At 43.8% G+C, this 144179-nt stretch overlaps 1 protein-coding gene and 2 long non-coding RNA genes across 5 annotated transcripts; 1 reads left to right on the top strand and 2 right to left on the bottom strand.

Annotated features, from left to right (window-relative positions):
- Nucleotides 1–46329: 46329 nt before the first annotated feature.
- LOC109494319 lies at nt 46330–51745 on the bottom strand. Of its 2 annotated transcripts, none has more exons than XR_006589624.1 (3): nt 51620–51745; nt 48377–48614; nt 46330–46902 (listed from the first exon to the last, which is right to left on the bottom strand). It is a non-coding gene; the product is annotated as an uncharacterized LOC109494319 (long non-coding RNA). The 2 variants fall into 2 exon arrangements; XR_002149084.3 differs by lacking the exon at nt 51620–51745 and adding an exon at nt 48863–49328.
- A 21727-nt stretch (nt 51746–73472) lies between these two features.
- On the top strand, nt 73473–127015 carry HLF (HLF transcription factor, PAR bZIP family member). 2 transcript variants are annotated; one of them, XM_006940189.4, is made up of 4 exons: nt 73473–73984; nt 76148–76483; nt 117387–117607; nt 122577–127015. In XM_006940189.4, the coding sequence occupies exons 1-4, from the start codon at nt 73870–73872 to the stop codon at nt 122793–122795; spliced, it is 891 nt and encodes a 296-aa protein (XP_006940251.1). In that variant the 5' UTR covers nt 73473–73869; the 3' UTR covers nt 122796–127015. The 2 variants fall into 2 exon arrangements, with proteins under 2 accessions (XP_006940251.1, XP_003996721.1); XM_003996672.5 differs by having other exon boundaries at nt 73476–73984; nt 122580–127015.
- Nucleotides 119816–121659, bottom strand: LOC123381866. Its single transcript, XR_006589375.1, has 2 exons — nt 121229–121659; nt 119816–120131 (listed from the first exon to the last, which is right to left on the bottom strand). It is a non-coding gene; the product is annotated as an uncharacterized LOC123381866 (long non-coding RNA).
- Nucleotides 127016–144179: the final 17164 nt, after the last annotated feature.

Here is a 144179-nt window from a genome sequence, read left to right as displayed (position 1 = left end):
CCATTTGTCTCCATCAAGAGCACTGCAGCCACACCAGATTTTAAAGGACCCCATGAAGAGCTGCTGTCTTTGCTCAGCCTGATGGCTCTTTTCTGGCAATGAAAATGGAGAGTTCTTTTCTATCAAAATGACCACATAAGGACAGGAAAAGCCTATTAGAATGTGCTCAGAAAAAAACTGTGACCTTGAATGTTTTCAGATACTTCTTTTCTTTAAAAAAAAAAAAGCCTTTTTTTTCCCCTTAAAGCCATTAAATAGCTCATGGGCAGAATTTATTGGACTATAGAATTTGTTGTTATTATATTTGTTCTTATGTACTGTGACTTCATAAGATATCCTTTTCTCAGTTACCACTTGACTGCTTCTAGACATGTTCATTCTCTCTATCCAGTCTCTGTCAAAGGCTCCTTCTCTGGAAAACCTTTCCTGAGTCTGTCAGACAGGTGTGAGTACTTTTTGTAGGAATGAATTATACTTGAGACCAGGATCTGTGATTTCACTTCCTGCCTTTCTCCGTACCTAGTATGGTTCCAGATGTAAGGTAGGCATTGAATACATATTTGGTGAATGGATGTTGAAACTATGCCTCAAAAAAATCAATTACAGGGGCACCTGGGTGGCTCAGTTGGTTGAGCATCGAACTCTTGAATTTGGCTCAGTTCAAGATCCTAGGGTCGTGGGATTGAGCCCCTGCATTGGGCTTGGTGCTGAGCATGGAGCCTGCTTGGGATTCCCTCTTTCTCTTTCCCTCTGCCCCTCCCCTACTCATATTCTCTAAAAAAGAAAAATATATATATATTACAATATTGAGTAATAGATTAAATGAAGTATAAATTATGAGAATATGTATTTTTAAATAATGGTCATTGATGGGTCTGCAGCTGAACAATAATTATACTGATGATCATTTTGTTTTCTTTTTTTTAAATTAATTAATTAATTAATTAATTTTTAAATTTACATCCATATTAGTTAGCATATAGTGCAACAATGATTTCAGGAATAGATTCCTTAGTGCCCCTTACCCATTTAGCTCATCGCCCCTCCCACAACCCCTCCAGTAACCCTCTGTTTGTTCTCCATATTTAAGAGTCTCTTATGTTTTGCCCCCCTCCCTGTTTTTATATTATTTTTGTTTCCCTCCCCTTATGTTCATCTGTTTTGTCTCTTAAAGTCCTCATATGAGTGAAGTCATATGATATTTGTCTTTCTCTGACTAATTTCACTTAGCATAATATCCTCCAGTTCTATCCACGTAGTTGCAAATGGCAAGATTTCATTCTTTTTGATTGTCGAGTAATACTCCATTGTATACGTATACCACATCTTCTTTATCCCTTCATCCATCAATGGACATTTGGGCTCTTTCCATACTTTGGCTGTTGTCGATAGCACTGCTGTAAACATTGGGGTGCATGTGTCCCTTCAAAACAGCATACCTGTATCCCTTGGATATATACCTAGTCGTGTAATTGCTGGGTTGTAGGGTAGTTCTATTTTTAATTTTTTGAGGAACCTCCATACTGTTTTCCAGAGTGGCTGCACCAGCTTGCATGCCCACCAACAATGCAAAAGAGATCCTCTTTCTCTGCATCCTCGCCAACATCTGTTGTTGCCTAAGTTGTTAATGTTAGCCATTTTGACAGGTGTGAGGTGGTATCTCATTGTGGTTTTGATTTGTATTTCCCTAATGATGAGTGATGTGGAGCATTTTTTCATGCTTTGGTTGGCGATGTGGATGTCTTCTTTGGAGAAGTGTCTATTCATGTCTTTTGCCCATTTCTTCACTGGATTATTTGTTTTTTTTGCGTCTTGAGTATGATAAGTTCTTTATAGATTTTGGATACTAACCCTTTATCTGATATGTCATTTGCAAATATCTTCTCCCATTCCATTGGTTGCCTTTTAGTTTTGTTGATTGTCTTCTTCACTGTGCAGAAGCTTTTTATTTTGATGAGGTCCTGATAGTCCATTTTTGTTTTTGTTTCCCTTGCCTCTGGAGATGTGTTGAGTAAGAAGTTGCTGCAGCCAAGATCAAAGAGGTTTTTGCTTGCTTTCTCCTCAAGGATTTTGATGGCTTCTTGTCTTACGTTTAGGTCTTTCATCCATTTTGAGTTTATTTTTGTGTATGGTATAAGAAAGTGGTCCAGGTTCACTTTTCTGCATGTCGTTGTCCAGTTTTCCTAGCACGATTTGCTGAATAGACTGTCTTTATTCCATTGGATATTCTTTCTTTCCTTTTCAAAGATTAGTTGGCCATACATTTGCGGGTCCATTTGTGGGTTCTCTATTCTTTTCCATTGATCTGAGTGTCTGTTTTTGTGCCAGACCATTTTGTTTTCTTTATGAATTTATGAAATATGTGACTTTGAACAGGCTCTGGGCTGGGAGAGACATGTATATTTCTTGACAATCCAATCACGTTTGCATCAGAGCTTACATGGAGCCTTAACCCAGGTCCTACTATTGATGAAAGGATCAACCAGCAAGCATCTATGAGAAACAGGCTGAGGGCACCTGGGTGGCTCAGTGGGTTAAGCATCTGACTTCAGCTCAGGTCATGATCTCGCAGTCTGTGAGTTCGAGCCCTGCGTCGGGCTCTGTGCTGACAGCTCAGAGCCTGGAGCCTGCTTCTGATTCTGTGTCTCCCTCTCTCTCTGCCCCTCCCCCATTCACACTCTGTCTCTCCTTCCCAAAAATACATAACCATTAAAAAATTAAACAACAACAACAAACAGGCTGTCCATCACTGCCCTAGAGGAAAGATGGAATGAACCACGATCAAGTTACATGCCCCAGTTGGAAAGAGATGACTTCATGCAGAGGAGCCAAGTTTGAGTTACAATGTGATTGCTGAAAATATATCTATACAAGGAATTAAATTCATAATATCACTTTCCTCAAACTCTGGCCAGTTAGTTCTGTGGCCTCTATCCAGACAAAGTTGCTCCCTTGAAGAACAGATGTCAGAGAGAAAATATTTAAGACTCTTCCATCCCCTACACAGGAATTTTCATTCTGTGAAAAGATTGACTATAAATTCAGTTAGACCTGGTTGAAATCCTGCCTCTTAGTAGCTCTACGACCTTGGTCATGCCGCTTACCCTCTGGGCATGATTTTTTTTTTTTTTGCCACTAGAAAAGTAGAGGTAGTAACACTTGTCGCATGTTTTTGAAAGTAAGCATTCAATAAATGTTGTGTTCCTTCTCTCCAGGCAGTAGGCCAGTAGGAGGGAAAAAACTGATAGGGAAACTTCTTAAACTGGGAAGAAATTGGCCAGATTTCCAACTGGGGAAGGTTTACTGTTGAAATAAATTGGTTGTGGAAAGGAACAGCAAAGGTAGAAAAACTAGGGCTCTGGACCCAATTCCAATGTGGAAAGTGGGGCAAGCTTTCCCGGACAGTACCAAGTAATTCTCTGGATGCCAATTGGGTCTTTTGTAAGTCAACTCAATTCTAACACTCTCTACCCAGAAATAGCATCAGTTTCCACAGGTTGAGGGCTCAGTCCCACAAAACTGCCCCTGTCTTACATCTCCTCACACTTCAGATGTCATTCATCAGCCCAGGTCACTACTTGTGCTTCTGATCATCTAGCTATAAATCCAGGGTTCCCAGGACCCCCTCCTTGGGTTTGATTAATTTGCTAGAGTGGCTCACAGAACTCAGAGAAACATTTTACTTACTCAGTTAGAACAGCCAAGAGAAAAGATGTATTTGGCAAAGTATGGGGAAGGGGACGAGGGCTTCCATGCCCTCTTGGAGCTTGCCATTCTCAGAGCACCTCCATATGTTCACCAATCTGGAAACTCTCCAGACTCCCTTCTTTTGGGGGGGAGTTTCTATGGAGGCTTCATTACACAGGCATGATTGATTAAGTCATTGGTCATTGGTAATCGATTTGACTCCCAGAGTTTGGGGGGGTGAGGCTAAAAATTCCAGGCCTCAAATCACAAGATTGGGTCCCCTGCATCCTTAGATACTTTCCAAAAGTCACATTATTAACATAGCAAAATACACCTTTATGGCTGTTTCACTTAGGAAATTCCAAGAGTTTTAGAAGCTGTGACCCAGGAACAGTGGGTGAAGAACAAATATATATATATTTTTACAAATCACAGGATTGCGGTAGAAATCCTCAAAACTTCAAATCTATGTCAAATCACTCATTTTATGTCTACTGATATTTATTGAACACCTACTATGTGACAGGTATTGTTCTGAGCTCTGAGGATATGGGGAGGAATAAGAGACAATCCCTGCTATCAGAGAATTCCTAAGCCATCATTCAGGAAAGACATTCATTGAAGAGGTATATATGTGTGTGATGAGCATTTTGAAGTGTGCTATGAGAGCATATGGGAACACAAGATCTAGCCTATACCGTCAAAGATTGCTTATCTGAAAGGTCCACTGATGCTGAGAACAAATGAATGAATAGGGATACAATGGTAGATTTTGTATTTTCCTCCACCACTCAAATTACACAGACATTTCCTGCATTCCTACTATGTACTAAGCCTTGAGGAAACAGAGATACGAAAGAAACTATGAAGAGTCTCTGCTCCCCCAAGGCCTCCAAATCCACTGGAGAAGAACAAAATAAATGGCAGAGAAGCCAAATCCTATCATAAGTGAAAAGCCTTGAAAATAGGGGAGACAATGGTGGATCCGCTCCCAAGAGGAGATAAAAAGCACGCCAAGGAGGGAATCCAGCACTGGGGTTTGGATGGCAATTTCCATGCTACCCCCTGGGCTTTTATGCTGTGAATATAAGTGATGCCTGTAGTGCCAGCTGGTATTGTTAACAACTTGAAGCATTAATGTAATACAGTGATGCCCTCAGAAAATAAATAGAGCTGATAAAGAAATTAACGTGTTCAAAAATAAATGCATCATCTGCTGACTTGCTCACATCTCCTTCACACACGATGAAGTTTACTCAGAGCTAGAAAGAAAGAATACAGTGGTAAAGTTAAACCCACAAGTGACAGCCAGGGGGAAGGTCACTGTCCCCTCCTCAACCGCATATAGTAACTAAGAGCTTCCATTTCCAGGGTCCTTTCCAGTTTTCAGAGTACCTGCATGTTCAGATTTCATTTGTTCTGCTCCAGAAGCCCTAAAAAACAAGGAGTAGAGATGTCATTCCCACTATGGAGGTAAGGAAGCTGAGACTCAGGGGGAGAAAGCCATTTCTAGTGTTACATGTTACAGCGTGGTGAAGGGAGTATTAGAGTGCATATCTTCCCTGTAATGATCTCTGAATACCCCAGGGCAGTGCTTCTCAAACTGTAATGTGCATGTGAGCCACCTGGGAGTCAAAATGCAGAATAGGATTCATAAGTCTGGGGGAGGCCTGAGGTCCTACCCTTCCAGCAGGCTCCATGATGCTAATGCTAGTGGGGAAAGGATGCTCTTCACAATGAAAGATAAGAATAGTCTGTCTTTTTCAGGAGAGATTATTTTGTGGGTTTTTTGGTTTTTTTCTTTTAATTTTTTTAACGTTTATTTATTTTTGAGACAGAGAGAGACAGAGCATGAACGGGGGAGGGGCAGAGAGAGAGGGAGACACAGAATCGGAAGCAGGCTCCAGGCTCTGAGCGGTCAGCACAGAGCCCGACGCGGGGCTCGAACTCACGGACCGTGAGATCGTGACCTGAGCTGAAGTCGGACGCTTAACCGATCGAAGCACCCCAGGAGAGATTATTTTGAAGGGTTATGACAGTGGATGATCCAGCTTACTTTCTCAAAATGCCAAGTGGTAGTCCCTCAGCAACATTTACCTAAACAATACCTATTCCCTTTTGACCTTTCTGGGGCCATGGGAGACTTCTGTTGTATAGTTCATCTATCTCAGTCCTCGTTCTTGTCTTGGTCTCTTCTGTCTCTTCTAGGTCTATCTCAGTCTCTGACTCTGACCGTTACCTTGTCTCTTGTGCTTGGCCATCAAACCATGTCCCTAAGTTACAATGAAAAGTAATGACTCTCACTGCGTTCTGCCTTCCCAGCAAAGGCCTACTCAACATGCTGCCTTTCAATATAATAGGCAATGACAATTCGTCTTCATAATTAATCAATCAATACATACTCACTGCCCCAAAATGTGCACAGGAGGCACTATGCTTTAGGGTAACCTGCCTAGAAATGAGATATAAAATGGAACAACAATAAAAACAAAACCATGGCATCAAGAGATGAGATGTGGAGATATTTAGAATAAATCAAGGTGTGCTCTTGGATGTAAGAATGGAAAGAAAACATGTTCAATGCTGTGAAGTATGGAAAGAAGTATAAGACATAGTTATTTCCCTATAGGATGTGTTAAATCTACTTGGAGAATTGATGATGAGAACAATTACATTCAGATTTATTGATGGTAGAGGCTAATTATTAGTATATTGGTTTGATTTTGCCATCCAGGATTCATCCCTCACTTTGTGACTGAGGGGGCTGGGGGCAATGTGACCCATTGGTCACTGTCCGATGAGGCTCCCAGTCACAATGCCTTGCCTTCACTGTTGAGGGATGAGCGTGTGACCTAACCCACATGAATCAGACTCTCTCCCTGGAATCTGAATTTTGAGCAGAATGCAAAGAAGACTGAAAGCAATTGGAGCTGGCACCCTGGATGGCAGTGCCTCCAGACAATTCTCCATTGGTTCTTGCCAGAGCTTCTTTATCTCCGGTCCTTTCTGAGTGCAGTTCTTATTGATTATGTGAGTAATCTCATACCCTTTCAATAGATTCCTGCTCTATGTAAGTAAGGAATTGCAATTTATACAAACCCCCGTGTTTGGCTAAGTGCTATACTACATGGTCTTATGCATTATGTAATTTAAACATCACCAAAACCCGAAGAGATAGGTGCTATTGAGTCCAGTAAGGAATACTCTGTCTCCCTGAATTCTGAATGAACTGAGAAAAAGACAAAGGTACCAAACATATCATCTTTATTATCAATAGAGCATATATTTTCAGGTGATTGGATTTTTCAGTACCGCATCCCAGAAGTAAATAAACTCACGCAGGGTATCTCTGGACCACAGCAGACCTCCTAATGGAGAGGCAATCCTCTACAAAATGTGTGTCATGGAGCAACAGAGAAGTAGACATAATTCATGTGGGCAATCCACTCTCAAGAGGAAGCAAGGGACGAGCTGAGCCAAGCACGAGCTATTTGTTCTTAAATGTGTCAATCAAGTCAGGTCCACTCTACCCTCCCCATCCAAGGTGCAACAAGTATGAGGGAGGAAAGAAACTCAGGATCTTATACCAATTGAGCTCCTTCTGCATGGAAAAAAGTACCTGAAGAGGGGCAGAATCATTCTTCCCAAGAGTGATTGGCCCCCATTTTAATAATCACATTTCCAGGCATTTGCTAAACACTTTATTTGGATCACCTCATTTAATCCTCAGTCATCCTCTGAAGTTTCTACTGTTAATATGCCCATTTTACAGATGAAGATACAGGCTTAAAGAGGTTAGCTAACTTTCCAGGGCACCCCACTAGTGTGTGGTGAAACCAGGATCCAAACCCAAACAGTGTGACCCCTGATTCTGTGTCTTATGTCACTGTATCAGAGCAGCCTCTCTGCCGAGGAAACTGACACCAAGAGAAGTTAATTTACTCAGATAGTAATGGGTACAGCCAGATTTTGAACATGGAGTCACATCTGTCTGACTGCAAATACCATGTAATTAACCACTATACAAATGCACAAGAGACTTAAGAAAAGTTTGAGTGCCAAAAACAAATTAAAAAAAAAAAAAAGAGGGACACCTGGGTAGCTCGGTCCATTAAGCATCCGACTTTGGCTCAGGTCATCATGTCACAGCAAGTGAGTTCAAACCCCACGTCGGGCTCTGTGCTGACAGCTCAGAGCCTGGAGCCTGCTTCGGATTCTGGGTCTCCCTCTCTCTCTCTCTCTCTCTCTCTCTCTCTCTCTCTTAAAAATAAACATGAGGAATGTAAGGAACAGGGACCTAACAGGTAGTAACAAGTAAAGGAGAAAGAAGTGAAGTGACCAGACTACATGAAGGGATCATGTGCATGGGAATAATCAGAAATAATGTTGAATAAATGAGCCCAACTGTGAGGACTCATAGCCAGACAAAAAAGTGTGGGTTGTCAGATCCTCGAGCACAGTTTGAGAGAACAACTGATCCCAGAACTGTCAGTGATGTCCATCATGGTTTGGAGAAGTACAAGCCCAAATGTAAGAGACCCAGTGAGGAGCCTGGTGGGGATCTCAGTGGAAAAGAGAAGTGACGAGGGCATGCACTCAGCTGGTGACAGACAAATGGGAAGGGAGAGGTGGCTCTGAGAGCCATACTTAAGCCATCTGCAGTTTGGTGATATGAATGACCAAAGGGATGGGAAGAAAAGAGAAGGTTTCTAAGCCAGAGGACTTAAAATTATCACTTGGATAAATGGGAGGAAAAGAAATGTGGCTTTAGAAGCACCCCTCCCCCTGCCCCCGTCTCTTCCTCCTGTGCCTCCTCCCTCACCCACCACCTGCACCAAGATTTGATCTCAGGAAAGGGCCTAATTAATCCCCACAGCAGGTGTGTTTGATAGACGAGGACTAAGGCATCACCACTCTCAGGAAGAAAAGCACTGACGTTTGAAAGAATGTTTTTTAGTCGTCCCAGTTAGAGAAATCCGGGCACAAGCAGCAGACGGAGGAGGAATTTGAGAGAAAAGGGAGGCCCTCTGCTCTTGGGAAATGGTGCTGTGTCGGGGCTGCCTCTGGCATGATGCTCCCAATATGCCAGCACCCTTCTGCACACCTTACATATATGCCTGCATTGAGCCCTGACAATAACCCCATGAGGCTAACACTATGATCCCCACTGGAAGATGAAGGCTGAGGCATAGAGAGATTATACGACTTGCTCCAAATCACATCACCAAGAGCTGACAGAGCTGGGATATGAACCCAGGCAGGCTGGCTCTTAGAAGATTAGTCTTGATGACACCACGACAAGTTGGGGCAGTGCAATAAAACCACTGCACATCAGCATCGTATCAAATAAAACCATTTGAAACTTCTTTAAAGTGGTAGAAATTCTTATTTGATTTGTATCCAAGTTACATCTTACCCAGGAGATAGATTGGTGATAGATAGATAGATAGATAGACTTCTTTACATATGTACATAAAGAAAACAACTGAACTATTCCAGGTCAAGAGAGCAGAGTGCCAGGAGTCTGGAGTTGCTCCTGTGTGACCTATCCCTTGTCCCACATTGCTGAATCTAAAGCTCACACATGGCTGCATGGAAACCCAATCTGAACTTGAACTTGAGTACAGTGCAAAGCATGTAATTCCCCACCCCTCCTACTCTTCCAGGTCTTAAAGAGTTTACACAAGGAGAAGCAGAGATTGAAATATCAGCTTTAGTCATGGACCCAATCTGCTAAAGGCTAGATTGGAAAATGCCACGGGGTCTCCTACCACCCTCCCTGGACTAACTCAGTCTACTGGTGCAGAGAGAGACAGAGGGTACAAACACCCACCACAAGGTCAAACAGGTTGGAGGTCAAGAGTACAAGAGACAAGAGGCTTGGCTGTACATCAGTCTGTCTAGCAGAGAAATACCAGGCTTTCACCCTCCTAATCTGCCTCACACATTGCTGGGAGAGAAGGGCAGAAGCAGGGTGAGTTTCACAGTCTAGAAGCACCATTCCCATAGGATGCAATCTGCATAATGTCCTTGGGTGGAAAAGCCAGGGGTATATTCACAGCAGGTAATGACGTGTACAGCCCAAGTATCAACCAATCAAAATGAGACCTGAACACTGAGTAGCCACACTCGTGCATACACCTGAAAATCAACCTGGAGGGAAAAATGGATGAGAAAAGGTAACATTCTAGTGGGAAATGCACGATTAGAACATTTCTGGCAGGCCACCTCATGGTTTACCAATCAGCCTGTACACAGATTAGGTGCCCACCCTGGTCCAATCACTAGGATCCAAATCAGCTAATACTCATATGGTAACTTATACAAAGAGTTGCCTTACATGGGACTGTGGAACTGAGGGGGTATTCTGAGTGTCCACTTTTCCTGTTCCAATTCATGCCCCCAGAACATCTTTAAAGCCCAGTTCAAAAGTCTCTTCACCTTGGTGGGGGCTTCTTTGCTTACCCTAAATGGAAACATTGTTTCCCTTTTATATTCGCTCTCTTAACAGTTTGCATCTTCTTTATGATACTTTTACCCTTAATTATGCTTTTTTAATGCCTGTATCTTCTTTATGGATTAGACTATACATTTCTTTTTTTTTTTTTTTAACATTTATTTATTTTTGAGACAGAGAGAGACAGAGCATGAACGGGGGAGGGGCAGAGAGAGAGGGAGACACAGAATCGGAAGCAGGCTCCAGGCTCTGGGCCATCAGCCCAGAGCCCGACGCGGGGCTCGAACTCCCAGACCGCGAGATCGTGACCTGGCTGAAGTCGGACGCTTAACCGACTGCGCCACCCAGGCGCCCCTAGACTATACATTTCTTAAAGAAAGGGGATATGCTTTATTCATCCCTGAATCAGAGTGGTGATTTTTCAATTGTCACAGCTTGGAGTAAGCATGGGGGAGCGTGGAGGGTGCTATGGACATCTGGTGTCTGGAGGGACAAGGATGCTGTCAGACATCTTACAGTGCACAGGATGGTTGCCCCTCCCTACCTGCAATGTCCTATATGTCCAGAATGTCAACAGTGCCAAGGGTGAGAAGCCCTGCTGTATCCCTAGTGCTTGGCACATAGTAGTTGTTCAATAATTGTTTGTTCAGGGAATAAATGGATGGTTTGCATTTTCTCTTTTTTTTTTTTAAGTTTGTTTGTTTATTTATTTATTTATTTATTTATTTATTCAGAGAGAGAATGTGTGAGAACAAGAGCAAACAGGGGAGGGACAGAGCGAGAAAGAGAGAGAGAGAATCCCAAGCAGGCTTCATGCTGTCAGTGAGGAGCCCTGGGCTCAAGCTCACAAACTATGAGATCATGACCTGAGCCCAAACCAAGAGTTGGATGCTCTAACTCACTGAGCCACCCAAGCACCCCAATGGTTTGTATTTTCTTAAGTAGCTTATCTTTTGCCTGAATGCCCTCGGTATGTGTTGGCTCGGGGTGATGTGATTGGTTGCCTGTGGATGGATGGTCAGTTATGATGACCTGAATTTTGTAAGATGGCGCATGATTAGTCTGCTTCTTTCTCCCTTTCAGTGGTTCTCCACTGCCTATAGATCACCCCTAAGGATGGCAGACAAGGTCCTCCATGGCCAGTCCCTGCCCATCATGTACCACTGCCTACCAAGTATCCCATTCTCTAAATGTTGGACAACCCAGTTGGATCTGCAGATTGGTGTATAAATAGCCAAGTCATAATAAGGTTATAAAGAAGAATATGCATACATCCCAGCATGTTTGCAATAAATCCAGCAAATAATTTTCTCTATTGGTAGTTCTTAATATAATAAGGCAGATCCTTAGAGCTGTGGGTGCCAAACTACAGTGCTCTGGACCAGTGGTTCTTAAATCTGGCTGCCTATTAAATTCATCTGGAACACTATTAAAACATTAAACCAGTTAAACATGCCAGGCCCAACCAATTAAATCAGAATCTCTTGAAAAAATAAAATAAAATAAAATAAAATAAAATAAAATAAAATAAAATAAATCTGAATCTCTTGGTGGGTAGGGAAAGAAGGGCATGATTGAGAACAAAACAAAACCCCCAGTTTTGCAGTTTATACTGTGCAAGAAAACTAGCATGTAGATCTTCAGGGGCTCTCCATAGAGGGAACCCTTCCAACGACTTAAGTGGCTTTGCCCCCCAAATGTGGTTTGCCCCCCAAAGTGAAAATGACCTGTAGAAAGTCTTCTCTACTTTACACAGAACGGGGAGGGAGAGTGGGGCACAGTTTCACACAGTGGGAATCAAGCCCGTCAATTCCACCAGGGAACCAACCCTGAAAAAGTTGACCTGATTTCTTTTAGAGATTCAGGCGAGGACAGTATAGGGAGGATTGCGGGCCAGCTGAATTTGGGAACGCCAAACCTTTTGATTTCCTGTCAACTCTTTCTTCAGTATGAGAACTATATAATGCACAAGTGTGACTGTTCATAGACACCACATTGAACTAATGATAGAGATCTTAAACTATTTTTTAAAAGTCTTATTTTGATGAGAGTCTCGATGAGGGATGCACATCAAAATCATCAAGGAAGAGTTTTGAAATCAAAATCTCCAGAGGTAGAACTCATGGCTTTTGTTTCTTTATCATAAATTCCTTGAGAGATTTTTAGGATGTGCTCCTGGTTAATTATAACTACTTTGAATAGACCAGCATCTGATATAAAATCAATTCTCCAGCTCATCAAACTTAAAAGCAAATGAGAAAGACTGGTATCCAAAGAAAAAGAAAAAAAGAAAAGAAGATCGGTATCGTCTTCTGAATGTACTGAATTCCTGTTTTGGGGTGGTTCATTTCCAAAGGCATTTATTCCTAAATAAACTAAAGAATATTACTTGGAGACCAAGTGGCAGACAGCTCCATCCAGGACATGAACTGCAAGTAGGCAATGTTCTGTTAATAATGCCTGCATCTGTTCTGTGTTTTCAACTGGAAAGCAAGTATTTCCCATCTAACTCCACCGATTCACTCTTTGGACTACAGATAAAGGCTGTGACAGATTCTCTCTTTCCATTCAAATGAATTGGGGTTGGCCCTCTACAATTACAAAGATTAATTTACAGAAATATTTAATAAAAATCTTTCAAAAAAAAGGCTTTGAGATGCTTGTGGATTGGAGCATGGGCACATGCAGTTAACATCACATCTATGCCAATGGCCATTTGCCATGCTGTTTTAGGTTTACATCTGCTGCTGGTTAGTAAAAATTCCATTCACAGCTGTCCAGATGAATCAAATGTCCAATTAGCATTTCTTGCTTGGTGACAGGATTCTGCCCAGAACAAAAATTTTAAAACAGAAAGCACTACAGGACAGAAACTTTTATTCATATTCTTGCTGAAAACCCTACTCTGTGAATTCTTGAATTTCTTAGAAAAAAAAAAACTATAGGAAGCTAACAGAGCCCTCTAACAATGTATTTTTTCCCCTAGATGCAGTCAAGTTCAAAGAATTTTGGTTCATTATATGCATGCCTTCCTGATGAAAAGCCTCAGTCTGTTCTTTCCTGTTCCTCACTTCTAAAGACCATCAAAATCATAAGCCTGCCATCATATTACAGATGGAAGATGGAGTTACCTTCCACTAATACAACCAACTCCTGGTTTCAGCTTAAATGTCTAAGGCAATAGGAAAATGAACTCAGACTAATCCTCAGATTTCCCTTAGTGGTGATAACCAGAATTTGTTCTGTACTTGTATGTTCAAGTATGCTAAGGTACTTGGCAAAATATCTAGAATTCTAACTCACAAAGACTCATGGTAGAATAGCCCAAGAAGCTAGTTGTGTCCTCCATTGTTGAAAATCTTTTCAATGGTTTTCCATTTCAGACAGAATAAAATTACTGAGGCCTGGCATAACTTAGTTTTTAGCTGTATCTCCACACTCATCTTGAACCTGTCGCCCCTTGACTCTCATGACCCAGACACGCTGGCTTAATTTTCAGCTCCCTCTCTCTCTCTCAATAAGCCAACTTCTTCTCTACCTCAGGGCCTTTGCACATGCTAATTCTCCTGAATACTTCTCTTACTCCTGTTTTTAAAGCTTTACTTCCTGTGATAGTCCTTCTTTAGTCATATCTATTTAGCTCTACCTTCCTCCTGATGTAAAGCCTCTCTACTTTCCTTCTTTGTCTCTTTGTATTATTTCTCATAGTCTGTAATTTATTTTTTTATTCGAGTAATTTTTTTTTTTTGCCTTTATCTCTCAGTCAAGGGAAAGATTCAAAAGCTAGAGCTTAAGTTATTCTTGTTCATCATGGTATCTCAAAGGCCTTTCAAAGCACGGTGCCTTTTACTTAATGGCATCTCAATAAATTTCAGGTGTCTTTAATAATGAGTGGGTGAATGTCTGAATGCATAAATGAATGAATGTGAATTAACATATTAACAGTGTGACCAAACCATGCTTTACAGGGGAAGAAACATTTTGCTTTTTTCAGTCATAGCTAATGAAACTATCTTAGAAGGTCTTTCTAAATAAGGGCCTTTCTCTGTAAAGAGGAAGTTAAAACTTTCAAGGGGACTTAACTCCCATATTAATAACTGCCATTAGTATAGCACTTTATAACTCATAAAGCACTTCCTTGTACTTTTATCATTATTGCTCTCCCTATATTATAGGAGAAAAACTAAACACAGAGTTTCTGTACCTTAGTTGCCCAAGATCACAAATTAATGAGGGACAGAACTAGGACTCAATCTCAGGTCGACAGGTACTTAATTTACTGGGCTTTCCTCCCCCACCCTCCTCCCAACCTCATTATTCTCTCTGTCTTGCAGTCAAGTCATTCCTGCCAAAGTCTGGAGATGATTTTCAGAGGAATCTACCCTGAAGGAGAAATATAGTTTGATTTCAAATTTGATTGAATGTACAGCTAAATTAACTTACTGGAGAAAATCCATTTTCTAGGAGCAACCTCAGCATACACATTTAACAATTAACAAATGTAATATGCACGTTAAAAACAAAAACAAAATAGTTTTTAAAAAGACAGTGGAAAATGCTAAGTAAACAGAGGCCACCCTCTGTCTTTCTAACCCAATGGAGAGTCTATTGTTGTCCATCTTACTAAGGATGGTCCCAGGGAGGAGACTCTGTGATACTTTTTTTCTCTCTGGAGACAGTGGTACACATGCTTTGTCTAATGCAAGTACCCCCATAGTTAAAACTGTTCCATTCACTGTCATTTCCCCATGCCAAAGTTGATTTTTATGACAAGCTTCACTGTTCGCTTGCAGCCCAGATGTTTCCATGGCAGCACGTAAGCTGTGGATGCAGAAATAGGCTTCCCCTCCCCAGTCACACTGGTGTTTAAAGCAGTGATTACAAGAGCAATTTTTAAAGAAAGCTACATTTTATTATTTTTTTTACACAATGGTACTGTTTTATTTGAATAATTCATGTTAATTTAAAAATTATTATTTTGTATTATTATTATGTTTTATGCAAACAATAAAGATCAAAATTAAGAAAGAAAAGGAAGGAAGAGAGGGAGGATGGGGGAGGGGAGAAGAAAGAAGGGCAGCAGGGAGAGGAAGAGGAGGAGAGAAGGGAGGAGAGCTACATTCCAGGATGCCACTGTCTTGTGTTATTAATGAAAATAAATTTAAAGATCCACTTTCTTTTTCAATATTAACGTGCTTTGTAATTACAGCATTTCTCATTACCATCAATTTCCAATTCTGTTCTCAGCATGCCTAGGAACTTTGAACGTATTCCAGGCAAGAAGAAGGCCAGTCAGGATGTAACTGCTAAGGTCATAGTGAAGGAAACGTTCACAGCAAAGACAGGAAAGACCAAGATAAGCCCCACTAGGAGAACTGCACTCTCCGTATTTGCTCCCTCGGCAGTTTTTCCTTCTCTTTTAAACTTTTGAGCAGATAGCCATGTTGCAAGAGCAGCAGCCCAGCAAGGCTGAGTAGGCATAGACACTGGTGACCGCTGTCACCACATGGAACTTGCAACAAACCTAATCCGAAGCAAATGTCATAATGTTCAGCGTTCTTGTTATGCCACAGGACAATTAGCATAAATGGTAAACACTTCACGTGAAGGGGGAATTATAGGTAGCTTGGCAGAGCAAGACGCTTCTCTTGTCCTTCATTCTTCAGTATCATCTTGACCCAGTGGCAATCATTTATCTTTTACTTGTTTAATATAAGTGGGACGCATAGATATGGATGGACAGACACACGAATGATGACAGAGTCAACGCAAAAGCTGAGACACCCTACGCTCCAAATACAAACCCTCTTCTCCACCATGACCCAAATCTCTCCTCCTTTCCCCGCCAACCCAGCCCTTTCCACAGTCTGCTCTTCCAGTCCTTCAATTCTTAGAAATGCCTGTGCTTTATATATACAGTTCTCACCCCCCGCCCTGATCTCTTAATGCCTGAGAGTCCCAGGAAAAAGCAAAGGAAATCTAAATAGGTATTGAGTACCGAGACTTGTGATAGGTGTCTATATATGGATGATCTCATTTAAATTTTTCAGGAACATAGCCAGTCTGACATTGCACATATTTTTCATAAACACAGAAGTTGGAGTTTCTAAAGAGTGTCTTGTTCAGTGTGACAAATGTAGTAAGTGGTAAAACTGGTCAAGAGTTCAGACTCCAAATTCCATGCTCTTTCCAGAGCAACACGCAAAAGAACTCTTGAGAATGGGGTTGCAGACAACCCTGCCGTTTAAGCTGAGAGAATGTAATAGGCATGCTTCTTTCTTTCTTTTTTTTTTTTCAAAAAGTTTTTAATGTTTATTTATTTTTGAGAGAGAGATGTGAGTGGGTTAGGGGCAGAGAGAGAGGGAGACACAGAATCTGAAGCAGGCTTCAGGCTCTGAGCTGTCAGGACAGAGCCCGACATGGGGCTCGAACCCACAAGCTGTGAGATCATGACTTGAGCCGAAGTCGGACACTCAACCAACTGAGCCACCCAGGCGCCCCAGGCATTGCTTATTTCTTACCAACATCTTATCCTTTGGGTTCATAACCCACCTCCTACTCCATGTAATTCCACTGGAGCTGGAAATTATTGATTTTCTTTTTATTTTTAATGTTTATTCATTTTCAAGAGAAAGACAGAGAGAGAGAGAGAGACAGAGAGACAGAGCACGAGTTGAAGAGGGGCAGGAGAGGGAGACACAGAATCCAAAGCAGGCTCCAGGCTCTGAGCTGTCAGCACAAGAGCCCAACATGGGGCTCAAACCCACGAACTGCAAGATCATGACCTAAGCCAAAGTCCGTCGCTCAACTGACTGAGCCACCCAGGTGCCCCTTGATCCTTTTCTAATCATGTTTCACAGTTGTCCAATCCTGGTACTATATATCTTCACCAAATCTAAATGGTCCAGGGAGTGGCATAAGAGCCAAGCTAGGTCAAAAGGCATTCATCTCTGAAAAGTGATCAGTAGACTATAGAAAGAAGCTTCTTTCCACTGAGTTTGCTAAACTGGAACAATGCAATTCTGGAGCTGCTGGAAATTGTATTTCCTGGCTTCAGGAAGGAGCTCATCTGCTGTAGTTGGGAATAAGACAGAAAGACCAGATGGCATGTTCTTTTACTTTTTTATACTTTTCCATGTATGGTTCTCTACATCTAGAATACCTAGTTTGCATTTCCATTCAAAAAGAAAAATAAATACCAAACTCCTGTCCCATCTCAGGTGTCAGTTCCTTTAGGAGCTATGTCCTCTCTCTTTATGTTGAGTTAGATGCCTCTGCTGTATGGTCTTGTGACATCTTGTACTCATTCCTAAACTTGAAATCATCACACAATATTAGAGTTACTGTCTACTGTCTTTCCCACCCTCCAAGTTATGAACTGTTAATAGTGAATGTGTCATGCTTATCATTGTATTCACCTCAGTTAGGAGAGTTGATAGGTACATAATAGATGCTCAGTATTGACAGAAAGGATGGATGGTAGGAGATCTTAGGTAAGTTTGAAAATGTTTCTTAAACTCCAGAAGCTGTTGAGAATCATCCTTCCCAAACAAATGGAGGAAAAAAATCAGCTCCCAAATTTCTGAATTTCCAAATTCTCTGAAATTCTCTGAATAAAACTAGAACCAGCAAAAATTATAGGTAGATATATTTTAGCAAAAGCTAAGAAAGAAATTCCTATCAGTCAGGTGTATCCCCGGATGGAGCTAGCTATTTGATGAACTCACTAGTGGTATCCAAGAAAAGGCTGCTATAAATATGTTTCAGAATGTAGGTGACATGATTCCATTATCTTTTGTCTTCCATTGTTTCTACTAGGAAGTCAGCCCTAAATCTTTGTTGTGCCTTTTTTCAAGGCAATGGTTTTCTTTTCTTTCTTTGATTAGCTTTAATAATCTCTCTTTGTCTTTGGTTTTATCAGTATTACTATGTTGTCTATAGATGCGAAGAGTTTTTTGTTTGTTATTTAGTATGATTGGAGTTTCTAGTACTTCTTGAAAATGTGATTTGATTTTTTGGTCATTTTTAGGAAAGCCTCAGTCAATATCTCTTCAAATATGCTTCTGCCCATATTCTCTTTCCTTTTTTTTCTAGGATTCCAGCTATACATATGTTAGATCTTTCCAATGTGTCCCATTTTTAATGCTATTCTGTCTCTGTATTATTCGAGATATTTTCTTCTGATGTATCTTCCAGTTCACTAACTCTTTCTTTAGCTGTGGCCAATCTAATGTTAAACTATTTAGTTCCTCATTTCAGTTAGGGTACCGCACAGTACCACATGTACATCCCAACAGTATTGTATTTCCATGGCTTATATTTGCTTATTTTACATAGTCTCTAGTTTCCTGCTGAAATTCTCCATTTTATCATCCCATTTCTTGAACATATTAATTGTAGTTAATTTAAAGTTCATACCTGATAACTCCAGCATCTAGATCATCTGTGGGTCTATTTCTTTTTTTATTTAATATTTGTTTATTTTTGAAAGAGACAGAGACAACATGAGTGAGTGAGGGGCAGAGAGAGAGGGAGAGAGAGAGAATCCCAAGCAGGCTCTGCATTCTCAGCACAGAGCCTGACACGGGGCTTGAATCCATGAACTGTGAGATCATGACCTGAGCCGAGATCAAGAGTTGGATGCTTAACCGACTGAGCCACCCAGGTACCCCCTTGTGGGTCTATTTCTATTTTGTATTTGATTCTTTTTTGTTAACTCTTCTCTCTTTGTCTGACTCATGATTTTTTTTTACTGAATTTTAAATATTGTGTACGAAAAATGATGGAGATAATTCAGGACTTTAAAAGATGTTATTTTTCTCAGAAATATTTGTTTTTACTTTTGAAAACAGTTATAATAGATGTAGATCACCTTTATCACCGGAATCCCTTATAGCTGGGTTTTACTCTGTGAGAGCTAGAGTTAGTCTATCTCAGGCTACATCTACTCCTAAAATATAGCTCTTCAATATTCCAACTGGAAACCTTGGCTATATGTTTACCAAGGCCAACCTTCCTTGATGGCCCTTTACTCAATTTTTGACAGCACCTCCTTCATATGAATCAAAAGAAAGAAATCGATCTCTCAGCCACCATTTGATACCAATTGGACTCAACTCTATGGTTTCCTCTTTCTTGGATTTTTATCCTCTTAAATACTTATTGCTTTGTTATCTTTCCAATACCTTTAAGAAGGTTACACACACACACACACACACACACACACACACACAATTTTCTAAAATATGACTACTTATATTTACACCTATATTCATGTATCTTGCTATTTCCTAATGAAAGAATTTGTTTGAAACAAGTCTGTAAGGGAGGGTAGAGTTTCAATGGATAAATCTTAAACTTTATCTAAAAGAGTAAATGCAAGAAAATAGTCAATAAACTTTTCTTTAATTAGGGGGAATTTGTCTTTATACTAAAAGCTTCAGTAATAAAATTGATGCTGAGATAAGGATAGACAAATGGATTCATATAACAAGGGAAAAAAAACAAGGATTGTTGGTTATATTATATGTTTATTTTGTATTATTTTTTAAAAAAATTTTTTTAACGTTATTTATTCTTGAGACAGAGAGAGACAGAGCATGAACAGGGGAGGGGCAGAGAGAGAGGGAGACACAGAATCTGAAACAGGCTCCAGGCTCTGAGCTGTCAGCACAGAGCCCGACGCGGGGCTCGAACCCACGGACCGTGAGATCATGACCTGAGCCGAAGTCGGATGCTTAACTGACAAAGCCACCCAGGCACCCCTTGTATTATTTTTTAATTTTTTAATGATTATTTATTTTTGAGAGAGAGAGACAGAATATGAGCAGGGGAGGGGCAGAGAGAGAAGGAGACACAGAATCTGAAGCAGAGCTCCAGGCTCTGAGCTGTCAGCATAGAGCCCGACTCGAGTCTGGAACCCACGAGCTGTGAGATCACGACCTGAGCTGAAGTCGGATGCTTAACCGACTGAGCCACCCAGGTGCCCCTATTTTGTATTGTATATAAAGGAGACACTTGACCTAATACAAAATTAATGACAGATGAATCAAACAAAGATCTGAAGACTCAAACCATCATAATATTGAAGTAGATTAAAGAAATCCTTCCTAGGTTAACACACAAAGTGAAAACAAATTAAAGATAGTCTATACTAAATAAAACTTTTGTAAGGCAAAAGATACCATAAGCAGCCTTAAGAGGTAAACAGGTAAACCATAAACTGAGAAAGATATAAATGACAGACATTTATGTGTATAGACATAGAGACAGAGAGAGACAGATACATTTGTTATATACATTTCTCTTCAGTCTGTGTGTATACATGTACATAAAGAGAGAGAGAGAGAGAAAAACAGAGGTAGACAGAGAAAAACACTCTAACATTGTCAGTAAAAAGATAAATTACCCAATAGAAAAGTGGGCAAGGTAAATAGACAATTTACATAAAAACAAAATTTTAAAAACTTATTTGAAGATGCCCAACCTCACTACAGTAAAAAATCTAAAAACATAATGATTATAAGATAGTTTTTTTAGTCTTTCAAATTAGAAAATATTTATGTATGTTCTTGGCAATGGTGTGAGGAGATAGGAGCTCTTATGCATTCTTGGTGGGAAGATAAATTGATGCAAATTTTATGGAAGACAATTTGGCAGTATTTACCAAACTTTAAAATACGCATATCATTTCACTTCTAGGAATCTCTTCTACAGAAATATTGGCACTTGGATAAAAAGAAATATACTGAAGCATTATTTCTAGCAGTGTAAAATTGGAAACTATCTGAATGTCCCCCATGTAAAGGAATGGTTAAATTTTTGTACATACACTAAATAGCATACTATAAATCTATTTAAATGCACAAGGCAGTTCTAGACTTACTATCATAGACTATATATTGATTAGTAAGGAAAGAAAGTTATAAAAATGTTATAGTTTTAGGTCTTTTTAAAAAAACTCTACAGTAGGGGTGCCTGAGTGGCTCAGTCGGTTAAGTGTCTAACTCTTGATCTCGGTTCAGGTCATGATCTTGCAATTTGTGGAATCAAGCCCGACATCAGGCTCTACGCTGACAGCATGGAAACTGCTTGGGATTCTCTCTCTCTCCGTCTGTCTCTGCTTCTCTCCCACTCGTTCTCTCTCTCTCAAAAATAAATAAGCATTTAAAACAACCCTCTACTTTTGTGATTGTCACATATATGTTATATGTGTGTATTGGTGTGCATGTGTGTAAGTGGCTTATTATGTAAGTTGAACTCAGAAGCAGGAAATAACTGTGCATTTATTTCCATGATCCACCTTCCCAGTCATATGATAACTACAATAGGCAGCCCCATAGCCCCTTTTCTGATCACTTGAAGATATTAGAAAATGAATCAAAACTTCAATCTCACATCCAGTTCAAAACTTCTCCCCTCTACCAGCACAGTGCTAACCATAATTTGGAGACCAGTACATGGGGCAGGGGGTGGGAATATCTGTTCTTGTACTCTTTCTTCCTTTACTCCTACCCCAAGAGGGTCAAGTCGTGGAAAAGGAGGTTTTGAAGGAAAGAGCCAAATGTCCTATGTGGCCACTGCTGTGATAATCCTGTCAATGACCTCTGTCATGGTGGGCTCACTTATATGGAGGTATATCTGTGAGTTCTTCAGAAATACTGATGGGAATCTTCAACATAATCCAAGGGAGTCACTCTCCACCTGTCCTATAACTATTTACCCCACAATCTCTTACTTTTGGGGTCCCTGAACCCTAATAGGGCACCCTTTGTGGAAGGCTCAAGTCTAGTGATTCTCCATGTGCAAAGCTCACACATTCTTTCCCCACCCTGTACAACATGCCAGACTGCTGACCCTCTCCAGGCTGTGCCATCCCAGGTGGCCCCCGACAGCCTCCTGTCCTCAGACTCCTCCTAGAGGAAAGTTATCACCAGCCCCTGTGTGTGTGCACATCCCAAACCCCTGAAAACACACCTCAGGTTCTCCCCAGAACCCTGCAGCCTTGCTTCACATATTTGCTTACCAAGTATCCAGCTCTGCAGGCATTCAGCCTGGGAGTCAGAACTCTGTTTCCTTTCTCACCTGCATGAGCCATTCATGTAGGGGGCCCCTTTACTGGATCTGAAATAGAGGAGAAAAGCCAAAGACCTATATCTCTTTACTCCTATAAATTACTTTCAAATAATATTTCAAATTAATTTCTAGCTGCCTTTACATAAGTTTAATGGTGATGTCACTGTTCTCATTTTTGTTTCAGTAAATCCTGTGTGAGTGGGTATCATGCCTCTCTTTAGAATATGGGTCACACAGCAATCGAACTACTAGGAATGTCTCCAAAGGATAAAAAAATGTTGATTTGAAGGGGCACATGCGCCCCAATGTTTATGGCAGCACTATCAACAATAGCCAAATTATGGAAAGAGCCCAAATGTCCATCAACCAACAAATGGATTAAGATGTGGTATGTATGTATGTGTGTACCACATCTTTATATATGTATATGTATACACACACACACACACACACACACACACACACACACACAATGGAATACTACTCACTGATGAAAAATAATGAAATCTTGTCATTTGCAACAATGTGGATGGAACTGGAGGGTATTATGCTAAGCAAAATAAGTCCGTTAGAGAAAGACTGATATTGCATGATTTCATTCATATGTGGAATTTGAGAAACTTAACAGATGATCATAGGGGAAGGGAAGGAAAAAGAAGATATAAGCAGAGAGGGAGGCAAACCATAAGAGACTCTTAAATACAGACAACAAATTGAGGGTTGATGGGTGTGGGGACAATGGGTGATGGGCATTAAGGAGTGCACTTGTTGGGATGAGCACTGGGTGTTATATGTAAGTGATGAACCACTGGGTTCTACTCCTGAAGCCAAGACTACACTGTATGTTAACTAGAGAATAAAAAGAATAAATATTAAAAAAATTACTGGACTTATAATTAAAATGGTTTTTGTATATTGAAGAAAAGAATGTGGGTCACATATATCTATTGTCTTCACCCTTGGTTCATTAACTGCAAATCTAAAACAATAGGAGAGGGGCGCCTGGGTGGCTCAGTTGGTTAGGTGACCGACTTCGGCTCAGGTTATGATCTCGCACTCCGTGAGTTCAAGCCCCGCGTCAGGCTCTGTGCTGACAGCTCAGAGCCTCGAGCCTGTTTCAGATTCTGTGTCTCCCTCTCTCTGACCCTCCCCCATTCATGCTCTGTCTCTCTCTGTCTCAAAAATAAATAAACGTTAAAAAATTTTTTTAAAACAATAGGAGATATCCCATTTAGCATCCTGTCACATTTATACCACGCATGCCTCTCTCTTTCTCTATATAGAGTTTGTTTATGAATGGAACAAGATGTAGAAGGATACCCACAAACTGAACACTAACCAACTTTGCAGTGGGGTTGGGGTGCAATGTGAAGGTAACTTTTCACCCTATATTTCTGTGTTGTTGAATTTGCTTACAATAAGCATGCAATTCTTTTGTAATTACAAAGACAATAAAATAGTAATGATGGTAATAATAATAAAATATTGATAATATCTACCATTTTTAAGTCTCAAAGTACCAGGCTGTGTGCTAGATGCTTTATTAACATTATCCATTTTAATTCTCTCCACAGCCCCATGGGTATGCCCTTTTGATAGATAAAGAAACAGTGATTCTTTGAGGCCAAGTTGGCCAAAGTTCTAAACTATGCTGGGCTTGGAAACCAGAGTAGTCTGCTTCAGTAAACCCACGGCAATTCTCCTGGTGCAGCCTTGTCTTTTGTAGCACTCAGCAGGCCCACAGGAAACACTGTGTTGGTTGACTTAACTGCAGGCTGAGAACTGTCTGTGCATCTTGAGTACCCAGCACGGTGTCCTAGCTATAGTAGATTGTATATTAGAGGCTCAATAAATGCGTGTTGCCTGCATTGAGAGATCATATAATTTTCCACTCAAACCAGGACACCTCTGATAGTGAAAGTGGGTGATAGCCATAATTATACCAGTACAACATTTGAAAATCAAGACTGTTCTGGGAAAACAAGGCTGTATAGTCACCTTCTTGGTTAGAGGAAGCAGGGGAGGAAGGAAGGAAGGAAGGAAGGAAGGAAGGAAGGAAGGAAGGAAGGGAGGAAGGGAAAGGAATAGAACAGGAGAGAAGGCGGAAGGAAGCATATATCCATGGTGTTGCAAATTTTTGTGATTTTTGTATGATCCTGCAAATTTTTGTATAGTAGATAAAGCTTCTTCCTCCACAATTAATTATATGAGCCTTGAAAACAAAATAGGCCTGAGAGAGGTAATATATCTGTGTAAATGAGTTTTAGTTTTTAGAAGTTAATGGTTTCAAGTCATATTATAAAAGGGGAAGGATGAAGAGATATCAGGAAGGAAGAGACGGCTGAAGGTTTTGAAGGAAAATAATCCCTTTACTTTCAACAGACAGTGGCTGTGTGAGGAGACCCAATGATACACCAAAGAACAAATACCTTAGAAACAAAGTCCTTTCTAGAAGTCGGCCTGGGTGGGGTGCCTGGGTGGCTCAGTCAGTTAAGCTCTGATTTTGGCTCAGGTCATGATTTCACGTTTTATGAGTTCGAGCCCCATGTTGGGCTCTGTGCTGACAGCTCAGAGCCTGAAGCCTGCTTCAGGTTCTGTGTCTCTCCCTCTCTCTGCCACTCCCCTGCTCACACTCTATCTCTCTCAGTCAAAATAAGTAAAATAAACATTAAAATAATAGTAAAGTAAAAGTTGGTCTGGGTAGGGAAGAAGTGGGGAGAAGTTCAGGACTTCTCTGTCAACCTGTGCTGGAAGCTGTCTGGGGCGTGGCTCAGCCAACATTTCATGTCCAGAAGAGCTGAGATACATCCAGGGCTGTCTGCTTAGCTGAGAGAGGAGCAGTGGTGGAGGAAGGGCCCGAACAAACTAGGTGCAGGCGGTTTAAGCTGCTCTGAGCCTCACTTTCCTCATCTGCCCATTTGAGACGAAAGCACTTACCTCATGGGGTGAGGTGAAAACTCAGTAGAACAAATACGGTGAGCACACATCTTTCTCACCAGGACCAGCTGTTTCTAAACAGCAATCTGCTGTTCTTAGTAAAGAGTGAGCAGCCTGGGACCTGTGATCAACAAATCTGTGCTCTTTCACATCTGCTGTTAATGCTTTGGACAGTGCTATAGAGCAAATATGTGCATCCCCATCCCCAATTCGTATACCAAAATCCTACCCCCCCCCCCACCATGTGATGGTATAGGAGGTGGGCCTTTGGGAGATGCTTAGGTCATGAGAGTGGAGCCCCCATGAATGGGATTAGTGCTTTTGTAAAACAGACCCCAGGGAGCTCTCCCACCACTGTGAAGACAGCTGTCTATGAGGAAGGGGGTCCTCACAAGACACTGGGTCTGTCATTGCCATGACCTTGGGCTTGTGAGAACTGTGAGAAATAAATAATTGTTATTTATTTATTAAATTTTTTTTTAATGTTTATTATTTATTTTTGAGAGAGAGAGAGAGTGTGTGTAAGTAGAGAAGGGTTAAAGAGAGGGAGACACAGAATCTGAAGCAGGCTCCAGACTCTGAGCCGTCAGCACAGAGCCTGATGGAGGGTTCAAACGAGCCGTGAGATCATGACCTGAGTCAAAGTCAACCGACCGAGCCACCCAGGTGCCCCTAAATATTTGCTATTTATAAGCCACCTGGCTTATGGTATTTTTGTTATAGCAGCTCCAATGGACTAAGACAGACAAAGCACATTATATTCGTGTTGTCCTGCTGCTGGTCATGTCATGGGCTGAAAGATTCGGCTTACTGAGAACATAGCTGTCCATCCCGCCATTCATTCCCCTCTTCTGAGGGGATTCTCATCTTGGGGTCAGTCATCAGCTTTTCATTCTGTGGGATTGGGAGCATCATTAAGAGGCGTGCTGATGTGAAGTCTAGACTGCTCACTAGTGGTGGGTTATGTTGACAAAACAAGTTAGAGCGTGCGTGTGTGGGGGAGATGTGCAGGTGTGTTTGATAGGGAAGAAAGATGTGAGATGAAAGGAGTGAGGTCACTGAAGAACCACAGATTATTTCCCAAACATGCTGATCCCCGCATCTAGAATATTCCCTTGTCAACATTCAGGGAGAAGAAAACGGAGTCACTGACACACTGTATAAACCTACATTTTCTAATGGCATTCTATGTTATTAAACCTTTAATGAGAAAAGCCTGAGCAGAGGAACAGTCTAGCTTATTAAGCTAATTTTTTGCTCTATTTTTCATTTTATGAAGAGATTCAAATTCAAAGCCTGCACAACAAAGAAGTGCTCATTCCTCTTTATGGAGTAATATGTTTGTTTTGTTTACTTTAAATTGGGTCTAAATTAGGCCTCAGAAGGAGGGAATTCATTAAAATCCCGATCTGTGATGTTGGCAAGTTGCCACCTGAAAGTCCTGTATTCCTTCCTTTGATTGGATTCAAAGGAAAAATAATAAATGCCAAAAATAAGATTTTTTTGCTTGATGGTTTTCCTTGATGTGCCAATTTATAATGTTCTCATCAGATTACAAAATCATAAAATTAGAAAGATAAGGAGGAAAAAGATTAATCCTTGATAGGTAGAATTATTTCCCTCGCTTAAAATATACATAGACAGTGTGTACATTGTGTGTGTTTTCTTCTAGAATCTTTCTCATTGGGGTGTCTGGGTGGCTCAGTCGTTGAGTGTCCAACTTCGGCTCAGGTCATGATCTCATGGTTAGTGGGTTCAAGACCCACATCGGGCTCTGTGCTGACAGCTGAGAGCCTGGAGTCTGCTTCGGATTCTGTGTTTCCCTCACTCTTTGCCCCTCCCCCACTCATGCTCTGTCTCTGTCTCTCTCAAAAATAAATAAACATTAAAAAAATATTTTTTAGAATCTTTCTTATTTATTTACTTATTTGTTTATTTACTTATTTATTTATTCAGAGAGAGCACAAGCAGGGAAGGGGAAAAGAGAGAGAGAGAGACTCTTAAGCAGACTCCACACTCAGCATGGAGCCCAATGTGGGGCTCGACCCCACAACCAGGAGATCATGACCCAAGCCAAAATCAAGAGTCAGATGCTCAACCAACTGAGCCACCCAGGCGCCCCTCTTCTGGAGTCTTTCTATGAAGATACACACAAACCCATAAACACGCATGTATGTAGTAAAATTGGCACCACACATCATGCAGAAATTTGTATCCTGCTCTTTTTCACTTAATCTTATAGCATTATTATTGCTCCTGCCATTGAATGCCATTTTATAACAGGATGTTTAAAAATGGCTACATACCACCCATCAGATTAGGCGTAAATCATCGTGGAAGAGACCCTATCCCTGCCTGTAGGTACTGTTTCCAATGGGTCACCATTTTAAGTCATGTATGAGCAGGAACTATGTTTAAATATGTATTTGGAATTATATATCTCTTTAGATTCTTAGAAATGAAATTTTTGTAGTCAAAGGAGTGCTTTTTAAAATTTTTTTAAATGTTTATTTAATTTTTGAGAGAGAGAGAGACAGACAGAACACGAGTGGGGGAGGGGAAGAGAGAGAGGAACACACAGAATCTGAAGGAAGCTCCAGGCTCTGAGCTGTCAGCACAGAGCCCAACGTGGGGCTTGAACCCACTAACCATGAGATCGTGACCTGAGCCCAAGTCGTAAGCTTAACGACTGAGCCACCCAGGAGCCCCAAGAAGTGCTCATTTTAAAGCTCATGGGATACTTCTCATGATATGTCCCCCCATGAAATTTGTCACCATGTGACTCTTTGGAGAGGGGACACAGGCCAAGGTTTCACCCTACCCTCATCATACTTAAGCACCAGTCATTTCAATCATGCCAATTTATGTGTGTCCTTTGCCAATTTTTACACCAATGTTAATGTTTGTGTGATTAGAATTGTTTTCTTTTTTACTTTAGGGCTCCTCACCCTTCATTTTGTTTGTTGTAAATGGGTTTTCCAGTTTGCCATACACCTTTACATTGTGTGTTTGGTGTTGGTGACAAATGCCTTACATTTTTAGGTAGCTCAATATAACAGTCTTTTTCAATGACCTCTCACCTGGCTTTTACGTTTGTAGCCCTCGTCTGTCCCTACTTTGTTTCCTACCTGACAATGCTTTCTTCTGGTTTTTACATTTTTAAAAGATGCTTAATCTACATAAAATTCATCTGCTGGGAACTATAAGGATCTAACTTGAATTTTTTCAAATAGATTTAATTACATCAAATTAGATTTTGAATATTTGCTTGCTCTAAAGACTAAAGTGACCAAAAGACATTTTAATGATCTCAGAGAAGCCTGAAACATCATAGGTCCTACCCTGGATTGTATCCAAGAGACTAGGAAAGAGTTCACCTTCCAAAATGGATATGCAGGAGCAGTGGTTAGAACAGAATCAGGTTGTCTTCTGTTGCATCATTCAAATCCTGATGTTCAACATGACAATTATATTTGTTCAAATTTTAATATTATCGTAATGATAAGCAAGAAGAAAATCATGAAGGGGTCAAGCAAATTAGGAAAGCCAAATCATCCCCGTATTAAAAAACTTGTAGGGGCTCCTGGGTGGTTTAGTCGGTTAAGCTTCTGACTTCAGCTCAGGTCATGATCTTGCGGTTTGTGGGTTCGAGCCCCATGTCGGGCTCTGTGCTGACAGCTCAGAGCCTGGAGCTTGCTTCAGATTCTATGTCTCCCTCTCTCTCTCTGCCCCTCCCTGACTCATGCTCTGTCTCTGTCTCTCAAAAATAAATAAAAACATTACAAAAAAAAAAAAAAAACTGTAAGGAGATTAAAAGAAATCAGTTTCTAAGCAGGCCCTTTGCCACCAAGAACCCTAATTTAAATAGTGAGTATTGGGGTGCCTGGGTGGCTCAGTAGGTTAAACGTCTGGCTCTTGATTTCTTCTCAGGTCGTGATCTCATGGTTCATGAGTTCAAACCCGGTCAGGCTCTGCGCTGACAGCACAGAGCCTGCTTGGGATTCTCTGTCTCCCCCTCTTTCTGTACCTCCCCCACTTGCACTGTCTCTGTCTCTCTCAAAATAAATAAACTTTTTAAAAAACGCAATGGACACAAAGACTATAACTTTGTAAACATTATTCTCTGACTCATTCAATACCTAGCCAGAGCCTTCATTCTGTCTGATGTAGAAAACATAAGCTATTAAATCAGTTAAACTCAGTCAATTAGTTAACCAATCTTCCTTCCAGGCACTTTAGGCTGAGATTCACCAGTATTCTGCTCATCCTACCTGCAAAATGGCATCTGACACTAAGAGGGACTTTGGTGGGATGCGGTGTCTGGTCTACAACTATCCTCCCATATCTGATGGAATTTGTTGGGATTTAATGCACCATATATAAACTCTGGTCTACCTTGGGTCCCTTCTGTGTCTGCCAGCATATGTTCCATTGTGCCTTATCGTCAGTGGACAAATCCACAGAGGTCATCCTCCTCATTCTGATGGCCAGTCTCCTGTAAGCCATCCTCTGTCTGCCACTCTGTGTCCCCCAAAGGGGTGTGTGGAACTTTTGGCTCTTTCCCCACCCTTCTGTGCCTCTCAGGTGTCATAGGGCCTGTTGGGTGTGGGGGGGGGGGGATGCTATCTCCAGCTCTCTCTGCTTAGATCTGCCCCATCCCCATTTATGCTGTGAACTATTTTCCAAAATGGATGTAAAAGACTTCTCTAAAGCATCGCTATCCCCTCAGGCTTTATCTAGGAAGCAAATACAGGTCTCCTTTTCTCAGATGTCCCCCTCTCTCTGGGCTCCATTCTGCTGTCATCGGTCTTTTCCAGGCTTATTCAGGGGCAAAGGGAAAGGACCAGACCCATCTCTAGGACCAACTGGCAGCTAAGCTCCCTTGTCTTTCCCTGAAGCTCCTTTTCATCCAGGCTGTCACCTTTTTCTGTAGAAAGCTATAGAGGGAACTAATTCTATACCTGGCTTCCTTTGGAGTTTGAGCCTTTAAAAACAAAACAAAAAACAACCTTATCTCTTGTCTCACCGGCAAAAACAAAAGGCTTTAGATTTCAAGAATAGTGCCTCTGCCCTGAGTTTCAAGAGTCTATTTGGATTTTAAGGAAGGAAAGAAAGAATTTGCCTCTGTTCTTTCTAAGTCTTCCTTCCGTCAATATTCTCCAAGGCAGTTGATGCTGCTAAGTCAATGAAGACAGGGTCATGGTGAGAAGGAGGGATGCAAACCTTATTTAAGTTTTAATCTGTAATGTGTGTGTTTCAGATCTCCAGTTATCTAACAAAAGTCACCACATGTACACCCACTTCCTCTCTGCTCGGAGCCAACAAGAAGGAAGCCAGCCATTCTATAGTTTCCTGAGCTGAAGGGTGGGGAAAGAGACTCACTACAGCAGACATATACATCCATTCTGTGCAAAATGAGCTGAATTGATGGAGGCCAGCTGGGGGAGATTTCTTCCAGATCCTTTCTCTCCTACATCAGAAGAACCCCTGGGAACAAAGGGTGGAAATAAAGGCAGTCTTATACCAAGGAACTATTGTTGGGATCAGAACCAGATTTAAGCATTCAGTAAATTATTTGTTTCCATGTAGTTTTGATCTTATAAATTTGACAGTGTGTAATAAATGACAAAGAAAGAAATTCTATCTCCCTGGGCCCTACATACTGGACAGTGAACACATTTTAACCTTGTACAAAAAAAAAAGAAAAAGCCAGATTAATATGCCTCCAACCTGAAATGACTTTGGAACTGTCAGAAAAGTGAACTGGGGAGTACAACCTCTGTTCATTAATCAATTTGAGGTGTCTTAATTAAATTCTCCTTTGAGCCTCAAGAAGGTGAGGAGAGAGACTGTAAGGTATAACTTGAACAAAATTCTCCCACAACCACAATATAAGTAGGGAGAAATAATTTCTGGCTCTTTCTGACATAAAAGGAAGGTGGGATTTTTTCCTATCATACATTCTCCGTTTGAAGGACTAACATGTAGGAAAGAAAATAGATTTATTTAGCGTTCTTATTCCACAAAGCAGAATTAGACTTATGTTTCTGAGAGAAAGATTTTTTTAAAAAATAGAAATCTACCTTCATTTTGCCCAAGTCACATTAGCATCAAGGGAGCAAAGCAGGAGCTGGGGAGGTGATAAGAGGAGAGAAATACAGTCACTGCTAAGGATACAAGCAATAATGCACAGTAGTTTGATATCAGTAGTTTGATTCCCCTGTAGAATCGTTGGTCCCTAAATTCTCTGGTCTCCTACCTTCCCCTGGAAGTTCCTGGAAAGGATGGGGTTTGTTCATTTGCTTCTTGCTGCTGGCTTGTCATTCTGTCATGCTGTGACCTCAGTTTGCCATGTGGTAGCCTCAACCATTGGACCTCTTCTTGGCCATTCTTAACCTGTTGCATTCTTAATCATGGGACTGTCATTACCCTAGCTTGACCTCCGCACTGCCAATGACATAGAGGAAGCAATATTATAACTTCTTTACAAGCAACCCCAAAGAGTAGCCTGATTCTTGTCATTGTCATTCATTCATTCAACATTTATTCAACAAATATTTGATTAGCAGCATTGCAGTTGAAACTGGGGGCATAGTGGAGAACAAGACAGGTCACTGACTTTGTGGAGCACATAATTCAGTGTTGCAATCATCTTCCTTTTCCAGTAAATTTCTGAAATCTCCTCAGGTTCAGAGGAACATCTGGGTGGTACCTTGAAGTTAGCACTCAAAGCATTCAATCCCACCAAAGGCTACCAGCATCTCAGAACCTTCTTGTCTCTCTACCTTGGGATAAACTTCTTCACATAGGCATTTCTCCCTGCTTATCTTTCTCAAATATTTTAATCCCCATGTCATGCAAACCTACTGTCCATTCCATTTCTCACCACTTTTTTCCCAAGAGGGGTAGAGGGTCATTATGAAAATGGAATGTCATCAGCCCAAATTGGTCAGAGTTATATTGATTATTTTATATATTATATTATATTATATTATATTATATTATATTATATTATTATATTATTATACCTATAGAGTTGAATATTCATATTATAAAACTTTATAGATAATGAACAGTAAAGTTCATGGTTGAAATAACAGAGGATGCATTTTGTAGATTTTGCACACTTTTCCTCATAGCTGAATAGTAAGGAACCTATTCACAATTTTAGAAAAGAATGACAAGGTCACTTTTACACTTCCCATCCTACACAATATATTTCCTATATACAGAGCTTTGAATATAGGAAGGAATACATACTTAAAAATAATTGGGATAAACTATAATGGATCTCTAGCTTAAAGGGGAAAGGTATCCAGTTAATTTCTTAACACTTTCTCTTCAGGTTAGTGTTTTTACCTTTTCTGAAATGCTGCATTGCAGGAAAAAAGTAGCATCCTGTTTCTTCTTAAAGGATTATCAGATCAAAATATAGTTAGATAGTCAGAGCTATAATTTTTCCTTGGACATAGTTACATACTCTACTCAGACATTTGTGGTTCTCATTCCCTGAGATGGGGAGGCTGGATCACCTGGTTTCCTGATGACAAACCCCTCTGAATTGGCATCAAATGGCAGGCTCATTCCTCCTATCTTGAAAACACTCCTTGTACCTAGAACGAGAGGTAAATTTTATGGTGGGAGGAGAGTGTGTGTTCAGAACTGGGAAGGACTTGAGAAAGATGTTGCAATGTGGGTAGGGCAGGGCCTAAACAGTCATTGCACGATTTTGTGAAATTTTAAACCTCTGCGCTCTCATGGACTTGCTTACTCCTGCGAAGAGAGGGTGCTCACGAGGTCAGGAAAACTGACTAGAGATAGACAAGCAGAACCAGGGACCAGAGGAGTAACAGCTTGGAATAGGACATCCTGATAGTGACAACAAAAGAGAAAGCTGGCCTGACTGTCTTAAAGCACAGGTGTAGAAATGATGCATAGAAATAGCTTGATTCTCCACAGTGACTTATTGACTAAAGGAACACTCATCTGAGTGGAAGAAACAGCGAGTTCTGTTCTGAGAGTTCTGAGTTCGTCGGCAAAATCAATGCAGAAATAGGATATGGAAATTTTTCCTGGACAAAGGGAAAAGGCACGTTGATCCCAGCCTAATAGATATTAACCCGTGAGAAGGAAGACTATGGCAATGGAAATGGGTTGGTTACAAAAAAAAAAGTGTAGAAAAATGGGGATCAGGTAAGCAAAAACTTGGCATTGTGTGCTTGGTACTACCCAGAGGAGAGAGAGAGGCTGTAAATCTGGAAGGTTTACCACAGTCTGCATATCCTTCAAGACACCATACAGCACATTTGTTAAGAATGTCTGCACTTGTTGGGATGAGCACTGGGTATTGTATGTAAGCAATGAACCACAGGAATCTAATCTCCCAAACCAAGACCACACTGTATACACTGTATGTTAGCCAACTCGACAATAAATTATATTTAAAAAAAAAAAGAATATCTCTAGAGTTGGGGTGCCTGGGTGGCTCAGTCAGTTAAACCTCTGACTTCACTCAGGTCATGATCTCACAGTTTGTGAGTTGAGCCCCACATTGGGCTCTGTGCTGTCAGCACGGTGCTTGCTTCGGAACCTCTGTCTCCCTCTCTCTCTACCCCTCCCCCACTCATGCACACACTCTCTGTCTCTTTCTCTCAAAAATAAATAAGCATTAAAAACAATATCCCTAGAGTTGGATTAACGTCATTGGAACCAGACCCTAGCTTACCTACCTACTTGCTTATATGTGTACTTAGTTACTATCTGGAACAAAAAAAACTTAAATTTTCTGAACCTTGGTTTCTTCATATGTAAACTCAAGATAATATTAACAGTTCCTTGTTGCCCTTTCCTCCCCCAGGCATACGATGAGACCGCATTTCCCAACCTCTCCTAAAGTTTTAGGAGTGGCCATGTGACCAACTTCTAGCCAGTAGTATATGAGCAGTAGTCTGCAACTCCTCCAAGCCTGACCTGTTAAAAACTTCTATATTCATCATCTTTACTTTCCCCACTGGTTCCATGTGGCAGAGACTCTAACATTCTGGATACCTGAATGACTGTGTGGAGCAGACGCCCTTTAGCAACCTGGAACCACCTTAGATTATATGTATGATAAAAAAGAAATTCTATTGAACAAACCATTATTCCTTCGGAGACATATTTGATACAGCAGTTAGCCATCTTAACTAATACACTGCGGATTTTCTTGTTGAATTAAAAGAAATGAGTCCAGGTACAATACTTAGGAAAGTGCTGGCACATAGAAAGTGCTTAAAATTTGTAACTATTATTTTTTATTCTCATCTAGACCAGACTTCTTTGAGGCTGGCGAAGTCTTCAAGATGGAAATTGAGAGGCGCCTGGGTGGCTCAGTCAGTTAAGCGTCCAAGTTCGGCTCAGGGCATGATCTCACAGTTTGTGGGTTCGAGCCCCGCGTCGGGCTCTGTGCTGACAGCTCAGAGCCTGGAGCCTGCTTTGGATTCTGTATCTCCTTCTTTCACTGCCCCTCCCCTGCTCTCTCTCTCAAAAATAAATAAACATTAAACAAATTTTTTTTAAAAGATGGAAATTGATAAGTCAGACTCAGCTGAAGTTTCTTTGTCTTTAAATTGCTGTAGCCAAAAAGCACTACACAGGCTCTAAATAAGATGATAAATATATGCTGGCATGAGTGAACAGGTCTCTGCTGCCTTCCTTTCTTTTCAAGTGCCATACCCAAGATAGCGTGGGCTCACACAGAGCCCACAGAGTGGGGCATTGTCAAGTCAGAAGAACCCAGAACTGCACATTCATTGTCTTCATATTTTTTGGCTTGGGGTTAGGAGGTGAAATGGAGAGAGAGACTATATCAGATCTTTGTAACATGTCATTTGAGCTTAGGTTCATATATATATATATATATATATATATATATATATATATATAATTTTATTTTATTTTTTTTTCTGAACCACAGTTACTGTTCTTCCTTCCGTATCTCATTTCTTACCATTCCATTGGGTTCTACTGGAGGTTTCAACACAAGAGGACAGGCTACTATCCTTTTGTCTTTCCTTCCATCCTCTTGGATTTCCTACCCTCCTCCTGGCTTTCCCACCATCCTCTGCCTTTCCCACCATCCTTCCTGCCTTCCTTGCTTTCCAAATTAACATGTGTGCCAATTAGCTTTCCTGAACTCTGTAAGTGAAAACTAAAGCACTGGTCACAGGAAAGGAAATCCATATCACACATTAATATATTAACATGATCAGTTATCCATTCGTAACACAGAAGTCATTCTTTAACCCCCAACCTGCATTATTTTTTTCATGACACTTACAGCTATTTGAAATTACATTTTAAAAAATTTATTTGCCTACTTATTTATTATCTGCCTCTTCCCTCTGATGTAACCCTGTGAGGACTCTTTATCTTCTTTGCTGCTGTATCCCAGCACCCAGAACCCGTGTGCCAATCACCAAGTAGATACAAAGAAGCATTTTTTTTTCAAATGAATAAATGAATTTGTTGAATGAGTGTATGTTTGTCATGGGTCGGGTTTCATGAATCTGTTCAATTCTAGAGGACTTATCAAAGAGTTTCTAGACCAGCAAAGCTAATTGCTGGTCCCCAGATCAGATCCAGTACCAAGATCAGGTTACTTTGTGGATATGTGTTTGGGTATCCAGACAGGAGGAATCTTTAGGCAAAGTGACCCCACACAACAATAAAAATATTTGGGAATAAATGTATTTGGGAATGGAAATTTGTACATCACCCGACTGGATATGAATGTAGCTTAATGTCACTCTATTTATTGCACTTCATTATTCTCCTTTCTGTTATGAGGAAAATATTAGAGCCCTTGGGCTTACTTAGCCTGGAGGGGGAAATGCCGAGATGAGATATAACCTGCTCACTAGAACAAGCCTTGTCAAATTCATCCCATGTCTTTTTTGGTTAGGGTCATTAAGCTGTTGGATCTGGAGAAATGTTCTGCAATAGCGGGTTTCATGGGGTCTCTCAGGTTATCCTCAGAGACAAGAAGGGAAGCAGTGGGGCCTAGGATTGAATGACCATCCCTGGAAGATGCAGCAGGGGTCTTTGGTGATGGATTTCAATGGATTTGGTATGAATACCTGGAATACGCAATGATCATATGTGTGGATCGCAGAGCTAGAAATAAGAACTAACATATGGGTGGCAGAATCAGGTCCCACAAATTTCTTATTGAGCTGTAACAATGGACCAAATATAGCAAGACTGAATTTAATAGAGATAAGTATCAAGCAAACAAATTAATCACCCCTACTGAATTCTTCTAGATCGACCAAACCATTCCCAAGCTGCACAGCCAATATCTTGGAAAACTCAGTCCCTGATATCTTACAAGAGCACAAGTGTAGTCCTATTTCCCAAGGTTACAGCGAATTCATTTTTTAACCCAGTCTGTTACCAAACTCCTGATGCCTTTCTCCATTTCTTGACATTGGCTGAACACTTGCCCTTTGGCTCTGACCATGGGCTCCCCTCTGCTACTATGATCCCATTTCCCCTGCTTTGACCCTTTCTGGTTTATACTCTAGCATCTTTGAGCCCAGTCTTCAGGACCCATGCTGGCACTTCCTCTGACCACAGATAGCTTAAGGACAGAATCCACAGAGCATTCACCAATCTTGGTACATGGAAGGAAAATGCAGGCCCTCGGACTGCTAGAAGTACAACACAAATGGTCAAGCCACGAGACAGGTTAATAAACGCCAATGTAAGCTTGGGTCATATTGCCATATTCATGGTGCCAGAAGTCAGAGTGGTTGTTGCTGCTCTCTGTCCTCTCTGTGAGAGTCAGTCCACATCTTGAGATCAGACCTGCTTCTGTGTATTAAACACGCTGGTGTATCTCGAGAAAAAGGTGAGGGGACTTGAAATCATATCCTGTGAATGAATGGTCCTCCTTTATTCCCAGGGCAGAAGAAGGGAAGGAATCCCCTTGGTTTCAAAAAAACTTAGCTGAATACAAAGGTATGCTTGATGCAGGAAATTTGAAGAAGACAGATAGGCACAAAGGTATATGTATCTTCATTCTTTTTTTTCATCCTTTCATGTCATGCATATATATCTTTATAACATTGATTCACACTTTATTTCAACCTTTTTGTACTTTATAATATATCAAGATGTTTTGACCATAAGAATGAATATTACTCTATAGCAGGTTCATTGAGGAACGTATGTGAGAACTTTTTAAAAGTACAGAGAGAGTATTTTTGTTCTTAAACTTTAAGAAAATATCATGTGAAACTCCTTGCCAATTTGGATGTTATTTAAAAGGAAAAAACATAAATGATTAAAGTTGCCTCCAAAGGATGTCCACTTAGCTGGGTTTCTAGCTTGAGCCTCTCTGAATGAGGACCCTTGTCCATCTGGTCACACATCCATAGTGGGACATGCGATTAATTTTGTTTATGTGTTTGTTCTGTCAAGGGAAACCATATATCTTGGAAAACATTTCACTATGTTCATGACTTCTCTGGGAGCGGCTTACTTTTCTAAGAACTGGAATGCATCAGAATCCAGCCACATCATTCAAGGCCTGCTCTATTGTCTCCCCCCCACTCCCCATCTTTGACACTTTTCCACCCTCTCTCTAGGAGAGAGGAAGGTGCCCTCTGTTTGCCACGCTCCATTCCTTCTCCCCTCTGTGAGTTATGTCAGGTGGCTGGTTTGGGGAAATGCCAAAGGAATAATAAACACTGTTTTCCAACTGGCTGAAGAAGGCTGGTAATTCCTGGTAGTTTCGGGCTGGCTTCCAAACTGTTTGCTGAAGTTAGGAGTGGGGACAGAGTTCTTAGGGAACGCCATTTGCACACCACCTTTCCAGACTCATTGTGGAGCCCCATGGATCACCAGCTCTCACCTTCTCCCTCTGGGAAGAAAGAAATGGAAGAGAAGATGGGCTGCTAAACCACTTGGAATTCTCCCGTCTCTCTCTGCTCCTGGCTTCCTCTCACGAGGCACCCCAAAACACCCCCTAAAGCTACCATGTCAGCTATGGCCCACATAGCATTCCAGTCAATAGGGCCACCTGAGGACACCTCCTCAAGTTCTGGAAAGAATGTGATAGAGCTCAAAACCACCTTTCAGAGTGTACGCCCAAGGCAGACCAAAGTACTCCCACTCGCCAGACCTACACTACACTACAGACCTAGTGAGGACCTGCCTCTGTGCCTTGTCTCCTGCTATGTCCTCTGTATGGAGTGCACTTTCCCATCTCTTGATGGCTTCCTTGGCTTCAAGTGCCAGCTCAAGGCAACCCTGCACCGCGAAACTTCAATGACTTCCTCTTCACAAACGTCTAGCTCACATGGCACCTGTTCTCTCATCTCTTATGGCATTCTCTCTTTCACCCTCATGTTACACTGATATGTGTAAATGCCCTCACTACTCCTACTGGCCTGTAGGCTTCCTCATGGCATGCTGAGTGGCTGATTTACTTTTATTTCCCCCATGGGCACTCAGCAAACAAAATGAAGGATGCGTCATTATCCTAAAAGCTGCCTGAGTTCTTGGTGCCCAGGGAGAAGCTGCTTACTTCTATTTTTCCTGGGACACTTCTTAAACAGTCTCTCTTTCAAAACACACTAATTCCTGCCACCTTCCCATTTCTGGATTGTTTTCTAGCATGCTCTCATGTTCTACACACTCACCTAACACCCTCTTGATTTGCAGACAGGGAGAGGTGCTACGTAGTGGCCGTAAACATAGTTCATCCACGCTCCTCCCTTTCACCCCCAGAGTGAACCCCTCCCACGACCTCTCTCCAATCACTCTAGGGAGAAGCTGGAGGCACCCTTCCACATGCGCCCTCACACAGTGAGGCAGTTTGGCACCATGGGAAGTGCAGTGGCCCATGAGTTCAAAGCCCAGGCTCTTGAAGAGCCCCTTTCTTCCAGGTTTCTTCTGTGTAGAGATCAAATCAGTGCCCCCCAAACATTTTCCAGCTTCATAACCCTTTATTTAAGTGAGATCTCAAGTGAGAATGAAAACAAATAAATAAAGACAGAGCTGCCCTAGTTAAAATTAAAAGGAATGTGGCTCAATCTTTCTTGCTGGATTTCTCTTTGCCCCATTGACTCACCTCCACCTGCCCCTGTGAGAGCCCCTGGGATCCTCCAATGGCCCTACAGGATAGCTTGAAAACCACTGAAGAGAGACGGTCACTGAGGAGTCCTCCTAATCTGAGTTTGTGATCCCACAGTGTGGACACAGTGATAGCCCAACATGAAGGGTAGCTGAGGGCAGCCAAGGGTGATGGAGGAGAAGAACCTGAGGTCCAGCAGGGACGTGATGCCCTGTGTGCACAGATGGACCACATACCAGCATCCCAGGCCTTACCAGTTATGGGGCTGCTTAAGGGCAGGACTGTGCTTTATGAATCCCTGAATTCTCACCACCTAGCACTGCGGCTAGATCAAAGCTGTCATTTCTCTATCGCATCCAATGACTCAGTAAGTATGAGTTACTTTCCATTCCTCCTCTGATAAAGCATCAGGTTCTGCCCTGTTCTGCATCTAAACTGTTTCTGTACCTATCTTGTCACTATGCTGTGAGATACTCAGGAGCGTGGATCGTATCTTCTTCATCTCCCTCCGCACCCCAACTTGGCAAAGAAGACAGAATGAGCCATGAATGAAGAGTCAGGAGAATCAACCTAGAGGTGTGCAGAAAACCTCAAAAGAGCCAGCAGCAGGTGGACTAAGTGGGTAGGAGACAATAAGTTTTAAAGATGGGTCAGGGTTAGAGCACTCACTGTGCCAGACTCAGGTGTGTGAAAGGAAGGCTTGAGAAGGCAGGACAGTACAGAGGTCTTAAGTGTGGGCACTGCAGTCAGTGAGACTTTGGTTCTGGCAACAGTAGTGTGACTTCTGTGTGCCTCAGCTCCTCCTTCGTCACCTTGAGCAGACACCCACACTTACCTCATAGGGTTCTTCTGAGGCTGAATAAGAATGAATGTGGAGGAGCCAGCACAGTGCCTGGTGTATAATAAGCTCTCAGATGTTAGCTATTATTATTTTACCACTTTTGTGTGCAATTCATAAAACGTTTTCCCCAAATCACCAGCAATTTCTCAGAAATATTTGGTAAGTAATCCCCTTTGGGGGCTGTGAAAATAGAGCAAATATAAAGGAGAGACTCTCAACAAGCTGCCTATAAATAGTTAGGCATGGTCTCAATCTTTTTTGGCTGCTATGGCAAAATACCACAGACTGGGTGGCTTCTAAACAACAGAAATGTATTGTTCACAAGGGCTGGAGGCTGGAAAGTCCACGATCAAGATGACAGCATGGTTGCCTTCTGGTGAGGGTCCCCTTTCTGTTCAGAGCAGATGCCTTCTCTCTGTGTCCTCAACACAGTGGGAGGGGCTATGGGTCTTTCTGGAGCCTCTCTTACAAGGCACTAATCCCATTCCTGAGAACTCCATTCTCATGGTCTAAGCACCTCCTAAAGGTCCACTTCCCGATATAATTTTTGAGGGGATAGAATTTCAACATATCAATTTAGGGGAACACCAATATTCAGACTATAGCAGGCAAGGTATACAGACATAAAAAGAAAACAGGGGGCGCCTGGGTGGCGCAGTCGGTTAAGCGTCCGACTTCAGCCAGGTCACGATCTCGCGGTCCGTGAGTTCGAGCCCCGCGTCAGGCTCTGGGCTGATGGCTCGGAGCCTGGAGCCGGTTTCCGATTCTGTGTCTCCCTCTCTCTCTGCCCCTCCCCCGTTCATGCTCTGTCTCTCTCTGTCCCAAAAATAAATAAAAAACGTTGAAAAAAAATTAAAAAAAAAAAAAAAAGAAAACACACTTAGGGACACAGGGATGCCTGGTGTCACTCTTGACTGTGTCCCTCTAGGGATGATCCCTGAGCCAATATGGCAGAAAGCGGTCTAATCACTGTGTCCCTGGAGGAGCCCGTGGTTGCTCAGGGCAAGGAAAAACCTGTAACAAAATGTTGTGCATGAGTTGATAAAGTAACTATTATTACTGACTACAATGGTCAGAAATAGTGTCCTAGCTCCTTTATTCATGCTTTTGAAGTTACACTTCCCTTCCATCCTTTACAAAGCAAAAGTGGATATATATGTAAAATCAATACGTCCCACTTCATAGACCTGGTTTATAAAATAGGTTCATTTTTCTGTTAATAATAAAATCTATATGACTCTAAGGTTCCACTTGCTGCTGGGAGTTTATTCTTCTCTGCCCTAGGATTCCCTTTCCTGTGATTCTAGCTTGTTGGGAGAATTAAATAAATTATTCCAGAGAAAGTGATTAGACCAGTGTCTACCTCGGTTCTAATAGAAGAGCAAGCACTCAGGAAATATTATTTGTTATCATCATTCTTGCCATTAATATTATTCCTGGTATTTCAGTTTGCCCACTGGAGCCTGAATTTGGTAGGCCAGCTTGAGGAAAGGGATGCCACCTGCACAGTTGTTCGCAAATATTCCCGCTCCCTTACCTGCACATAGTCCCATTGTGCTCGCCCAACCATTTGTGGATGGGTGGGGCCACGTGACTAGCTCTGGCCAATGGTTTGCGAGTGGAAGCAATGCCTAGCTCCTCCAGGCCGGAGCATTTGTTGGAAGGTGGCCGATGCAGGACCCACCAGAAGTGTCTTCACTATGCCGAGACCAGCAGTGTTTCATATAATGGCTGCTCCTTTTATCTCAGTCCTCAACTGAGAACGATGACAAGATGGAGCAGAGTCCATGCCAACCTGTAATGGATACATAGTATGAGCAAGGAATACTTCTGTATTCTTTGAAGCCAGTATTCCCTTGGTGATGAGATGGCTCAGACTTGAACACATGCTCCTTCCTCAATTTGACAACCAAGGCCCTGTCACCATCACACCACCTCTCCATCACTGTGACATTTTGCTATCCTTCTGTATCTACTAATCTCAGTCAGCACTATCTCAGTCATCAGAAATTTACAAACAGAAAACGGGAGTTTCCAGCCCGTTAAAAACTTGGTTCCTTATGCAATTATGTTCAAGCCTGCTCACTAATCTTTAAGCTTTCTCTACCAAAGGAATGGGTAGCTTTTTCACTTCCCAAACTTGTCTCCCGGTTTCCACACATCAGGCATCTGACTCTTTCTTCTGTCTCTTCAAAGCACTCAGCAGAAAGCCCTACTGATCAGTTCTCAGGACCTTTGCGATCTTCTGTTTTGAGACCTGTGCCCAAGAGGGCTGTGAGTTTTTTCTAACATCTGGGATTTAATAACCCTCTGCTTAACACAATGCCTGGTTTATGAGGGCCTGACCTCTGAAGACCTGTGACAGGTATCACATCCTACACGAAGCCCTTTCTTGACTTCTCCCTGTCCTCACACACAGCCAACCCTGGTAGGAGACAGCCATTCAGTCTCTTATGTTCTCCCAACCCTGATAAACTTTTATACTTGCTTACTACACTGATTTGTTTACAAGCGTGTCTTCTCCTTATAGGCCATCTCCCCTAATAGTCTGCGATTTCCTGGAAAGCAAGCCTTCCACTTCCTTTGTTTATTTCCTTCATAGTCCCAATAACTAATGCATCCCCGGTCTCTCCCTGCAGGCCCTTGCTGCATGTCTGTTCAGTTATCAGATGAATATACAACTTATATTTCCGTATAAATTCACACATCTAGTTCACAATTCAAAGTCTGTAGCATGAATTGGGCTTTAGGGAAAAAGAGTGAGTAAAAAAGACTTTCAAAAGAATGAAATAGAGGGAAAAAAACACAAACAAATATACGGGTGTGAATCAAAATCAACATCTATGACTAACAACTGTTAAAACTTCCTTTTAATGCTATGTGTCTGAAAGTCTCGGACACTTTTAGGTTTCTAGTTTTGGCCTCTCCAGACCACAAAACAAAGACAGTGGCACACCACTGCCGTAGGGTTGCCCCTGTGAGACCCAAGAAGTAGATGCATCGTCAAATTTTGCAGCTGAGGCTTCGTTCGCCTTGTGTAGTCTGGGTTCTGCCCTTGGGAGTTCCCCTTCATCTTGACCTAACAGTTGTTGAGTACTTGAACACCCAGTGTGCTGGAGGAGATCCTCCCCCTTATGGTGCAAACATGCCGATTACGGGCATGATCCATATGTAACATGTACCCTGAGGTCATAGCATGCAGCAGACATGGTGAGTATGTTTGGAATCACTCTCGACCCCTCCCTCTCTTCCCCATGTAACCAGTCAAGTGGTGCTGAGTCGTCATCATTCATCCTGCTCTCCTAGGAAAGGATGATAGGAGGGGGACCAGAGCAGGACAGAGGGGCCTGGCAGGTGCTGTAGGGTGACTGTAATTGGCTGAGTGATGTGTGAGCGCATGTGGAAGACACTCAGGTACTCTCTCATATAACAGGGTGAGATTTGGAAAGGATGAGCAGGTGGAAGCAAGAGTAAGTGCAGTTTAAATAATCACGATGTCTCTATATGCACAAGGGATATAAACCTGAGGAACCTGGTTCCTGGCATTTCCAACATCATCTCTCACTCGTGTTCAACACAACCACCACCAACCCCCCACCCCATGCCACTAAGTCTGGTCTCTAATCTTGAGAATACTAGATTCATTTCTACTTCCCTCCTTTATATACAGCCCTTCCCTTCTCCCCTGTTTATCTTACTTAATCTGAGCATTCTGTCAAGGCCCTCTTCTATTTGCTGTCTTGTTCCAACCAATCTCTGCCTCTGTGGTCTCCCTTTGCTGTGAGTACCTGCCACACTGCATTATCATCCACTTAGGCACTTAATTGCATGCTGTCTCATATTATTATTTTAATGTTTTCCAAGTGTCTCTCTTATATGCCTGACTTGACCATATTCACTTTGAGGTTAGGGTCTTGGTTGTGAATGTGTTCTGTTTTTCTCCAAGATTTCATGTGTGTCCACATACAGTAGGAGTCTAAGACTAATTGGATGGGTGGATAAAGAAATAGCACATAAATATGGTGCTTGTATACTTCCTTTATATGATCCTGCTAAGATGACATCATTTGATCTTTCACTGTAACTCAAGTTGTTTTCCTAGTATTGGAGACAAATTTCCCCTCTCCCACTGGGAAGAGGTACAATGCAGGGAAAATGCACATGCAGTGGCTGCACAATGTGGGGCAGGCCAAGACCTGTCACCTAATCCATACCTAGAAAAGGGGCAAATACAGTTGACCCTTGAACAACACAGGTTTGAGCTGCATAGGTTCACTTATTTTTAAAAAAATTTTTAATGTTTATTTATGAGAGAGAGACAGAGACAGAGATAGTGTGAGAGCAGGGGAGGGGCTGAGAGATGGTGACAGAATCTGAAGCAGACTCCAGGCTCTGAGCCATCAGCACAGAGCCTATCGTGGGGCTTGAACTCATGAACTGTGAGATCATGACTTGAGCCAAAGTCTGATGCTTAACTGAGCCCCCCGGGGGCTGCTGCATAGGTTCATTTATACTTGAATTTTTTTTTTCTGATAAGTTCAGTACAATACCATAAACATATTCTTCCTTATGATTTTCTTAACATTTTCTTTTCTCTGCCTACTTTATTGTAATACAGCCTATAATATATTTAACATGAATGTGTGTTAATCAGCTGTTCATATTATTGGTAAGGCTTCTGGTCAACAGTAGGCTCTTAGTAGTTAAGTGGGGGGTGGGGGAGTCAAAAGTTATACGTGGATCTTGCACTGAGCCGGGAGCCAGTGTCCTTAACCCCTGTCAAGGAGTTAACAGAACTGTCAACTGTAATAGTGAGAGCAGTAATAATAGATGTGAGGTGAGGGGCATCATCATTGCTTCCTCAACATCCAAACCCGGTTTGTTTGTTTGTATTTTTTCTGGTTCTCCCCAACTTATTGGTTCCTGAGTGGGTACTTGACCCAACTCAGGCCAATGAGTTATATGAGATGTTTGCTACTGCCTCTAGTAAAGAAGCATTTTTACTAAGTGACACCTTCCCAAAACTTTAGATGAAGCTGACACCATGAAATGCATGGCAGAGGAATGGAGAGAAACCAAGTCCTCATGACATTGTTTAGCTGCTGAATCAAACTACTCCTGAAGTCCACCCTATCCTAGACTTCAACTAAATGAGATTTCTGCTCAAGCCACTCGGATTTTCTGTTACTGCAATCAAATATACTATAACTGATACATATAAAATAACTACAATGACAATAATAGCTGCAATACAAACTCACAGAGTAATTGAGAGAGGAAAGGTTAATCTCAGAAGCAATATTGTTGCCTGAGCTTTATTGTGCAAATGTTTGTTACTGAGAGTCCCTTAGTTAAGATGTCTTCTCTTAAGAGAGAGAACTTGGAGAGTATCTTAATCACATAGAGGACCTATTGAGTTGTTCACCTTGGGAGTTCAAAAAAATCTCTTATCAGAGTTTATCAGAAAGCTTGAAACATTCAGATACAAACTAAATAGAATAGGAAATGGTGCAGATACTATACCAGACAAACTTTCTAGAAGGAACTAATTTACATAATTCCTGATGTCCAGCACTGTCCAGTTCCTGAGTGCTAAATAACTTCTCGTTTTTCAAATTTGTATTTAAAAATAATCATAAAAAAATAAAAATAAAAATAAAATAATCATACAAGGTACAAAATGTAAAGGTTACAAAAGTGTGGAAGTCAGTTTCTTTCCTCTCCCTGACCCCTCAGTCATTGAATATACCTTCCTTTACCAGTTTCTTATGCGTATTTCCAGAGCTATTCTGTACATTCTATATACATCTATACATATCCTATACATATCTATACATTCTATACATATCCTATACATTTACAAACACGTATGTGTATTTTTGCCACGCCAATGTCAGCATCCCATACACGCTGTTGTGCTCCATTTAAATTTTTTTTGCATCACCGAATGGGTCTTGGAAGTCTCTTCAGATCAGTATCTGTAGAGCCGTCCACTTCTTTTTAACGGCTGCAAAGAATTCCAGATACGGCACAATCATACTTTATGAGCCCACGAATTGATCGGTTTTATCGTCGGACAGACTGTTTCCCATCGTTTGTGATATCAAACAGTGATACAACGATTATCCTTCTGGAGCGACATTTCACAAAAGGGGGAGCCCATCTGTAGGGTAAATTTCCGAGGCGTGGATTTGCTGATACCAACAAAGGGCATATGTGCAGGAACTCTGTTTTAATTTTTGCGTTCAGAAATACTGAATTCGATGAATTCGTGGGAAGCCCCCCAAGGGCGCCGAAGCAGCTCTCCAAAATTGCGGGTACCCGGCCCAGGGTGGCGGGAACCCCACGCTCGCCGATGGCTCCAGCCCGTCGACCAGACCCGCCGACGGGTCCCGCAACCCCAGCCCGCCTCCCTGCGCGCGCCCCGCCCAGCGCGCGCCCCGCCCCGGGCCCCGGACGGGAGCACCCTGCACGTGCGACTCCACGTGAGCCTCCCGGCCGGCGTGCAGCCCGGAACTACGCATGCGCCGGCTGCCGGCGAAAGTAGGTCAGACTCCTCCTCTCACGTGACCCGCTCCCCTCAGCTACCCTCGGCGCCTCCCCGCCGGGGCGCAGCCGGGATGCGCTCTGCAGCCAACGTGACGGGGCCGGGCGCGGGTGGGGGCGGGCTCGGTCCGCGAGCGCCCGGAGCCCGCGAGGATTCGCCGGTTCTCCTCCCTCCGGAGCGCTCCGCTCAGAAGTCGGGCGGGCAAAAGGGAGCGTGGCGCGGAGCCTCCGGGAGCCGGGCTGGAAAAGAAAGGGAGATGAAAGAGACCTCAAATCCCCGACACCCGACCAGGGCTGAGTCCCCTTCCTGCTCTTTGAAGCAGTGCTGCCAGAAAGGAGGGGACGCGAGCCGCGTTTCAGTGTAAACCGAATCTCCCCGACCGTTTGCAGTCCCATTTGTGTGAGGTAACTCTGACTTTCGTAGAAAGAAACTTTGTGAAAGGAGATGTAAAAGGATGTTAATGGTTCCTGGAATATTCCATAGGCCCTACTGCCGAACTCCTACCCATTGCCCGCCAAAGACTCTCCTCCAGAGGGACTTTAAGCAGAAAGCGAGACCACCTTCCGGTAGAGATTTGAGAGGTGGGGGTGCTGATGGGGCTGGGTGTTTGGGAGCAAGCAGCCTGAAGTCAGCTGAAGCCTGACTTTTGTGTGTTAGGAATACTATTATTTCTTGCCCCTGCCCCTTCTGATTTTTAACTTGCTGCACAGAGGATAGGCTCTGCCTCAATGAGTTGCAATTCACTGGGGGAGACTGACAAGCAAAATTACTGGGATGGGCTATAAATCCTTTCACAGAGGTGTGCCCAGGTGTTATATAAGCACGGGGGGGGGGGGGGACACCGAGTACAGGGGTGGGTACCCTGAGTGTTCAAGTCTAAGTGGGAGTTAGCTGGCAGAAAAGTAAGGCAGAGGGGGTGGAAGAGGGCTCCAAACAAAGGAAACTACTAATAGTTACATAATATTTCCTTCAAGGAGCCCTTTACTATAATTGTCTTAGCCATGCATATGGTTGGAATGTATATCGTTTCCATTTATGTTATTCTAAGCCGGTCTTTAATGAACATAGTTGTGCATAATGCTTTTACCCCTCCACTTTTAAATAAGACCCAGGAGTGGGATGACTATATAAAAGATACAAACGTGAGATAATTTTTGATAAAGCATTGTCAGATTATGTTCCCCAAAAGTTGCGCTAAGTTGTGCCAAGGTGGCATTTAAATATTTAGCATTCAGGCAGTAAGTCACCCATTATTTTTTTCTTTAAAAACAATTTTTTTTAATGTTTCTTTATTTTTGAGAGAGAGAGAGAGACAGAGCGCGAGCTGCAGAGGGGCAGAGAGAGGGGGAGACACAGAATCTGAAGCAGGCGCCAGGCTCCACAGAGCCCGATGTGGGGCTTGAACTCACGAAGCGCAAGATGACCTGAGCCAAAGCCGGATGCTTAACTGACGGAGCCAGCTGGGTGCCCCACCCATTATTTATTTCAAATCAGTGAAGCCTGATGAGATTAACACTTGGTTTACTAGAATGCCATAAATCATAATACATACATTTTTGGGTTATGTGACCCATGATTAAATTCAAGTTGAATTCAGAAAAATGGAAACTGTCAGACCAGTGCATCTAATCCTTTACACGGAACCACCTAGCAGGTACAAGGCTGGGGTTGGAGGGAGGTAACAGTGAGACAAACTAAAGCAGTGCCACATACCTGTCTCTGATGGCTCCTTTCTTCCTGTGAATCAGGAGTAAGAGGGAAGGTAGCTCCACACAAGTCAGAACAAGCTAAGAGGCTTCCACATAAATGTCAGAAAAGCATCAGAATTAAAGAGGCCAGATTTGACCTAAGAGGCCAGTATACCGTGCAGGAGGAAGGCTGGGCACACGTTTGGGAACAAATTTCCAGAAACCTGCATGCTTCTCGACTTGGTCTCTGTTGGCATCTGTACCTGCAAAGAGTAAACAAGACTGTGACATTCAAAAGCACATTTAGGAAAAAGGGTAATTTAGGTAACATGGACAATGAAAACAGGATGCGTCTTGCTTGTTGCCTGCATTAAGCTAGAGCGTTAAGGAAAACTGGAGCATGGTGTAGTTATAATTTCAGAGGCATGGATTTGTTCATACTGCGCTGTTTCTTTGATATCCATTCTGTGTGTTGTGAAATGACCTTATGCTTTAGGAGCAGGGGGCTTACCTTTCCTGAGCTTCCGGTGTTGGCTTCAGTTGAACAAACAAATCAGGGTAGTACCATTGCCCTTCTTATAAGGATTACCAGAGTCAATTCAACAAAAGCAAACTGAGTTTGAAGAGGGTCTGGCACCTGCTTAGTGCTCAATGAACGTTTGTTGTTGATACTCGTGTAATAATGACTGGTTCCATCAGAGGAAGCCTGGACTTGTTTCAGTGGTTATGTGCTGACATTCTTTCTTCTTGGATGGGGGTGAAGAAGCATGTGTACCTGATGCCATCTTTCCACCTTGAGAGGAGCCAACCCAACCACGTGCCTAATAAACAAGGAGGGGCAGAGGAGGCCACACCCTGATCAAACTGTTCTTGCAGTCTCTGCTACCTCTTGACATTCTAGTTGTTTGGAGATAAATACATCCCATTTGTGACTGCAGTTACTGGAGTTGGGTTTTCTGTCATTTTAACTACACGGTAAAGTGATGACACTGGCATTCCATTCTGAGCATCATGAACTTGTTAAGGAGTAAAGCTTATCATGGTGGATGAATACAGTGACTCAGCGTACTCAATTTCTAGGGCTGCCATAACAAAATACCACTGGATGGTAAGACAAGGTGTCTTAAAAGAAATGTGTGTGTTCACAGTTCTGGAGGCTGGAAGTCTGAGATCGTGGTGTTGGCGAGGTTGGTTTCCTCTGAGACCTTTCTCCTTGACTTGTAGATGGCCATCTTCTCCTGCTGTGTTCATATGGGCTTCCCTTTGTGTGTATCTGTGTCCTGATTTCCTCTTCTTATAAGGACACCATTCGTATGGGGTTAGGACATGTCCTAAAACCTTGTTTTAACTAAGTTATCTCTTTAAAGACCCTATTTTGGGGGCACCCAGGCAACTTAGTTAAGCATCCGACTTCAGCTCAGGTCATGACCTCTCAGTTTGTGGGTTTGAGACCCAAGTCAGGCTCTGTGCTGACAGCTCAGAGCCTGGAGCCTGCTTCAGATTCTGTGTCGCCCTCTCTCTCTTTCTCTCTGCCCCTCCCACCCTCACACACACATACTCTCTCTCAAAAATAAAAAAAAGAATTTTTTTTATTAAAGACCCTATTTTCAAATACAGTCACATTCTGAGATTCTAGGGCTGGGACTTTGTGATATGAATGGGGTGAGGGACACAATTAGCCCATAGACATTACTGATATCATATGGATTATTTAAAATCAGATCTCCTTCCTTAAGTTTCCTTCTCCAAGGGATTTCTTTAGGTGTGTGTGTGTATGTGTGTGTGTTTGTGTGTAGGGGCTAGGGAAAGGAAAGAGACTGAATTTGGAAGAACAAGTATAGATCCAGAAAAACAGCACACAATGAAGTTCTGGCTAAGTCTACCCTTAAATATGTCCTCAAAGGACAGTTCACATTGATGACAGGAAAGCAAATGTACAGGTAGCTTTGGATATTTTACTATTAGGTTTATTTTAAAAAATTTTTTTAAATGTTTATTTTTTTTTAAGAGAGAAAGAGACAGAGTGTGAGCCAGGGAGGAGCAGAAAGAGAGAGGGAGACACAGAATCAGAAGTAGGCTCCAGGCTCTGAGCTGTCAGCACAGCCGACACAGGGCTCGAACCCACAAACCGTGAGATCATGGCCTGACCTGAAGTCGGATGCTTAACAGACTGAGCCACACAGGAGCCCCCGGTAATTTTACTCTTTGGGGAGATGGGTAACTTTTCTAAGGAAAATGTTTCAGGCCTAGGTGTTTTCTTTTTTGTTTTTTTCTCCCTTAACACTTGGTTAAACTGTTGGCACTTTATTATTGAAGACTAGAATCTCATTTGCCACTGTTTGTGTTCCTTCTAATGTCAGTAAGGCCAGTTTCCGAAAAAGAATGGAGAGCTTGGTTTGCATTCCTAGGTTGGTCACTGAAGCACGTAGTTTATGCTGTAGGGAAAAGCTGTGTGACGTGAAAGCAGTCCCTTCCCCACTTTGGGCTCAGTTTCTTAAATGTAAAATGAAGCAGTTGAATTCCATGATTTCTAATGTCATTTCCATCTAATCATGTGATTGGATGAAAAGAAAGTATTTTGGCTTCTTCGTTGGGCTTTGTTAGTAAAAAGTGTATTGTCCTCAAAAACTCTTTCCCAGCATACAGGTGACTAGGAAACCCTACCTGCATCAGGTATCATGGAAGACAATGAAGGTGCACATCTCTGAAAATGAAATTCATATTTCCCATCTTTGAACGTATATGCCCGTGTTTATTTCATTGCACAGTTCTTCTAATTATTTATTCTTAACAATGAGGAAAGGGGAGGGGAAGAATTTTTTTGTAGCGGAAACCACCATTTGAAGGGAAATATTGCATCATTGCTACTCAGTGTACCATCCCAGGGAAGTCATGCTCCAGCCCAGAGGTTCTTAACCAGGGTTGCACAGCTTAATCACCTTTTTAAAAATACACATGCCTAAGACTCTACTCAAAATTTTCAGTCAGTGAGTCTGGAGAAGGGCCTGAACGTGTGAAAAGTTCTGCAGGTATAATGTCATGCAACACCAGCTCTGAACTGTGGGTTTGGTCCAAAACCCTTACCTCCTTCCCATAAGTCATCCCAGATCCTTTTAGTCATGATACTAAAACACCTTGTATTAAAAGTACAGCTCACGTTAGTGGAAATGCATCTGCAATCAAGAGGGACAACTCTTTTTTCCCAATTTACATAGACTTTTAGTTGGTTATAAGAAAAAAATAATCTAAGTAATTCATAAAATTTTACCTCTGTTGCCATTCTGAATGCAGTCATCATTTCTGAAGCTACATATAATGTTTTGCCGCAGAGCGAATGTCCTCAAAACAACAACAGAACTTCGTATGGCACTTGCAATACATTGAGAACAATATTTGGTATCCGTGTCCTTTGTTATATCACCGAGGTACATTCTGGAATTACAGCGCTCAAATAAGAGGTTAGATTCCATTAACACTCCTGGAGGGTTGATTCAGGGAAATTGTATTTGTTTGCTGAACTGTAAATTAAACAGGTTCCAGGCTTCCACTCCTTCACATCTGCATCTCTGTAGCTGCATATGGAATTTGTTCTCACTGGATGCCAGTAAAGAACATCCAAGGAGAACTCAAACACAGAAAAACAACTTCCTGCTTCCTCCAGAAGTCCAGCTCTTGGAGCAATGGGATAAGCAGGTATCATGGGGCACACAGCACTAGTTCAACCCCTAGCAACTCATGCCACGGCTAGTCTCCATGTGTAACTGGGCTTGTTGTATCCCCTTCTGAGCTTTAATACTCTTACCTAGTCTCCATGTGTAACTCGACTTCTTACACTCCCTTCTGAGCTTTAGTACTTGTACCTAGTCTACTTGTATAGCTTGACTTGTTGTATCCCCTTCTGAGCTTTAGTATTCATACCTAGTCTCCATGTGTAACTCGACTTGTTACATCCCCCGTTCTGAGCTTTAATACCCTTACCTAGTGTCCATGTGTGACTCAACTTGTTGTATCTCCTTCTGAACTTTAATACTCTTACCTGCACAGGGTGGAGCTCACACTCATGGGGTAGGGTTGCCCCGAGAGGATCAGAGTAATGATAGTGTATATGAAGTGTTTGGCATGTAACAGACACCCTCAAGTGGTTCTTGGCATCATCATTATTATCTTCTTGGGGAAAAAATAGGTGCGATAAGCGAGGATTTGGTTTTTGTTCATAGTTTTCTCTTAATGAGAGAATTCAAAAGGAATTAGACTCAATTTAGAGCTCTAATTTGTCTGCTGGTAAATAAGAATATGCCCACTCAGAAGTAGCCAGCCGCTTGTCTGTAGATGAAACACGGTATGTACAAATACCAAGCTATGTGTGATCTTCTCCAGGGAATACAAAGAAACCCTTAAACCTCCTTTGAACTGCACTTTAGGTGTGAATGAAAAACTTTACTTGAACTCTCATGAAACTCAAACTCCCTGGAGTTGAGCTGCTGCTACAATTTGGCACCATTTTTTTCAATATGGTGAAACTGGATTCAAATAGATAGTGCTATTTACAAGATCTCAATTCTTACAGAACCTAAGATTAGGAAAGTACAAAAGCAGGTGGCTGTAAACTGTCCCTTGGTTGTTGTGAGGGAAGGGGAGAAGAAAACTGAGCCTTTAAAATAAATTGACCTCTTAAAGTCCTGAACTTGCTTGGGGCAAATTCTGGTATCAACCTGAATATCTAGGAAAGTGGAAGCAAAAAGGAAGGAAGGGTTGTGATGTTAATATCAGGGATTCAAAATCAAGGAGAAGTATAACCACCATGAAGTATAACTATCATACAATAACTATCATACATCTTTTTGCACCAAATAACATAACAGAAAGATGTAACAGATAATATTGTTTAAATAACATATATAAACACCAACAATTTACCCCATGAGTAGAGAATACATGTCATTTTCAACGTGTTGAAACATTTATAAAAATAACTGCATATTCCTAACCTTACAGCTAAAGGAGCTGGGAAAAGAACAAACAAAAACCCAAAACCAGTAGAAAGACGGAAATAATAAAGATTAGAGCAGAAATAAACAAAATAGAACAAACAAACAAACGACCAGTAGAAAAAAAAGGTAACTATGTATTTGGATGGATTCAAAGAAACATTTGATTTGATAAATGCTCACAGACGGATAAAACCTTCCCAGTGGTTATCTCTGAAGGTAGGGGTCAGAATGAACTTTATACTCTTTTGTGTGGTCTTTTAGATTGTTTGAAATCTTTCCAACCAACATGTATCATTTTATAAGAAAAAATATCATTATTTTCATTGAAAAAGAATACCTGATAGTTACTAGATACTTACTGTGTTGCAGGTGTCCTGACATTTTAATTCATTTCATCCTCAGGTTTTTCTCTTCCCCACACACATCTTTCTCTCTTTCTTCTATAATAATAGGAATTTAGGTGGACGTGTAACCCCCCCTCCCCACTAGGCACTAATTCCCCAGCCTCCCTTGCTGCTAGGTGGCCAACTAATTGGATACTAGTAGAAGAGGCGGGTATACCCTCTGGTCATCTTCCCTCTTTTAACCTCTCTTGCTGCTAGAATAGAGACCCGGTGGACACGGTGGTGAGCCACATTCAACCAAACCAGAGAGGGTCACCAGCTAGAGAATGGGGAGTGACAAGAGAGACGACCTGGTTCCTGATACCATGGATCCCAGATCAGCCTTGGATTGTTTGCAGTCAGACTGTTTGGATGGGGGGCGGGGGGAGTGGTGAATAAACATCTATCTTATTTAAACCACTATTAATTTGGTATCTGTTAAAGCTGCCACATCAATATTCTTTTATTATTTTACATTGTGAAGTTTTTATACACAAGTGTAACATGTTTTATAACCATAATTATTTAATAATTTACATTATGTTTAATATATTTGAGTACTCACCAATAATCCTTATATATGTCAACATCCTCTCTTTAATAAACACTTTTATTTTAATCATGCTTAGTGGGCCTGATGATGTATCTTTTCATTCCAGAAGGGATATATGGATGATATATTCTCAGAGTTCTTCATATTTGAATGACATCTCGATTGTTTTTAGAATTCTTGAGTCATGATTTTTTTCCGCCTAAGTCTCTGGAGATTGCTGTTTTTTGTTTTTGCTTTGTTTTGTTTAATCTATTGGACTGAAGGGAAGTTTTGAGATCAGCCTGATTATTTCTTCTTTTAAAGTAAGCTGACTCTCCTGCTAGGGTACTTGGAGACTGTCAACTTTGGAATAGCAACACCTTAAAGATTATGTGACAGCACTGGTCACTATTTAATCATTTTAAAAGAATATTGCAGACTCTCTCCCTCTCTCTCTGCCCCTCCCCTGCTCACGTTTTCTCCTCTCTCAAAATAAATAAACTTAAAAAAAACTTTTAAAAAAGGGGGGTGCCTGGGTGGCTCAGTCAGTTGAGTGTCTGACTCTTGGTTTCAGCTCAGGTCATGATCTCACAGTTCTTGGGTTCGGGCCCCATGTTGGGCTCTGTGCTGACAGTGTGAAGCCTTCTTGGGATTCTCTCCCTCCTTCTCTCTCTGCTCCCACCCCCGCTCATGTTCTCTCTCTCTCTCTCTCTCTCTCTCTCTCTCAGAACAAATAAACTTTAAAAATTGAAAAAAACATTGTAGACTCTTTAATGTACAGATTTCTGGCTTCCATCATTTCATTTTCTTATTATATCATTTAACTTTTGTTTTTATTTCTGTTATTTTCAAAAACACCAACTATCGTAACTTATCCATTCAACAAATATTAAATAAATTTTAGCCATCACTCTTCTTTTAAATTTTTTTAATGTTTATTTATTTTTGAGGGGGGGGAAGGGACAGAGAGAGAGGGAGACACAAAATCCAAAGCAGGCTCCAGGCTCCCAGCTGTCAGCACAGAGCCTGATGCGGGGCTTGAACTCACGAGCTGTGAGATCATGACCCACACCGAGGTCGGACACTCAACCGACTGAGCCACTCAGGTGCCCTGCCACCACTCTTCTTTAAAAAAAAAAAAAAAAAAAAAAAAAAAAGCTTATTTATTTTGAGAGAGAGAAAGTGTGAGCAGGGGAGGGGCAGAGAGAGAGGGAAAGAGAGAATCCCAAACAGGACTCCTCACTGCACTGTCAGTGCAGAGCCTGATGCAGGGCTCAATCTCACAAAGATCATGAGATCATGACCTGAGCCAAAATCAAGAGTCACACGCTTAACTGACTGAACCACCCAGGTGTCCCAAGCGACCATTCTCAATATTACTATGTGCCAGGCATTGTTCTAGATGCCAACAATAGAGAAACGGACAGGATCAACAAAGTTTTCACTCCATGGAGCATGCTTTTAGTGGGAGGAGAGAAAATAATTAAACAACATAATTTCAGATAGAGCTATGTTTCAGGAGAAAAACCAGACCTACATGACAGCATGACTGCCACAAGGCAGTGGACCAAGGACAACTTGTGTTGGATCTGAACCCTGAATGACTGGAAGAAGCCATTCATCCAGAGATCTTCAACTCTTTGTCATGCTGCACATTTAACCCTTTAGAAAATCGTGCTGAGGGTTTTTGAGAAGAGATTTTCAATGTATCTTGAGTCAGATCACTTCTCATCACCTCGGCTGCCACCACCATAGACCAGGCTACCTTTATCTCTCAGCTGGTTTCCCTCCTCCCACTCGTGGGCAAGTCTTCCTAGTCTGCTGTCCTCTGGCATCCAGAATAACTTCTGAAACTTGAATCACACTCCATCATTGGTTTGCATGAATCTCTGCTATGGCATCCTATGTATGACAAAGAAGGTTACTTCTATCTTCATATACTAATTAAATTATACAGTTTTAGCTAGGCACATTTCCCAGTTTTGGCCACGGGATCAAATCCTGGCCAGTCGGATACAAGCAGAAATGACGTGAACAATTTCTTGATTGAATTGTCCTTTCCTTCTGATTTCCCCTAGTTCTGTTGGCTGGCACGTGGAACCACATGGTGGTGAGCTACCTTCCACCATGTCTAAGATGGAAAATTCCAGGCAGTGGTGGAATAACAAGAAATGTGGTCCCTGACACACTGGAGGGCCTTGGACTGCTTACCCTCAGACTGTTACATGAGAAAGAAATACTCTATTATTTAAATCATTGCTGTTTAGGGATGTGAACAGAAATGATGTGTGGTACTGATGGATCATTCCAAGATGCTTCTTGGGCTGTCTGGGTGGCTTAGTTGGTTAAACTTCTGACTTCAGCGCAGGTCATGATCTCATGGTCCGTGAGTTCGAACCCCGCATCGGGCTCTGTGCTGACAGCTCAGAGCCTACAGCCTGCTTTGGATTCTGTGTCTCCCTCTGTCTCTGCTCCTCCCCCACTTGCTCGCTCTCTCTTTCTCTCTCTCTCTCTCAAAAATAAACATTTAAAATTTTGAGAAAAAGAAAAGATGCTTCCAGCTTCTATTTCTGAATCCATGATGCTTGCTCCCTTCCGCTGCATCCTTTCGAGGATGGAGAGCCACTTACTAATCCTAGGCTGGCTACTTGCAGACAGTTATGTGAGAGAGAAATATACCTCTAACCTATTGGAAACCCTTTATTACAGCATGGTAGATCCTGCCTAACTGATATTTTTCGTTTCACACTTAAAACTGAACTCAATTTGCAGATGAGTCTGCCTATCTCATAGGAAGGCTAACACCTCGTGCAGAGTTTGGATCAGGTATATACTAAAAATAGATCATTGCCCTTCCCCCCACTTGACTCAGCACATCCTTTCAATGCCTGAAAGCTGTAAGGTCCATGTGACTGAATGTTAATGGGAAACCAAATACCTGTGATTAGAAACGGTTGTTTTTAAGAGGATAGTAGCATCACTACACATGTATGGCAGGAGATATCTTGTTATATTTTTGACATTTAAAAGGTTTCATTTCTTCGGGAAAGGGAAGCATTATTAATTTCTTGCCTTATAACTGTCACGGACAGCTCGTCATCAGATCTAAGCCTGGGTGTTCTCGCTCTTCTCTGGGCACCTGAGGAGTGGATGCATTAGACATTCAGCGGCAGAAGCTTGGTGTGATAACACTGTGCTATGGTAGCAGCTCTTGTCTTAGTTGGGGCCCGTGAATATCAACCCACTGCGGGGGCATTAATTACATTGGGCAACAGTCAGAGCCATGATTAAGAAAGGCATGGAATAGTGAGGAGAGACCTCTTCTTCCCGCTGCCACTACAGGATGAAAAAGGCCACCACTGGGGTTTCTACCTCATACTAATAACGAGGTGGGTGCTTTATATATGTTGTTTCCTCCATTTCTTGCAAGAGCCCTATGAACAGTCATAATGATCTCCATTTTATTGATGAGAATACTGAGGCTTGGGGGATTTGGCTGTTTGTCCAAGAATGCTGAACGAGGCAGTTAGAAAGCCAGATTCTCTTCCACGTCTCTGTGTGTTAAAAACCCAGGCTCCTCCTCCCTGCCCCCGCCCCCACGACCCTACACCCTGCCCTGAGCTTCTGAGGTGTGAGAAAGAGGTGTGAGCTCTTGACTGGGAGTCAGGAGAAGGGAATTCTCATGACCTTGGCTTTGATCTCCATCTCCTCATTTGAAAATGGAAGGATGTGGAGCCTGCAGCTGGTGAGGAATGACCCGAAGTGCTTAACAATCAGCATATTAGGACAATTTCTCTGCTCCCATTACTCAGGTCCACACACATCCCAGGGGCCACAGCCTCCCTGCATTCCCCAAGAAAGCTGAGGGTTAACTGCTTCATTCGCTAAATATTTATTGAGCACCTTCTAGGTACCTGACATTGTGCCTGGGTCACACGGGCGAGCAAGATGTGAAGGATGCCTGGCCTCACTGAGTGTACACTTTATGTTTATGGCCCCTGGCCATAAACAAACAATTACACAGTTTTAAACGTATTCAGAAAAAAAGCTTTGAGAAAAAAGAACAGCTCAACGGTTCCTCTGAGGTACCGAGGCCTGAGTAAGGGAAGCTGGAGATACAATGGGGGACCAGAATCTGAGGGTCAGGCCTTGAAAACTGTGATAAGGAGCTTAGATTTTAACTGAAATGGAGCAGAAAGCCAGAAGAGGATTTTAAATAGGGAAGAAAAGTGACCCAATATCCCCATCCTTTTTTAATCTTAGTGTTTTGGGGGGGTAAATCTTATTGTAATGTAACATTTATTCAGAAAAGTCCACATATTGTAAGTGTTTGGTTCAATAAATTTTTAACAACGTGGCGATCTCTAGTTAACCAGCATTCAGAAACGAAACATCACCCCAAACCCAGGATCTTTCCTCCTGTCTTGTTCTGTCTTGTTCCATTCACTTATGCACCTACTGTCTTGTGCATTCTTGTGCTCTTAGCATCTTCTTGCAAATGGTGATGATCAAATTTTCAGGAATTTAAGAGCTGGTTGTTAAACATGGACACTACTTTTTTTAATTTATATAAATTTGCATTTAAATAAGTTACTTTAAAAGCAAAGGCAAGAACTTCTAGGAAATGCAAACAAATGTATCTTGACAGAAAGCAGATCAATGTGGCCTGGAGATCGAGGAAGGCAGGGAGGGGTCACCAAGGGGCACAGGGAAATTTTGGGGAGGGTGGGTGTGCTCATTATCTTGATTGTGGTGATGGTTTCATGGGTGTATACAGATGTCAAAACTTATCAGATTGCATACTTAATCATGTGTAGTTTATTGTATGTTAATTATACCTCAATAGATCTGCCAAAAAAGGAAAAAAAAAGGGTCTGGAATATAGCTCACTAAATATTTGTTGAAAAGTTAAATAAATATGGACTAGACTAGGAGAGTTTGAGGATGGTGGAAATCAAGAACATTTGAAGTTATTTTAATCCTCTGCTCTCAGGTGACTATAGCTGTTGGGGCTTTCAAATTTGTAGGTGAGTGAGATGCTGGAAAGATCATTTGGCACACAAAAAGGTAATAAATATTCAAAAGTCACCACTTCCTAAATATGCTACTACATTTTATTATTATTTATGCTCTCAAGGTTACATACATCTATTGTATCTCTCTAGTGGAAATCCCACAGGCCATAATGTACTACAGCTCATCCCATCCCAACTCTGTATTAAGTGACATCCCATTAGTAGCTTGACATTGGCCAGGATAAAGGTATTTACACCAAAGAAATCAGCCAATACTACAAAACATGGCTTTCTTTGTTTTGGACATCCAATTGTTAAACATTTGTCGGTCCCTCCCCCACACATCCCCAAGGGTAACCACTACTGAACTGGCTTCTAATACTCTTGGGGGGCTGGTCTCTTTGGTTTCACCCACATTGTATTCATGAGACTCATTCATACCATTGCATGGACTGAATTCATTAAGGGGAGAATGAATAGCAGGGGTACAAGGATGGGAGAGGCAGACACCAGTAAAGAGGTACTTCTGGCCAGACTTTGCTACCGGGTTAATATCTGAGAATGGAGTTAGGAGGGGGAGGCAGAGCTTTGGGATGGAACCCAGTGATTGGCCCTGATCCCAAGGTCAAAGAAGGTCACAGCTTCCAGAAAGGTTCTAGGAGCTGGAAATTGCACAGAGGAGAAGGGATTGAGGATGTATAAAAGGTGAAATGCATCTTATCTAAAGAGGGGGGCACCAGCTAAAGGATTTGTAACTGATAGTTGGAGGATTAAATGTACAAGAAGTGAACATGTGATAAAGGAGACGAGACTCTTGTTAAGCAAGGCAGATTGCAGCCATGAAATGAAGATACCCATACCTTAGCAGAAAAAGCAGGTATTATTGTAGATCCTTTGTTTTCAAGACTTCTTTGGTTTGAAACAGGATGGGGAAGGTGACTAACACACAGGAAGAGAAAGAGGAGGATTCTTATCTCAGTGGTAAAATTATCTTGATAACCTACAGGGAGGAGAAAACCAGGATAAGGATTATAGGGAGGAAGGTTTGATTTTTTTTTTTCCCCCAAGGTTCAATATACAAAGTTGAAAGAAGAGGAAATACTTCCATTCTTCTGTGTGTTTGTCATTCATTCATATATTTAATATTCGTGTTTGAACAGGAGGTTCAGCACATTGGATGAAGAGGCAATGTGTGAGCCTAGAACTTTGCTTTTAGAGAGAGAGGAATCATGCACAGTATGAAGTAGCCCCTCTGCTTTTTCTCCCCCTCCCTTTCCACCACCATAGCAATGCACAGAGGAAGATGTGCTCAGCCAGCGGGGAGAGTATTCGTTCTTTTATTGCTTATTTCTTTCGGGTTACTAGTTTCCTATTGTAGAACTGTTTAGGGATCATGAGAATTATTGTCAAGATAAACTCTAAAACTGATCTAGGATCTAGGGCAGCGTTGTGTACAGCATGCTGTAAACGCCATACATCCAGAATAATTCTGTGTTGTGGGTTGAATTTTGTATCCCCCGAAAGAGATGTCCAGTCCTAACCAGTGAATGTGACCTTATTTGGAAATAGGATCTTTGCAGATTAAATTAAGGCTTTCTAGGTGAAACCCCCCTCTATTTAGGATGGTTTTAAGTCCAATGACTGTTGTCGTTACAAGAGAAAGAAGAGGGATATTTAGAAAGAAGAGAGGCAGAGGCATTTGAAACTGAAGGCAGAAATCGGAAAGATGTAGCCACAAGCCAAGTAATGCCTGGAGCCTGCACAAGCTGAAGGAGGCAAGGAAGGCGTCTCTCCAAGTGCCTTTGGAGGGACCAGGGCTCTGCCAATACCTTTGCCTTTTGGCCCCCAAAACTGTGAGATAAAAGTTTCTGTAGTTTTCAGATACCAAGTTTATTGTAATTTGTTAGGGAACTATATACTTTGTCAAAAACACTGATACTCAGACACTAACACACACTACTGAATGAGAACCCTTAACAGCAGGCCTGGGACTCTGCATCCTAATGAACCCCTCTAAATTTTGGTGTGTAAATTTGACAGCTACTGATAAGAAAATCTGAGTGTGGCTTCTGTCATCCAGGACTAAAATAACCCAATATTTCAAGAGTTTTTTTTTTTTTTTTAATGATAGAAAAAAAGGAGGGGCACCTGGGTGGCTCAGTTAGTTAAGCATCCGACTTTGGCTCAGGTTCATGAGTTCAAACCCTTTGTTAGGCTGTGTGCTGACAGCTCAGAGCCTGGATCCTGCTTCAGATTCGTGTCTCCCTCTCTCTCTGCCCCTCCCCCGCTCACAATCTGTCTCTAAAAATAAATAAAAGTTAAAAAAATTAAAAATAAAAGAATAAAAGGAAATCCCATAGGCTGTCTGCCTTTCCCTTAGTAAAGAACATAGGATTATTAGACAATTGTATGAGATACTCAGATTACTAGTTATTGGAGACTTATAATTACTTAAGCACTGACTGTGTAGCAACTGGAGACACAAGTGTAAGAACATGGTGGCAGGTTTCATTGGACGGGAAACCTTCTGAATCAGTGTGTGCAGAAACTAATAAGGAAGAAGAGCTGAATGGTCTGGGTTTTAGTCTCAGCAGGTAAACAGAAACCCAAGCTGGAGAGGTAATGGAGAATCTGGGAGCATTGATAACAAACACAACTAACATTCAGTTTTGGATAAAAGCTGACGGGCAAAGGAGGAAGGACCAAGCTACTGAACTCTGTAAATGATATTTTTCACTCCTTCAGAGGTAGACACATAAGAATAATTGAAACGTGAGAGTTAGAGGAAACAATGCTTGGGAAAACGGATGAGTGAGCACCTTTAGATGACCTAGGAGCTGACTCTATGTTTTGGTCTTGTCTCCATGAAGTCTATATATTTATGCATCCAGTAATTGAGTGTCTTCTACATAGTGGGTACAGTGTTTTAGAGATGAATGTCAGGAGGAAAGAACCACACCCTCCAGGGACAGTGGAGGAGATGGGCATATAAACAGGTTTCAGGAGCCCAAGAAAGGACTAACTTTTTCTGCGGGCATCAGGAAGGTTTCAGCAAGGAGTGACAGTGAGGCTGAGCCTGGAAGGTAGAGACATCAGATGCAAACACGAAGTGTGAAAGCATGACAACTCTGTTTCACTGAGTTACTACTTTGTGCCAGGCACCTGTCCAAGTTCTTTGGACAGTTCTTTAATTCAGGCACTTAATCCCTGCCTGTGAGGTTGGGATAGCTGCAATCCTCATCATCCTGTTGGGAAAACTGAAGCACAGAGAAGCCTGGTGACTTGTCCAGAGGCACTCTACTAACAGATCGTGGAGCCAGAATTTGAACTCTAGTAGTGGTCTTGTTCAAGAGCTGCCCACCTATATACTGCATGCTGCTTCCTGCTGGTGGGGCTACGGTATAGGTGTATGGCAGAGGGTTGGGCAGGAGTCTGACAGGAGTCTGGAGATTGGTGCTCAACTGGAATGGGTCTACTGCATGATAAGAAGGTTGGGATTCATTCTACATGTAGCTCAGAGACATCAATGGCTCATAAGCAAGAAAAAAATCAAATCAAATCAGTACTTTTGAGAGATGGTTTTAGTAGAAGATTATTTTGGGGTGGGAATGAAGAGGGAAAGTGTGAGGAGAGCAGTTAAGTAGGCCATTGGGATTTTCTAAAGGAGAGCTGAAAAAAGTCTTCACAAAGGCCATGGCATTGAGGACAGAAGGGAGAGAGTATTTATGAGAAATAGTTAGGATCTGGCTTTGATTTTAAGGATTGCATTTTGTTCTCAAATGCAAGTATGAGGATGGGAGGATGAGGAAGACAGGAGGGTCAATTCTGCAGCTTTTAACTTGGTGATTGAGCAAATTGGTACCATTAGGGGAGGGAGGGAATACAAAAAGAAGAGTTTGGTTTATTTGAGGGTAGGAGGAAAGAGGGATTAAAATTAGGGTTATGTTGCAAAGAGAATTAGATTCTCAGATATTTGGGACCTATTACAGAACTGTGGCATCTAAGCTTCCTTGGTTGAGTTAGAAAATTGTACTAGCCAGCTCATATTGCTTATATTTTTATTTTCTCTATATTATTATGGCTTGACATCTTAAAATTTTTCTGGCTGGGGTGGGGTGAGAAACTGTCTCCTTAGGGCTAACCACTTCTTCACTGTAGCAAAGGACTCAGCTGGGAACATGCCTTTGGTATGCAGACTAGCCACTCCAGAGCCATACCTCCTCTATCCAGCCTGGAAACCTGAAATCCCTTTATCATCCCAGAGTCAGGTGCTAGAAAACTAGGGACCACCCCTCTAGCTTAGAGCCCGCCAGAATTATTCAAACTAGCTAATCCTAAACTGTTTCCTCTGCCCTACCTTGCATTTCCTGTGTCAACTCCAATAAAGGCCAGGGCCTTGGCTCTCCTGTTGCTGCTGCTCTTCTACCTGCCGATGGGCACTGGTGCTTCCCCCTGTGGCCCTGCATCATGTGCGGTGCACCTGGTTTCCAGGACCTGTGAGTACAATAAACTTGTTTCCCCGAGCCTCTCCTTTGTCTCCTCCTGTGACCATCACCTAAAAGAGCACAGAACACAGGTAAATTCCCCAACTCTGAAACAACCTTCCTGTGGCCTCAGATTGCACTATTATCCTTGGCCAGAATAACAGGAGGGATGAAGGAATATGGTTAAATCCATTTCTCCTCATGGAAAAACTATTCTTTTTTTTTTTTTTTTCAACATTTATTTATTTTTGGGACAGAGAGAGACAGAGCATGAACGGGGGAGGGGCAGAGAGAGAGGGAGACACAGAATCGGAAACAGACTCCAGGCTCCGAGCCATCAGCCCAGAGCCCGACGCGGGGCTCGAACTCACGGACCGCGAGATCGTGACCCAGGCTGAAGTCGGACGCTTAACCGACTGCGCCACCCAGGCGCCCCAAAACTATTCTTTTTTTTTAAACATAAGTTTAAATGTTATGTATTTTTGAGAGAGAGAGAGAGGGAGCAAGAGAGGGGCAGAGAGAGAGGGGGACAGAGGATTTGAAGTGGGCTCCATGCTAACAGCAGAGAGCCTGATGTGGGGTTCAAACTCACAAACTGAGAGATCATGACCTGAGCTGAAGTCGGAGTTCAACCAACCGAGCTACCCAGGCATCCCCTGGAAAAACTATACTTTGTAGTGATAGGATACAATCCTCATATTTTGAAGGTATTTTATTAGACTGTCAGTTTTTGTCTTGATAAAATACTTAAAATGGCCTGTGTTCAATTTGTGAATTGTTTTGCATTTAGCTAGCATTTTTGGTAGTTGGTGGAAGTTAAACCCAGCGTTGAAAGCAAGGTTGCCGCTCTGTGACTGGGAAACATAAGAATCAAAACACTAAGAATGAGGTTGTGATACCCCAACAGGTTATCTGTAAATGTGGAGGAGGAGACCTGGGATCCACCAAAGGCCAATCAGGGCCCTTTAGGAGAGAGGAGCACTTGTAGGCTAGTGGTGGCTCAGTATTCAGATAAACCAAGGCTTCTGAACCTCAGTACTATACAGATTAACTCCTTGTTTGGGGCTGTCCTGTGCATTGTAGAATTTTAGCAGCATCCCTGGACTCTGCCCTCTAGATGCCTGTAGCAGCAGCCCTACCCTGAAGCAGCCCCAAAGTTCTGACAAATAGAAATATCTCCAGACATTGCCAGGTGTACTCTATGGGAGGGGGCAAAATCCTCTCTGTTTGAGAAGCACTGAGAAAGACTTAGATTGGTTTCCATTTTCTGCTACTTATTAGCTCTGTGACCTCAACATGTTGCTCAACGTCTCCAAGCTTCAATCTCCTCATCTAGAAAATGAAGACTGCAGTGGGAATCTGCAATTTTTGTCCGTGAAAGATTCCCTCCTCTTGAGAATTGCTCTTCCTCTCCACTCCAACCATTTGATCCCAGCTAGCATGGCCACATTCACATCCTCTACAGGTCATTGCTACTTAATCCAAGAATGGGAAGCTGACCTAAGCTAGGCCCAACGGAGCCCCTCTTGCATTTCTTGAGCTAAAACTCAGAGAGCTGGTCAGTCCCTCTCTAATGGAGGAAACAAAGACATGAAACCCCTGAGCTGCTGGAAATCATGTGACCCAGCATATAGAAGAGGACAATTTGTGGGGATACCATGAAGTCAACACAAAGAGAGAAGCATGAGACCATGAAAAGACAATGAAAAGGCCTCCCAAACTCCCCCAATTTACCCAAGGTAGTGTGATTTTGGTTTATGACACAACCAAGTATTTTCATCAATTAAAAAATATTAATACCCATGTCATAGGGTTGTTTTGAAAGTAGAAGGTGATGGTACATGCAAAGCATGTAGCATAATGCCTGGTCTAGTCAGAGCTCTGCAAACGGTGCTGGAAGAAAGGTCATTCTTTCTCCTGTCAATTCTGCATTCCAGCAAGTGAACAGCCTATAGTTCTGACTGTGTTCTTCCATGCCTGGGTCCTCTACTCCCTGATCTACTTCTATCTACAAAACTTTCCTTGAGGCCCCTCTGTGCAGGCTTCTGTGAGCCCTTCCAACACAGTTAATCACTTCCCTGTTCATACTCCCTTTTTGTCCATCAATTATACCTATGACACTGAGATAGATATCTGGTTAAGTGGCTGTCTCCCCACCTGATGTCAAGGAACTCCATACTTCTTTGCTTTAATCCTCAGCATCCAGCACAGCACTGGGCTCAGAAGAGCCCTCCACCAGTGTTTGGTGCATTGAGGGGAAGAGACTAGGGTATTGTCTCAGGAAGGCAGACCCACTAAAATCTCACCAATCTTAATGTTCTGTGCCTGACCACCCCTCCCCCCCAATCATTAACAGATGAGGAATAGTTTGCTTGGGGCCCAGTAAATGCAGAGTTCAAAGAGTTAGGAATGCTGCCTCTAGCAACTTGCAAAACCCAGAAGATGTGATACCTCAAGATATAATGAGTAGATCCTTCAGGATGCTTCCTCTTACTCCTCTCACCCTGGCTGTGAGTCTCCATGATGGAAATGTCCACATTCCCTCAGTTACTCAATTGGAAAGAAGTCACAGCAAAGCTCTGTGCACCTGGCTGGCACTGCCTGATGTCATTAAGGCCATCTGACTCACTTGCCTCACTCTGATTCTATGCTCAGCAAAAAAGCTCCCATGGAGAGTATCCTTATAGGGCAGGGAACACACTGTCCAGCTGACACAAATTTTTAAGTATTGCTTAAAGTTCAAACATATCTTACATGCCCAGAGCTTCTTTCTAAAGGAAAGCCATGCCAGATTAATCTGGTTGCATATGATTTGTGTCATATGTCTGAGAAACCAGTTGCCTTGGCCTCTTTAGTTGGACCAATTACCAATGTCCCAACAAAGACATCCATTTATAGGCATTTGGTTGGCCAATCACTTATGAGATGGCTCATGTGAAACTCTGCCCAATGCAAGAGCTCCATATGGGATGCTGACAATGTCTACGAATTAGAATCTTCATCTTGGGATAAAGGCACAAGGAATGGAGGCAAGCTGGTCCTGTATCCCTACATGATGAGAGGCCATTGTTCACGTTCTCCCCAGGTCTGCAGGATGCTTCCACGTGGTCCATGAGCACATGCATGCTCCTAGAACTTTTATAGTCTTCCTTTCCACCAGATTAGCCTCACAAGAAATTCATCACCACAGGGCAGCTAGTCTTATTTTTCTGTAGACCTCAAAGAGCCTAATATGCAGCTTGAAAATTATATTTTAGAGTGTGGTTGACATGTCAGTTTTGCTAAAGTTGATCAACCCTGGATCCAGAAATTAAAGACTAAATTCTGAGTCATGGTGATTCCATGCCTCTATAGCTCAACTGTTTCCAACTCCAGCTATATTTACTACATTTGAAACAATTTCCATTTGTTAATTAACCCACACATTTCTATTCCTCCCACCCCTTGGGAAGATGAAGGAAATGGGCATGCCTTCCCTACTCTGGTTGAGGGGCTATTTAGAATTGGTCATTGCTAAATTTATTTTCCCACTGAACTTCAATTTTCTTTGGATCCTGGGTGCAGTAGAAGGTGACTGCCCTGGTGAGAGGGACAAAAAGGGGAGAAGAAAAAAGGACACATGTGTTTGGATGGAAAGTAGAAAGATCACAGGCCCAACAGCTATGCAGACTCACAGGTAGGAGCATCTCCAGAAAATGCAAATATGCCCCAATTAACAAGTCCTCACATTTGTTTAGCCTTCGCAATTTACCAAGCACCTCCAGATGCGTGATCTCATTTAGTCTTCCTCGCAACTCTGTGAGCTGGGAAACATGGGCATTAGTTTATATTTCACACAAAGAAAGTTGAGATCAGAGAGGCTATCCAAGGTTACAGGACAGAGGCAGAATTTGAACCATTTGGAAACCCAGTGTGTTTATTGGGTGGATGTCCGCCATGCATTTACTATATCAAAGTTAAGAGCACAAGCTCTGGAGTTAAGCAGAGCTGTTTTGACTCATAGCCTCTCCATGTATTAGTTAGTCATAGGACCACGGCATGTCTGCTAATTTCTCTGTCCTCACTGTGCTCATCTATAAAATGGGGATAATAATGCTAACATACCCTATACCACTCTTGTGAGTAATAAGTGATAAAATCTATTCAAAGTGTTTAATGCTATGCCAGAACATAGTTAAGCACACAATAAATGTGCCTTTCTCTCATCATGATGTTGGTTTTATTATTTTAGTAGGAATAGTGGTAAATACCAAGGTATGCATGGCCCCAGACCATTCCACTGCAACTGTGTTGATTATTTGTTTCTCTCCTTTTGCCACATATATTCTTCTATGCTGTTTTCCTTCTCCTACCTTCCTATCACACTTACATAAAGCCTCTGATTCTTAAAACACACACCCTTGGCCTGCCTCTTATACCTGTCTTAGTCTTTCCCACTCAGATTTACTAGAGCACCACAGGACTCAGAGAAGAGGTAGGAAAGCCTAGCCATGGTCCTTTACATGAGTCATCCTTTGGAGGAGAGCTTAGCATTCCCAGCATGTCTTTTTGTTTCAGGTTTGCATGTTCCTGTCTCAAGCAAATACATTTGAGGGTCTTCAGGAATTAAGCTAACGAAATATAATTTTCCTTTTCAGTGTGTTAGCTGGGTTAGAGATTTCAGGATGGAGAAGGACGCGCTGGGTTAGGTGTATTCAGCTGAACTCCCATGTGATGCCTTTTACTTCTGAATTAATTCCCTGGACAAAGTGCCCTTTCTGGCAACAAGATAAACAGGTTCATCTAGAGGTTTGGCTCGCTGGTGTATAAAGCCCTTCATAACCACAAAGTTGGGCTCTATCCACCCCATGCTCCCAGTCCCTGGTAGGGTACAGTGGCAGGCATTGTATGCTCAGCCAGGTTTCACACCCATTGGGAATCTGAAACAGACACTGCTTAGCCACAAAGCTCTTTCCGCAGACCTGCAGAGCGGGTGCCAAGATGGCTGCCTCACATCTGCACCCACTGAGCTGCAAGAAAGGCTTCCTTACCCAACCTCACTACTCACAGTCCTGAAATGACTGGACAGGTGGAAACCACTGGCTGGGCAGAAGGCTGATTTCCAGAGCTTCAGAGCAGAGTCAGGCTGTGCTGGCATCTTTTAAGAAGTTGATTCTGAGAAACCTTTCTCCTACGGTCATTCCTATTTTTAGAACAGTTTCACACCTCAGGAGCCTCTACTATCCTTCCCTCCTTGAAGAGACAGTTGAAGAGTTTTCCACTGACTTGTCAAGTGTTCTTTTTATAATATTTGTTTGGCTTTTTCCAACAAAGGATTTAATTTTGGCTTTTTTTTTTAAAGCATTGGAATATTGATAGTGGTAACCAAAAGCATCTAAGAGATCAATATTTGTTCATGTACATAAACAGCAAGTTGGCCATTGCTTCTGCCTCCAGGCTTTTATTTAAGTTGATGTGGACAACTTTGTAGAAGGTCTTGTAACAAACCAAATGAGCTACTGAAAGCAAGCCATTCATGTTAGCCATGAACTTTGATGAACTTTGTTCTGTTGCTTGATAACAATCAGAGCCTAGGAAACTTACAAATAATATTTATTCTGTCTTTGAATATTTTGTCCCTTGAAGTCCAAGGTTTGACTTCCCACAAATGTACAGCCATATAAACGCACCACATCAATTCACAGGAGAGAATGAATGTCTTTGCAACAATTGCTGTTAGAACAATTGGAAGTCCCCATGAGACAAATAAAAAAAGAACCTCAACCCCTACCTCAACACCATACACAAAATGAATTTGAGATGGGGCATAGACCTAAATGAAAAAGACTTAAACTATAAAATTTTTAGAGGAAAATCTCTCCAAGACTCCAGGTGGTCAAAGGTGTCTTAGTTCACAGAAAGTAATAATCATAAAAAAAAAATCAGTAAATTGAACTTCATCAAAACTCTGCTCATGGAAAGACAACGTGAAAACATTAATGGGCAAGCCACAGATTGGAATAAAATATTCACAACACATATATCTGGCAAGGGAACTTGATTCCAAAATATATAAAGAACTCCTGAAATTCAGCAATAACGAGACAAAACACCCCAATTTTAACATGGGCCAGGAGCTTGAATAGATACTTTGCAAAGGGAGATATACAATGACTAATAAGCACATGAAAAAGTGGTTAACATCATTTTTCATCAGGAAAATTCAACTTAAAAGCACAATGAGACATAACATGACTAAAATTTTAAGAAACTGACACCACCAAATGTTGGTGAGATTCCAGAGCAACCTGAGCTCTCAACTGCTGCTGGCGATGCAGGAGAATTGACCCAATGCAGCAAACAAAACTATTTGGCAATTTCTTATAAATCAAAACATATCTTGGGGTGGGTGTTGAGTGATTGAGTGTCTGATTCTTGATTTCAGCTCAGGTCGTGATCCCATACTGAGCGTGGAGCCTGCTTAAGATTCACTCACTCTCTCTCTCCCCTCTGCCCTTCTCCCCTGTTCTCTCTCTTTCTCTCTCTCTCTCTTAAAAATAAATAAACATTAAAAAAAAATAAATCATATCTCTACCCCGTGTTACAGCAATTCCACTTTGTTTACCCAAGAGGAATGAAAAAATTTTCACAATTTGTGGCTGCCAATTTCCCTTCTCCATATCTTTCTCCATGCCATTCTCTTCTGGAGTTCCTTTTTTCCTGTTCCCATCCCTGATTTCTGAATGTACAAATACTGTGCATCATCCACATCCTGGTCTAAGGGGCTGGTCCTCAATGTGGGCCATGTTCAGAGTTGATCAGAGAAACTGAATTATAAGAACCAACTTGCCGATGGGGCACCTGGGTGGCTCAGTTGGCTGAGCATCCGACTCTTGGTTTCGGCTGAGGTCATGATCTCACAGTTTCATGAGTTTGGGCCTTGTGTTAGGATCTGTGCTGGCAGCACCGAGCCTGCTTGGGATTCTCTCTCTCCCTCTCTCTCTGCCCCTCCCCCACTTGCTCTCTCTCTCTCTCTCTCTCTCTCAAAATAAATAAACAAAAAAAAAATAATAAAATTAAAAAATTAAAAGAACCAAATTCCCAAAAGACTGGTTGATTAACTAGGATGCCAGTATATCCATTTGCAATTAGAAGTATAATTTTCAAGCCACAATATTAGACTCTCTCCAATAGTAAGGAAAAGATCACTCTGGGAAACCAGATTACTTGAGTGGATAAGGGTTTCATGGGAAAGTGAGGAAGTACAGGGAACCATGAGCAAGTAGAGCATCCTGGACGTGCTGAGGACTGCTAGTGGACTGTTATCCTTTTGTGCACCTGCAGTCTATAATCTGTTTCTAACCAGTCTAAGAGGATGCTCTCGGCTATCCTAGTTAATGAATGGGTTTACAGGTGGGTGGGGGAATGAAGGCAGGAAAATAGCCTCTTCCTCTCTGAAGGATAGTGGAAGAGTCCTTTCTTTCGTGAAACACTGTATAATGGAGTTGAGGGATTTGGGAAGTTCGGGAAAGACCTTTAGCTCCATTCTCAGTTCAGATACCTTCTCCAGAATCCCTCTCCTAATATAAGTGCCCATGCCACCTTCATCTATCCTTTTTTGCTCTTTTAAGACTATATTATAATGTTTACATATGTCCATAACCTGTTACATTAGAATTATGTCTTACACATCTTTTTCTCCCCAATCCTGGCACAGTTCTGGCACACAATTGGTATTCAATAAATGTATGTGGTATTAGCTAAAAATCTGTTGTTTTTGGAATTTGGCTAACATTTGAAACATCACCATGCTTTCTCAGAATGTTACCTCTTCATTATAGTCTTATTTTCTAAAGTTTGTTCATTTATTTTGAGAGAGAGAGGGAGAGCGAGCATGAGTTGGGGAGGGGCAGAGAGAGAGAGAATCCCAAGCAGGCTCTTTACTGTCAGCGCAGAGCCCCCCATCTGGGGGTCAATCTCATGAACCGTGCGACCATGACCTAAGCTGAAATCAAGAGTCGGAAGCTTGCTTCACTGAGCCACCCAGACGCCCCTCATTATAATTTTAGTGTGAAGAGAACTGTAGAGGTCACTAGATCACAGCCCAACTCAGATGGGAAGGTATTTGACTTCTGGCATCCTGTGCCCATTTAAGGCCCTCCTGATCTCCTGGTTTCCGGTACCTTTTCTCTTGCACTTCCCTCCTGGGGGCCTCAGGGAAGTAGAACCCCCAAGACTCTGCCATATCTCAACCCAAAGACAGCCTTTACGAAAGAAAGCCTTTGTGTCTCATTGAAAGAATTAAAAAAAGATTTTTAAATGTTTTTTAGTTTTGAGAGAGAGGGAGAGAGAAAGAATGAGCAGGGGAGGGTCGGGGGGGGGGGGCGTGTGGGGAGAGACACAGAATCCCAAGCAGGCTCCAGGCTCTGAGCTGTTAGCACCAAGCCGGATGGGGCGGGGGTCCTCTAACCCACCAAAGTGAGATCACGACCTGAGCGGAAGTTGAATGCTTAACTGAGCCACCCAGGCGCTCCAAAAGAAAATTGTCTTTACTTTGTGCCTATTCCTTCCTGCAGACCCTTCCCCAGATGATGGTATCTTGATTTTAGTGAGGAGTTATAGGAAGGGAGGGGAGGACCCTGCCTACCTGCCTGGAGCTCTCCAAGCCGGACGCCAACTTCCAAGCCTTGCAGAAAGAAGGCTCCAGGCTCTACACAAGCACAGCGCTCCAGCACCACGAGTTTTGCAGGCCCCAACCCACCGAGCCAGTTGCTGAAGCCGCTGCTAGGGCAATGAAGACCGAGACCCTTCTTAAAAAAAACTTTACAAAATTATTTTAATTACTGTGCGGACCTTGTAACTCGATCAAGGCACAGTCATCTGTACTCTTCTGCAGCAAATATTCTTGAAATCCCACCAGTGTATGCGTGTCTCTCCTCTGCCCTTATTCAATCCCAAGCAAATGGGTATCCTTATGAATGTCCTCCTGAGAGTACGGGAAACCCTTGACATCGGTCCCTCTCCTTTTCACTCTACTTTTTGTATCTCATTAGAACTTCTAGCACGTAATTATTTTTCAATAGTTTTGGCAACAGGGCAAGAAAGAGGGTGCTAAGCTTGGCTGTGGCCAGGAGAAATATTTAAAAGAGTATTTACCTTCCATTTGGTCTAAACCAGTCATTCCCAAACCTGCTGCTCATTGGAACCACCCTGGGGAACTTTAAAAACTAATGATGCCTGGATGTCAGCCCAGAGGTCTGATTTAATTGATCTGGGATGCAGCCTGGACATCTGGCTGTGTGTGTGTGTGTGTGTGTGTGTGTGTGTGTGTGTGTGTCTGTTTAACTTTCCACGTTGTTCTCAGGTTGAAAACTACTGAAAGAAATTCCTCATTTCTCTTTCTAACCTGAAAAAGTTGGGTTCTTAGCCCAGGTGGGTGATCCAGGGATCTGGCACCTGTCTCTTTACTGCAGCTCAGCGCTGCATGGCCTTGGAAAATCCGCGCGCGCGACGACGCTAAACACGTGGCGCCGGGGCGGGCGGGGCGGGCGGGGCAGGCGGGCGGGGCCGCGCGTGGCCCCGCCCCTGCACGCCTATCGGCGCGCGGTGCGGACCCTGACGTCACTCTTGTCAGGGCCGCGGCACATGGGCCGCCGGATGCGCTGAGCCCGGCGCTGCGGGGCCGCGGAGCGCGGGGGAGCAGCGGCCGCCGGCGCGGGGTGGGGGGGTGGGGTGGGACGGCGCCCAGCCTCGGGTGCTGGCGCGTGGGGGCCGGGCCGGCGCGGTGCCTTCCGCCCTTCTGCAGCTATCTGCATATTTTTTCTTTCTTTTTCGCAATTTTGAATATTTTGCAGGACGAGGGGTTCAAGGCAGGTGAGAGCATCCTGCACGTCGCCCAGGAGCCTGCGGGCGCTTGGCGCGCTCTCCGGGGACCGTCTGCACTGGGAACCCGAAAGTTTTTTGTTTTTATTTTCTTATGCAGATGTATTTATAAAGATATAAGTAATTTTTTTCTTGTCTCCACCGCCTTGAAAGCGAGTACTTTTGGCAAAGGACGGAGGAAAAAGCTCAGCAACATTTTGGGGGGCGGTTGGGTTTTTTTCTTTTTAAAGAAAAACATTTGAGTGCATCGCGATGGAGAAAATGTCCCGACCGCTCCCCCTGAATCCCACCTTTATTCCGCCTCCCTACGGCGTGCTCAGGTCCTTGTTGGAGAACCCGCTGAAGCTCCCCCTTCATCACGAAGACGGTGAGCGCTGCCTTCCTGGCTGCCCCGCTCTGGGAAGAAACGACGCTCCCTGGGGTCCCCTTCCTTGGCTGGGCAACCCTGCTGGAGCATCCATACCCTCCCTCCCTGTCCCCTGGCACCCTATCCCTGCTTTGATGAAATTTGAGGAGCCCACCCATCACCCTCCCTCTTCCCCCAAAAGGGGGATCCCCTCACTGAGGAACGTTTAATATAGCGCTGGGACCGACCCAGGCTCGCCGGGTCCCGGTCCCGCGGCGCAGGTGGGAGTCATAACTTGACAGGTCAGTGTTCCCTAGATTGAGGGTCACCCGCACGCAGAGTGAAACCGCCCGCGTAAGGGCAGAGCTGCCCAGTCTGGGGAGGAGAAAACAGGGGCCTCGTTTTATTTCGGGGAGGGGGGGGAGGTAGGTGGTCTCGCAGCGTACCTCGGGTATTGGGATCTTGCTACTGTTTGTGTGTTAGTTAGCATCAGGAACTTGCGAGGCGTGAGCCGAGACGCGTGTTTTCCTAGCGATGGGTAATTCAAAAAGGGGGGTGGGGGCTGGGGCTGGCGGGGGAGGGGGAGTGGTCTCCGGGCGGGAAGCTGTGCACGCCTCCAGCTCTGACACTTTCCCCGTGCACTTTTCCTGGTGGGAGGGGAGAGCGGAGCAGGCTCACGTGTAATCGCGCAGGAGCCTCCTCTGGCTTGAGCCCTTTCTTGGTAAGTCCCAAACCTCCCCAGGCAACCTTGGCTGGAGCGGGAGAGGAGGGGTCGGGCGAGGAGGCGCGGAACTGAGCTGGTGCCGCCAAGGGATTTGTCAGTTGGGCTGATGCGGTTTCATGCCTTAGATATCACAGTTGCAAATGCAAATGGTGCGGCTTCTAGTGTAAAAGTCTTGAAAGATCATTTGGTTACAAAGAGCTTGGGAGTACTCGCATCTTCTCTCCTAGCAGGGGGCAACCTGTTGCATTGCAAGAGTTGAGGGGTTTGGTTCGCCGTCTGCAAAGCAGCTTCCCTCTTAACTCTCCTTTAAGGAGTAGCACTTGGGAGGAAGGTGCTGCCTGCAGTCTTTTGCATCTGTGGGTGTTTTAAGTCAGATTCTCAGGAGATGAGACTAGAGGATTAGAATGGATGGCAGCGGAGGCTGTGTTTCTCTGAGGAAGAAACTCAGAAGCCAGATTCCCTGATCCCAGATTCCACCCGCGCCTGAGTACTAGAATGGGCAAAATCCAGAGCACTGTTTAAAGACGTCCTGGGGTGAGCGGTACTTACAGGTAGGACATAGCTGCATACCTCCCTTATAGGTATTTAACGAGCCTTCCAATAGCTGTTCTTTTGACAGATTGCATACATGTATAATTTTTGTGAATTGAATCGTATTTAAGCCTTTGGGGAAGAGGAGGAAGAAAACACTTAAAAAACAAAAACAAAAACCTCCTTTTGTAAAATGCAAGGTGCCCCAGCAGCTTTAAAAGCAAACATATGTGGGTTCAGGAAGTTCTGTTTTCTCCTCTGCCAATGTGAGGCATTGGTCAAGTTCCTTCAAGTCTCAGAGCCTCTATTTCTTCATTATAAATGGGGACAATAGCGATTTGCAGATTTATTGTGAGATTTTTGGACATAATTTATGGAAGGAAGCAGGTATATAGTATGTGCTCAATGCATGGTTTCAGAGGAGGGTGGAGAGTCCCTGCTTTACCAAAATTAGAATCCCTAGCTCACTGGCTAAGTCTGAATGACCTCATATTGTTACTGTAATGAATTTCCTGGAAGAGAAACCGTGCCTGGTTATTGGCTGTTTTGTTAAAAATCACAGCAATTGTATGTAACTGCAGGTGTTACTTTGCCACTGTGGATCTGAATTATTTGTCCCCTCCAATAATGTACTGAAAACTGTGTTCCTTTGTTTATATTCTAGATCAGTCTGTAACCCTGTCCCAAGGACTAGTGCTCTCTTTCCAAAGTAAATAGGAAGATGTTGAAAAACAGGCAGAGATCCATGTCCTGTCTGAACTTTTAACTCTAGATCCACAAAAGCCAGCAGCCCGAGAAGATCCCCTGGGTTTGTGAGAACGGTTTGAAGGTGGTGTTTTGTAGCAGAGGCCAGGAGGAGAGATTAAAAAAAAAAAAGCCACGTTTTTTTTTTTCCCCTTGTTAAGTCCAACTTTCCCTCATTTCTGCAGCATTTAGTAAAGATAAAGACAAGGAAAAGAAGCTGGATGATGAGAGTAATAGCCCGACGGTCCCCCAGTCGGCGTTCTTGGGACCCACCTTATGGGACAAAACCCTTCCCTATGACGGAGATACTTTCCAGTTGGAATACATGGACCTGGAGGAGTTTTTGTCAGAAAATGGCATTCCCCCCAGCCCGTCTCAGCATGACCACAGCCCTCACCCTCCTGGGCTGCAGCCGGCTTCCTCTGCCGCCCCCTCCGTCATGGACCTCAGCAGTCGGGCTTCTGCACCCCTTCACCCTGGCATTCCGTCCCCAAACTGTATGCAGAGCCCCATCAGACCAGGTAAATTCTAAAAAGATTCTCCCTTCAGATGGGGAAGAGGGTGCAGGGGAGGGGCGGGATGGGGATGGCAGAAATATCTTCACGATCAGGGAGACTTTGGCTGGCTCTGAAAGAGGAATCTTGTATTTCACCCACAGCCATGATTGTCCCACATCAGTGAGCATCTGTATCTCCGGGAGAGTCGGCTAAATGCAGATTCTATGGACCTCCCCCCTGGAAATCCTGATTTTTCAGATCTGGGATGAGGGCGTAGGAATATGTGCTTTGAACCTGGGCAATTCTGTTGCAGTTGATCCACGGGCTGCAGTTTAAGAAACACCAGCCTACAGTTAATGGTTTGGATATGTAGGCACCTCTCTATCTCCTCTCCTTCCCATTCCCCTCTTTCCCAATACATGATAAAGGACCTTGATGAATGATGCGTGTAGGCTCTCTCTAAGGCTGTGGTTCACCTATGTTCATTTCTGTCTCGTCCGAAAGGAAAAAAAATGTGAGTTAGGGGTGGGGGGCCGATCACTTTTTCATCCTTTTCCTCTTGTGCTCTCATTGAGAAATTGAGTCTACAAGCACCTCTCACTGTAAGTGTGGCTTAGCCTTTCTCAGGGCCAGAACTCTATTATTTCTGTAAACCAGATTGTTCTTACGGATTTTTTTTTTCATTTTCACCTGTTTGTCGTACTGAATCCATGTCTATCAAAGCCCACAAGGTCAGCTGTAAATGGTGTTGAAATATTATACAGAAACATCACCCAAAATGTCCAGTACTTCAAAACCCATGGCTCGGTGCTCAGACAGAGACACGGTTTGAGGTGTTTCAGCCCTGGCTCTATGCTGTTAGTACTCTGTAGTGCAAAATGAACAGGAAGAAAGACCATTTCACGTGCACAGGTAACCAGGAACAAAGATTCAGCCAGATAAATTGTCAAGAAGGTCACTGAGCTGAAGGCCTTTGCTGCAGGGGAAGACAGAAAGCAGGACAATGGGGGATTTGTGCTTGAGATCATTCCTGAACTCTGTGTCTTCACCTCGCATAGAATTTCTGTGACATGCAGAGCAAGATTAAAATGGAAGGAAATGATGCAAAGGAGGAAGAAAACACCCCTGCCTTGAAATATTAGTATTGGATTTAACATCTTTCTGTGCTGGTCCCCTGCTCTGAAACCTACTTTGAATGATAACTCAAAGCCACTGGCTAGAATGGAATTAAGTCTTAACTTCTGACCACTCCAGGAGCTTGCAGAAGCTTGGGAACACATTCCTTGATGTGACCCCAAGCCCTAGTTTCCTGGAATGGACAGTGCCATGGTTTTGTTTCTTTCCAGGAACAGATAGTGAGTGAAATAACATTTAAACCAGGGAGAAGGGGCTGGAGCCCCAGTGAGAAGGCACCCTGTATCTCAGTCACTCTACTCTGTAGAATGAGATTTAACTACTTTGTAGCTTTAGAAAGTGATATTACCTCTCAGGGCTTCAGTTTCCCTTCCCTTTGAAGGATATAATTTTTATTTGATTGGGTTAGTGTGAAAATTATATATAATATACATAAATAGTCAAATGATTACTAATAGTTGTCGCTGTTATTATCTGTGTCAATTTTTATCATTGATTTCAACCCTGTCTTCTGAAATACTTTCTTAAGATACTTAGGAACAGTTGATAACCCTCCTCCCTTCTGGAGAGAAATAACAAGAGATTTTGGCCGATAGTTATTGGATTGGTGTGTTACAGCCTTAACACTTATACTCAGTTGACAAGTATTTCTCCATCCCCTGCCAAATACAAGATGTGTGCCATGTTAGAAGTATTGTATTTTTTCCGAAAAGGCATGTGAACATTGGGTCCCCAAATCTTGGTTCCTACTGACAATCAAGAATTAAGGTTTGAAGTTTGGAGGCTTTCTTAGAAGTCATTTGTCAGAGCTTGTTAGAATCGGTAATTAGTGACTCAAAAACTTGGGATGCCCCAATCAGATTTGTAATCCACAACAAAGGGCTTCTGAGTTTCCACAGAAATCATTTTGTCAGGTGACAGGGGAAAGGTACCAGGATCCAAGGGGGAACTGGAATCTAGAAATAAGTTCTTCATTTAAATGTGTTTTTGTTGTTATTGTTTCGTTTTGTTTTTTGTTTTTTGGGTTTTTTTTTTTTTTTGTTTTTGTTTTTTTTGGTAACAGAAACATACTTCAAAATAATCTTCTTTTTTGAACTGGAAACTCAGTGATACTCCTAACAAGAAGGGAAAAAAGCTAAAGGTCTTCTTCAAATACCAAGTATAGAGACAATGACACCCTGCTGTAACAACTTGTACAGGGTTGGTCATTATAAAGATTATGTGCAAAATAAAAATCTAAGGGATGTGGACTTGATGGATGGTATGTCACCAACAAAACTGAAAAGGAAGACAGTTCTTGGTTTTTCCATGTAATCACAGTAGTGACCAGAGTAGACATGCCAAGTGGATCTTGAGGAAAGGGAGTCCTCAGAAGGCAAGAGCACAGGTGTAGCCTTGAGCATTCTGGGAATTATATTATTTCAGTCTAGACCAAGATTTCCCAACCTTGGCACTGGTGAGGTTTCAGGTAAGTCTTTGCCATAGGCCAGTGTCCTGTGCGTTGTTGCATGTTCCGCAGCATCCTTGGCTCCCGTCCCTTAGATGCCAGTCACACGCCACCCTCCACCCCCAGTCACTGCTCCATGTCCCCTGGGACACCCCTGTTGAGAACTTTCAATTGGGGCAGCAAATTGGTGTAGTTATCCTGGGCACAACTCAACATCCTGTCACATACACCCGGATGCTTTTTGCCTCCTGTAACACTTACTGGCAAAACTTTTGAGAAGGTCAGGAGGCATTAGGTTGCCAAGAAGAAATATCATGTTAATAAAGCATAGTTCTACACCGTTAGTTGATAAAGCTATGACGTCCAGCGAATCAGGAGGTAATTACAAAACAATTTTATTGAACATTTGCTTTCTGTATTTGCTCAGCATGCATCTTTGAGTTATGCTCAGTAGCATTGTGTCATTAGGGCCACCTGTCTGGTTGAAAGGAAATTAAGCCATGAGCTGACAACTACTGCATTTCTAGGTCTACCCCAAGTGTCTTGGAACGGCAAGGTGAGCGTTCTTCTGAATTCTCTTACTGTTCACCATGACTGCCCCCCGACCCCCTTTCCTGCTTTGTGCACTCGTCCTTGTTCCTCTGTCTGATCAAAGAATAAATCAAATATCCAAAGAAATACAGTTTCCCTGAAGTAACTCAGGAATCTGTCGGAGCCTCCTGTGGCTATGGGGTGATGGCTAAGCCTTCTGGTTGACATCTTGATGAAGGCAGAGTGCTGGTTGCTGGATGCTGTAGCCACCTGCACGGGCTCCTCTGTCATCTGAAGGGCAGCATCCCAGATGGTCTGGTCCCAGGTCAGCCGAGATGGCAGGAGTCACCCTGACCGCTTTGCTGTTTGCCTTTCAGATGCTATCAGAGATGGTACCCAGGAGTGTTCTCCTGGAGGTATGTCCTGGGTACTGGAAAAATAAGAATCTGTTTGCCCCGAGAATTGAGCGATTGCTTTAAGGACAGCAGTCCCTTTAGGGAAAGTCATCTGTAGCAGACAAAGGCAGAGTTATTTTTAAATCACATGCTTGTAAAGCCAGATTTGAAATCGTTTCCTCTGGTGGTTTTTCTTTGAATAGCTTGGGGGTGTCCTACCACTGTTAGACCCATATTCGGCTGAGAATTAAGAAGGCTGTCTTTCTAGTTCTGAGCACAGAGACCGGGTCATGATGAAGGCTGACAGAGTGAAGTGAAAATCTTTCTATGTGGTGGTGTGTAGGAAGAGGAAGGCGTAAGCGGGTGGTATAAGCCGAGTGGGGAGATGGGGGAGAACCCATCATACCTTTGCAAGATGGAATTTGTCTTCTGTTTCTGCTGACCTTCCTTTGTGCTAAGGATTTGGCACAGAAGGAACCTGCTGGCCCTGGGATCTGGGTAATGACAGAGGGGAGTTCTGTGCTGGTGGTTCTGGGATTATGGGAGGTCCTGCCCAGGCAACAGGATTCTCTTGCTTTTCTCAGCATCATGAGAAGAAGCTTCAGTTTCTCCCTCCCCGTGAGGGCATGTGGTTCTGTGTTTTCCCACCCAGCACATTAGTAGGTCTGTAGGTTGGGAGCATCGTGATTGATAGTTGCTGTGCACTGTGCCTCAAGTATCTTGGAAGTTTTACATTCATTGGGATCAAGGACATCATCAAGGGGAGAGAGTCCAGCTTTCTTTGGAGACAGGCAGATTTTTTTTTTCTGTTTCTTGTTAGAGTTTATCTTCCTCCCCACACCCTATAGAGGACAGACTTGCCCTATTTTGCTGGGTTTGACCTGTTGTGACATTCCCAGGATAGTGTTCTAGTCTCCTGGCAAGAGGTATTTTCAGATAGGTATGGAAAGCTGGGTGGCGGTTCAGAGCATAAGCCCTGGACCTCGGGGGGCTTGGGTTCACATCCTGGACCCACACTGGCCTGCTATGCAACATAGTGTTAATTTCCCTACCTCTTTAAGCCTCAGTTTATGTGTCTTTGGAATGGAGATGATAGACCCCTCCCTTGGGGTTTTTGCGGTTAAATGAGGTAATGCCTGACAAAGTTTGACACCGTGTATGGCACATGAATACTCAGTGCCTGGAGCTGTTGTTCTGATGTCAGAGGCAAGGGAGCAGGGAGAGAACTCAACTGGATTCCCAACCCCTGTTCTCCGTTTAGGGATTTGTTTCATCCAGTCCCCTTCTCTCTGCAAAAATAGGACATGCATTTTTTTTTTTTTTTTTCTCCAGCATGCCTAATCCTTATTCTGTGTAGCCTGCTTGACTTTTCTCCTTCATTCTGGGTTAGGACAAGTGACTTCCTGGTGTTAACCCAGCAGCATCGCTTCTGGGTTAGCAGCTCCTGGTCTGCCAGTATGGAAACAGCCACTCACTCCGTGCCCAAGCCCCCCCCCCCCCGCCCCCCTGCCCCAGCTCTCGTGTGAACCCTGACAACCCTGGCCACCTGCCTGCGTGACCGTGTGCTTCAGGCACGTGGCTGTGCCCCGTCGAGCTTGCCCAACCCTGGGTGGTGTGCTGGCTTGCTTCCATCCCCCACCCCAATCCTTGCTTCTCCTCCCAGGCAAACTATGGCAAGTGCCAGCAAGAAATTGTAATCCCGACCCTGGCAGGAGAAAGCTGAGCTCTGTAGGGCAGTTCATATGCAGGAAGCCAGCTCGGTCCAGCATTGTAGCCAGACCCCAGACTCAGCCCTGTCTCCTGCCTGCCTGCCCAGCAGCCCTGTCTTCTCTGCACCGCCCTGGCGGGTGGATTCCTGTAGGCCAGCTCCTGCCAAGGGTCTTGGCACAGTCTTCTGAGTTGAGCACTGTGCCTACCAGACTAGAAAAATAGCAATATGAAGACAGGACTAGGTAGGGGAGAAAGAGAGGGGTGGGGAAGGTGGGAAGAGAAAAGGATTGATAACATCCTGATGTAGAAAGCCAGAGGATGAAAAGACAGCGGTGATTTATTAGGTTTCTCTGGAACCCTCTTCTGCAACCGGACTAATTTAATTACTCTTACCCAAGAGCCTTTTTTTTTTTTTTTTTTTTTTTTAATGTCTCAGCAGTGAAAATGGAGGGAAGAGGGAAAGTAGCAGGGGAAGTAGTAAGATTAAAAAAAAAAAACATTGGGAGAAAAACATGAGAGGGACAGGGAGATACATTGGATTCTGTCTACATTGGATTCTGTAATGGAAATGGTTGAGAATATTGTTCATGTATTATATTTGATATTATCCCAGCAAATGTCTTGACCTGAAGCCATGAAACCATTGTTTTGGAATAAACTTAATTTTCCTTAAGCCCTGGGTGCTCACCAGCTTACTGTTCACAGCATCCGTGAGAATGCCCAATGTTTGGGACCACTCTCTACCGGCAATATAGCAAAGTTTTAGAGCTTAAGATCCAATAAACAAACAAACCTGGGTGTAAATCCTGACTGCCCTGCTTGCTTTGTGGTCTCAGGCAGATCACTGAAATGATTTCCCATCTGGAACTTTGAAATAATCTCTGGATTGGCCTCATGGGACCGTGGAAGGTCCTGTGAGCCGGTGCGTATAGAGTACTCGGCACAGTGCTTTGCACACAGTAAGTGCTCAATAACAGCTGCTGTGTGTGGCATTCTCATTACCATCTGATCTCCTTTCTCAGAGGAGGACCTAGCGTTTGTCTCCAAGCAGGTCTGTATACGCTTCCTTTCCTAGCCCATTAAGGCCTCTGGTCAAGGCATTTGAATCTCTCCTCTGCTTTTCTGCCTAGTCTTGCTTACCCCACTTAGCCTCTGAGTTTTAGGTAACCGGGGGTAGCTAAACTGTAACCTGTATGCATTCCTCCTTGCTCATGAGGTGAAAACTGAAACAAACAAAATGCAGTTCAAATAAGTTCCTGATTAGAAGGTTTCTCAGTGACATATTTGCAAGTAAAATCCATCAGTTGATGTTACTATTGAATTTTTAATAACAGGCATTAAGTAATTATACTTGAAGACAATATAATGACCTCAGGGGTAAAGAAGCTGTAAGGCACGTTATGTTGCGGGAGGAGGAGAGAGGTCTAGTTCATCCCCTTGCTCACAGGCAATACTTTGCATAAGCATTCCAGAGTAATATTTCCTCTTTCCCTCAAATGGTCCCATACTGGATAAATCCTTACTCTTTCTGCGCCTTCATTTTCCCATCTGTAGGGTAGCATCTTTCTTGGGCTTATGTGAGCTTTCTAAAGCTAATGTGCACGAAGGGTCCACTGTGGCACCATAGGTCAGCTCTGTTACTTTCACCTTTGCTCTGATTTGAAGGTTAGGGAGCAACAGAGGAATTTTTAGGAGCAGTGTGGATGGTTCCCAGAAATAGCATCACAGCTTTCAGTCTGTGGTGTGCCCTGGGGAAGACAGACAAGGGTACCACTTGGCTTCTGGCCTCAAAGAGATGGCAATTTAGTAGGGAAGATAGAGGTTTTAGGTAAAAGGGTGAGTGACAGGACAGCGTAGCATGTCCTTGGTGCCAAATGATGGGGACCGAGAGGCCCCCAATATCTGCTGAAAAGAGGAGATGGAAGAGTAATCAGGAAAATGAGTAAAGTGTTTAAAAATGAATAAGGGAGCAGGGCAGACACTGTGAAGGGCCAGACCTCACAGGAAGCAGCCAGCGCCCGGGGCAGGAGCGTCTGAGGTACCTCTTCTTGGAAGACGTGGAGCCTGTGTTGGGCCTGGGAATGAGAGGTGTGGAGAGCCGGAGTGGTGAGTGGGCAGCCGGTGCGCGGAGTTGTAGAGGCAGGAACGTCTGCGGGGTGTTTAGGGAACAAGGTGTAGATCCAGTTTGGCTGGTACGGGAAATTCATATGAGGGAGTCGGGGAGAAGAGTCTGGAGGGGCAGGTGCCAGGCAGGCTGGCAGCTTCAGGAGTGCTGGGCTGCGGAGCTTGAACTTTATCCAGGAGGCAGTGGGGAGCCATTGAAGGTTTGCGAGGAGGGAAGTGGCATGTGGACATTTCCAGTTGGGTTCAAGGTTGGATTTGAAACATTTTTAGATACTTCACAATAGTTTCCTCTGGCAAACCGGGACTTCCGTATTATTATTATTTTGAAAATAAATACTCTCCCTTGAACATCAAACAGCTTTTCTAAACACAATGTTCTAATGATCTAGGGAAAGTAATTCAAAAACAAAGGGTTTAGGTTTCACTTATAAAGCCCATCATTTTGGGCTTTATGGTTTTAGTGACTGGGGGAAACACTCTTTGGCAAGGACATAGTTTGAGGGATTTGAATGGTTCAGAATTTAAAAGTCCAAAAGCAGGCCTGGTCTCACAGGAGTAGAAAAATAGATTTTAATAAACCCAACCCATTAACATTCATCACTTTTAAATGCCTCTGTTATAAGCTTCCTAGGTTTGCAAACAAGTGTATTGAACTGATTTCTGAGTGTGTTTTGTTTATTGTTGTTGCTGTTATGTGTGTATATATGCATGTGAGAAAAAGAAAGAAAACATTGATGCCTCAGTGATACAAATAGTACTTGATTATAAGTTTACCTGCAGCAGTAATATCAAGCTAAAAATACTTAGCTAAGTTTCTGGCCAACTTATTAATTTTACTCCTGAGAGACAAAGGAATCATTATTACAGTTTTGCATTCTTGAGTCCTGACCTTGTATTTGTGGCTTCCTTCTTTCCTGAAACCGGAATTAATTGCACATCATGCTTAGGTACGGTGGATATGAGGTGTGCGTGTGTGTGTGTTACTGAGAATGCTGCTAGAGTAAAGAGACTTTGTGTGTGTTATAGGAACAGGGTTTGGGGGATGGGATGGGGACACCAAATGGCACATGTGTGAAGTGACTCGCCCAAATACCCCCGAAGGGTACTCTGGTATCAGGCCAAGATTGCAGAAAACTGGAGGAGTTGCCCTAACCCAAACCAGTTCACTGGGAAAAAAAAAAAAAGAAGAAGAAGAGTCAATGTGTGCAATTCCACCAATTCCACCTCCAGCTATGTACAGTAGACAATTACAGGACTGTTGGCAGAATTGAGTGTCTGTTGGGGGAAAACCATACAGTACTTGTTTCTGTTAAATTGGCTTCTGGTGGATACATGCTCTGTGACTGAAGGTGGAAATTCCTAAAATGTTTGTTTTCCTTCTCTTCTGACTTTTACAAATATCATTGCTGTCTCAACTCCCTGCCCATCCAGCTCATAATGAGAATCCAGTCTCTTTTTCCTGAAAAATCAGACAGTTCCCCTGTTCCTCAAGGTTCCTAAAAGTTTTGGTTTTAGTAGTTTAATCAGGGATTTTTTTTTTTCATTAATGATTTTTGGAAGAATGCTTTGGAATTTGGGGTCTTATAATGAGAGATAGCTTTGTGGCTAATTAAACCTCTTTCCCTCTCAAATCTTGCCTGGGAGACCGTAGATTCCTAAAAACAATGAGTGCATGCTACAGAAAGATGCTCCAGGGAGCTACAACACTAAATCATCTGTGACAAAATGTTCTCTTAGAATGTGGGATTGCATAAATGGATCAGCAAAAATAAGTGCTTTGGCAGAAAAATCCTTGAGTGGGGAAGAGCAATGCTTTCTTTTCTAATTAGCTCTGGGTTTAACCGTCTGATTTGATGTGTTTGCTGTGGAATCCAGGCCCGGACAGCCGAACAGAGAAGGAAAGTCTCGTTGGTGCTCTAGAAGTGCTTCTGCACTTAATGGAAAGAGTTAAGAAGCGAGGCTGTCCATTCATGCACAGTAAATGCCTGTTGAATTGAATTGAATGGGAAAAGGGAAGGTTTGTTTGGGGAAGGATCCCCCTGGGACCAATGGGAATCCATGCTGTAAACCAGATGAACAAGATCATCTAGATATGGAGTAATCAGATTACCCAGATCAGAGATCTCAATGCTCCAAGATATGGAGAGTGGCAAACAGTTAAACTCCATCTGCCTTGAGACTTAGTTCACCTTAGAATGGATTCATTATTCTGTGGGCTGGGCTTCATTAGTTAGTATCACTAAGAAGATTATGGAGGCTTTTACTAGAGAAAAGTTTAAAAATAGGATGGGGATCTCAGATTCAGTCAAAATAATACTGTTTTTAAGAGACCAAAGGCCACTGAGAGATTTAAAGAGAAGAGAGTGATGATATACTGTGTACAAATAGAGAAATGCAGCCTTGATAGACTTTCTGAGGATAAATTTCTAGAACTGACAATAAGAATTTCACCGAACTTATTTCATTACAATTGATTTCTTTATATTAATACACTTTCCCAAGGGAGGTAGGGGTCTTTTTTCCTGTAGAATCCAATGTATGTTTATTTCAAATGGCCAGTAACCACCTGGATGATTTTTAAAATAATATATACATCCGTGTCAAAAAATAAGTATTTTTTAGCATTGTAAGTGAAATTTACTCAAACAGAACAGACCATTTAGCGGCATTTAGTTACTGGATTCCTTACAAGTTTGAAGATGAAAGAAATTTCACTACTACCAAACCTAGGTGTGAAGAAACAATTTGAATTTACTTATATTCTGTTTCTCTTTCTACCCTTAAGCCTTCCTGATAGTCACATCGCATTGATTCAGATTTTATAATTACTTGATCTTTAATTGATTAAACAGAAATTTACTTTTTTGTCTTCTGTATAAAGAAAGATATTGGGGGGCGCCTGGGTGGCGCAGTTGGTTAAGCGTCTGACTTCAGCCAGGTCACGATCACGCGGTCCGTGAGTTCGAGCCCCGCGTCGGGCTCTGGGCTGATGGCTCAGAGCCTGGAGCCTGTTTCTGATTCTGTGTCTCCCTCTCTCTCTCTGCCCCTCGCGTGTTCATGCTCTGTCTCTCTCTGTTCCAAAAATAAATAAACGTTGAAAAAAAAAATTTAAAAAAAATAAATAAAATAAAGAAAGATATTGGGGCACCTGAGTGGCTCAGTTGAGTGTCTGACTGTTGATTTCAGCTCAGGTCATGATCACAGGGTCATGGGATCAAGCCCCGCATCAGGCTCTGTGCTGGGTGGGGAGCCTGCTTAAGATTCTCTCTCTCCCTCTGCCCTCACCCCCACCTCTCAAAAAAAAGATAGCCCCCAGTAGGTTAATTATGCCAATATAATCTTAGGCACGTTTAACTTATTTGAGTTCAAAATAATCTTTAAACATCTTCTCCGTGTGTGTATAAATTGATGTTCGTAACCACAGTGTATATTAGTGAACTGCAAGAGAGTGTCTGTCCTTTGGACATTTGTGGCTGTGTGGATCCGTGTTCCACCAAATTGTTGCTGTTTATCTCTCTCTGCCTCCCTCCCCCATTTGCTCTACCATGCTTTTCTTTTATATTCATAAACTTAAATTACCATATACAGGAAGTATATGGGACCAAAAGAGGATTTTTGTTCATTTACCTACCAACAGAGGGGATGTCCTAGACCAATCCCCAAGGATGGTTTTTTTTTTCTTGCATCTGACTAATGAAATAATCATCTATTGGAGCAGCTTCCTCTCGTGTTCCCCTTTCTACATCAAAGGGCAGCATAACGTGGGGGTTAAACCTCTGGCCTGAGCTTAGATCTTGCCTCTGTACCTCTTCTGCCTTTGAATTTTCCTCTGTAAGTTGGGGAGATCACACCTGTGCCAGAGGATCCCTGGAGGAGTAAATGAGGTGATAACATGTAAAGCACTTGAGTGGTGCTCAATATATGAGTGGGAGCTTTCATCACTTGGATCTGTATTCTGCTCTTTCTTTTCCTCTGCCTCCATCTTCATCTTACGGACACTCAAGTAGGAGTGACTCTTGTGCTACAGCAGCGATGGCCTGGAAATGGCTCCCCACCTCCCATGTCATTGTAGGGAAGAAAGGGTAATGATGAAGCAGAGTGGCTGAGCATCCTGTGTATTGACTTCTGTGGAAAGATCTATCCACCTGGAAACCCCTGTTGTGGTCCTGTAACCGTGTAACCACCTGCTTTCTTGGGTGGTTCTGCTAAGAGATGTATGCTTCACCAGCCAGGGCTGTGTGTTTCATCTCCGTCTCCCACCATCCTCCGACCCTGTGCCAAAAAAAGAGCTTGAGGGGAGAAAGGGACAAGTGGAACTTACATACATGTCTTTTGGGGCTCTCAAGCCTTTCCAACATGCTGTAAGTATTGTGAGTTGGGTTTCTTCTTTTTTCTCTTTGGTGACACCTTTGGGCCATGTAGTGAAGAATTACCAGTCCCCCTAGTTGTGGGTGATGGGCTTCGGGGTAGGGAGAGGCAGGATTATGGGTCTCCAAAGGTAGCCCTCTCCCTGGCCTTCCATTCCCCCCAGTGTAAATCTCTTAGATACTTTCTTCTTAACTCCCCCTACAAGATGGTAAAGTGTGTTTCATCTCACCCCAGGGAGGTCCCCAGATAGGAAAAATGGACCCTTCTGTTGAAAGAGAAAGGGAACATGAGGAAATTGAGAAAATGGAGAAAAGTATGAAAGTAGTTTTTACACAAAGGAGACAATGTGATGTTGATTAAGAATTGGGATTAACCTGATATTACTTTGTTTTTCAGCCCGATTAGAGATGTGGAGCTCTTGGCATGGGTCTTGATATAGTACATTGTGTACTGTACATACGGGTGTGGCAGGATAAAGCTTCTCAAGGTACAACAGTCCTGTCTTAAGATTAACAAAGTACATCAAGCTAAGCAAGATTTCCCCCTCTTGATTCCAGCTAAGACTCCCTGAGCATATTTTTACATCTAATGAAGTATCTCTGAGCTTTCATAAAAGAGTGGGCACAATGCTCCTAAGTTTAAATCAGCTAAATGCATATGAAATCATAGCAGTACCCATTATGTGTTACAGCCGGGATGGCGCTAAGCACTTAATGCAAGAGGTTGTAGGAAATCAACTCATATTAGAAATGATGTCGGTTCCTGGAATTTAGTGTCTCCCAAGAGGATTGAATATTGTGGCGATGTCGCCAAAGTGTGTCTTCTCTTTTCTTCATCAGCCCTTCCACTCTGATTACAGGCAGCTTAAAAATAAATTTGGGCATGTCTCGGTGGCCAAAAACCATGGAGATCAGGATGAAATCATTTTCAAGGCAGAAATAACAAGCTTTGATAAAGATATTCAAAGAAACACAGTCTAATAGCGTGAGCACGTCGTGGTTAGACCCTTTAGGCACTAAATTAAATTGGATTTGGAGTCGAGGTCTCCTGAGAAGCCATGATACCTTGGGTAAGTCACTTAAATTATGAGCCCCCCCTCATTTCCTCACCTGGAACATGGCAGCCAATTACAGGATTATCATGAGGGTTAAATTACATTAAATGGGCTAGTCAGTGAACAGACCTGGGATTGTTAGCACTCAGTAAATTTTAATTCAGAGTGAGAATCTGGTATTTAAAGATTACTTCCTAAAAGTAATCTTTAAATAAATACAAAGATTGTAGTTCAGTCTCTGGACTCTCAGTCCCAGATTTCTGTGTTGTTGGACTGAGTCTTTGCAAAGCCTCAGGTGCCTCTCTAGGTACACGAGAAGATTTACTTATTTATAGTCCCAGCTCTGCTTTTAAGTGTCTTAAGCAAGTGGTCAACCTCTCTGGGTTTTACTTCTTCATCTGTAAGATGAGAATAATCTGTGCCCTTCTTATTTACAAGTATGTCATAAATATAACATAAGTTAACCAATTAGAAAATTGACCAAACTAAATTCAAATTAAAGTGTAAATTGGGTTAGCATTCTTATTTCCATTGGGTTTTAGGTGACAAGAGGAGAAAACATGTGGCAACAATTTGAAGGTAGGTCATTTACACAGAGCACTGAATTTGGAGTCTACCAAGTTGAGGCTCTAGGGCTAGTTTACCAGGATTGGGTTGTATGTCCCTCGTCACTGAAGTTCTCAGTTTTCTTACCTGTAAAACATGGGTGCTATTTTTAGCTTGATGACTCTGCTCTAAGACTCCATAAGCTGGAAGACTAACATTCACACTTTGGTGGAAAAGAATGCAAAGCCTCTTGGGTTGATGGTACTGCTCCCAAGCAAGTAGATGGATTAAGAATCTGACATTCTGCCACTCGTAAAGAGTGATGGAGTTTAAAAACTAAAGCTGAAAAGCAAGACATTTGACACCTTTGGGAAAAAACTCAACAGCATTCAAGCTAGTTTCTTCCTTAAAAATGGTCTTCATTCTGAATGGAAACCGCTGGCTTCTCTCTGGTATTCAACATATCTGAGTAACCCTGGAAGCAAATTATCTGGCTGGAATTATCACTCCAAGATTTGGATTTTTTTTTTTTCTAGCAGTGTTTTATTAGCCAGACAAAATAATTTTTTAAAAAGAGCGAAGAAAAAAAAAAAAAAAGAAAGAAAACTCCAAAGCCCACAGCCAGCTCTTTTGATGGCAATGTCTCTAGAAGGGCAGTAGCCATCTCTGCTTTTGGCTTGCTCCTCTGCATGTCTGGACTCAGATTTGTAGGGACCCCCCTCCCAAATCCATGTCAGCAGGTTTCACCTCCCAGCTGGCTGCTGTGGGTTGGTAGGTGCCTTGAATGTCATCATGAAAGACTGAAGCTTGGTCTGAGCTCAGCGGAAAGAGTTCTGTGATGAATTAGGGATGTCTGCCATAGGCTTAGGTGGGACAGTATTGTGCCAGGTATTTGCTGTCCTGACAGCAAGTTGGGAAGATCCTTTAGTACTGGTCCCTCCACTGGGCAGAGGATCAGGGACTTGGGCCAGTGCTCTTTCTGGTGTCCTGGAAGAGTGTTATTCCAAGCCCCTGGCACTACTATTTCTTTCTCTGCAGGAGGCTTATTCTGGTTAGTTTGATAGAATAGAAGAAGGGAAGACTGTTGATTCTGCACCATGGTCACAGGACAGGAATTGCAACATGGATTGAAGTTGTAATTCCAACAGTCCCCATCAGGTTCCAGTAGATACTCCAGTGAAAGGCGGACTTGGGTGGGTGCTCACTGCTTCAGTGAAGGCTGCCACAAACCACCGAGCCTGGCAGGCTGTGGCCAGCGGTCACAGCTGTGGATTCCCTGGAAACCTGGACCTTGGAATGGCCAGGAGGCTGGGCCCCCCAGTGCTCCACACTGCGATTCCTGACACTTAAAACAGAAGTGGCCCCATCTTCTTTAAGAAGGCATTGGAGAATTTTACCAGTCTGCTTAGGCTTGGGATGACCTTCCGTTACCTGTGCTAATGGAACCAATATTCCACGTTTATTTCTCACCAGTTTTAGAATGAGCTTTATGTTTTGGTGCTGTTGATCTGCTTTCCTGCTGATGTTTGAACCCATTATGCTTCCCACAGCCAGCCAGCCTCTCCCAGTTTTAGATCCATGCCCTGCACCAGTGGACTAATAACAGTCGCATTTTATTGAGAACTTACTATTTGTTCCCTGGGATCAAAGTCACTGTGTGACAAGGGGTGGGTCCAAGAGTGTGTGAGGCAGTGAGGTGAAGTGAGGTTAAACATTGTGGAGAATATAGAAAAGAGTGGACTGAGAGAGTTCGCCGAGAGTGGACCTAACTTCCTCTGCTACTGTGGTTTCCTCTTGTTTCCAATGACTGCACTTGAGTTCTGCATACGATTAACTTTCAATTATCCTGAGGCCGATTAACTGGTTTGCAGATTAACCAAGGTGAAGGCTCACCTGGGCTTGGGAGGTGCTCATCAACTCAGCTGCTGCTCCAAAATTAGCTGGTTATGGCTGATTGCCTGCCCACGGTCAAGGAGCCTGGGGGCTGGGCTGCTGCAGGGGAGGGGATCGAAGGAGCAATGTCTTCTAGGACCTTCTACTCACTTCAACCAGAGGAACCCATTGGCCTGTAAAGTCCTGCAATCCCCAGAATAATCGCTGAGAGGTTCAGGGTACTCTGCCCCTGGTACCTCCAGCCTCAACACACTCTCCAAATTGGGAAGATGAAATTGGCCAAAGGGCATAGTGAATTGGAAAATTCTGGAGATTAAGTGATCTACTGTGTTGAAAGGAGGCCCAATGAGCAGGGGTGGCTAATACCCCCTTTTCTTCCTCAGCCTGTGTACCTCCTGCCCAAAGATGTAGATTGATAGGCCTGAGGCACTGAGCAATGCATCCCTCTTGAGGTCAGAGGAGGCCAAGGCCACAGGGGCCATGAGGCAGGAGTTGTCCACAAAGCAAGCCATTCATGGTTCAGGCCTTCCCATGGTGATTGTTGTAGTTACTTATGACTCCCTCCCCATGGTTGCCTGGGTTCATGGATAGTTGACTGCATTTGCTGGGCCCCTGGGGGGTGAGGGAGTAGAAGTATGTGTGTTTGCCACACCTTACACCAGATCCGAATATACACAATTTAACCTAGGAGTCAAACTGCCGTATTTGGGGTAATCTCAGTTTTGGGGGGAGGTGCCAAGAGTCCCAAGTATACTCCAAATCTTGAGAAAGTGTCCATGAAGCTCTACCAAGAAAGCATAAATATTTGTATAGGATTATGTTTGATGGGATTCCATGGATTACATTTATTTTTTAAGCAGCATTCACCTGAGCACCTGACTTGGCTTTTCCTCTCTGACTCTGTTCTCATTTTGCATTCGCCAGGCCTGGAATGCCTTGCCTGGATACAACTGAGTTTGCCGGCAACTGCAGTCCCTTTTTGGCCAGGCCCATGGGTTTCCCTGGGTCCTTCTCCCTGGCTCACGTTTCCCCAGGGCTGTTGGTGTGTACCGTCTAGAGATCACATTTTATTAACACAAAGAAATCTGCTTGGGCTGCCTGGCTCTTGCAGTCACGTGGAGAGAAATGTGCTCCTTTGGTACACCAGCCTGCAGCTCTCTGTGCAAAATACAGTCAAGAGCTGGGCACTGGGCCAAGCTTACATTTCACTTTGGAACACACTTTCACATCACTCCTTGGCAGAACATCCACGGCAGTGTCTATTTGGGGAGTAAGTTAGAGAAGTGTTGTTTCCCTCTTATGAGTGTAGAGAGATAGGACCTTTAAAAAATATTTGACTTTTCCCCATCTTTGCCATCTTCAGGGTGCCCAGGTATTAAGGCGATCCAGCCAAACATGGAAGCTGTGTCTGAGTGGCATCCCATCCCTCCCACCATCTCTTGTTTCCCTTGCTAAATCGGTAAACATAGCCAGGACCGCCTGGGACAGAGAAACTTAGGCCAAGGTAATAACATCAAAACCAAAGTCCTGGAACTCTTGAGTAAACTAGTTACCCTCCCAGATAAAACAACTTTGTTGTCCAAATCTTTCTTTCCAAAGATCTAAGACTTTCAAATGTTGGTCCAGGGCCAACCACTGAAGGAAGGAACTTCAGCTAGCCTCCTGGAATGGCAAACACTGCTAAAATAAACAAATGGGCCTCTTCCATTCAGTTTTCCCTCACTGGTCTATTTTTATTTATCCCCTTCCCCCACCCTGTGTACTTTACTGCTTTGTAATACCCCACCCCCCTTTCTCTACCTCTGTTTCCTCTCCATCTTACTCCTCTCAGAGACCAAGTTGATCATTTTGCCTTCGGGAAAACAAATATCTAATTTCAAAAGGAGGACTCCGAGAAGAGAGGTGATATGCTTCTTTTGGTCTATCCCCTCATACTCAGTTATTATAGATGGCTGCCTAGCGCCTGACTTGGGCTTGAAAATAAAGTTGGTTCTGGAATTTTCAGCTCTCCTTAGGAAAGATCAAAATGATTTGAAAGCAAAGATTTATGGGAATAATGCTAACTTCTCCTCTCTCGATGAAACAGACCCCTCTTGTAACAAATGACTGAAAATAAACTCTTCCTTTACGGTCATGCCAACCCATAAATTTCATAGGGATTTCCCAAGTGCTGAGCCTTATTCTGATTCTAGTGTTTTCTGCTTTGGACTGTTGCTGTCAGTACCATGGAGCCAAGCAACAATGAATCTAGATTTAAAGAAACGTTTTCCAGCAAGGTGCATATGTCAGGCTGCTGCTTCATAGGACAGGCCACCCATGGGAAGCCCCTCATTTGTAAAAGAGGCCCAGAACCTCAGGGACCAAGCTGCAGCCTCCTGCTGGTCACCTGGGGAAGCCTTTGCTTACTCTGCAGAAGGGAGGTGACAGAAACCCATTCCACCTGTCTCAAAAACCTGCTGGTAATTAGCTTTCAAAATAATGCCAAGTCCTCACATGGCTAGTAGATGCATACGCTCCTTGGGGGGTGGAAAGAGTGCTACTTCACAGAGTTAGACCGTTGCGATCACATTAGTCATTCCAGGCGAGGTCAGAGAAGGTTATTGGAGAGATGGAAGTCTCCCTGCAGTTTCAAAGAGGTCTCCTGAAAGTATTGAGAAATAGTTGAAGTTCAGAAGTTTATTTGAAGCTTTGTTCCCCTTCCCCTGATAAGCCAGACAGGTAATTTTTAGCCACATTTTCTTTTTTGACAGACCAAAGCCCTAGCACATGATTGAGATGATCTGTAGTCGGCATCAAGTGTCAGTTCTCCATTGCTTGTGTGGATTATCCGCGTGGCATATTGGCCACGGTCAATGTGTAAGCCCTGGCTGGTTGCCATTTGCCACCCAGCCAGAGACCACCTCAAGGCTTCCACCTTGTGCCCTCGCTTGGGGAAGTGTTCAGGGAATGTGATTTCATTTCATAATTAACTGGAGCGATGCACGGTGCATTTCTTCATGCATTATTGTGGCAGGGCAGTTATCACTCAGAATTGGCCGTCCCTGGACTGCTTTGAAAATCCGTAGGTGAATTTGTTGGTCCTGAGTTGGCCTGTCCTCACTCCAGTGTGAGTATTTTAATCCTGCAGGATTTATTTTTTCATTTTGTATGAAATGAAGTAGGTGAAGGTGTGTTAAAACCCATCTTGTCTCCCAAAGCACTTCTGTAGATGCATGACTCTGCACTTGACCTTGAGTTTCTCGGACGTGAAGACTAGGCTTTTATCTCCATCTCCTCAGCACGTGCTTTATACCATAGTTGACGTTCAGTAAACATTTGTTGAAATAACAAAGGCATTACTTTCATTATAAATGGTTTTAAAAGAGAACTTGTGCTGACTTTAATATCTTCAGTGATGCCGACAGAATTGTGCTCAACGCGGTGAGTCTTTGCAAAGGGTCAGGATGGCCCTTTGACAGAGCTGACTCAGGGTGGTCTTGGAGGAGGTGAGGTGCAGATATATCCTGCTGCTGACATGGTGATAGCTCCAGAGCTCATCCTGAGGCTTGTGTGAGCTGCTGTTCTATGTGAACGCTTTGCTATTTTCCAACTAATTATTCGATAGTCACGGATGAAGAGTGTTTTCTGACCAGAGCATTTAGATGCTTACAAATAACAGTGGGTTTTGACCCTCCAATTTTCCATCCCTCGATGGCAGGCAGAATTGGAAGGCACCAGCTCCAGCCTGCATGTTCCCAGATCACCTGTAAGACTTCTTAAAACTCATCCAACAGGTTCTTGATTGGGATTTTACCTGGGTAAGTAGAGAAGTTCCATGTTGGGTTGGGGGAGGGGAGAAATACAGAGAGACTTTTATTTTTTTAAAACACCAGCTTCTATTTCTTGGGTCAGTAGACATGGGAGGATGCCTCTGGGTGTGGCATGTTAGGGAGGAACTTCTTTGAGTGTAGGATTTGGTTGGTTTATGGAATGGCTCCATGGAATGGCTCTTCTGCCCATACCAGCCAGTGGTTGGGGTTCACTAAAACAGACATGGTGCTGCTGAAGAGGAGAGGGGCTTCCCAGGTCACTGCCCTGAAGAGTCACAACCCACCACTGACATGTATGTTGCTGGTCTGCTCCACCGGCAGCCACAGGTCAAGAGTTGGAATGGGTTGATCCCTGGTTTTGTGATGTCTTCAACATTCCCTGCAGAATTCATTCTAAGTGCCCTACGTGCTTGCGCCCACATCAGGGAATTTAGCATGAACCTTCTGACAAATGCTCTGAGAGGCTGGACTGTTCCCACATGGGCCGCTGCTATTCAGCTTACTCTGCCTCAGTTTAGTAGTATGTTGGGGGAAAAAATCACAGCCTTCTCACCAGGGTGAAGTGGCAAAGGTCTATGGCTAGAACAGTGCAGAAAATCGTTCAAACAACTGAGGCATGTGAAGCATTATTTTGAAAAAGTTCTAAAATACAAAAAATAGTACATAGCAGACATCCTTCCCCCTATCTCCCAGAATTAACAATTTAACATATTTACCTTATATTGGTATACAAACATCATGAACACATTCATCTATGAATTTAAACATTGCAGATCGCGTTGGGGTCTTGGGGAACTTTTTAAAAAGAGGAATGTGTTAACTCCTAAGGGAGCACCGAAATAATTCAAAGTCTGTTTTCTCAGATCTTAACCCCCTCCTAGCACTTTGCATCTATTGTATTAATAAATAAGCCTGTTTTTAGTACAGAAAAAGAAAGGCCAGGCTAATTCATTAGAAGGCTGCATTCCCTTGGGTTGCGTTTTGTGAGAGGGTGGGAGGGCGGGAGGGTGGCTCTTGGGTGCAGCGCTGGATGTTTCCCTTTCGGATGTAGAAGGAGCATCCCTTAGCCCCAGAGGCACATCCCTTCCTGCCTCTGTGCTGAAGGAAGAAACAGACCGATACACGAAACCAACATTAAAAGAAGGAGATTGTGCAGCCTGAGGACTTCAGTCGTGTGTCGTGATGCTGGCTCACCCCGAGGACGCGGGGTCCCAGGGGATGCTGGTGGCACACCCATGCCATGTGCAGCTGCTGGTCACTGTGCTTTTTCTCTCCTGATTGATGAAATCCTCAGGATCAGGCAGTCTGCAGTGTGTACCAGTTTTTCTCTGAACGTAGAGCCTCCATCACACAGGAGGGGTAGAAAAGAAACAGCACAGTAATGAGGAACCCTTCTTTAGTGCTTACTATGGTCTGGGCACTAGGCTAAGTGGTTTACATGTATCATCTCATTAAAACTCCAAACAGCCTCTGGGTACTCCTATTATTAGTACAAGCAGGCACTATTACCGCCCTTTCGCAGGTGAGAAAACAGGCCCAGAGAACCAAAGAAATGCAGCAGCGCACAGAGTTAGTAGTCTGCATGGCTGGAATACGAGACCAGACCACGGAGCCAGACCCCGAACCGCGCGCTGAGCCACTACCCTCCACTGCTTCTCAGTAGAAGGCTCTTGGCCTGTGGAACGTGGCAGAACTCCTGGAACCTCTGAACACCTTTGTCAGTGGCACGACACAGTGACACATAGGTACCGGGAAGCTAGACGCAGAAGGAAAGAAGACAAAAGGAGCCACTGCAATCCGACCAGAGTGCCTGTCTTTGGAGGTCCTACTTTCTCAGCCAGTTCCTGGGGAGTCTGATTTTAAACGACACAGAGAAGCTGGTTTTCAAAACACAGGGGTTACTTATAAATCAGGAAGGATTTCATTTACAAATGAATTGTGCTTTTGAAGGACGCTTCAAGTCCACAGTGCCTTCCAATATCGTTTTAAATGTGAAACACCATGAAATGATAAGCACGCTGATCCAGGAAGATATAGGGATGCTCCAGTGGGGTATTAGGAACACTTAATGCCTCTCAGCTAAGCCCACAGTACAGTCTGCATAAGTCAAGACAGGGTTCATTCTTCCCGTGCCCACCCTCTGGTGGTCTGCCCCAGTGCAACAGGGAGACACGGATTTCCCCCTTCAGCCATCCTGAGAAGTCCTGGGGGGCGGGGGGGTGGGAGGGGAAGCAACATGGTCACGTGACTGTGCTGGGCACCAGCTCTGCATCTGCCTTCAGCTGGGTGAATGGAAGCAGTTGTAGGTGCTTACTCCCTGTTTGCCCCCTGAGAGCTGTGCTTGGTGAGAGCTCCCCACAGACTCAGAGCATGGGGCCGAAATCTTCTCCAGAGCATTGGATCTGAAGCAGCAGAGAGCATGCAGCCAGCACTTGGTAAATATTGGTTCCCTTCCCCTTCCTGTGTGTGAGGCGAGTTGTAGGAGTGAAGCATCAGCAGTTCGGAATGCAAAAATAGAGCTCCATGTGAGGATGTGGCCTCTTTTCCCCGAGTGCGGACCAGATGTCAGGCTGCCTGGTAAGGACTCGGGGAATGCGATGGCTTCCTTCTTTGGGGCTTCGCTGCTTCTCCCCATATGGAGAAGCCTCCCTTTCAATGCACTTCTTGGATCCAAAAAAACAAGAATGAAAAGGAAGATGGTATAAAAGTCTTAGGAATGAACTTCCTGTATTCTCCCTCTTCAAAAGGACTTGTAATGTCTTATTTGGATCTTAACGGCAAGTCTGATACCTGGTCATTATCCCTGTTATTTAATAACATAATAAAAATTAATGGAGATCCATCAAATGGACATTTTGGAGAGCACTTACTCACTTTCTAACCAGGTATTTACTGAGGGCACTGAACGAGGTGTTGGGGATTCAGAGGTAAGGAAGACACCGTCCCTTACCCTTGTGTCTTGAAGAATGAGCAAAAATGATGTCAATAGGAAGGATACATTTAAGTGACTCATTGAGTTTTTCTTGACTGATATTAAGAATTAATCTCCATGAAATATGCACAGGGGAAAAATGCACAGGAAATCCTTCAGATCATAGTGTTATGTGATCACACTGAACTGGAATAAAAAAAAATGGGGGGAGAAAAAGAGAATAAAAAGAATGTACGTGGTGGTTAATCCCCAAAGGGGCTAACTTCCTTCCACCCAGAGAAAGGACATGTTTGCTGTATGGTGAGGGACCCAGTGCTCTGCATTTCCAGGGCAGCTGAGCCACGTGTCTCAAGCGTGGTATGTTTAAAGAAGATGTTGGGAGGTTAGAGGCGGCATAATTGATGTGATTTGACAGTTGCTGTGGCAACACGCCCACTTCCAGAAAATCAGTGTTAGTGGGAGGGCAGAAAAACTCGTGGCACTCGCCCCGGGCTGCCCTATGCCCCATGCTTTCTGGGCCAAAGGTGTGGATAGATTGAGAAGGACAAATGCCCCACATGTCTGATTATCACCTGCCTCTGTGGCACTGACTCTGGAATAAGATAAGGAGATGAGTAAAGCAGAGCAAAGACAACAGGGAAACAGTGCAGAGGAGGAGGGGGTGGCCTGAGCAAGCATTGCCAATTTCTTTTAGGAAAACATCTCCCCAGTGTTGTGTTTGAATATATTGAACGACCATGGATTTCTATGAAAAAAATGCACATGACATAAATACGTATAAACCTCTGTTTATGGAAGCAGCATCAAAGAATGCTTTGGACATAAATAAAACCATCCTTAGAGTAGTAAAAAGACTTGGGTTAATGAAAAATTGGTTTTGACAAGTTTTGACTGAGAACTGGATGATTGCCTCTGGGGCGCCATCTTCTGGCGAGTCTGAGGTAGCACATGGTGTGAATACCCCAGTTTGTGTGGGTGGTGGGTTTCCTTAACAAGCTTGAGCGTCTGATCTACTTACATCCACAAGGGCTATTTCTCTTACATCACTGGTTCTCAACCTTGGCCTCATGTGAAAGTTGCCGGCGGATCTCTTTCAAACAATTTATTTTAAAATATTTAATTCAAAAGTAATATATGATCGTTGTAAAATTGTCGGAACTCTACAAGTGTACAGCTTGAGTTCTTACATCTCATTCCCAGATTTAAGTGTCAGCAGTTTCTTGGACACTCTTCCGTCTTCTTTGTGTTTATAAGAGTGTGCGTATGGAGTATGGAAATATATGTATGTACGTACACTATACATAGAACAGTATGCATACTACACATAGTATATATAGACTATACATAACGTTATACAACTTGCCTTTTTCCACAATAGTGTATATGGACCTACTGACTGGAGTCAATGGAATCCCGTTGTCAGGACTATGCTATAATTTATTTAACAAGTACCTTTAGCTTGTTTTCATCCTTGGTTGCCAATTTTTTTTTGGACATTTGTGTGGCATATCTAAAGTTTAAATTCCTAGATGTGGAATTGCTTGATTAAAGTGTATAGGAGCTAGAAGAATTGTTCTGGTTCATACTCCCACCAAAAGTATGTGAGAAGACTATTTCCTCTTTCATTAAAACAAAACTAATGAAACACAACAAAAATACAGAGCTTCTTTGTATGGAAACCAATTTGACAATAAATTTCATATTAGAAAAAACCTCAAAATATAAAAATAATAATATTTTCAAAACATAAAATAACATGGTTACTTCCTAAAAACAAAAAACAAATAAAAAAAATACAGAGCTTCTGATTGGAGTGGAAGGGGCACTGAGCATCTACATTATTTAAAAGCTCCACAGGTGAATCCGATCCCTAGCTAGGGTTGGGAACTATGGCCTTATATACAGGGGGTACAATTAAGAGGCAGTGCTCCTCAACAATGATGCCTTGGTTGTGCCCTTTCATATCCGTACAGCAAAACTTCCTGTAATGTGGTCGATTGGAGAAATAGAACCATCCATTTTCTCTAGAGTTCCTGTTGAACTGGAGGTCTTTATTTAGACAAATATAAACATTAAATGAATCTGTATTTGAAATAGCATGGGAGTCAAGCTACAAGAGCCTGAGAAGGAGGACGTAGGTGCAGTTTGATACTTTTCTCACTATTCTGTAATTACTTAGCCATAATCCATTTTTTCTTTGTATGGACCTTTAAGAAAGAATCATTTTGCTCCTTTTGGCATGGCCTCAGATTCCATCAGAAGTAAGTAGAGTTTGTGGGTATTAAAAGTCAATACTTCCTTCTCTGATTTCAGTATGAAAAACCCCCAGGCTGGTGGTGCACAGCTTGCCAGCTCTGGGAATTAAATTGTCTCCTTTCTCTTGCTTAGTTAGCCTCAATAGATTGCGAGAGAGAGAGAGAGAGAGAGAGAGAGAGAGAGAGAGAGAGAGAGAGACGGAATAGACATTTCTTCTCCAGGAGACCTGTTTTAAGAATTATCCATATTGAGGAATTATTCCAGTTATTGTCCTTCTTTCATAGCCTGTTTCTGATGAAAAAAGAAAATCACCATCTTCAGTTTTTCTGTTCTTTCCCTTGAGGCCATGCTCAGCATCCTCTTCTGTATGTCTGTCCACTGAGCTGCTGTCAAAGGGACATCGTGTCCCTTGCTGTGTGACATTGGGAAGCCACATGACACATTCACCCCTCATGCCCCTACCAACCTGAAGACCATTTTTCTCCTCTAACAGCATGTATGTCTTTTCCTTTTGGAGGAAACTGACTCCTGCCCCTCCCACCTGTCATTTGCCTGGCTTATCTTTACGGTTGGTATCCTTGTCAACCAACTCAATCACCATGATTAGGCAAGAACTGCCTTCTGTGAAAATTTTCTGTTAGGAAATCCGAGCGGATTGGCATGCAGGGTTCTCAAGACGTTAGAACAGTGAAGGATTTCAGAGTAACTGGGATAGTCTTGGTCCACTTGCAGACTATGGCGGGACTTCCACTCTCATGCGCCGTCCTAGTGGGCACTGGCTTGACAAACTAAAGAAGAAAGTGCTTGACAATGGCTTAGTGTCTAGTTTCTGTTTTCCAAGAGGCATCCAGATCTCCTGCCTGTGAAATGTAAAGGCAGATTTTTGTCCCATGCCGATTTCTCCCTAGACTACATCAGGCGGGAGCCAGATGGGTTTAGCTTGGCTACAAACTCTTGGTGCAAGGTGGAAATTTTCAATTTCTCTGAAACAACATTTTTCTAAGAAACTGCCTGGTCTGGGGTATTATTGTAGTGTGTGTTAAGGAACTTTAGGACTATAGATTGACTTACTGCAGGTTGATAAATATGGGTGAAAATTTACCTGTGTCTCCCTCTTCCCTCCCCCAACCAACATGGTGGTAAAAACTAGATTTAATAATCCCTCCATTTTTATTACTTGTGTGAATCAGTGGCTGTTTGGCATGTTCTTCCCTCTGTGGGACTTGAATTTATTTAAGAAAACCTGAGTGTATGCCTTTTCTCCAAGCCTTGGCTTGCATTTGAATGTAAAAACCAGCAGATTGCTGTAAACTATATATCTCACGCCATGGCTTTCTCTTTACTTCCCCCTAAATGACTGAGACCGAGCTGTCTCTTATTTATAATGTAATTCTTTCTGTGACACCTCATCACAAAGGTATATGCCAGTCCAGCAGTGATAAGACTGAAGCTGAAATGCCCAGCAGTAGCTACCAAGGCTGGCAGTATTAGGGGATTGCTCACCTCACCTGCTGTGAGACGCTGGGGGCACAACATCCATTTTTTGTTTTTAGATAACAGCTGACTCCATGGAATGAAGTTGATTCTTTTTCCCCCAAGAATCCACATCCCTGACTTAGCATAACCCCCCTCCCCTTTGGCAGTTTGTATTGCCTAGCAACGCTTATTTAGTAACCTTCCAGAATTATCATTAATAAGGAGAGAAAAATGTCCCTGTTCCATGTTATATACGCAGCCTGTGGTACATACAGACATCTCTAATTGTAGGCTAGAGAAGGGATCTCTCCAGGCATTTTCATCCATCATCCTCCCTACCTCTACTGCCCATGCCTGCAAAACATACACTTGATAGACCAGGAATAATAATAATAATAATAATAATAAAGATGTTGTGGGAACTTCACGCAGTAGGTACAGTGGGCAGCAAAGAGAAATACCTCTGTTAGGCTCGCTATACTAAGATGCCTTTGCAAGCCCCCCTCACAAAATACCCACACAGAGAATGGGAAGTAGACACCTAACATCCCAAGACGCATGGAAGAACCCTCCGATCTCTGCCACACGTAGGGGCCAGATGAGCATTGCTTGGAGGAAATTGTTGGACACCAGCCTTTTTGGCACTAATTTTACGGGTGGGCGTGTGTGGGTGCAGGTGGAAATGTAGAAAGAACATTAGGGCCTTGGAACTAGCCCTAATTTGAATGTAGTCTCTTCCAGAGTACTTGACCTTGAGTAAATTACTTGATTTGTCTCCTTGTATTGTGTCTCATTTGTGTAATGGAGGTAATAATATAGCTCCTTGATTAGGAGGCACAGTGACTGCCCATAAGGGAGTAACAACATAATTAGGAGAACCATCTTTTTGGTCAGTCCCATTTCACCAGCTTGTCCAGGAACTAGCTTACCTCCTCTCTCTCTGGCCTCTCCAAAGTATCTTCCATGGAGTGTTCTTCTCCCTGTCCCTAAAATGTCAGGGTTTCCCCCAGTACCTTTTCTCTGGTTTCCTTCAGGCTCTGTGTTCTCACCTGGGGTGGGGGATTTCAAGGCTATTAAATCTGTAGGTGTTGTTAGGATTGCTCTTCTGAAGCCTAGACTCATGTACAAAGCTGAGATCATGTCCTCAAGTTTCTTCATCTGGAATGCATAGGCACCCCAGACTCAATGGGCCCATGGCCAGACACTCTCCTTTCCTTTGGATGTGCTCACTCCACCGTAGTCCCTATTTCCAGTGAATTTTAACCACCTTTTTCCAGCTGTCCCGGCCAGAAACCTAAAAATTTATCTTGCTCTCTCCTCTTTTCCCCATATCGAGTTGGCTCATAGTGAACCCACCTCGCCAGTAGCTCTTGAACCTACCTGGTCCTCTGCCATTTTGTGGGGGGCCCTCCTTTCCAGTCTTCCCTCTGATCTCTCCTCCGTTTGGTTGCTATAGCAATATGCCATCAATTGTTCCAGTCCCTTGAGGATAAATCTGACCATCTGAAGCCATTCTGTGGTCTCAGTTTTTACTCCCCCTCTCTTTGCCCTCTGAGCTCCAACTATACCAACCATTCAGTTCCTTGACTGGCCATGAATTTTCTCATGTCGTCATGCCTTCACATATTCTGCTCCCTCTGCCTTGACCACCCTGTTTCTTGATTTGTCTGGCCAATTTCAAGAGTCCACGAAGATGCCTCCTCCCTCAGAGAAGTTATTCCTGATGTCCCTACAGTCTCTGCAGGGATCTGGATTAATGATCAACCTTTGACCTCCAACCTTTGGTTCCCAGGGTAAAGCTCTCTCTTGGAGCACTTAGCACCTGTATTCATCTATTTGCTCACTTGCTTCCACAGGCACTCCGTATGCTCCCAGGGATTGTTTTATTTATAAATTCTCAGAGCCTAGTTCATACTAGGTGTTCAATGAATGTTTGTTACACAAATGAATGTTTTAATCAGCAAGCCTTTGTTAATCATCTTTTATGCAAGGCGTTGGCAAGGCTTTTCTCTCAAAAGATTTCCAATCTAATTTGAGAATAGGTAATTGCTTAGAAGTTGTAGACTGACTTAATTTGGTAAAAATTCTAGGCTGGCATGTGCTTAGTGCAACATGAAATGGATGCTAACTGCGAGGGCAGTTAGAATTTGCTACCAACACTGGGACATTCAGCAGGAGGAGGGTTTGAATTAGACCCCGATGGGTGGCAAGACAGGTAGAGGTAGGATGTAAGCAAGAATATCCAGGAAGCAAGGCAGCTTGTCTTGAGCAGAGACTACAAGATGAGGGCAGTGTGCCTGAATAAGGAGGATCTTCACTCTCAGAGTTTAGAAATGGGACGCAGTGGGGAGCCATTGGCTACTGTTGATTCTGGAGGTGTTCTAGAAAGAGTAACCTGGTGGCTGTATTGGCAGACAGGATAGCAGGTGTCAGAGAGACCAGTCCAGAAGGTATTGAGATTGTCGGAGTCCTTAGTAGAAGGGGCCGCACCTGGCCTAAAACAAGAACTTAAACCACAAAGGAAAACCTCCCTGGAGCTTCAGGGATCATTTATTGCCAGAGCTGGAATGAGCCTTTACCGTCATTCCAACCTTGCATCCCGTTATTTAATGGGTGGTCAAAGGGAAGCCCAGGGAGTCTCCCCAAGGTTTCCATAACTGATGGAGTCTTTGGATTCGGATGTGTGGCTCACTTCTCCTTCCCACGTGAGAGGCCTTTGGTTAATATTCAAAGCCTGATAGAACGGAGAAATGGACAGTTAGTTGGCCGGCACGAGAGGCTGATGATCCCTGGGAGTGTGGAGAATGGGTTTGGCCTAAACACCCTGAGGTGGAGGTGACAGTGAGAACTGGGGGCAATGTGCAGTGACGACCGGATCAGGCTAGGACTCTGTGAACTTTGGTAGGAGCCAGCCACACAGAGCCCTGGCCCAGGGCCAAGGCAAGGAGGCTCTGGAAAAGCATGTTTACTTTTGGGTGCTCAGCTTGGAGTCTTGCACAGGAAAGAATTTTTGTGAATCTCCTTGAGAAGCTGCAGAACTACAGACACACCTGAATCCTATTCGTGTTCATCCGGAAACTCAGGCTTTAAAACAATCCTGTTTTTCTTCCTATGTTTGTTTGCTGTGGTTTGGGGGTTGGGGAGAGGAGGAAGGGTGTTGTTCAGGGACAGTGTGGGCCCTTTGTTTGCCGTGGGCTCCTGGGTTCTCCGGGAGCGTCAGCAACCTCGCCACTTATCTGGCCTCCTGTTTCACTCCCTCCTCTCAATCCAAACAAAAAATTTAACATAGCCCAAAGGAGAATAGACAGTTTGATAACACGCCATGGCAGCATCTTGGAAACTGCCGGTTTCAAATGACTAGGCCTGCACATTTTCACCAACTCAGACAATTAAAGAGACTCCGGGGACCTAGGTGGTGCTGATTCAAGTGGTGCACATTGTCATTAAAAATGGAAAGAGCCTCTGAAAATAGACTCCAGGTTGCGAGAGCTTGTTTCGCTGCTTGATCAGAAAGTAGCCCCATCCTACGGGGACCCAGGTAAATCCCTTAGCGGCTTTCTCCATTGGAAAACATGCCCATTGGCTCTGCCTGCCTCCCAGGGCCCTCGGGAGGGTGCACTGAGGCCCAAGAGACACAACATGCTGTCGAACTAGGTCCAGATGCAACAGTCAGTGCAAGCGGGAGACCCTGCCCGTCACTGCTCCTCTGTGGAACGCGGTCGGTCTTAACTGCATCCCCCCCTCCCCACCACCATGCAGCCTGTGGCAGGGGTCCGACGAGGGGCCCACGGTGAGCACACACTGGACTTCAGTGTCCACTTGGTCCTCTCCATGTGTTTCTTGTTGCTTAGTGTCTAGTGCGTGGAGCTGCAGGGAGACTTGAGATGGCCATTGTCTGCCACTCCCATGGTCACAATGGCAGCCTCAGGAGGGATAGGGCCTGCCCTCCTCCACAAGGGATAGCTGGAGCACAAAGCGATCCAAAGATTTTGAACTAGCCAGCAGGTGGCTGGGATTTAACCTTCCAGTTCCTGGGTCTTTACCCCACCGTGCATTCCCTGCACCCACAGAAGAAACTAGGGGGCCCGATCTTCCCCTGCTGTAGTGCCAGAGCTTTGGGGTTGAGTGGGGGCAGGGGCATGAGTGTGTGGGAAGAAGATAGTGCCTCCTGTTACCCATTCACGACCCTACATACCCGCCCTGGGCCAGTGTGGCCCGATCGGAAATGTGCCTCACTTGGGCCTCAGTCTTTGACACTGAGTTCGTTTCCAGCCCGGCTTTATTCCTCTGCACCCTGAGGTGCTGTGGCAGAGACGGGGGGAGGCCACGGGCCCCAGGGAGAGGAGGTGGAGGGTGCTCTGTTTCAGGAGCCATGGCGAGAAGGCCAGTAGGCCCATGTGTGCTCTGACCACTAGCTGAAACTTCTGCCCCCCACTTGACTGACTTGAAACAGGCTGCACTTACGAGCTCCTCTGGCCTCACCTTCCTGTCAGTTCAAGGAGGCAGCTTTCTTGCTGACACCGTTGGCAAGAGGCATGATGATAAACACCCTTGGAATGAGAGGCCTCGTTAATCTGGTCCCGGCTCCTGCCAAGTTAGGAGCTGCCGAGTCAAGTCAGGGCCATTTCGGGTACTGCTGCACAATCTCAGGGCAGAGTGCTTGTCCTGGCCCTAGGGTCACATGGGGGGACACGGTCGCCTGGGCTGCAGCTACAGGAGAGCAGGCACTGGGGTGCATGAGGGAGGGACACGGGGATTTGCTTTCCGGCCTGCTGCCCACCCCATCCAGCCCTACACAGCAGAGGAGAGAACGAAATTGCATGTGCAGCGACAGCCGCAGGCCACAGAGCCATTTAGGGGCAAAGCCATGATGAGTCCAAGTGTGTCTGAGCTTTCTGATGAACCGTACTGACTCGCAGGACAGGTCACAGCAGAGGGATGAAGGCCAGAGCTGAGCCTCAGAAACAGAGTTCCAGCTGACTTTCTTTGCCTAAGCCCAGGCCAAGCACTAATTGGCATAGTGATAATTTAAGGGTATAGATGTAAAACACACTTCCCCCATGAGGCAACCTTCGTATCCACACAACAGTATGTTACACACCCTCCCTTCCAGGAATCCTTGCCCTTCTTCTTGTGAGGCATGGTCTCTGGATATCCAGAAGCTCGTTAAGATGCCAGTGAGCGAGACATAGTGTGGACAGTAGCCCTGACCCCGTGGCCAGCAGTGGTGTTGTTAAAGGCAGACGTGCCTTTAGCACAGGCTGGCCATTCAGGGGGATTGAGGTAGTGGAGGAGGGGAGGGAGGGGAGAGAAGGAGGGAGAGGAAAATAGTGGTTGGCCAGCCATAACTTCCTGGGGGCTCTTGTCCATGACAGGAGGCTATTCCCACCCCTTTGGGGATCCATCTTGCTTGTACATGTCGGGATAGAGAGAAGGGAACCCTCAGAGTCCTTCTTATCCTCTTCTGTCCCATTGAGAGGAAAGCAGAGTAGAAAGGGCATGGGTCCACTGTGGATCAAGTGGACTTGGAGTCTGAACTCTACCCAACCTTTGCCCCTCCCCCCAGCTTTTTAGCTGCATGACTTTATGCAAGTGGTTTCACCGCTCTGACCAAACATTTCCTCATCCATAAAATGTGGGACACATCCGCCCCCGTGGGGCAGGCTAACGGGTCAGTTCAGTGTTGCACATTAGGCTCCAAGCCCGGGTCCTGACGCAGGACTCTCACTCCGGAAGCGCAAAGTCCCTTGCTTTCCACTGGCCCAGGGTTAGGCTCTCTGGCCCCCACTTCTGGGGCATTTACACAGTTAAAAACCTGGGTTTCAGAGTCAGAAAAATCAGAAGATGAGCCCCTGTTTCATCTGCTAGTTGGGCAACCTTTGGCAAATTATTTAGCACCGCCGAGCTTGTCTTAAACTGTTTCCATCCCTTTATTTCCACGTCAGGAAAATGGGGATACTAATAATTCCACATTCATGCAGCCATTGTAAGGATTAAATGAGGCCACCCATCAGAGGGGCCTGGTGGAGAGTAAGGGCCCCACCCAGTCATCAGCAGTATCGCTGACATTGCTTACCCGTGGGTGGGGCAGGCCCGGCTACCAGCCCACGGACTCCAGGAGATGCTCACTGATGGTCCCATATTTCTGTTGACAGTCTGTTACTGTGCTCAGGGCGTTGCAGGAAAAGAGCTACTTATATCAAAGCCATCTTTGTAGCGTGCCTTTTGGTGCATCTGTTCAGCAGTCATGGACGGCACTTACTGGAACCTTGTCTGAATCTGACACAAGGGTGGGTGGGTGTGTGTGTGAGATTCGTTTTTGCCTTAACGTCAGTGTATCTGCTGTATAAGGCTCAGGACGCTTGAAGAGTGTTAGGGTCATGATGGATTCCCAGGAGCTGGGGTCTAGCAGGACATTTCCCATTTCAGTCCTCAGCTAAATCTTCTTTCTCACCCTCTTTCTTTCTTCCTTTCTTTTTTTATGCCTTTCTGTCCTTTCATGTTCCCTCCCTTCTTTCTTTCCTTCCTTCCCTGCTTCTTCCATTTTTTTCTTTCATTCATCCTTGTATTCCTGCTTTAGTTTGTTAATTCCTCGTTCTCCCCCTTCCTGTTCTCCCTCTGTCCCATTCTCTTCTCCCTCTTTGGTCTGTTCTTTCTCCTCTTCCTTCTCTTCTTCCTTTCTAGGGACTCGAATGGTCTTCTCTCAACCACATCTAACATGGGCTCCTGAAAATATTATGTATGAAGTGTAGCAAAGTCCATTCTTTAAAAAATAAGGTTTTAGTTTCTGACCTTGAAAGTGAAAGGTGCTCACTATAGACAACCTGCAAAAATATAATAAAAAGAAAAAAATAGCCCCTGTGTCCCCAAACAGTCCTTGTTAGGATCTAGGAGTCTTTATTTCTGGTTACTCCAGAGCGTGCTCTGTGTGCCACCCGGATGCAGGCCGCCTGTAGAATCTGGGGACAGGGCAGCAAATAAGACAAGGTCTCCATCCTGTGGAGCTTCTGTACAGGTGGAGGGGGGTGGTCACCAAATGTCAAGGAAGTAGAAAAGACAGTTTTGGGCGAGATAGATATTGTAAAGGTGATGGGATGGGTGGTTGGAAAGGCCGAGTGCTGGGGGGGAAGTCAGAGGACAGAGGAGATGCAGAGAGCTGGTGTCTAAATGACGCAAAAGGACAGGCAGGCAGAGAGCAGGGGAGGAACGGTTTAGGGGGAGAGAACGCTAAGTACAAAGGCCCGGGTGGGTCCTACTTGGGCTCTGTGAGTAGAAAGAAGGCCAGCATGGCTAAGCATATTGAGTGAGGGGGAGTCTTGAATGTTATCATATGTGGCAATGGAAAGCCTTGGGAGGGTTTTGGTATGGGGGAGTGCCCTGCATAGGTCTGCATTTTTAGAATACCTTCTGGTAGCTGCGTGGAGAGTGCATTGTGGAGACACGAATGGAAGGAAAAGGAGCAGCTAGGGGGATGTGGCAGTGGTTCCGGGGAGACTGGGCTGGCTTGGACAAGGGGGCACAGCCTGTTCCATGTTTTTTAACCATCTGTGATTACAGCATCTACTTTGTAATTGTATTTATATATAGATCATTTATTGAGTACTTTCCAGGTACTATGCATTGTGTTAAGCACTTTATTTATACACATATTATCTCATTCATTGTTCACACAACCCCATGAGGCTGGCATAGTAATCTTCATTTGCAGATGAAGAAACTCAGAGAGGGAAATTTTAAAAAAGCCAGAGGGGGGGGAAGGGGAGACACCAATAGTTCTGTTCCCTTTTTTTTTTTTTTCTGATGTTTATTTACTTTTGAGAGAGAGAAAGCATGTGAGCGGGGGAGGGGCAGAGAGAGAGGGAGTCACAGAAGCCAAAGCAGGCTCTAGGTTGAGCTGTCAGCACAGAGCCTGATGTGGGGCTCGAACCCACAAACCGTGAGATCATGACCTGAGCCGAGGTCAGACGCTTAACTGACTGAACCACCTAGGCACCCCCCAATAGTTCTGTTCCTTAAAGCAGACCTTATTAGGAAATGGGGGAGGGGGTATTTCTTTCTGGTCCTTTATTCACAAACACCCAAGTTGATACCATACTGATGGCAGAATCAGAATTGAAACCCAAGTCTGACTCACTTCACAGTTTAGCCACTACCCCATACATTGAAAAACCCTGCTGTGCTATTTACGCTATTGTATAAGCATCTCCCTATATGCAGTAGCCCAGCTCTGCAGATCAGTCTTCTGTTCTCCTGATTGTATTTACCAGGTAGTCGCAGATACCAGTAGCATGCACACATGAAGGTTTATTGTTTACCTACTTGGAAATGCTATGGGTTGGTCAGATGGCTCTGCTGATCAGGGCTGGACTCACACCTCGAGGGAGCTGACTTGCCTGGCCATGTGCCCTTCACTCCCTAGGAGGCTGGACTGAGCATGTTTGTGCCAAGTGCTAGAGAGAAGAGGTAGGAGCATGCAAAGCCTCTTTAGGTCCAGCCTTGGAACTGACACTGCCACATCTGCCACACTGTGTTGGGCAGTACAAGTCCCAAGGCCAGCCCAGATTCAAGGGGTAAGGAGATAGACTCTGCCCGGAACTGCAAAGTCACATAGAATGGAACATGGGTAGAGGGAAGGGTGAGACCTTTATCCATTAGCACGTAGCTGCTTTTGCAGACTGCTTGATGAACAAGAGAATAGGTTCCTGCCATCGGAACAGAGCCCAGCTAATTGGCCTCCATGTCCAGGAAGCCCATATCCTTAGGATGTACTTGTGAGAGTTTTATTTAATCTCTATACATATTGTGAGCACTCTTTAGGGACCCTCTAGTGTTACTACAGTCTTCTAAGTTAATTGGCTCTCTGTACTCTAAGAGATTCTCAGAAGCTGGTGTGTTTTGTAGTGAAATAGGCTGTGCCCCCCATGGCAGTTTTCTTCTGAAAACCGTGGATGCAGAGAGGGTAAATGGTGCTGATTCAAATTAGGACCACCCAGGGTCCAGGAGGTGATGACAAGCAAACAGACCACAAACTGGTTATGGGGAGGAGAGAAAGATTCTGGATCAAGATGTGGGACCAAACTTTAAATCACAAGGAAGTTCACCCATCAGTGCTAATAGAGAACACTTTGGCCAAAACCAGATTACTCTCTCTTTTCTCAGCCTTCCTTTATAGAGAATAATGTTTGTCAGTGATAAACACTGGAGTACTATTTGTCCTGCCATTACTGCTGCAGATGTAAGGTTTTATTTACTTAACAAGAAGCACAACAGAAAGATTGGAGGTGTTGCAATTAGCCTTGAGGACGAAATAGCAAATACAGCTATAACTGACTACTTTGAGGCAGCCATCAATTAAACAAACCGTTGACTTGAGAAGAGATAAGGACGCAGATCAGTGCTGTTCCCATTCATTGCTGACTTCTAGCCAATCGGCCAATTGAACACGAGATGCTAAATTCTTGTGAAAGTATAGAAGAATAAGAAATGTCTGATCTTCAGTTACACTAGTTGGAGGTTTAGTCATGCCTAATCTGTGACAGAAGTGGAGGCCAGTTCTGGGTTTGAAGGTGATTTCTAATCTTATTCCAGATTTGAGCCCTTTTGTTCCGTCCTTTCCTCCAGAAATCCTCCCTGGCCCTTTTGGAAGTGACTTTCATCAAGATGTTTTTAGAAAGAAGAAAACAGTGTACCAGAAAACTGCAGAGTCTATGTCGTGGGGTTGATCTCGTCCCCCATAGACCTTTCAAAGAAAGCCTTGGAGAACTATCAAGCTCAGACTTAATAAATACAGGAGAAAACCACACAATCATCGCAACAGATTCTAAAAAGGCCTTTGAGGAAATTTCATGCACCATTCCTGATTTAAAAAAGGAAAAAAAGAAACTCTCAATATAATATGTTGGGACTGCCTTAGCTTGTCATGCTGCAGCTATCCGGATGCAGGAACAGGCCTTCATGCTTTAATACTTCAGAGGACGTCCTAAAAACTTTTTCCATTAAAGTCTGGGGCAGGCAGGAATCTCCGGTATTTACTTGTCTTACTCCTCCTTGTCTTGCAGAGCCTAACTGATGCAGTGAGGTTTTGTAAAAAGTAGGAATTATAAACATTGAGAGGAAACAACAACTTCCCTAGAGGCAGAAGATTATATTAGTTTTCTCTTAGAAAAGTAAGCTGGCAATGCTAGAGCAATTAGGACTAATAAGAGAGTAAAGTGGCTGGATATAAAACCCAGCATTTTAAAACCAGTAGCTTCCTAGATGCCAGCAATAACCAATTAGGAGGTAAGTGAAAATTTACACTAGGAACAACTATAAAACATTTAAGGGATGTACTTAGCAATAAACGTGAATGGTTAAAATGAAGAATGCTATAAGCCTTAACTGCTAGATATAAGAAAAAGACCAAAAAAAAAAAAAAAAGGAAAGTTACGCTAGGGGTATAGTAAATATTTTAAAGACCTCACTTGTCCCCAGCTGAACTCATAGCTTTCATGTAGTTTTCATTCAAAATCTCTAAATATAACTTAATAGGTGGATTCTAGAATTCATCCTCAAGACTGTAAGAATACCAAAGAAAATTTTCTTTTATATATATATATATATATTATATAAAATATATATATAATATATAAATATATAAAAGAAAAAAATATTTGTATATATATGTAAGTTAGCTAACATACAGTGTATACAGTGTGCTTTTGGTTTTGGGGTAGATTCCCATGATTCATTGCTTACATACAACATCCAGTGCTCATCCCAACAAGGGCCCTCCTCAATGCCCATCCAAAGAAAATTTTCTAAAGAGAACAATAAGGGGTGTAAAACTTGACTTATCAAATATCCAGCTTTACTGATATCATTATATTAAGACATTTGGAAAACATTAAGTAAACCGCCTGCTTATACTGTATACAAAATTAAATTCCAGGTGACTCACAATTCTGAAAACATAAATCCATTAGAGTTATATTAAAGAAAAATACAGAGTAATATACATCTACAAATACATATGCATGTTGGGGTGCCTGGGTGGCTCAATCGGTTAAGCTCTTGGTTTTGGCTTAGGTCATGACCTCATGTTTCATGAATTTGAGCCCCCATGATGGGCTATACACTGACAGTGCAGAGCCTGCTTGGGATTCTCTTTCTCCCTCTCTCCCTGCCCCTCCCCCACTCATGTGCACTCTCTTTTTCAGAATAAATAAACTTAAAAAAATAAATACACAGAGATAGATAGGTAGATAGATATGTATGCATATATAATATAACTTGGGGGTGGGTATGGAAGTAAGAAGCCATAAATGAGAAGATTTCAAGATATTACTACATTATAGGGATGCCTGGGTGGCTCAGATCGTTAGGCATCTGATTCACGGTTTCGGCTCAGGTCATGATCTCATGGTTTCATGAGTTTGAGCCCCGCATCAGGCTCTGTGCTAGTGGTGGAGCCCGCTTGGGATTCTCTCTCTCCCCCCCCCCCGCCCTCTTTTGTTCCCTCCCCCACTCACTATGTCTCTGTCTCTCTCAAAAATAAACTAAAAAAAATACTACATTACCATGTAAGATCTTGTCAGTAGTGAAAAACTCCATATGCAAAGTTAGAAAACAGTAGTCATGGAGAAACTATTTTCTATAGATAAGTCAGATGAAAGGATGACATCCAGTCTACAAAGAGTCCTTATAAATGAGTAAGCAACAAAATCCATTTCATAGGGGGAAAATGACAGGAAGGAAGAGGTGGTGTATAGCAGAAGAAATAATAAATATGTGAGATGTTCAGTCTCACTAGTAATGATGGCAATGGAAATTAGAACAACAGTGATATTTGTGTCCCTCAAATTGACAGCATTTTAACAATTGGTATTTAATTGTGTGGAAATGCACTCATAAATGTTGGTACAAGTGTAAATAGATAATGACAGTTTAGCAGCACATTTATAAATATAAAATGTACATCCCTTTGGATGAGCAGTCCCACTTCTAGCAATCTCTTCTACAAAAATACACACCTAAAAATCCATCAGTTGGGAATGAGTAGGTAGACTATAAACCCTTTAAAAAGAACAAAGTAGGGGCGCCTGGGTGGCTTAGTAGGTTCACGTCCAACTTCAGCTCAGGTCATGATCTCGGTTTGCGGGTTCAAGCCCTGTGCCAGTCTCCACACTATCAGTGCAGAGCCTGCTTGGGATTCTCTCTCCCCCTCTTCCTCTCTTTCTGCCCCTCTCTTACTCATGCATTCCCTCCCTCTCTCAAAGTAAATAAACTTAAGTAAGTAAATAATTAAAAAGAACATGGGAAATTGTGTATGGTATGTTGAAAAAGTAATTTAAGATATGTGGGTAGTATCATCCTACTGAGTTAAATCGTAAAAAATAAGGTTTTCACTAAGCAGTTAAGGGCAATCACCTCTGGGAAAAATAGCAAGATGGATTGGAGGCAGGGGAGAGGAGCACTTCTTGACACACTTGTGCATTTGTTACAGTTTTACAGTGAACATCCTTGGTAATTTAAAAAACGCATGGAATAATACATTCTTAGGTTGAAAATTCTTATGTAAAACATTTGAAAATCTGCAAAGGTAAGACAAAATAATAAAGGTCCTCCTTTCCATTACCCAACTGTTGACATTTTGGAACGAAAGGGGGAAAAATGAGTCTAGCAGAGTTGACTCAGTAGAAAGTGTAGGTAAACACAAGGGTGTCTCTGGGGAGAAAGAGGATTTGGATGTGTTTCTCAGGTTCACTCGGGTCCATTGCCATGTGCTGTTTGACGCTGGGGAAGCCGTTGAGCTCATCTACTGTCCAGTAGGTTTTCTGCATTCTGCAGGGAGGCATGACCTACTTCCATTGCAGAAAGGGCTGGGGAGAAAGAATGCCCAACTAAGGTTCGGCCTATGTTGTTGCTAGAATGTCCACGAATGAATTTCAGAGCCCAGCGTCCCAGTGGGCCACCGTTACATGAGGAATACGCTTGGTAGAAGCCGAACTCTGAAGTAGGTACCATGGTCAGGAGGGGTGGGGATAAAGTAGATAAAACATGAAAGACCACGTTGTCCGGTAGAGGAGAGGTGTGTGTGTGTGTGTGTGTGTGTGTGTGTGTGTGTGCGCGCGCGCTCGCACGCGTGCATGTAAAGCTTAACATTTATGAAGCAATAAAGGAGAACATTGCAATATAGAATAATTAACAGAATTCCAAAGTCCTCAAGAAGAACGTAAAAACTTGCAGCAATTAGGTTTGGGAAATACTAATCACGAGATGCTTCCAGAGGGTAGGAGAGGGTGTACACACCTATGAGTGTGCTTGTGTGTGTGTGCGCGCATGTGTGTGCATGTGTGTGTGTGTGTGTTGTGGGGGAGATGTTGGTGCAGTGGTGCTGGTAGTGATAGGGCATTGGGGTAGCTTTGTTATCTGGTTCAAAGAGAATTTCTAAAGGGAAAATAAAATCCCCATTTGACTCAGATATGGCTCATTTTCTGAGGCGATGTCAAGAGGCACAAGATCAAATCTAGCTTGACACCATCCAATACCGAACTCAGCAGTCTCTAGAAGCTGTAGCTGAGCGGCAGGCTGGCTAATGAGACATCTCTGTCCTCCGCCAATGCCTCGGGGGCCCATCTCTTCCTCTTTGGCAAGCAGGATACAAAGAGAGCTCCAGGCAGAGTGAGGACCTAAAAGGTCACCCAGAACATTCATTTTGCAGGCTCCCCACCAGGCCTTTCCAGAAAACAGATGAGCATGGCTTAATAGTTCAGCTAGAATGGGAGCCCATGGCTTCGTGCTTCAACCTGGGGTGGGTTTTAATGAAGCCTAAAGGAGATTTCACACGTTGTCCAACCATTGGCAGTGAGGAAGGAGGGGCGGGGGGGCGGTATGCCAAATACAGCCGGGCAGTATCCTCTCCTTTATTCTCTGGGTGTGAAAGGGGCAATTGTAAAATTCAGATGAAATTAGAAGTGAAGATTCAGAGCTGCCCACGTAAACATTGCAGTCTGTCATTAAGTTCACTTTCACCAGTAAGACACATTCCAAAGCACAGTAAGCCTGTTGTTCTGGGGACATTTGTGCGTTTCAGTGGTTGCAGAACCCTCAAGTGGAAGTCAGGTCCCCTCTGTTGCATCTTTTCTGATTTGTGAAATGCTTCTTGAACCTACCCTCTTCCCACTGTCTCCACTGTCAACACAGATGCACACGTGGGTCATCACAGCATCCTGGAAGCCAAGCTCCCCTCTCCAGCCGTCTATCCTTTGGTCCATTCCTCACGCTGCCTGAATCTTCTTTGCAGATTTCAGCTCTGCTTGTCACTTTGGAGCTCAGAATCCTTCAGTGACATTCAGGGCCTTTTATAACATCCCCACTGCCCACCCTCCTGACCATATCTCTTGCATTTATGTCTCTCTCCACTTCATCTTATGCTCTGAGTCAGGGCTACAGCTACCCAAGACCACCTGTGCCCCTCAAAAAGGCAGCCCTCTGGCTTGTATATTTCCCTAGATTACCTTTCTTTGCTAATTACTCTTTGTCTCAAGATGCAGTTACACCAAGTGTCACCTCTAGGAATTGTCCCTAACCTCCTTTGTGTTATATACTGTCCCCCACACTCTGGAAGCACGTGATGTTTACTTCTGTCTCAGCACCTTCACTATATCCTAACTGACTAGCGATGGGTCTGATTCCTTGACTTGCCTGGAAAACACGCAGAAAGGTAAAAGTCAGAGCTGGTGCTCCACGAACGTGTTATTGGAAAGAATGAATGCATGAACAATTTTTTAAATGTTTATTTTTGAGAGAGTGGGGTAGAGGCAGAGAGAGGGGGACAGAGCATCTGAAGCAGGAGAGAGAGGGGGACAGAGGATCCGAAGCAGGAGAGAGAGGGGGACAGAGGATCCGAAGCAGGAGAGAGAGGGGGACAGAGGATCCGAAGCAGGCTCCGAGCTGACAGCAGAGAGCCTGGTGCGCATCTAGAACTCAGGAACTGTGAGATCATGACCTGAGTTCAAGTCAGACACTTAACTGACTGAACCACCCAGGCGCCCCATATTTTTAAAATTTAATTTGCAGACGTGTGTGGGTCTTTGTTTTTGCCTGATCTGACATGAGTAAAGGCATACTCAACCTGAGGATGAATAAAATAAACAGTGTTAGTCATATGTAAGTAAGTTGAAGACTTTTGCCACTTATCCCGAAGTATCATCAGGGAGTTGTCTGGGGCGCTGGTAGTGTTCCTGAATTAAAGCTCCTGCCTTGTTCCAGGTCAGCTGTTGCCAGCAAACCGCAATACACCGAGTCCCATTGATCCTGACACCATCCAGGTCCCTGTGGGTTATGAGCCAGACCCGGCAGATCTTGCCCTCTCCAGCATCCCTGGCCAGGAAATGTTTGACCCTCGCAAACGCAAGTTCTCTGAGGAAGAACTGAAGCCACAGCCCATGATTAAGAAAGCGCGTAAAGTCTTCATCCCTGATGATCTGAAGGTAAATTGGAACTGGTCATCAGGCTTTGGGCAAACAGAGGGTGGGATCAAGAGGCAGATTAAAAGGGTGACCTCTAGGAAGATCACACAAGCTAGTGAACCACAGACTTGTGATTTCTGATCCCGTTTCTTGGCATGTGACTGTGGGCAAGTTGCTTTCTCCCTGGGTATCTTCTGAAATATGCCTTTCATGTCTTGATATAGCACAGAAAGAAGAAGCAGTAAAAATGTTGGCGTGATTTACAACCCATGAAGGAAACAAACCTGCTGCTATCTGCAGGGAACGCTCTGAAAGCCCCATAAAATCAACCCAAACCCAAAATCTTTCAGGGTTGGAAAGAGAAAGGAAATTATCTGCAGAGGACTTCTGGGCCAATAGTTCTCCAAGGCTTACCTTCCCTCGGGGAACTTGTTGATAACCAATGCTGCCTTTTCCCGATAGTCCACAGGGAACAACAGCTAGAGCTAAGACCTCTCTCCATGTTGCCACCCTCAGAGGACCTGGGTGGGATATTCTCAAGGAAGCTGGTGGGTTCCCTGATGTTGTTGATATGCAGTGTTTACTCTGTATCTTAAATAACGGTCACTTGAATATCTCAACAAAAGGTTCATTCCAAGTTGTTTCTTTTCAGCTGTGTTGAGGGGACACATGATTTATAAAGGAAAATAGATTTACCTTATGAGGTCTGATACAACTAGAATCAAAATTAATCTGACACATTTGATGATATTTAATGAGAATTCTTTCCAAAATTTTGCCATGTCCACTAATCCCAAAATAGAACAATTTTAATTAGCCATGGCTTAGAATTTCTCGTGTTTATGCTTCCTTCCAATCATAGGGACAATAGAGATTTGATTGTATATGTTGGAGGCGTTGACACCAGGCATAATTAGCCTTTTTCTAACTTCTGACCCCCATTTCTCAAAACTAACTGTGGTACAGATGGAAAGTCACTTGTCAGCTGGGAACATGGGAGTTTGGAATGTTGTCCTGGAACCAATTTTGACCTCTTACCTATTTTTGCCATCTAGAAAGAGCACTGGAGGAAAAGGTACCCCGCAGATTGAAATCACTTCTGTTGACTACATACTTGAGATTACCTTGAGTGTAGCAGACTCATCAGATGTCAGGGCTAAAAGGGACCTTAGAGGTTCGTTAGACCAAAGTTGCTGTTTTGCAGTCGAAGAAATGGAGAAATAGAAGGGTTAAGTGAGGTGAACACTGCTAGTTAGTGGAAGTCTTCTAGTTTCCAGAAAGGTCACTGCAGCATGTTGGCCTTGACAAGGGCTACAGCAGGGTCTCTTGGGTGACAAACCAGTGGCTGTCACCCTAAGAATCAAAAGAGTAAAGTTCATAGTAAACACTCCACAAAATTAAACAAGGGGCGCCTGGCTGGCTCAGTTGGAAGAGCGTGCAACTCTTGATCTCAGGGTCATGAGTTTGAGCCCCACATTGGGTGTAGAGATTACTTAAATAAATAAAACTTAAAAAAAAAATCTAAACAAGTCAGGGAACTGATGGTCAAGACTAAGATAGGATAAGAAGGGGCCATAGGGTCCTGGGAAATTGAGAATCTTCTTTCAACTGGATGCTTTTCCTCATCTTAGCCACCCAATCCTGTGTGTATTTTCGAGCTCACCTCTTCAGCTAAACTGGGGAGCCATGCAGCATGGATTTCCTTTTGAACAGAGGGTAGTTCAGAAGGATGATGCTAAGCAGTAGATAAAACTTCCAGCCAAACCTTCACAGGTCTCCAGATTTACAAGTTCAAAGCAAAGAGCAAGCTCACTTAATAACCCAGGTAACCTTGGCAACAAAGAGGCCCTGTGAAAACAGTATGTGTTGGAATTATGCATAGTACTGCTGTCATGGCCATGCCTGACCTTTTCCCATGGCAGGTGGGTAGCTGGCAGGAACATTCTCCTGCCAAGTGTCTTTGGATTTCTTCAGTTGTGAGTGAAGCCTCAGGCCACAGGCCATGATCTTATGTGAAACAAGAAGCAGAGCTGTAACATATTTTTCCTTCCAGTAGAGAGGACTGAGCTAGGGGTGGGTGACATATTTGTGGCCCCCAGCATTGGACGAGCAAACCAAACGAGTGAAAGAGCCCCGCCAATAAATGGTCTTCCCCACAGCTGCCCGAACCCCTCTATTGAGCCGTTCCTTTGGGTTAGCGTGCCCCAGGAGAATTAAGCAGTACCAGGATTCCCAGCTGAGAATCGGTTTAATCACCTTGATGTCTCAATACTTTTAACTGTCCATTCATTCACTTGACTGAGATATCTCAAAGGCTTGTATGTTCCAAGCCCCGGGGATACACCAAGGTGAATCAGAACTGATAGTGTTCCTACTCTCAAGGAACTTCGAGTCTGGCAAGAGAAAGGGATCGCTGGTTTTCAGGAGGGGGCCGACTGGGGGAGGCGCTGTCAAACACGAGACCTTCCTTCCGAAAGACGATGGGGCAGGACTGGGTGGGCCCTTGCTGGGTGGGGGCAACCGGCTAGCCAGATGGCACCTGCACCTGGGAATAGAGAAGAGGACAGGAATGTGGTGCCAAAGTTGTCAGCGGCACTCAATATCCTGCTTCCCCCTCCCCCAACCATGCCCTGGTAACAAAGGGGGGCAAGCTGGTTTTTCTGGTCCCCCTCCTTCCATCATTCATTCCTGCCTTCTGCATCCTCTGCTCCACTCCTCTCCTCTTGTTAGCTCCCCTCTCACCTGAGATGGTCCCCACTCGATAGCTTTCCTGGCTCGCCTGCCTGTGTGGACAGGTGAGGCTGGGAAATGAAAGCACCTTACAAGTGAGAAGAGCTCTAAGAGACAGAAATGTTGGTTGTTCCCCTGAGGTCAGCTGGTGACCCCCTGGCCCATAATACCCTGTCATATGCCACCAAGCCCGTGGCCTATGGCAGTACACCCCTTCCCTTCCCTTCCCTCCACTCGCCCAGCTTCTGCCATTTCCCAGGGGCTTATTCTTATGCACTCCTTCACCTCTGTGCTCCTGTTCCTCTATGTTGGGTACTGATACATCCTGAGTTAGCCCCTCTTTTGCATGATCTTGGAAACCATATGCCCAAGGAACATTGAATGTGGTGGATTCACTGAGACTACCGAGGGTGGTGGAATTGGGGCTTCTATCCAAGTAACCGAACAGCTGCCATCAGAACTGGAGCCTTCACTGTTGTTAATATGCCTTCAGGTCTTCCTACCTCCTGTGAAGTCCTGGGGCGAGCTCCTCCCTGCTCGCCCCAACCAGCTGGTCAGGCGTCTCCCCCCTTCCTTCAGCCCCTTGTCCCCTTTCCCAAGCACAAACGACAAATCCCACCAACGGCCACAGCACACCTGCCCCGAGCTGACTTATCCAGGGATTCTTCAAAGGACAGCCTTCTTCTCTGAAAGAAGGATGCTGGTACCAGCTCTTATGAAGATCTTTTTTCACTTTGGTAGATACTATTATGAAACATGTAGAAAGCTAGGCGTGCTTTACAAATAACGTTACCAGGTTGTGAGTGGCTGACACAAGGGGCCTGCACGGGCATTCTGTCTCACACGTTCTGTCTTTGTGCAGGGCAGATGTTTGCCAAGGGTAACGGACAGGTATGGGCATACACCACTGACCTTGGGCCTTCCTTGCAGCCATGGTCCCAAGCCATGTGACTTCCTCCAATGCCAGCTGCCCCTTGTAATCCTGGGGAGGGAAAGAACTGGCCTCAACTCACTTATTCTGGGTGACAGGTACCTGCAGGTATTAGTCTTGCCAGGATGGAGGGATTTGCTGTTGCAAGTGGCTGGAAAGAGGGGTTTGCAAAACACACCAGGTGGCTCCATAAATGAATTGGTAAGACCTAAAAGAAGATTCACATTTCTTAGTCTTCCTAGGAAGGTTTTCCTTTCTTTAGGGGAGGGGCAAGGATGAGGGGGAGAGGACACCTTGCTTTCACACTGACCACATTTAAATAGTACCCAGGTGAATTAAGGCCTAGGGAACAGTTAAACAGGAAATTAGAGTAAATCATTTAAATGCTAGCCACCAAATATGAGCATACTGATCGGTGGCAGGCGGAGGGTTTTTTTTTTTTTTCTTCCTGTTTTTGATTACCAAGGGATACATCAGAAAGAAAAGGTGAAAGATCCTACTTCTCTCCTTGGCATCCCTCCTCCGATTCCCCTTCTAGAGGCACCACTTTTCATAGCTTGGTATAAATCCTTCCGGGCCTCTTTCTATGAATATACAATCTTGTGATTTTTTAACCAAAGTGGGATGAGGCCATACATATTTATCAGCAAATTGCCATTTCCACCCACATAGTGGTAGATCATAAACATCTTTTTTGGTTCAGCTGGGTCATTATTTGTAACAGCTGCAGAGTATCCTTTTGTAGGACTCCACCGTCATGTAGTTATTAAATCTCCTACTGATTAGTTTTCCCCCATCTCTTTCTATTAGAGACAATGCCGCAGTGAGAATTCTGTGCCTGGGGTGTCTGTCTGTGTGCACATGCATGCAGATGGGTGGAGGCAGATCCTAGAAGACGAGTTGCTTCATCATTGGTAGTGCATTTAAATAGTTGATAGATACTGCCAAGTCGCCTTGCAACAATATCGTATGGACTTCTACCAACAAGCCTATGAGCGCCCATGGAAGAAAAGGGTTCTTAAAACATTCGGCAAAGAAAGCAGAGCGATCTGAATGTAGTTTAGGGTGTGAGGTGAGCCACTTGCTTTCGTGTGGCCCCTGGCGTGGCCTCTGCAGGGCAGAGAGTAAGGAGGGACACTCTGTGACAGGTGCGTCCACGCTGCGGGAGGGAAGCCATGGCGCCCGAGCAGTGGTCTCAGACTCAAACGGATTGTCAGGGAAGGAGATGTGAGGTGAGATGCGTGGGTTCCTGGTTCCTGGGCGCCACCCTGGGCCCCTCCGCGCGGCTGAAATCTAACATCTTGTTTCTTTCCCCCTGTGACTAATGAGCAGGATGACAAGTACTGGGCCCGGCGCAGGAAGAACAACATGGCAGCCAAGCGTTCCCGCGACGCCAGGCGGCTGAAGGAGAACCAGATCGCAATCCGGGCGTCCTTCCTGGAGAAGGAGAACTCGGCCCTGCGCCAGGAAGTGGCTGACTTGCGGAAGGAGCTGGGCAAATGCAAGAACATACTTGCCAAGTACGAGGCCAGGCACGGGCCCCTGTAGGATGGCAGTCTTGCGGGCTGGCTTTCCAATAGATGGACAGTGTGTTTCCCGCCTGATAGCACCACACCCGAACCAACCTTTCTGACATCAGCACTTTACCAGAGGCGTAAACACAACTGACTCACATTCTGGTGTGCGTGTGCGCGCGTGCGCGCTTCTGCTCCCGTGTGGTCCGCGGTGCGCGCGCGTGCCTTTGCACTTGCCATGTTAAGGTAGCCCTCTCCTCATCTTTCAGTTCCGAAAAAGAAAGGTGCCGTGTTTTTACTGGACTGTGGAGACGCCTCCTGGGGTCTCCTGCCCCTCCCTCCAACCCCTCTCCTGCCCCTTGCCGCGTCGCTCTCTGGTGGCTCCTGCCTGCTCTTCCGGGACCCTCTGCTGGGCTCCACCAAGCAGGGCCCTGGTGAAATAGTAGATCTCAGTTGTCAAGACTACGAGCTCTTGTTTCTGTTTAATCTGTAAGTTACCATGCTAATAAGGTGCGCAAAAATCACTTAGCACTACACTGCAGCGCTCGCTCGCTCTCTCTCTCTCTCTCTCTCTCTCTCTCTCTCTCTTCAGTTATAGGTTGCTTTCCTCATATTTTCAGTTTTGGTGATAATTGTCTTCAAATTTCAAGTGCTGTTTAGATTTATTAGATCCCATATTTACTTACTGCTATCTACTAAGTTTCCTTTTAATTCTACCAACCCCAGGTAAGTAAGAGTACTATTCTAGAACACAGAGTGTGTTTTTGCACCGTCTGTACCTAAAGCAATAATCCTATTGTACGCTAGAGCATGCTGCCTGAGTATTACTAGTGGACATAGGATATGTTCCCTACCTAAGAATTTCACTGTCTTTTAAAAAACAAAAATTACAGTAATGCATTTGAGCATGCCCAGAATATCCCCAGGACAGGGAAGCAGAGGGAAATGCCAGGTCTAAGAACGAGGGATTAATTTATCAGCATAGGAGCCAAAAAAAAAAAAAAAAAAAAAAAAAATTGCATCTTGGAACAGCTTTTGACATTGATATGTTTGCTTTTGTTTTCTCCGCTCCCCACCCCCACTTTTCTAGTTCCCTTTTTCCATATCCCTCTTGATATTCAAAACAATTACTTAAGATTCAGTTGTCCCCGTTTTTGGGTAATATATATATTTTTGTGAATTATACCTTGCTGTTTTTAAAAATCAGTTAATTAAGTTAATAAGTTGATGTTTTGTAAGACCCTTTTTCCTAGTGGTGTCATTTTCGAATGCTTCATAAATTAATGATTCTGGAGCTTATGTTTCTTATTTCGTTTGCTTTTTTGAAAGTATGTGCTCTTATAAAGAGGACTTTTGAAAAATGAATGTAAAAGACACTGGTGTATCTCAGAAGAGGATGGTGTTGTCATAAACTGTGGTTAATCCAATCAATTTAAATGTTTACTATAGACCAAAAGGAGAGATTATTAAATTGTTTAATGTTTATACAGAGTAATTATAGGAAGTTCTTTTTTGTACAGTATTTTTCAGATATAAATACTGACAATGTATTTTGGAAGACATATATTATATATAGCAAAGAAGAGGAAAACTATTCCATGTTTTAAAATTATATAGCAAAGATATATATTCATCAGTGTTGTACAGAGAAGAAGCGCTTGGGGGTTTTTGAAGTCTTTAATATTTTAAGCCTATCACTGATACATCAGCATGGTTTTTGCTTTAAATTAAAATTTTATGACAGCATCGAAGCTTGGTGTGACGAATCCCGCTCTAAAATATATAAAGAGCTTTCCTGTTCCCTATTAGGTCTCAGAAAGAAGTCAGTTAACGTCACCCAGAAGCACAAAGTGGATGTTAGTCAAATATTTATTGGCTGATACAGTGTTTTTTAGGAAAAGCATCTGCCATGAAAACGTTCACTTCAAAGTTACAAGTTTCTGGAATGAAATATCACTGCAAGCACCCCAAACAATTCTGTTCCCCTCTGTGGGCACGTGTGTCTTATGCAGTATAAGGTTGATACCGGTGTTACATGTACGGTTTATAATTTGGTAGATGTTTTGACCTTAAAGGTGATTGTTCTTTTGTTTCACCAAGTTGTGTAATGTCAAGAGATTCCGCTGTTATTGCAAAGATACGTTTTGTGCTAGATTAAAACACCCTTTCATCAATGGGATTTTCTAGTCTCCTGCCTCCAGAGTATCTAATCCTTGAATGACCTGGTGGTCCCCTTGTCCATCCACCAGCAGTGCTTCTGTCGAGTGTCATAGTTTCCGTAAATCTGACTAGAAGGCTATTTCTACTAGATATTCATTTTGTCCCGAGCTACGGATTATGGTGGGAAATGCGAGAGCATTAGAATCGAAATGCATTGTTCAGGTATGCAACTAAGAAAAGAAGACCTTTGGCCAAATTAAGCAGAACTGAATAAGCAATATTCAGGAAGAGATGCAGGTGGATGCAGTGTTAGCTTTTTTATAGGTAGAGAGACCAGTGGCAGCAGAAGTATTCAGTGGCAGGAGTTTCTGAAACGGAAACAAGCAATGTCTGTAAGTGGAGAAGTGTTGCACCATTGGCCATCCAGGTTCACCACAGGATGAGATGGTAGCTGAAAAAACCGTATTTATTTGAGCTCTGGTCTTGGAATGAGGTTGTCTGTATCAAATGAGGGTCACACATTTTCTCTGTGGAAGAAATAAAAAGATCATAATAAAATTTACTCTTGGGTGTGCTAGGAGAGGTTTCAGAAACCTACCTCGTCTTAAAATTTAAAAACTTTTGGAGTCTGTACACGTGCCTTATATGTAGGTCATTGTCCCCGCACACACATGAACACTCATTCCTGGACTTGCTTTCTGTCGAGGGCGGTTAACTAGTAAACAAGGCAGTTCTGCTCGATGGCGTAGGAAGCTGTGGCCTGATTTGGAAGGACTCAGATCAAGCAGGGTCAGATGAGTTCTGCAGACCACAGCTACTAAAAGAGTCCTGTTGTCATTTTCCACCTTTTCATCAGAAGCATCTTTCGGAGATTAATGACTTGGCCATTAAAAATGAATCCAAATCCTATCGTGCCAACATCATTTAGACACAATTTGGAATGAACGGCCTGCTTTCCTGACAGGGTCGCGGTGTCATTTCTGTGGACTTAGACTTGCAGAGAAGGGCAAAACCTGATGAGCATGTCCTGCCTCATGCAATTTGAGGCTGCAGGTAGGGAATAGGAGGGCTGGGAGAGATCACGTCCTCCTTTTGAGAAAGGGGCCACCTTCTGACCATTCAAAACACTCAGTGGGCAAGACTGTGCCAGGCCTTTCATCTTCCAGTACGGCAGGCCTGGGGGAAGTCATCCCTTGAAGCAGAAGGACCGTTTGTTCCAGGAGCATGCAGATGGGATGTGGCTTCGGGTGGGTAGGATGCTGTGCTAGAGAACCCAGGGGTTCCTTCCGACTCGCCGGTTTTGTGAGGGAACACACAATAATTCTAAATGTGCATTTAGAAGGTCTTGAGCCTAAAAGAATTTTAAGTGCAGCCCCCTCTTCTCCAGCCACCCCTGAGGAAAACAACATGCAGAGGTATACTTGCTTTTTTTCCGGTAGTTTATCTAATTTCCCCCTGGTGTTCCTTTTAAGAAAATTCAGACTTTGTCAGAGTTCGTCAGAGCTGTCCCAAGCCAGGCTGGCTTGGCCTGTTTGCCTGTGTGGAGCGCGGACGCTGGGATTTAACCCGGGGTCGGCAAGCTGCAGGTGATGGGGGACAGTGTGCTAAACAGCTTCTGCTCTCAGGGTGCAGCTCCCTGCTGAGGGCTCCGGGGCCCCACTGGGGAGGCCAAGGTCTCCTCCTGGTTTTCTCTACAATTAATAATGTCATTTTAAAAATGAGCAAAGCCTTATCCTAGATCTCAATTGGATTAGACTTGACAATTAAGTCAGTACATTGTGCAGAGGGCCAAGTGTATGTAGAGGAGTGTGAGTGTGTGTGTGTGTGTGTGTGTGTGTGTGTGTGCGCGCACGTGTGTGGATATTTAAGTCAAATCATAACATTTTTAATTTTGGAGAACCTTCCCGAACATAACCACCATAACCATTATCCTTTTGGCAACACCACAAAGGTTGCATCTGTTAAACAGGTACAAGTTCACATGAGGTCAGTTTCATTGTACATCGTGATATGGGTGGTGTTTATGCTGTTAAGTCCGAACCCTTATCTGTCTGTTATTCTCAATGCTTAATAAACTTTGAATTTGTTCCTTTCTTTCATGTATTTTTGTTGATAGTCTGCTAGAAGTTAGATTCTGTTCCCAATCCTATCACCAAGAGCCCGCTTACAGAGATCAATTACATCAATGACAAATAATAATAAGCAATTTATTAATGATAAATTAATATTTATTGAGCACTTATGTGCCAGACATTGTGCTAAACACTTACCTGGAATATTGTAATCCCATGTCAACTCTACAAGGTGGGGACTATTGTTTTTCCCGTTTTACAGAAGAGAAAATAGAGGGTTCATGTGATTAAGCAGCTTGCCCAACATTAGAGGTGACAGAAATGAATTCTGATCCACTGAATGGGCATCATTTAGAGAACTGGTTCCCAAAAACGAGTCCAAAGACTGCTTCTGGTTGGACGTATAAGAATCAACTGGGAACATATTCCAGGACTACAGATCCAGCAACTCTGAATCAGTAGAAAGAAAATGAATTGCTTAAAGTCTCCCAACTCACTCCCGTGTGTGGCCAAGTAATTGGAAGCAAGGATTTACAGACTTGACCTTAGTTTGAGTTCATGACTCTTGGGGGATCCATGAAGAAGCTTAAAATTTCCATAATTACCTGACATTGTATGCAACTTTTTGCGTATAAACATTTATTTTTCTGTAGGGGAGATGCACAGCTACCCCGACTCCCCAAAGGAATCTGTGATGCAAGACGGAATAAAGTCCCCCTTTGCGGATTTGTAGGAAGGCTGATGCAGTGCAATGGTTCCCAGCCCTGACAGCCCATGAGACTCACCTGGAGAGCTCCAAACGCGGGCACTGCGTGGGCTGCAGCCCAGGCCAAGGAACTCAGCATCTCGGGCGTAAGAGAAGGGGACTCTGGTGAGGAGCTCGATGATTCAAATCTGTCACTTAGCGGGTGTGTGACCTTGTGCGGTGCGAAGCGTTTTTTAACCTAAATCTCCTCATGTGTGAAGTAAAAGTATAATCTCCACCTCTGAGTGTTGTGGGGAGAATGAATGCCATAACAGATGCATAGTCTCTGGCACACGATAGGCCCTCAACTAATAACTGCCGTGGGGAGCCTCGGGGAGTGGGATGGGGACCAATTTCTGCAATTCAGTGTCTCAGACCATTTGTTCCTTCCAAGAGGACAGAAAAAAATTATCCTGCTCAGAAGAAGGAGCAGGTGGCTGGAGGTGTGGGAATGAGGGGTGCTACATAGATGTGGATTCATATTCTGACATCCCTAATAGATCCTAGCTTTGTACGCAGGTTGGTGGGCATCCATCTGCTTGGCGGCACCTTCCCGTTTAGATCGAACAGTTACAAGTGGAGGTTCAGCTGTACTGTCATCATCAAACAACTTTCTCCTCTCTCAGGGGAATAGGCACAGTGACCGTAAGGTTCTCTTTGGGTGGCTGATTTTATATTTGGCATCTTCAAATCTCTTATAGGAGGTGACCGTGTCTCCATGTCTGGGGAGACTTTGACCTCTAAGATGGCAGGAACAGATAGGAAGCCAAGTTGTGTAGAAGCCCGGTCATTCACAGGTCCTCAGTCCCCAGGGTCCATCACATGCTGCCCATGTGGGATGGCTCTTCCATTTCCACTTAAAATATAACAAACTGCCCAACCCTCAGGCCCCCCTCTTCAAAGCATATGAATTAAATTCCCTCTTTGAAAATCACTGGCTTAGAAGTCTCTTCGGGCATCTTTAGCCAGGAACTGGGTGAGAATTATTGAAATCTTGCCTTTGTAGTCGGCAGATGGCTTCTTGCTAATAAATCAAAAGGACCTTTTAGAGAAGAAAGGCCCGAGTGAAGATGGTGGTGAGATTCCTCTGCCTCTCTGGGCTTTGAGTCAGTGTGGACTTGGGTCTAAAGGCCCCTCTCTCTGACTTCTTTTCATCCTGCAAAGCCTGGCCCGGTGCCAGGAAACAATAGGAAAAGCTAACAGTAAGAGTCCTAGACCTCTACCTGCCACATCTCATTTAATTCTTACACTGTGAAGAGGGTGCTAGGATTGTCCCTGTTTTGCAGATGAAGACACAGACTCAAAAAAGGAAGTAAGCAGAATTTACACCCAGGCAGAAAGGCTGATTTGAGAGTTTGTGCTCTACACCACTCCTCTCTGTGATTTAAACTAGGTGCTCAGCAAAGGCCAACGGTAATTACTGTAGTCGGGAGGGTGAGCAGGGAGCAGGAAGCCTGGATGTGAATCCCAGATCCATTACTCAATATTCATGTGACATAGACAGTTCACCAAATCACCCTTTTTTCTGTTAAATGGGCACCACAGTACTCTCCTTGTAGGGTTGTTACCAGGATTAAGTGAGAACATGCATCTAAAACACTTAGATTTGGGGGGCACCTGGGTGGCTATATATATAGCCTGGGTGGCTCAGTTGGTTAAGTATCATCCGACTTCAGCTCAAGTCATGATCTCACACTTCATGAGTTTGAGCCCCACATCGGACTCTGTGCTGACAACTCAGAGCTCAGAGCCTGGAGCCTGCTTCAGATTCTGTGTCTCTCTCTCTGCCCCTCCCTCGCTCTCTCTCTCAAAAATAAATAAACATAAAAAATTTTTTTTAATAAAAAAATAAAATAAATAATTTAGCTTTGGGTCACTTGGGTGGCTGAATTGGCTAAGCATCTGACTCTTGGTTTTGGCTCAGGTCATGATCTCATGGTTCATGGATTCGAGCCTGCGTCAGACTCCGTGCTGACAGTGCAGAGCCTTCTTGGGATTCTCTCTCTCTCTCTCTCTCTCTCTCTCTCTCTCTCTCTCTCAAAATAAATAAACTTAAAAAATAAATAAACAAAACACTTAGGTCACTGCCCAGAGTGTAACAGGAATTTAACAAACACTTGCTTTTTATAATAATAATAGTAATTATTAATAAAATTGCTTGATTTGATTTCACTAGTGATGTGCTACAACAGAGTCAGACCATACATTGTGTATTTTAGTGGATGCATTTTCATTCTGCAAATACTTGATTCCAGAGCCACTGCTATGTTTTTGAGACATCCCAGTCCCACATGGATGAGTAAACAGGGGAGGGAGTGTGGCCACTTCATGAGCCAAACTGCGGTTCTGAGATGGATTTTATAAACATAAAATTCATGAAGCATCACTAATGTTAACCCAGCTTTGCTGCCTTGGGAGTTAGGAGACCTTTATTTTAACCAGTGTACTGAATGGTACTAAAATGATGACACTTGTAGCTTGAGGTCCCCCCCTGTTCACATGGAGATGAGAAGTCGTGGTGATTCCCAGAGGCCCTCCTGTTAGATTCTGCCTTCAGGCCCACCTCAGTCTCCCCAGTAAGTATACCTATACTATACCTACACCTAAACCTATACCTGTATCTATCCTATACCTATATCTATGCCTATGCTTATACCTATACCTATGCTATACATATACCTATACTATATCTATACCTATACTATATCTGTATCTATACTATACCTATACCCATATGTATCTATGTACATACATAGGCATATACCTATAGTTGACCCTTGAACAACACAGTTTGAGCTGTGTGGGTCCATGCAGATTTTGTTTTCAATAAATACAGGACAATACTGTAAATATATTTTCTCTTCCCTATGGTTTTCTTAATACTTTTCTCTAGCTTACTTTATTGTAAGAACACAGTAGATAATGCATCTAATGTTAAATGACTATATTATCATTAAGGCTTCCAGTCAACAGGAGGCTATTAACAGTTAAGATTTGAGAGAGTCAAAAGTCATATGCAGATTTTCAACTGTGCAGAGGGTCATTTCCCCTAACCCCTATGTTGTTCAAGGGTCATTTGTATATATATAGATATATACTCTGTGTGTGTACATATATGCATATAATATATAATATACTATATATACATATATATGTAATATACTATATATATACACATATATATAACAGTATTTATATACATATACATAATATAGTGTATATACACACACACATTCCATGCATGTTAACTCCTGCTAATCACCTGTAGACACAGGCCCAGGCATATGCCGTCCCTGACAAGGGTAGGCAATATGTTAATGGCTTACCAAATCCATTCCTTTTCCTTCCGGACATTCACCTAGACCACCTTTTCCAGCCTTCCTTGCGTTGAATGTGGCCATACCCTAAATTCCAGCTCCTGGAATATGAGTAGACGTGAGCATGGCTGTCATCTTACAACTGGCCCATAAACATAGCTACATGGTCCCCCTCTCTTCTCTTTCTTCTGGCTCCAGCAGATGTCCTGAGAAGATAGAGACAAGGAAAGGACCTAGGTCCCTAAGTCACTGAACTATGATATGAAGGAAAAAAAGCTTCTCTGAATTAAACCTTTGAGAGACTGGAGTTAGCTGTTGCAGTGGCCCAACTTCCCTGATATGAGAACCTTCTTTTGAAGTCCAGTGGCCTGATATGATGCCTTGACATCTTTGCCAGTCTCCTCCAAGGGAGTGAAGGACGGTTCCTGGTTGGAATCCAGGCTCATTACCTCTCACATACGTGACTTTGAAGTTGACCTACCTTCTGGACAGATCCCCCTCCCTGGTGTGGCCCAGCCTGCTGGGTTGGACCTTCAAAATATCACTGCCTACATGTTGCCTCAGTGTGTCCTTCATTGAACACTGTCCAGAACTGTCCAGAACTGTCCAGCTTCCCTCAGGAGGGTCAGTCTCTACATCCACCCCTACTTTCCTCATCTTCTTCTCCTCCCCGCACCCAGACTCTCCCCCTGGCCACTTGGGCCTTCTTCCATCCCTCACCCAAGATTACAGACACTCACCTCAAAATGAGGCCTAACATCTCTTTGAGCTCAATCTTCCCATGTTTTCCCCCCTCACATACTTGCTAAAATTCTTTTTAAACCATGAACCTGCATTGCATATTATAAAGCTAGCATCTAAAATATTTCATGCAGATTTCATTAGTTGCAAAGGGCACATTAGCTGCTCTAAGTGTTGGCATTTTAAGGTAAGTCACTACATGGCTCTTTGTAGTGGAGCCAATGACCCCCACTGATGTGGCATCTACCAACATCCACTTGAAGAATGTGGCTGGAATTAGTGCACCACATCTTTTCCCCTTGAAATTATTGGTTCCATTATATTTCCCCCCATTAAATTTGTTTCTAAGAGAAATATGTTTTGTGCTTGAAAGTCTCCTATTGGGCCTCCATCATGTTTTTCAGCCAGAAAATGTACCTAGAGACTGAAATTATTATTTTTATTTTCCCTGAACAGAAAGCTCAAAGTGTTTTAAAATTTTTTCTTTAGGTATGATGGATGGTTACCTTCATTACTATTATACAATTGATAAGAAAATATCATATATTAACATTTTTTGATAAATAATTATTAATATTAAAAAGCAAAACATTAGGGACGCCTGGGTGGCTCAGTCAGTGAAGCATCCGACTCTTAATCTCAGCTCGGGTCTTGGTCTCAGGGTCGTGAGTTCAAGCCCTGAGTTGGGCTCCACCTGAGTGTGAAGCCTACTTAAAAAAATTAAGGGGCGCCTGGGTGGCTCGGTCGGTTAAGCGTCCGACTTCAGCTCAGGTCGTGATCTCACAGTCTGTGAGTTCGAGCCCCCGTCGGACTCTGTGCTGACAGCTCAGAGCCTGGAGCCTGTTTCAGATTCTGTGTCTCCCTCTCTCTCTGCCCCTCCCCTGTTCATGCTCTGTCTCTCTCTGTCTGAAAAATAAATAAACGTTAAAAAAAATAAAAATAAAAATAAAAAGCAAAACGCTATTGGAACTGCCAATCTGGGGAGATAAATGTGGGTGATTTTGGTGCATCAATAACAAAAGAATTCACCAACAGCCCATCTCCTCGTTGTTTCCTTGTTTGGTGCCCCAGACATTTTGACATTTGGAACTGGAGCCCTGAACCATAGTAAGATTTAGGATGGGTGGGAGTATGTCTATCTTTGGTAAAGTGGGCGGAGTCTGATTGTGTGAGGGAGGAAACAATGGGAGAACCAGCACAAGGCCTCAGCCACAAGCACTTGCACAGATAGGTTTAAGCAAAGTACATATACAAGTTAAGGACCTAGAAATTCCCTTATAATTTGCCTGTGCACACATATCTCTCGTAGGTACTTTGTATAGCACTAGATGCATGGCTCCCCCAGTCTGAAGATTATGCTGGCTCATTGTGGAGTGGATGGAGGACAGAGCAGAAAGGTCTTTTGGCCATGTCTTACATTTTTGAAGGGCCTCCAAGTAAGATGACTGATTTGTCACCAAATGAATATATATTCACAGAGATACAATGATAACTTTTTGAGTAACTCTCTTTGGGTACTTATTCATCTTTTTGAAATATACCCGAAGATCCATAAAACAGAATCGGCCCCAAGCCTCCCTCAATCTCCGATGGGGAGTAGGATGAGTCTGAGAGGGCTCTGCAGGGGAAGAGGATGGTTGAGCAGGGAGATGAAAAGCAGGAATTTGTCAGGGAAAGGCGGGGGGGGAGGGTCATTCCAAGTAGCAGCACAGAGGTGAGAGAGAAAAGAACCCTCCTGGGGGTGACAGCACTGTTGGAGCACAGGATATGAGGGGGAGAGTCACGGGAAGTGAGGTGTGGCCACACCATGAATGTCCCTGCACACCACTCTAAGGCCTTTGGACTTTATCCTGATCAGAAGAATGACGTAAGCAGTTCCTGTATTAAAAAGACGACACTGGCAGCTACTTGGAAGATGGATTGCAGGGAATTAGGAAGAGTTGGAGGCTGAGGGAACTTTCTACATTAGTCTCTGAATAGGGCTCTAGGGATGAGATAGACGGAGAGATTCAAGAGCTATTTAGGGAGCTTGAATCCATGGGGTTTGGTAGAAGAGTCAAGGACAGCTCTAAGGTTTCATTATATGATCTCAGTTGATAAATGGTTCACAGCCAGGGATGCACAGAAGGGTCATCTGGGGGAGGCTTGTAAAAATACTCATGTCTGCACTGCCCTGAGACTCACAGCCTCTGTGTGGAAAGCCAGCCTGTCTTCCTTCGAAAGCTCTCCCACTTTATTCTCCCCTGAGCCCCCTGCTTGAACAACACGGCACTGAGCTTCACAAGACCCTCAGCGGCATGTGGATCAGAAATCTTAGCTTCTATCTTTTACTTAAAAAAACTAAGGTGGAAAGAGTTCTGAAACCAGACTTTCTGGAGCAGACCATCCAGCTGGAAAATGGGAATGTTGGAGTTTGTGTTCATGCTTTTTGCACGCCAAGCCATTTGTTGTTCCAAATATGCTACGTAGTCCAGAGTGTGGCTGATATGTTTGTACTTGGTAAGCCCCACGTCCAACCATAGCTGCCTGGACCAGGAGGGATACCTAACCTCAGAGAAGCCACTCCAAATCCCCTGAGAACTTGATCCAAGCGTGACTTTCAAACTCTGCTGCTCATTGGAATTACCTGGGGAGCTTTTAAAAAAAGAAATCCAGGGGCGCATGGGTGGCACAGTCGGTTAAGCGTCCGACTTCAGCCAGGTCACGATCTCGCGGTCCTTGAGTTCGAGCCCCGCGTCAGGCTCTGGGCTGATGGCTCAGAGCCTGGAGCCTGTTTCCGATTCTGTGTCTCCCTCTCTCTCTGCCCCTCCCCCATTCATGCTTTGTCTCTCTCTGTCCCAAAAATAAATAAAAAACGTTGAAAAAAAAATTAAAAAAAAAAAGAAAGAAATCCTAATTCTCAGGTCATATTTCAAAATTTAAAGCTTAAAAATTCAAGTTTAAGAATTTTCCCAGGTGATTCCAACTGCAGCTTGTGAATTAGTGGTCTGCGTTCTGGCTGCTAAGTGTGAGATCCACAAATCAGCAGCATCAGCATCACCTGGGAGCTTGTTAGAGCTGTAGACTCTTGGGTCCCCCTCCCCAGACTTACTGAATCAGAATCTGCATTTTGACGAGATCTCCAGGTGATGCCTGTGTGGGCTGAAGTTTGCAAAACATTCCTCTAAACAACCTTAGAGGGACTGAATAGATCATTGGAGGAGGGAATGCAAATTAGTGTCTGTGTAATCCTGCAAAGTCCTCGGACCTCTCCAATTCTTGCCTTTCTTCATGTTTAATCATGGATTAATCTGGATTCAATCCCTTGGATTCAATCTGGTCTCTAGCATTATAATTACTCCCACCACCACCACACCTTCCATTGGGCTAATTTGAGTACATTTCTGTTTCTTGCTACCATGGATGCCACAAGACGCTTTTTAAAATTTCCTTTGGTTGGGGGGTGCCTGGGTGACTCGGTTAAGTGTCCAGCTCTTGATTTCAGCTCAGGTCATGATCTCACAGTTTTAGGAGTTCGAGCCCTGCGTTGGGCTCTGCGTTGACAGAGCAGAGCCTGTTTGGGATTCTCCCTCTCTCTCTGTCCCTCCCCTGCTCATGCTCTGTCTCTCTCAAAGTAAATAAATAAACTTAAAAACAATAAAAAAACATTTAAAAAATTTCCTTTGGTGGGAATCAACCAAAAAGCGCCTTGCAGAGTGCTTCGTTAGCATGGTAGCACTGGGTCACTGCTTATTTTTTTGGTGGGTGCACCATCTCAAAAATTTCTCCCAAATGACGTCTTTCTAATTTTTTTAATGTTTATTTATTTTTGAGACAGATAGAGACAGAGCACAAGAGGGGAAGGGGCAGAGAAGGAGGGAGACACAGAATCCGAAGCAGGCTGCAGGCTCCAGGCTCCGAGCTGTCAGCACAGAGCCCAACACGGGGCTTGAACCCACGAACCGTGAGATCATGACCTGAGCCAAAGTTGGACGCTCAACTGACTTAGCCCCCAGATGATATCTTTTTACACAAAGCTTACCAGAGATGTGCAGCATATGCAGCAGTTCAGTCACTATTTTCCTCTTTAAGTATTAGTTCCTTCCTGCACACAACCTATCGGAGGGATAGGTTGCACAAAATAGGGATAGGTTGCACACTGCTAGTCCCCGCTTCTTCCTTGACCTTGCGGGAAATAAAAAGTTCTCAGGAGTGGCCCAGGATTTGTGTCCTCTCTCTGGCCTTTGAAAGTCTAGCGAATAACACAAGAGACATGACAAAACATGCTGAGACACTTGGCTTTTTTATTCCTTAGGCTAGATTTACTTGTAAGCTTTCCACCCTAACATACCACAGGAGAAGGAGTGGATCGAGAAAGGATCTTGGGAAAGCTCGCATCTACCCTTATTCTAAGATAAGGAATTGAACATTTTCTAGTGGAGACCAGATTCCACCCAGGTTTGCAAACCTCTGTCTACTGCTCATGCAGTAACATCAGCCTTGCCTCTAAGAACCATATCACATCTTTAATCTTCACTCAGAGATAAATTGATATAGTGGAGCATCATGAACCTTTGAACCCCATGATCACCACTCATTTTTGAAAGTCTCTCCAAATCAACATGGTCTCACGTAACTCCGGGACACTTGCTTTAGCTAACATGGCTTCAAGTTCTTCTAGAGGTGCCCCCGCCACCCAAATAGATCACAGCCCCCAAACCACTCCTAGCTAGAAATTCTGAAGCCATGACTGAAAAAGAGTCCCAGGATGTGAAGAATGGGAATCTATGGCCTTCTGTAGAAGGTTTTCCCCCCGGGGGGTTAGATGGGCTTCCAAGCAGGAGTCCCCAAGGTGTAGCTACGATTCACGTTCCCTTTCTGTCCTTTCCTTTGGCTGCCTCCGGGGGCTTGAGAGGTGCTCATGAGGAAGGAAAGCGAAGGGTGGTCTCTCCACGAGTGTCTCACAGGAGGAGGATGCACTTGGGGACGAGAAATGATTCCCTCCCATGTGGTGAGGATCCCAACATGTCTGAAGACCCCTGCACAGCTGAACATTCCCTCACCTGCTCCCCATCTCGGCCCTTTCAGCACCCCTGAGAGGTGCTCAGGGTAGAATAAATAAGGAAACTGAGCATTAGGGATAGCAAGCCTTGTCCAAGTTCAGAGAGGAGGGGAAAGTGTATTTTGACGTCTATGCATTCCCTTGGGGGGGGTGTGCTGACCCCAGCCCATCACATGTGTCTCTTCAATGCCCTACAAATACACCCAACTTCTTCAGCTATAATAAATGAATTTTGAATAAATTAAAAAAAATTAATGCCATGGACAGGGTACTGACTCCCCAGCCTGCTCCCTGGTGCTTCTTCAGCCACTACCTCTGAGATCAAAGGTTATGATTGGTGAGGGAGAAGCCAGGACTCCACTGGTTTCATCTGAGATAGGACTGTCTTTCCTAAAGTAAATCTTTCCCACCTATAACCTTATCCTCCTCTTCCTATCCTTTCTGTTCATAGCTTTGAAGGCCAGCAAATGAGTGTCCTTTGACAGGCTCTTGCGACAGCCTGAAGATGCCCCTCCCTGTCCTCACGGCCCCCCCTCCTTCCTATCCAGGCAGAAGGCATTGCAGAAACCCCTTCGCCCTTCTCTCAGGTCCCCTGACCCCCTGCTGCCTCCCCAGAACTACAGAGGGAAGCAGACACACACCAAAGCTTCATGAAAAGGTACCCTTAAAAGACCAAAGTGCCTTTCTTTCCTCTGAAAGAAGATGAAATCTCAGAAATAGAGGAAAAGCATTTTAAAAGAGGAGAGGGGGCGGGTGAATGGTTCTCAGTGGGAAGCTGGGGTTGAAGCTATTTGTGCACCAAGGTGGCCACTCTTTTCCTTCCTGGCTTCTCCCCACTCTCTCCCTTCTTACCCCCTCTCTCCCGTGTGTGGTGAGGGGGGAGGGGGGAGATGTGAGTGGGTGGATGTGGACGAGAGGTGGGAAGGGCTATAGGAATATCCTGGGTGGAGATTCAAGGCCTCAGGCAGATGGATGGGACTGGAGAAGCCCAGACTTCCCGGCCCCCTGACTGTGACTTGCTAACACCACGGTTGACTCTCTTAAGCAATCTGCATTTACCAAAGTGTCTTTGTGAACAGGAAGCCCAGTTTCCTCTGGCAGAAATCCATCCCAAGGCACTTTTAGGATCACACAGTAATGTCTGAGTCAGAGCATACCTTTGAGATATTTCGTCTGGTAAATCCTTTTATTTTTCAGACAAGAATATTGTCCAGGGACGGAAAGCTGACTTGCTGAATGTCACACAGCACGAAATACAAGTACAGCGACCCCTCCTTCCCAGACCGCGCTCTGTTCAACAGAGCAAGCACTCTCTCTTTTGCTGTCTTCCATGTGGACCCAAGGGGCAAAGATGATCTGATCCTTGCTTTGCTAATGCAGAAGTAGAGGCATGAAGAAGAGCCTGATTCCCTCAGTGCACTGTCTTCGAGGTCCAAGCATGGTCCCTAAGGGTCCAGATGCTTGCTACGCATTCTTCAAGACAACTTGAAACGTCACTGTTCCCATGAAATCTCTAGTCCCTTGATTGGAAGCAGCCACTGCCTCCTGTGAACCTCACCCACTTGCAGCCCAGGCTGTCTATCCACCCCTGTCTTGTGACGGTTAACTCCCTACAGTGATACCTTTGTCCACAACTTAGCCCCTCTACCAAGATGTCAGCATCTTTATTTTTAAAAATTTTTAAATATTTACTTAAGTTTAAGAGAGAGAAAGAGACAGAGCATGAATGAGGGAGGGGCAGAGAAAGAGGGAGACACAGAATCCGAAGCGGGCTCCAGGCTCCCAGCTGTCAGCCCAGAGCCCGATGTGGGGCTCGAACTCACCAACCGTGAGATCGTGAACTGAGCTAAGTCAGACGCTTAACCGACTGAGCCACCCAGGCGCCCCAAGATGTCAGCATCTTTGGGTGCAGAGACTGTAGGTAATGGATTACAGCCAAACCTAATTCTAATGAATGCAATGCACGATCCTTATTCGTTAATGCATTTCTGTATTATTATATTCTTTTTTCAGAGTTAAAAAAAAACAAAGTTTAAAAGAAAAAGAAGGATCTGATTTTAGAGCATTCTGATTCCATGAAGCCTGACTTACCACATTGATCCTTTGCGTAAAGATGCATCTGTGGACAGGCGCATACCAAGGGCTGGGCAGATGACTGAGGGCAGGACAGATTAGCCCTGGGTGTAGACAATAAGGGGGTACATTGTCTGAAGTGATTTTTTAAATGATAATGTCAATGTTCTCTGTTTTTCAGCCATTTTCTCTGTTTTCATGGTAGAAAATTTCTCAGTTTTTACCAAAAACAATAGGAATTGTGATGGATTTTCCGCTGAAGGTATTTTAGTGGAAATTTTCAACTGTGGAGACTTTGGAACACTGCTAGAATAAGTCCTGAAGGGAAACAAAAACATGGACAGTACTGCAATTTCTGGAATTTATTGAGAAATGAGATAGTTTATGTATCTCTGCCAAACTTGCCCTGATGAAGATAGTAAAAATTCTTATTTGTAAATCTGTTACTTTGTGTGAAAGAAAATTTCAAAATTAAAATTGGTAGGGGCGCCTGGGTGGTTCAGTCAGGTAAGTGTTCGACTTTGGCTCAGGTCATGATCTCACGGTTTGTGAGTTCCAGCCCCGCATGGGGATCTGTGCTGACAGCTCAGAGCCTGGAGCCTGTTTCAGATTCTGTGTCTCCCTCTCTCTCTCTGCCCCTCCCCCGCTCACGCTCTGTCTCTCTCTCTCTCTGAAAAATAAACATTAAATAAATAAATTTAATTTAATTTAATTGGTAAAAAGAATTGTTTGATGAACCAGGAATGAAGAAAACAGCCTGACAAATCTGGCTACTGAACGTGAATTTACAAAGACTAATTTTGACAAAATCACTGACGAATATATGGACGTTAAGGGGCAAATGCAGAATTTATAATATTATTCCTCATTAATTGCTATAGACCAACCTGCAGGTATACGTTGTCTTCCTTTAAAAGAAAATACACCAATATAATTTTTAAAAGTATTAACCTACTATATGCTTTTCCTTTTTCACTGTACACATTTTTGTTACTGACATGATTATGTATATGGTGCTCAATGAGAGGCCATTTTGCAGTTGTCTGCTGTTATTATTTGTTTTAAAATAATTGTGTTGTGGGGTGCCTGGGTGGGTCAGTCGGTTGAGCCACCGACTTTGGCTCAGGTCATGATCTCCAGGTCTGTGAGTTCAAGCCCCGCGTCTAGCTCTGTGCTGACAGCTCAGAGCCTGGAGTCTGCTTCGGATTCTGTGTCTCCATTTCTCTCTCTGCCCCTCCCCCGCTCATGCTCTGTCTCTCTCTCTCTCTCTCTCTCTCTCTCTCTCGGTCAAAAATAAACATTAAAAAAAAAAACAAAAAAAACAATGTAAAATAATTATGTTGTCCAGAGGAAAGAAGGCTAAAAACGATCCATTCTGGGTCCATCCCTGGGTGCTCCCCTCCCCCGCCCCCACCTCCAGCCATGGAGAACTCCATTTCCTTTTAATCCTCTAACAAGACTTGAGTCCCCATCCCTCAGCGTTTTGGAAAGGAAGCTCTTATGAGGCTGTGTTTCTGGCCAGTTAAGGTTTATTAGTTGTGTCTTCCTTATTAAATTGCAATCGCCTTGGCTCTGGGTCCTTGTCCATCTTTACAATGTAAAAGGAGAAATACAATTTCCTCCCTTGGAATCGCCTGTGTTAGAGAGTCTCTCCGCCTCCGCACTACTGACATTTTAGGCCAGGAAATTCTTTGCTGTGAGGTCCATCCTGTGCATCGTATGAGATGTGTCACAGCATCCCTGGCCTCTCCCCTCCAGATGCCAGTAACACTCCCTCCCCCCAGGCGTGACCACCAAAATGGTCTCCAGAAATGGCCCTGGTTGCAAACCACCATTTAGATTGAGGTTCTGTGGGCTGTAGTTGAAACGGGCGTGGAAAAGGGGCCCTCTTCTCCGTTGTTGAACTTGGACAACCCTCCCAGCATTGCAGAGCCTCTGTTTTCTGCATCTGTAAAGTTGGAAGAAGAACATCTATTTTGTTTTGATGTGAGGTTCAAAAAAGATAACGTATGTGAAAATGACTTGAATGCTCTAAATCTATTTGTGGTTGTGGAAGGGCATTATTATGGAGAGGTCAAAATTTTTACGCTGCAATTCAGTTGTGGGGGGAAAAATGTTGTAGCTCTTAAAAGGATCTATAATTGATTTCATCTTTATTTGAGTCCCCAGAAAACTTAATTGGCCAATTAAATGTAATTTCTTTTTTTCCCATTTAAAACAGCCTTTTCCATTCAACTTAATTTCTTTGGGTTACGAATTCAATCAATTCAAAATACAAATGGCCAGGGCAGTTTCCCTCAAGATATGTCTCTACCTTCTTCTCTTTCTCCAGATTGTGTTGGGGGAGGGGGGTGTTGGTGGGGTACTTACAAGTCCTACAGTAATGGGGGCTAGTCTCATTTCCACATGCTGGCCACCTGTTGCCGCTGATCTGTTAAGTTCTGGACTGTTCCCAGGTATCTGCCTGGGAAAGGGAGTCCCACCTTATCCTTTGGAGCGTTGTGTTTGGTCCCCACTCTCTGAAGCCATCTTGGAGCGTTGTGTTTGGTCCCCACTCCCTGAAGCCACCTTATCTACCACCCAGATCTACTCAGTTCTTTATTTCTTTCAGCCTCTGCATCCCCTGGAGGGACAGGAACTCCCAGGTGTGTTCCCCGCACCAGGCCGGAGTCTGAAAGTCTCTGCAAGTCAGACCTCAAGCCCCTTACCTGGACACCTTCCTCAGCCCCAGTGCCATGCTGGGTGCATTCTGGGCCACCGACCCTGGGCTAAGACATGTACATGTTCCAGGGGCAAGTTATCCTATTTCCCCATCGAAGTGCTTCTAAATTCATACTAAACATCTTTCACCTCTCCTACCTTCAACAACCCAGGGTTTGAACTTGATTTGGGGAGCAGAAACACCCCCATCTCACACCTCTTACCATCTTCTCCCTTCCGCGGCCCCTGCCCAGACCTGTAAATGACTCTCCTCCTTCCCAGTGGTAATATGGCCACAGGGCTGCTAGGAAGGAAACAGGTTTATCAATAAGAGGACATACATTAAGATGTATTTCAAAACCATTAGCAGCTCCAGGGAAGGCTCCGGGCCAGGTGATGGGAAAGAAGAATCCTCTGAAAATGAAAGCATGCCCCAAACTGCCTTCCTACGTCGGCCAACTGTCCCCCACACGGAGACGGACTCCTGCCCTCAAAAAGCAAAACCTATCCTCAGAGAGAATGTCTCTTAAACCTCCTTGCCCTTCTAAGTTTCCCTGCTTTCTCTTCTTTTCCTCCTTGTTTTTCCATTGTCATCTCCTTTCTCTCTGGATTTGGTTTCCGGTGTGCTTTGCTCTTGGGAGTGGTCCCCTGGAAAGAGGCCCTTGGGTTAGCCGAGGGCTCCCTGTTCGCTTTCCCATCTTTTCTGGGGAAGCCGGGCTGACACAGCTGCTCTGGCAACCGGTGTTTCCAAGGAGAGCCGCCAAGCATGTGGAGCCTCCGCGGGGAGAGCTGGGACAGCATCTCCTCATGGAAAAGCCATTCCAGTGTGTTTCTTCAGAACCACCGACAAGGGCCAAGACAGACTCCAGGCTTATTCACCAGCTGAAGAGAGCCTTGGGAGCAATTCCCAATGGCTCCATCAACAGCTTCCTCTGGAAATTTGTATCCTACATTTCAGGGCCAACTGTGCGTTCTTGGTAGCACCCAAACCTATGCTGCATGTACACACACAAGGACACATCTCCCCTTGGACTCTGTTTAGAAGCCTGGGTTAATAGAATGGAACTTCCTCCGCCACATGGACTAAAGTAACTCTGGCATCCCCTTCTGGATGGAGTTTAATTAGGAGAGACACAGCATTTAAACTATGCTTATTACTTTCAGTTGCTTGTACAGGCTGCGGATTTAGGAAAAAGAAATGGAAGTCATGTGCGCTGGGGTTTTTGAATGGGATGACACTCTGGAAGGGGAAAACTGCCAAGGGAATATTTAATATCTTTCTCTCCTTCTAGGCAGCCTGGCTGAGAAAGGAGATCCAGGTTCTAATATCAACATCGTCATCATCACTAGCATTCCTTGAGTGCCCACTCTATACCAGAACTCCGGTTTTATTAGCATTATACTATTTAGTCAAAAGAATTACAATTTAGCCAACAAGTCCTATTGGGGACCATCTATTTCTTGGGGGAGATCAGGGATGTACACTTAGCATGAATCAGGGGTTCCTCCCTAGAGTGACCATATACCTATGCAGGGCTGGCTCTTAATGTGCATGTGAGATGAATCAATGTATAAATGACCTAATGTAGTAGATGTGCTCAGAATGAATAAGATACAGAAGAATTATCTGTGAGGATAGGGTCTGTCACCCCACCGGGTTATCTTGGCCACAGACCTTGCTTTTGGGTGGACCAAACATATTTATTGTTCCACTCTACAATGGATGCATAACTTTTTGGTGGAACTTAAAATTTGGAAGAATAGGGAGAATTTTTCTCCCCCAAATTTTTACTGGCATCCCAAAGGGGATATACTTTTAGGACACAACTGTGATTTTAGGCATAAAGAGAGTAAAAGAGAGCAGAATAAAAAGGCTGTGCTGGGGGCAGAGTGGGGAAACTCTAGAGGAGGTCCTCAGGGAAGACCTCTCACAAAAAGTGCCTCTTCAGCTGAGGATCATAAGGGGAAAAAAAGCCATGCCTAGACTTTTCCTGGGGGAAGAGAAGTTCAGTTAACAAAAATGTCAAATGCAAAGGTACTGAGGCAGAACTGACTGTGATGTGGACACAGAAGATCTGTGAGCTTAGTGAGTAAGGAGGAAAGTGGTCCAGGACAGGGATAGAGAGGTAGGCAGGTGTTAGATCATGGAAGGTGTTACAGGACCTGGTGAGGGGTTTGGATTTTATTCCAAGTGCTATGAAAATATTTGGAAAGTTGCAGCAGGGGAGTGACATGTTCTGATTTACATTTTAAAAAGAACCCTCTGGCTGCCATATGAGGGGGGAATTATGAGACCTATAATGTGCGTTAAGTGGAACAGTCGAGGGCGGAGGTGATGGTAGTCTGGACTAGGGGTAGTGACTCTATGGAAAGGCCTGGATCCAGCTGGTGAGTAAGGGAGCTGGGAGTAGAACCGGGCTTACAGCAGCGTCCATCCCTCTGGCCAACATAAACATTCCTGCTTTTCTCTTTTAAATGGCCTTACCGCCTAACAGTGCTTCTTGCAGAGACGTAAGGTCACTGGGAGTTGCTAAGGTCAACACCAGAACAAGAATAACACGGGGGTGGG

This window comes from Felis catus, chromosome E1 (genome assembly GCF_018350175.1).
Source record: "Felis catus isolate Fca126 chromosome E1, F.catus_Fca126_mat1.0, whole genome shotgun sequence".
NCBI lineage: Eukaryota > Metazoa > Chordata > Mammalia > Carnivora > Felidae > Felis > Felis catus.
The sequence above is the reverse complement of the archived record's forward strand: the minus strand, read 5'-3'. Positions and strand labels throughout refer to the sequence as shown.

Bases quoted from the DNA above. Each gene is read 5' to 3' on its own strand.
- HLF (XM_006940189.4), top strand. From the start codon at position 73,870: ATGGAGAAAATGTCCCGACCGCTCCCCCTGAATCCCACCTTTATTCCG. The intron at 73,985-76,147 runs GTGAGCGCTGCC...TCATTTCTGCAG, and splicing joins CCCCCTTCATCACGAAGACG to CATTTAGTAAAGATAAAGAC. The intron at 117,608-122,576 runs GTAAATTGGAAC...GTGACTAATGAG, and splicing joins TCATCCCTGATGATCTGAAG to CAGGATGACAAGTACTGGGC.